Here is a 141,146-nt window from a genome sequence, read left to right on the forward strand (position 1 = left end):
CTCCGAGGAAGGCCGTCGAGCTCCGGCGTTAAATATCGAGGGACGAGGCGGCTATAAACGCTCCGGCGGAAGACCGTCGAGCTCCGGCGTTAAATATCGGAGTCGAGCGGCGACTATAAACCCTCGGGCAAGCGACGAGCTCGACGTTAAATATCGAGAGACGAGGCGGCGTCTATAAACTCTCCGGCGGAAGACCGTCGAGCTCCGACATTAAAAATCGAGAGACGAGCCGGCGTCTATAAACGCTCCGAGCGGAAGACCGTCGAGCTCCAACGTTAAATATCGAGAGACGAGCCGGCGTCTATAAACCCTCCGAGCGGAAGACCGTCGAGCTCCGACGTTAAAAATCGAGAGACGAGCCGGCGTCTATAAACGCTTCGAGCGGAAGACCGTCGAGCTCCGACGTTAAATATCGGGAGTCGAGCCGGCGACTATAAACCCTCCGAGCGGAAGATCGTCGAGCTCCGACGTTAAAAATCGAGAGACGAGCCAGCGACTATAAACCCTCCGAGCGGAAGACCGTCGAGCTCCGACGTTAAAAATCGAGAGACGAGCCGGCATCTATAAACGCTCCGAGAGGAAGACCGTCGAACTCCGACGTTAAATATCGGGAGTCGAGCCGGCGACTATAAACTCTCCGAGCGGAAGTCCGTCGAGCTCCGACGTTAAATATCGGGAGTCGTGCCGACGACTATAAACCCTCCGAGCGGAAGACCGTCGAGCTCCGACGTTAAAAATCGAGAGACGAGCCGGCGTCTATAAACCCTCCGAGCGGAAGATCGTCGAGCTCCGACGTTAAAAATCGAGAGACGAGCCGGCGTCTATAAACCCTCCGAGCGGAAGACCGTTGAGCTCCGACGTTAAAAATCGAGAGACGAGCCGGCGTCTATAAACCCTCCGAGCGGATAGCCATCCACGTGATACATTCTGGCGGTAAGAGCCGACCGACGACAGAGCCTGTTCTTTAAGGCCAGCATACGGCCTAGCGGCTCGCTTAGCAAAAATATGGGGAAAACCCCTTTGAGGTAAGGTGCAAAGCAAAAGATAGTTAATAAGAATTAAAGATGTGAGCACGTGAACGAATGACGTTCGCTCGCCGAGCGGCTATGCAGTCGCATGGCGAAAGACGTTTTTCGAAGACAATCGGCTTGAGCTCATGTTAGAGTATGAAGCCGAGCGGAGGAGTTTTAAAGAACACTTTAAACATGACGAAAGAAAAATTTCTTGCCAAAACAAAAGTTGCAAGAACAGAAAGATGATCTATTTACGCCAAAACGCTGGGCAAACAAAAGAAGTTACAGCAAAAATAAGTTGTGCCGAACAGCAAGAATACAAAAACATAAACACTCCTCACGCGTCAAAATCAAAAAGAGCATCAGGAATGGCGCCCATCACGGTAGCCAGATCCTCTGGGGGGATGGTCAGCTCGGCGGGAAGGTGACCTTTAGCCTTCAAGTAATCCATCGCCGCCTTGATTGCCTCTTCAAAAGTGAGGGAAATCTTGTCGGTGAATTTCTCTCCGAAATCATCCGAGCGGACAAATGCCTTCCTCACTTCGTCAGAGCGGGCCGACTCCCCATCCTGATACCCTTGGAGTGCGGCTCGGGAAGCATCGTTGGCGGCATGGAGATCCTTCAAGTCTCCTTCAAATTTGAGCAGATCGGCCGAGCGGCCCTCCTTCTCGGTGGCCAGGAGGGCATCCAGCTCCTTGACGCGTTGCTATAGCCCTCTGATCTCCACCTTCATTAGATCCATGTCGTCAATGGCCTTGCGCTTCCGAGAGGTCGCCGTCTTGATCTCTTTATCCCGTTGTTTGACCACAGCTTCAAGCCGAGCGACCTCGCTCGCCAGATCGGAAGCTCGTTTCCGCTCGACTTCCAAAAGCTTTTTTGCTTTTCTCCAGAGCAGCAGTGGATTGCCCTTGGTTCGCCTCCGAAAGTTTGAGTTTTTTCATTTCGTCCTCCAGCTCAGCCAGTCGATTGCTGACTGCAATCTGCCCTACCCAACTCTGCGAACAAAGGCAGTTAAGTTAAAAGCTAAAATAAAAAGTATCAGTAAAGCAGAAAGGCATACCCCGGTCGCCTGCTGCAGGTTGTTGTCCCCTAGCTGACTGGGGGACATGAGCGCGACGCGTACGCGCGCGTCCTCCCAAACTTTGGCGAGCGGACCGGTGAGGGTGATCTGCTGTTCGAGAACTGATGGCCGATCGGCGGTCATTAGGTATTCCTCCGAGGGAAATCTTAGGACAGTTTTAATCACCCTCGGGCCGTTCGAGTCATCTTGAGATGCAGCAGCATGGCCAGAGGACTCGCCGATCGAGACCGGATGGTCGCCCAGTCGCCTAAGACGACGTAGAGTCCAAGAGGTGGAAGGTTGCGCCTCAGGGATGGTCAGCGGCAAGTCAAGCTGAGTCGGAGTGCGCTCCGAGGAGACCGCCTCAAGAACCACATGAGCATCATCGCTCCGCTCGGAAAGCTTCTCTCCTGGTGGAGGCTGTTGAGCGGCTTGCTCTAGCCGACGACGTTTACGAGTCACCAGAGGGATTTCATCAGCCGATCGGCCCTCCTCCTCGGCATGATCAGTAGTAGTAAGATCGAGTGCGGCGTCATCAGTGGAGATAGGGGCGGTCGGATCAGTGGGAACCATCTGAGTCCCCCCATCCCCTTCAGTTGTTGAGCCGGCCATAACCAAACCCCGTTCGGCTGCCTCTTTGTCCTTCACCGCCTCAATATTGGCGGCTTTCAGCTTGAGCTTTTCGGTTGCCTTAGCATGCCACATAACTTCAGCTGCAGAAACAAAGAATAAATCAGTTAGCACAAAAGAAAAAGGGGGATAAGAATCGCTTACTCATGCTGCAAGGCAGATCGGCTTGGATAGGAGACAAGCCGAATATATACATTACTCCAGGAAGGAGCAACATGTCGATATCATAACATTGGCCGACCAGCTGGTTGGTCGCATGAAGATACGCCGGATGGCTCTTGAATTTGCCAAGACCCGGTTGAGTCGGCACCGCCGTCTGCCACTTCGTTCGGAAGGCCGGCCGTTCGGGGAGATGCATAAAAAAGAAATGCTCCTTCCAATGCTTATTGGAGCTCGGCATGTTGGTAAATAGGACGAAACCCGACCTAGATTGAAATATGAAGGTCCCCCACTCGGATTGTTTTGGGTAGAAGAAATAGTGGAAGATTTGGAGGTCCAAGGAGATATCATTCAACTTGAAAAGGACTATCACCCCGCTCAGCAACCTAATCGAGTTCGGGACTAATTGGCCGAGCGGGAGGCGAAAGTGGTTGCATATTTTGATGATGAACGGATGTGGAGGAAAGCGTAGCCCGGCCAAAAATTGATCACGGAAGAAGCAAATGGTGCCAGGCGGCGGATCATTAGGCCGATCGGAAGGAGTAGCTACAACTATCTCATGGTCAGCCGGAATTTCATACACTCGAATGAGACGCAGTGCGTCTTCTTCATCGAATCGTCTCTCCATAGTCGTATACCAGAGACTAGGAGCGCCGACTGTAGGCGTAGAAGTACTCGTCATGGTCGAAACAGAAAAGATATTGACAGAAAAACTAAAAGAAAATGCCGACAGAATGAAAAAAAAAAAGCAATACAGGAGGAGGGGAGCTGAAAAGGAAGGCTTACGGGTACGAGAAAGATCGAGGAAAGGAAGAAGATGGCGAGCGCACCAAACAAGCGGGGAATAAGGATCGCCGGAGCAGAAACAACAGCGGGGGGTCGAAGGTCGATGAAGAAGAAGGCGGCGGAGAGAGGGGGCCGCTAGATTTATAACGTTTGCCCTGTACGACCTTAGCCGTTCGATTCAGGTCGTGAAGAACGAGGTCATCATCCAGCCGTTCATTTCAAACGGTGGCTGTCCCATCGGAGGTGACGCCACCGCCATACCCTGACAAAAGTAAGATTGCCACGTGTAAGCAAAATACGGGTTACATTTAATGAGCGCCCTGTATCGCACGCAGCGCACGTGGTTGGCAGTAGAGAAGAGGATTCGGCATGAATTCTAAGGCAATACAAGGCACGGGCAAGATACCGCCGAACGGATGAGCATCCCTGATCCTGGCCGAGCGGACTAATGTATCAGTCGTTACTCGGTCAGATCGGCAGTCCAGTCAGTCGGACTTTGCCTCCTTCGACTAGACTTGAGGGGAAGGCAAGTGATCCGGCGGTTAGAAAACGGGACCCCATAGCGAGGGGTCAACGCCACGTGGAAGTCAAAGGGCCAAGTGGTCCATCGGAGAAGGGTGAGCCAACCGGACTCATGAGAAAAGGGCAGACCGACCGGTCGACCGGGAGAAGGATGAGTCGGCCTCCCGACCGGCCGACCGAGGAACATCCGATAATAAAAGGGCGCCCGGACAGGGATCGGGGTTCCGACGCTCGATTGAACAGTAACTAAGGGCTGAGCGGACGTCATGATCATCCGAAGACAATGTAACATACTGCTAGTAGTCCCTATATAACATCTTACCGAAGATCTCCCCAGCATGCCGATGAAGAGGGAAGGCCGGACGTGATGTAAGGGCCGTCCGGTCGGGCGTGAGAGGAATGCGGTAAAGAAGGACAAGAACATCTTATGACAGCTGTCAAGTCCTATGGCTAGGCCATACTCCAAGTCTGACAACGAGGTGTTCTGTTGTCCCATCGAAGACGTGCTTGGACTGTAGCAGTATCGCGTCAGGTAAGCTTTCTGACAGACACATACCGAGGTATGGGCTGCGGACACGTTTGCGCCTCGGTGGACGTGCAGGAGTTCTTTCACCGCTCTATATAAAGAGCCTTATACTTCGCCGGAGGTACACGTGGGACACCTTTGGAGCCACTTTTTTCACTACTTGCTTGCCTGACTTGAGCGTCGGAGGGTCGCCGCCGAGAACCCCTTCCCGGCCCGACTTCTGTGCAGGTTCGCTTTCGTGCAACCAGTCGAAGATCCACGTCAGCAGCCGAGGAGCGCCACGTGCCCAAAGTCCGTTGATTCAGCATTCGGACAGGATCATAAATTAACTTTAAAAATTATTTTAAAATTAAATTAACTTTAAAATTATTTTAAAATTAAATTAACTTTAAAATTATTTTAAAATTAAATTAACTTTAAAAAATATTTTAAAAATTAAGTTTACTTTAAAAATTATTTTAAAACTAAATTAATTTTAATATATATATATATATATAATTAAATTAGCTTTTAAAAAAATTATTTTAAAATTAAATTAACTTTAAAAATTATTTTAAAATTAAATTAACTTTTAAAAAAATTATTTTAAAATTAAATTAACTTTTAAAGTTATTTTAAAAATTAAATTAACTTTAAAAATTATTTTAAACTTAAAAATATTTTAAAAAATTTATATTTAACTTAAAATTTTAACTTTAAAAATTTTATTCTAAACTTAAAAATTATTTTCAAAATTCTTTCAAAACTATTTTAAAAATCCTTTAAAAACTATTTTTTTAAACTATTTTAAAAATTCTTTTAAAAATTATTTTAAAAATTATTTCTAAATTATTTTAAAAAAAATCTAGTTAAAAATTATTTTAATACTAAGGCACTTAAATTACTTAAAACTTAAATTTAAGACTTAATATAACTTAGAATTAAAACTTTAAATTCATACCTAAGATAAACCTTAAAACTAAATATTTTGACTTTAAACTTAATCAAGTAATTAATAAGTAAATAACTAATTCTTTAAATCTAACCTTATTTGAGAACTAAGCTTGATTTGATTAGAACCTAAGTTTAACCTTATTAAAAATATTAAAATTACTCTAAGTCATTTTTTTAATCAACCTTTAAAATATTAATTATTTTTATTAAAACATAATTAAAGTTTGACTTAAATTGAACCTTACTTAACCTTGTTTAATAACGAGTTTAATTTCAAATTACCACCAACTTTAAACTAAGTTAATCCAACTTAAAAGGAAGTAAATGAAAAGTTAAATTATAACTAACACCTTCATCAATTAATACAAAATTTAGATTATAGCAAAATTTAATCAATAAATTATTAATATTGATCAATTATTGAATTAATAACAACTTATCTTACTTAACATTACACTAAAGGTTAATTTATTTCAACTGAATCTAACATTAATTACGGTCAGTCAAATTTAAATGAATAATTTTATAAAGATAATTATACAATCGCCTAAAACACTTAGGTACGAAAATATGTTACGGTTGTAAAATTTTATATTAAGGTGGAGTAATAAATAAGGAGGATTAATAAATTAAAGGAGTATCAAATTCAGGGGGGGTTTATTTTTTAATTATCTCCTTAAGTGTTATTTTTTAATCTTCTCTTTAAAATTTCTCTAGAAAATTCTACCTCATTTTAAAAAAAAAATTCTAGTTTGAATATTTTTAGCAAATATTTTCAACATTTTATGTTAGGTTCAGGGGGAGGAATTAATTAAAAATTTTCCTTTATTTTAAAATTTGTGTTTAAAAAATGTTTTCTTAAAAAAATTTTAAACCTATTTTTGAAAACTAACTCTTATAAAACTAAGTTGTTTTTAAAAAATTGGGTTTTACCTTTTATTGAAAATTGATTTTGAAAATTAGATTTAACTTAGGTTTGAAAATTGAATTTAAAAATCTAGTTCTTAAAAATTGATTTTACTTAATTTTGACAATTTGATTTGAAAGTTAAATTTTACAAAAATTAGTTTTAAAAATTACTTTGTTATTGAAAATTGTGGAAATTAGATTTTTAAACTTTGACCTTAAAAACTATACTTGAAAAATTAGCTATCTTTCAAAATTACAAAGTTATAAATCAACTATCTTTCAATACTTAGTTTTTTTTTAAAGATTTAAAAGAAAAATAATCTATGTTTTAAACTCCCCCAGATTAACTTGACATTATTTCAAAGACTCTTAACATTCCTAGCAGACTCTGTATTTATGCTTACTTAATCCATGTTTACTTTTGATGAATGCCAAAGGGGGAGGGTTATGTGGTTAAGTTAGCTAAACCAAACTGAAAATACAAACTAACTTTAAAACCACATAAATGCATATGTTTTCACTAACTTAACCAGGTTGTCATTCCATCAAAAAGGGAGAGATTGTTGGTGCGGTTAGCACTAACGATTTAACCCAGGTTTTGATGAATGACAAATCAGGTTAAGTTAGTCTGTTGTTGTCTAACACTCTGATCGAGTGTGCAGGAGAAGTCCAGACAGGTCGACGGGCTGACCGGATGTCTGGCACGAAGCCCAGCTAGGTCAACGGGCTAACCGGATAGCTGGCCGAAGTCCAGGCAGGTCGACGGGCTGACCGGACGCTTGGCGAGAAGTCCAGCTAGGTCGATGGGCTGACCGGATAGCTGGCGAGAAGTCCAGACGGGTCGAAGGGCTGACCGGACGTCTGGCAGGTGAGTAAAGGTAAGTCACTAGAAGGGAGTGACTGTGAGGACGCGTTCCCGGGAAGGGAATATTAGGCGTCGATCCGGCTTAGATCCATTTCGGATATCTAAGTCGAGATCGTGACTAGATTCCGGTCTCGGAAAGACGGAATCTAAGTCATACTTTTTCATGTCAAACTCATGAACTGTGCTAACACTTTATTTTACAGGAAATTTATTATACTTGCCTCGGACTAACCTTGTCTTGCAGGAGAAGGACCTGTTCTGGAGAAAGGTGGTCCGGGCGCCCGGAGGGGATTCGGGCGCCCGGGAGGCAAGTTTTATCCCGATTGCGCGTCGCCATGTGGAGCTCACTGGTTGGACCTGCCACGTCTCACCAGGGCGCCTGGAAGGGATCCAGGGTGCCCTGAGCTTCATATAAAAGAAGGGGCAAGGGTAGAGCTTCGATATGAACTTAGAATCCAAGATCTGCTGCTCTGTGCTCTTGCGACGCCACGAAAAGCTCTCCGACTCAGTGCTGGTTTTGTTTTAATTCTATTATCGGTATTTTCTTTATCTGTCAATTCTTGTACTTAACTCTGTAATATTCGAATTGATAGTGATTGCTCAACGAAAGTACTCACGGAGTACGGGCCTTCGAGTAGGAGTCGTCACAGGCTCCGAACGAAGTAAAAACACCGTGTTCATTTGTCTAAGTTTTTATTGCGCTGCGCTTAACTCTTATTAACGCTGTTTTTTGAATCGATATTCACCCCCCCCTCTATCGACGTTTCACGATCCAACACCTAGAACCCTTCTAGGCGCCCCGATTAAGGCTATAAATACAGCCCTAGTTCCAGAAGCTAAAACAGAACACTTGTAAACAACTTCTTCAATTAAGTGCTTTAATTTTTGTAAAAAGGCTTCTCCGCCTAAAGGAGAATTTAGTGTGTTTTTCAACTTCCTTGGATTAACAACCTCCCTGATTGTAACAAAATAAAACCTTTCGTGCCTCTTCTTGTTAATTTTACTTTCTAATTTTTGTGCAAGTGTTTAATTAAGCTATAACGTTCCAAGAAGATTCATTTTATTTTGCAGAGCTATTAACACCCCTCTAACTGGCTGCCACTGGTTCTAACAAGTGGAATCAGAGCCAAGTTCACTTCAGGAGGACTAACCGCCGAATGAAGCACGTGAGATGGCCAGACCAAGCATCCATCGAAATTCGAGGGAGAATTCCCGAGCGGGAAGAAAAAGATGGAGGTACTTTTTTTAAGATAGACTTTGAACTATTAATAATTATGAAATATGGTTTTGCAGCCCCGAAATACAAAGAAGAATATCAGTAGACGAAGAAGGAGCAAGCCGACTTCATGGCAAACCGCAAAGCAGAGTTTCATCTACTTAGCGTTTTACCACCTCAAGAAGTCAACTGCATCAGAGCCTACGAGTCAGTCAAAAAGCTCTAGGAGAAATTCCTAGAACTACACAAAGGGACCTCGGAGGTAAAACTAACGAGACGGGACCTACTCCGGAATCAGATCAGCAACCTCCGATTAGAAGAAAGCGAAACTGTTGCACACCTCCACTCAAGAATCAAGGAGCTCATCACTAGACTCACGAATCTCGGAGAAAGGGTAACCAACCAAGATTCGCTAATTAAAGTACACACTCAACGTATTTCCTAGGACTACGAATGGTCGATCTTAGTGCGCACTTTATCTCTAAGGATTTAGAGGTAAGCACTTTAGAAGAATTTTTTTCGATCTTTGAAATTTATGAGTTAAGATTGTTAGGACCGATGTGCCCGCTAGAGGGGGGTGAATAGCGGCTCACCCAAATCGTTCGCTTCCTACGTTGTTAGCTTGTGCAGCGGAATAATACAAAAATAAACAAGCTAAACAAAATACAAGACAAGAAAGAATGCAAACCAAGCTACACGATCATTTACGTAGTTCGGAGATAAAGCTCCTACTCCACGACGTGTCCGTAAGGTGGACGATCCCTATCCGTCGATGGATTACTCCCCGGAAGACCTCCGGCTAGCTCAAACTCCTTGTGGGTGGAGAAACCTCACCACAAACTCACCAAGACCTCTTGGACACAAGGAAAACTCTTGAGCACTTGTAGACTACTAATTAGACCTTAACCAAGTCTAATTTCGTCAACCCAAACCAAGCTCCCAAGCTTTGGTTTTATAGCCCGCGGGTTGAAAACCCCGCCTACCAGTCGACTGCTCTCTGTGGAAATTCGACCGTTACACCCCAACGGCTCGATTTCACACATTCTGTTCGCTGCCAGTCGACTGCACCAGTCGACTGCTAAAACATGCAGTCGACTGCTACAGTACTGCTACAGTAGCGCTATAGTACTGCTGCAGTAACGCTACAGTGACGCTGCAGTACTGTTGCAGTAAACTCTAATTCTAATATTTTACTCCGAGTACAATCTCTTAGCACTCGTCCTTGCCCGACCAACCTAGACCTAGCCTTCTAGCCTCCTCCATCAGCCTTGCGTCCCTCGGATGCCTCCCCATCCTTCACGTCTTGCCTTCTGGAGCTTCCATCGGTCTTGTCATTGTTGTCGGGTCTTCCTTTGCCAAGAGGTCGCGCCTCCGGGACTTCATCCATTGCCAAGTTACACTTGGACTTACGTTGCCAAGACTATATACTTGGACTTACACCGCCAAGACTCATCATTGGACTTTCCTCCTTTGCCAAGATCACACTTGGACTTCCTTGTTGTACCTGTATCCTGCACACTCACAATGCATATCAAATATAACAATAAACCTAACTTAAACCTTTGCCCAAACATCAAAACCTAGGGTCACTAGATTGCTCCAACAAAGATGTGCAGGTCCTAAAAGGGGAATCGAAGTACAACACTGCCTTAAAGGCAAAGATGGACGAATAAGATTCAGAATCTTCTCTCGATGATGACGAAAAGACATTAACGGTAAGTAGATTTAAAAAATTATTTAAATCTAACAAATTTAATAAAGTGCAGGGTACAAGAAGAAAAAGAAAAATAAGATACTACCACTGCAATGAAAAAGGACATGTTAAAGATAACTGCCAAAAATTGAAGGACAAGGGCAAGGACAAGGAAAAGAACAAGAAGTCAGCCCGACCCAAGTATAATATAAAGGTAACGTGGGATAACACATCATCCGAATCAGAGATCAAAGTCATCACCGGACTTGCGTTAGTAGCAAATCATCAACAAGACGAAGACGAAGCAAGCTTATTCGAAATGAGCATCGAGAGCATCGATGAAGGAGGAGCAACATCGAAAGAAAGCAGTACTTCATGGGGAGATTCAAATAACGAGATCGACAAGGTAAGTCGAATATGATCTCTTCCTCTTGATAAGTTATTCAAATTTGTAAAGTTGTTATCAAAGAATTGTTGTATATTAGAAAAAAAATAAAGAATTAAAATCTACCTTAGCTATATCTTGTCGATTAGAAGATCTCGACAAAATCAAAACTGAAAATGAAAATTTGAAAATTGAGAATACAAATTTAAATAATCAAACAGAAAATCTAAAATATTCTGCATGTTTAAATTTGTCTGCTTTGACTTTCAGGAACTATAAAGGATTAAATTGGTAATTTAGATATTACAAAAGGAAAATTAAAAAATTACCTAGAAAATATATTCCTCGGAAATTTTTAATTAATCTTGTAGGAAAGAACCTATTTTAGATTCCAAAATCACATTTAGACTAATTATTTTTTTAAGGCTTTCAGAAAGAAAATTAAATGTTTAAAAATCTTTAAGAGATTTGTCTAGAAGTGGTTGATGTTCTAATTACTAAGAAGACATAATACCTCGCCACAGCCTGAAAGTCAATTACTGAATTGAATATTTAATTGACTTATTGTTAAGCACTTAGTGGTTATAAGAATGCTTCAGAATGTATGTCAAAAATTTTTTAAAAATTATTTAAAGTTAACTTTTTCACTTAACAGTAAGAAAATTTTCATAGGTTAAAATTTTCTAAATATTAAAGGTTTTTTTTTTGAAATTTTTTCCCATTATATGAAATTTATATGATTTTTTTCCTTAAATATGCTAAAATTTTTAAACTTTAATGTCCCTTAGACTTTTTATCATTGTTAAGTAGAATTTTTTTTATCCCATTTTTAATGTGATTAAAAGGGGGAGTAATGAAGATTGAATCTATGAGAGGGTAGTATAATTTTTGTACTTGCAATTTCATTTTTTGCAAAAATTATAATTACTTGTTTATGGTTTACCCTAACTTAACTTAAGTTTGATCATATCAAAAAGGGGGAGATTGTTCGTACCCCAAAATAGTTTTGATGTGATCAACCAAATCAGGTTAGGTCCTGTTGATTTTTAACCCTGTGCCTAAGTGTGTAGGAACTTAGGAGCACAGGAAGTCGAGCGAAAGACACAATTAGTGAGAAGAACGACACAGGAGAGAGTCGACGGGCTCGATGTGTCTGAGGGACGATGTGCTGTGGAAGAGTATACAGGCGGACAAGAAGGAGGCGCACGATATTTTCCTAGGGACGAGAAGCCGGAGCGGAAGATTTCTCGAAGGCCGAAAGTTGTGTTCGAGTGGGCCCTATTTCAGATAGCCGAGATTACCCAAGCGAACGAAGCAGAAGCAGAAGACCCGGACCAAGGCAAGTGGAACCGGAGCGGAAGACCTCTTGGTCCATACGCTCGGACGGGTGCCCGTACTCATCGGACTCCGAGCGCTCGGAACCCTTCCGGGCACCCGGACCCAGATTGTTATCCGAATCACGTCAAACGCGATCCATTGCGACAGATATAAAGTTTTATCCCCCTCCAAGCATTTGGAACCTTTCCAAGCGTCCCAACCAAGGCTATAAATATAGCCCTGGTTCCAAAAGCTAAAACAGAATACTTGTAAACAACTTCTTCTGTCTAGCTTTGCTTGTGAGTGCTTTAATTGCTACAAAAAGGTTTGTCCGCCTGAAGGAGAATTTAGTGCGCTTTTCAACTTCATTGGATTAACAACCTCCTCGGTTATAATCAAGTAAAACCCTTTGTGCCTCTTCTTGTTAATTTTACTTTCTTAATTTTTATACAAGTGTTTAATTAAGCTATAACGTCCGAGGAAGGTTCATTTTATTTTGCAGGGCTATTAACACCCATCTAGCCGGCCGCCACCGGTCCTAACAAATTCAAACTGAATGGTCACAGTTCCTCAACTCTTTATTTCCTCCATTGCTCCCACCAGCCATCCAGTCAGTCGGGTTTCCGCCTCCTTCGATTGGACATAAAGGGAAAGCTTGTAATCAGGTCAATTAGAAGAGCCCCATGTATCCCAGTCAACATTTCAGTCAATGAATGATCGTCGCTCATGTCGACCTGCCATTAATTCATCTTGATGGTCCCCTCGAGATAGTCTAGTGGCTAACGTATGAGATGTTGCCACCATGAGGTATGGGGTTCGAATCTTGTCATAGTCGAGGTAAATGTCTCCCTTATGTGTTAATCACTATTTCAAAGACTAATAGCCGTCCGTGATTTATCTACTCTGTGTTGGTCCTGGGACGGATTGGCGGAGTGCTGGGGGTGAGCGTATTCACCTTTTGCCACCATACGACCATCTTAATGAATCAATAAATTCAATGATTGACATTTGCACCAACTTGCCATTAATAAACAAATAAGACAAAGAGTTAGGGAAGTCATTATGCACCATTAATACACATGAAAGACAGAATTGAGAAAGACATTATGCATCATTAATACATATGGAAACAAAGAATTAGGGAAGACATTATGCATCATTAATAGGTATGGAAGACAGAGTTGGGGAAGACATTATAAAAGAAGTTCATTAGCGTGGAAGGAGGTATAATATTTTTTGGGGAACCTAAGATACTAGTATTCATATTTCTTAGCTAGCTCTTCACCTTCCCTCCGTATCTGTCTTGAGCGTCGAAATGGTAAAGCTGAGGCAACCCCAACTCCATTCTAATCCTCCTCTTTTGCCTTTGTTCATTTTCAGGTGCTTAGACGACGATAATTCCTCTGCTCTATCTCACTCTCCTTGTGGTTCCAGAGGCAACAATCAATACATCTGTCGTTTATTGGCGGATCATCCTCCCAGAGTTTTGATGCAGGATCACCCAGTAAGTATGTAAGTACCTGTGCTATTATTACCAGATGAAACTCTCAATAATTTATCCCCTTGCAAGGAATATGTGGTCACTCTGAAAAGTCATAAGGTGACGTTTTACTTTTTATCAAAAAAATAAGTTGTAATGATATAATAATATTTTCTTTGGCAACTTAATCAAATTAGGTTGCTTAGAAAATGGTGTAAATGCTAGTGAATTCATAGGATATTTTCTTACGATCCAGATGAGTTGTAAAAAAAAAAATAATAAAATAAATAAATAAATGTGAAACCATTACATCAACGGTCCCCCTAAAATTGATCCTACGGATATGGAGAGAGGTAAATATAGGTACACAGGTAGAAAGTGCATGGCGGAGACGTTAACCCCAGACAGTGACATCCCGGGGATCGACCCCTGAACCTTTCAGCACAGAATCATACACTCTCCATCTGTGCTACGCTCTGAGGACAATCCAGATGAGTTGTACGATCATACAAGAAATTATTTGAAGGTCTTATTTTACATACTTTTATAAATAGGTTCATTCATTTTTGAATTTCCAACGAATTATATTGCTCCAATTTCCTCCAAATTCTAGATGCAAATAGATTTGTCATTCTAGAAAAATGTCCTCTTCGTATATTTAACTATAGCTTTCTGATCTTTTTCTATAAACTAGATGACGAATTTCATCTTCTACCACCAGGAAGATTTGTTAGGCTAATGACATTATTTTTTTATAAAAATTAAATATTAATTTTGATCGTATAAACGATGCATAACAGCATAAGGAATGTTGCAGCTGATTGCTCCAACTATTCTCAAATCTTTAAATCGTTCCCTATTCCAACCAAAGACTGCCACGTTAGCCGACTCAATCTTTAAATGAAGACCACCGTCAAATTAATCAAACTACGTCAGACATAGCTGGCGCAACGACAGCCATACATCTTCCACGACCAGGATCCAATCGGACGGCTCACGGTGTCCGCTTTGATGCCTCAAACTACCATCCTATTCGACCCAATTCGGGCCACGGCGCAACGACACGTGTCCATCGTCCTGGCCTTTCGCCTTCCCCCATTAAGAAAGGGCCAAGAGGGCGACCTGCGGTCGCCGGTCCCACGCTTCCGCTAATAAAGTCCCGCCGCTGCCGTCGTTTTCTTCCTTAATCGCTCTCGTCTATTTCTCCACCTCCAATGGAAAATTCGTGGAGCTCGACAAGGAACACAGAAGGCAGGAGCGACCTCTGCTACGCGAGACGATGGGAAAGCCGCTGGAGCACGTCTTCGTAGATTGATTTCGCGTGTCCTTTCAGATTTCATGCATCGTGGTGATTATTGTGGAATGACTTGGTTTTCCTGCTTCGATCTCTACATCAGTTGTATTTCTGTTACTAAAGCTACAGACTTGGTGAGTTTTGGTTGAGTTTCATGCAAGTGTAGAGCAATGTAGTGTCAAAGTTCAGGTTTTTATTAGGTTTCCCTAAAAAATGAAGCATATGTGTTGCAGATTTTGGTTTGAGTTCGGAAGTCCTACTGGATCTTGTTTATAATTGGTAGCTTTGATTTTCCAATTGTCTAGTTTTATTCTCAGTTGAGATTTACAGCTGGTCTGTTCTACGTTAGATTAACATTTCAATTCCTTGGGGTTGACTTCTGGAATTGGGCAACTTTGTATGAGCTATATCTTGCCGAGGATTACATTGGTTCTAGTTGGAAGTTTCTTGGAATCACATGATCTGTGAAGGATTATGGCACCGGGCACGGAAGTCTCTCCGCCATTGACTATGTTGGATAGAAATCTCAGAAGCAAAGACAATGGATCTTCGCTAGGCGGTGACAATGGAGATTCAGAGTCATCAAAGATCTCTAAGGGTGCAAGAGTTCAAAAGCCCCCTAGACACCTTTCAGTAATTCACCATTCCGCGAGCACTGCCCGCCTGGTCCGTTCGGCTAAACTACTGTTTCTTCCTTTATACTTAATCTATGGCAAGAATCTGCACATATAATTGATATGCTGGCGCTCCAATTTCCTAACTTGTATAGGGCTTCGATTTGGGGACTCTTGCTTTGATATCTCCTGAGCAAGGTAAGACTGCTTTCTTACCTGTGTTCAGGTCAGGCAGTTGCTCGGAGATTGGGCCAAAGTCGAGAATGGAGGACGAGCATATCTGCATTGATAATTTAGTCAGTCATTTTGGAGCTTCTGTCAAATTCCCATCTCCTGGTGCTTTTTATGGAGTGAGTTTTGTTATCTATAGTTGGATTCATGCATTCGTAGGCTTCTTTTCAAGATCAGTGTGCTCGTTGCCTACATGGTTAATGTCATTTATTGTTCCTTCCATGTTATACTTTGAATCTTTGTTTCAGTTGAATTATGTTGTCAGATACTGAGATAAAGCAGTTAGTAATTGCAGGTTTTTGACGGACATGGAGGATCTGATGCAGCTTATTTTGTGAAAAATAATATCCTCAAGTACATAATTGACGACAAGGATTTCCCTGTCAATGTGGATAAGGCATTAAAGAGTGCATTTCTGAAAGCTGATCTTGCTTTGGCCGACTCCCCTTCACTGGATCTGTCATCCGGAACTACAGCACTTACTGCACTAATTTTCGGAAGGTATTTCTAATCCACATCCTGATGATGTCTTGTTCTCACGAGTTTTCATGAGTGGTTTATGATGATCGATTCACTCAAGTGTATATTTTGTCTTCCTCAACAGGTTGTCGATATGTTATTACCCTCATATTTATGCCCTTTGCAGGTCACTGCTAATTGCTAATGCAGGTGATTGTCGGGCTGTTTTAGGAAAGCATGGTCGAGCTATTGAGCTTTCGAGAGACCATAAACCTAACTGCAAAACTGAACAACTTAGAATTGAAAAGCTAGGAGGTAGTGTTTTTGATGGCTATCTCAATGGCCAACTATCTGTAGCAAGGGCTCTTGGTGACTGGCACATGAAGGGCCCTAAAGGTTCTTCCAATCCGCTTATAGCTGAACCAGAGTTGCAGGAGACAATCTTAACAAAAGAAGACGAATTTTTGATAATGGGCTGCGATGGCCTTTGGGATGTTATGAGCAGCCAATGTGCAGTGACGATAACCCGGAAGGAACTTATGCAACACAATGATCCAGAGAAATGTTCTCGAGAGCTGGTGCGAGAAGCATTGAAGCGCAACACCTGCGACAACTTGACTGTTGTGGTTGTTTGCTTTTCTTCAGATCCTCCCCCTAGCATCGAAATCCCAAGGACCCGAGTTCGTAGGAGTATTTCTTTAGAAGGGCTACACGTCCTGAAGGGAGCTCTGGACACTAACATTTGATGTTGATCGTCTGGTGTGGTAGACCTCTATAGATTGGAGGCTCTCAACTTTTTTGGCATCCTCGATGAATTAAATTATGTTGGCTGCTGAATGAATTAAATATTAATCTATAATTTTTCTACAAATTATTTCTGCTTCGTGAATATTAAGATAGCCGACTGCAAGATTACTCTGCTAATAGATCAGGTGCCACTTATTACAATACTGAGATGCGAAGTTCCTACAATCCACTCTACAACAGTAGCGTGAGCGAGAGCGAAAGCAGAGCGATAGCTAGTAGTCTTCGGGTGCTAGAGGTTGGTGAGAACGAGCCGCCTCCGACGGGATCACTAGGAATTCGTAAACCAGCCCTGCCAACGCCGCCCCTACGGACGGACCCACCCAGTACACCCAATGGCTCTTCCACCTCCATCCGACCAGTGCTGGTCCGAACGCCCGCGCCGGATTCATGGCTGCTCCGTCGAACGGCCCGCCCGCCAGAATGTTGGCTCCTAGTATGAACCCGATGGCTAGCGGCGCGATGGTCCCGAGGTCCCCCCTCTTGGGGTCGATCGCAGTCGCGTACACGGTGTACACCAGCCCGAAGGTCATCACGATCTCCAGAAGCACCGCGTGCCAGTCGCTGACGGCCGACGCCACGGAAAAACCCACCGGCCTCTGCGTATTGCTAGTCTGATTAGTTTACTGCGAGATCAAATCGCGGACGAGGTGAATTTGTGGTGTATATATTACCATGCCGCCGGTTGCGAGGCGGAGGAGGAGGGTGGCGACGACTGCGCCGAGGAGCTGGGCCACCCAATAAAACACCGCTCGGATGAGGGAAATCCGGCCGCCAATGAGAGCGCCGAGCGTGACGGCCGGGTTTACGTGGCCTCCGGATACGTTGTAGGCGACGGACACTGCCACGGCCAGAGCAAACGCGTGGGCGGTGGCCAACACCACCAGCCCGCCAGGGGTGCACGCGTCCTCGTACAGCTTCCCTGCAACGTAACTGCTATTGTTACTTTCCTATTAATCTTACCAAAAGCGCTTTTGAGCGGAGTGATTTTTTGCTTAGTACCGAGAGAGAGAATGGAGCCCTCGGCGGCGAAGACGAAGAGGGCGGTGGCGATGAACTCCGAGAGGGCGGCGCGCATGGTGTCTGGGTGAACGGCGTCCTCGGTGCGGCCTAAGGCGAACCTGCGAGGCTGCATGGCTGCAGCCCTTTTGATTAGAGAATCAACGCTGTTGCTGAGTTGCTCTTCTGGCAGGCTGTTGCAGTACTGCAGGAGGCTTTTGCATAGTCATGGACGGTGAGGCGAGGGGAGGTTAAAGGAGGGAAGTGGAGGAGAAGAGAAGCGACGCGTGCGAGGGAGATGAGTTAGAGGCATGGCACGTCGATGAAGCTACGGTAGCGTCCAAAATAGAGGTGGCCAAAACCGCTTTTCCAGTGCCTGTTCTTATCTTGAATTGGGCTGCCCTTCACCACACCACTCCACTCCACCTGCATGCTGTCCAAATGTACGCGATCCCGTAAGATGCTTCGCCCAAGAAATGGCTCCGGCGGCCATGTGGGGCAAGAAGTTTAGGCATCCCAAGCTCATGCTAACTGCAATGAGCAGATGATGAACACAGACAGCACTTGTTCCTGTGTCTAGAATTTGACCGGAATATGAGCAGATGATCGATTGAGATGGCATCGATATTGATAGAGAGACGATTTAGACATATATAGTGTATGTGTATTAAAAAATGGATCCTCACATAGAACTGAAGAATAGTGGTGACGAAATTAACGGTACTTAGGTTCTGCGCACATTCAGACAAGCACATGGAACGTTAGAGACCAGAAATCAAAAAAAATCCCTGGCGCAAGTCCTCCAACGTTCAAATCAAGTACTTTTCCCCCCAAAAAAACAGTATACGAAGGAAAAAAAAAGAACTATAAAAGATGAGTGTGTATGTGTGCGTACCTGTTCAAGGGAGAGGGATCTCCCTTTTTATATGATAATGCGTATCTTTGAAAACTGACCGGTGCTAGAGAATGTTGGATGTCAGGGTCTGTTGGGTGAGGGAGGATATGTGGTACCCTCTCATTGATTGAAAGAAGGTTCTATTCGCAGATGATAACGGACCATTGGAATATTCCCTAATGTATGACAGTTATTCCCTGACAGAAGGTTACGATTCCCTAATATTGTTGTTGCCTAGTGCTTTCTGTCCCGTCTAGTTTTAATTACGGACAGTTGGGATGACCGTTCGAGTGAGCCACCTAACTTAAGTCTTGATGAGGGAAACGAACTGTGGTGAGGGCCCCATCTTTCAAACTGGGATCGCTAGAGGGTCGACCGGGAGTTGTCTGAAAGTACCAGACCTGGCTATGCGGATCGGGCTGAGGAAAGCCGACCAATCGAGGGAGATCAGGTATTACTCCAGGCTGCGTCTTATGTATCAGATCCGGAACCCTGCTCTATTTGTACCCGACCGGGAATTATGCAGCTGGTGACACAAGGCGGTTTAACTTCTTCTTTCTCCTAATTGTTGACTGTCACGTCCCTTTGACTTCTGACCGTCTCGTGCCCTTGACTTTTGACTGTCACGTCCCCTTGACTTCTGATTGCCTGACCTTCTGACTACATGGCATTATCGGGCCCCACCTTTATGCACTGTATCATAAGCCTCTCCTCCAAATCTAGTCGAAGGAGGCTCAAGTCCGACTGACTAGACCCAACCTCAAGTTTCATTTACTTCACTTCTATGACTATACATGCTACTTCTTTTCCCAGACCATTGGTATTATAACCTGTTTAATTGCTCAATCAACCGTAGGAGAAGGGTCGCTCTAATTCCTACAAAAACTGACTTCCCCCCTCTTCTTCTTTAAAAAGGGGATGACCTCCACTAACGGAAGTATATTTCCTTTAACTGACGCCCCTTAGTCATGGATTCAAACTTCGAGTTGGATGAACTACAACACCTTCACTAGCAACTGGCTCATATGACCCAACTGCTTGCCCAGAAGGATATGACCTTAGCTGAGATGATGCAAGAGAGGGATCTTCAGTCTTTCCTTTATAGGGAAATTAAAGTACTCTGGCTAGCTGCTAAATCACGGGCCCGTGCTGAGGTAGCGCTGAAACAGAAAGCTTATTCAGACATGGAGAGTCAAGCTCTTCCTGATCTATTTGAAAGAGAAACACGCCTCTTCCATGTCCCTTCTACAAGAAGAAGCAAAAATTAAGGATGAAACAATTGCTCAACAACGACACATGCTTCAGTTGACTTAAGTTAAGCTAGAACATGCTCGAATCCATCTTGAGCGAGCAGGTCAGGCAGAACATGTTTGCCTAAGGTGTCGACTCATGGCTGGCACTGGAAGAGAATTCTGAGCATTTAGGTGTCCTCTATGTCTTTACAAATGTAAGAATGAGCTTTTGAGGGGTGATCCCCTATAATTTATCAATTAAATGTAGATCTGATCGGGTTTCAGTATTTATTCTTGTCTCTTTACTCCTTTCCCACTGGAACTCTCTTACTTCATGCAGATATCTTTAACAAAAAGGGTGTTTTCGAATATCTCTGAATTATGTGACGATAGAGATGCTAGTTGCCCTTAGAGAAATTACTTCTTTGAGCCATGACAAGGACCATGCCCGTCTATCACCCCTGATGTGATGAATTTAACATACTGACTAAGAGGTAATTGGTGTGGTGAGGGCCTTACTTCCTTATAACCTGTGCGAGGGTGAGAGTCTGAGACACTGACCAAGAGGTCTTTGGTCGCGAGAGCATTTTCGCTTATAACTCGCGCTGGGATGAGAGTCTGGAATGTCGACCAAGTGGTCGTTGGGTGTGAGAGCATTCTCACTTATAACTCGCATTGGGGCGAGAGTCCGGAATGCTGACCGAGAGGTCATTGGTCATGAGAGCATGCTCACTTGTAACTCGCGCTAGGGCAAGAGTCTAGAATGCCGACCGAGAGGTCGCTGGTCGTGAGAGCATGCTTACTTATAACTCACACTAGGGCGAGAGTCTAGAATGTTGACCGAGAGGTCTTGGTCGTGAGAGTATGCTCACTTATAACTCGTGTTGGGGCGAGAGTCTGGACTACCGACCGAGGGGTCGTTGGTCGTGAGAGCATCCTCACTTATAACTTACGCTGGGGTGAGAGTCTAGAATGTTGACCGAGAGGTCATTGGACGTAAGAGCATGCTCACTTATAACTCGCACTAGGGCGAGAGTCTGGACTGCCGACCGAGAGGTCGCTGGTCGTGAGAGCATGCTCACTTATAACTTATGCTGGAATGAGAGTCTGGAATGTCGACCGAGAGGTCGCTGGTCGTGAGAGCATGCTCACTTATAACTCATGCTAGGAGCGAGAGTCTGGAATGTCGATCAAGAGGTCGCCAGTCGTAAGTGTTGGAACCCCAAGGTTATTTTGATGTGATCAAACAAGTTAAGTTAGGTCCTGTTTGGTTTAAACCTTGTGTCTAAGTGTGTAGGAGCTTAGGAGCACAGGAAGTCGAGCGGAAGACGCGGCTAGTGAGAAGGATGACACGGGGGAGAGAGTCCACGGGCTCGATGTGTCCAAGGGATGAGGTGTCGTGGAAGAGTACACCAGTGGACGAGAAGAACGTACGCGATGTTCGAGGGACAAGAAACCGGGGAGGAAGGCTGCTCGAGGAGAAGGCCGGAACTTGGGTTCGGGTGAGCCCTATTCCGGATGATCGAGATCACCCAAGCTAGCGAAGCCGGAGCGGAAAACCCAGACCGAGACGAGCAGAACCGGAGTAGAGGAACCGTACCGCAAAAGGTTAATCCTGTTGACTTTTGTGGTCCGGGCGCCCGGGGCCTTTAGAATCCGAGCACCCGAAACCCAAAGTTTATCAAGAGTGACTTGGTCGTTGACCGATGCGTCGGGGATAGATTTCTATCCCACTCCAGGCGCCCGGAATCCTTCCAAGCGCCCGGAACAATGCTATAAATATAGCACTGATTTCAACAGTTAGAACAATAACTTGTAATTCCATTTCTTCTGTTCTATTTTTGTTTGTGAGTTGTGAACGTTGTAAGAGCCTACTCCGTCCGAAGGAGATCTTCAGAAAAGTGCGCTCCATTCTCCTTTGATTAGCAATCTTCTTATTGCAAACCAAGTAATTCTTCTTGTGTCTATTTCATTTTTATTAGTCTCTTTAGTTTTAATTACAAGTGTTCTTATTCAAGCTATAAGTCGAGAATGGTTGATTTGTTTTTGTAGAGCAATTCACCCCTCTCCTCTTGTTGGCCTCCAAAGGGACCAAGAAGTGGTATCAGAGCGAGGACGCTTCAGAAGGACTAACCGCCGACCGAAGCAAAGCAACCAATGGTCGGACCAAGCATCGTTCCACCAAAATTCGAGGGAGACTTGGCACACTGGAAACATCGTATGGAGGTATTCCTGAAAATAGACTTTGGGATTCGTTTAATAATAAAATATGGTTTTGTAGCTTGTACGAATCAAAATGGAGAAGAAAAAGAAGACAGTCTTTAGACGAAGAAAGAGCAAAATGATTCCGTAGTGAATAACCGAGCGTTTTATCACTTGCTGAGCATACCGCCACCTCAAGAAGTCAACCGCATCAGGAGCTACTCGTCAGCCAAAGAACTCTGGGAAAGATTCCTGAAACTCCACAAAGGCACATCTGAAGCCAAGCTCACAAGAAGAGACATATTTCAGAACAAATTGACGGATATTCGTCTGGAAAGAGGTGAGAAGGTAGCCAATCTACACGCGAAGGTAAAAGAACTAATCACCAGACTCGAAAACCTCGGTGAAACGGTAACCAACCGGGACACGATACGCTACGCACTCAATGTCTTTCCCAGGATTCCAGAATAGACCTCAATAATCGACGCTTACTACATCTCAAAGGACCTGGAGGTAAGTACCATAGAGGTGTTGGGGTTGCAAGGTTGCAAACATAGTCCCATATTGAAAACACATGGAAAAGATCATGGGTTTATAAGATAAAGATATCTCCATTGGCATGAGGCCTTTTGGGGAGAGCCCAAGAGCAAAACCATGAGGGCTTAGGCCCAAAGTGGATAATATCATGTTATTGTGGAGATATCTAAATTCTTTTGGATCCTACAATTGGTATCAGAGCCCGGACTGCCAGAAGGTTTAACCGCCGACTGTGCACAAGAGCTATGGTCTGATTGAACCATGTGAGTACAATATTGACCTCGAACAAAGAAAGTGGGGCTCCTATGTTCGGATCAAGAGGACCAGACACCAGGCATGAAGTCCTAGTTGCGGCTAGGCAAGGAAGTCCTAGTAGGTCGGGTGGACCGAGGGGCAGGAAGTCCTAGTAGGTCGGGTAGACCGAGGGGCAGGAAGACCTGGTGGATCAAGGATCGGACGTGGGAAGCCCATGGTCCTTTGTTTGAGGGGGGGATTGTTGGGGTTGCAAGGTTGCAAACATAGTCCCATATTGAAAACACATGGAAAAGATCATGGGTTTATAAGAGAAAGATATCTCCATTGGCATGAGGCCTTTTGGGGAGAGCCCAAGAGCAAAACCATGAGGGCTTAGGCCCAAAGTGGACAATATCATGTTATTGTGGAGATATCTAAATTCTTTTGGATCCTACAAGAGGAACTCTTTTCCACTTTAGAATTACATGAAACTAGATGTGCAGGGACAATAAAAGAATCAAGCCAGATTATGGCGCTAAATGCAACCAAGAAGGATGAACTCGAGTTAGACTCAGAAGAAGATCAAGAAGCATATATAGTAAGGAATTTCAGAAAATTCTTTAGATTTCATAAATTTAAAGAAATGCAGAATAAGAAAAATCCAAGATATAGAAGAAGAGTTCGATGCTACCAGTGTCAAAAGGAAGAGCACTTAAAAGAGGACTGCCCAGAACTCAAAAAGGAAAAAGGCAAGATGCCCAAGAAACACAAGACTCTAACTGCTACTTGGGACGACAGGTCATCATCAGAGTCAGAAATAAAAGAGTATGTCGGACTAGCACTGATGGCGAGCTATGAAGGGCAAAGCACATCAGAAACCAACATCGATGAAGGGGGAGCGACTTTAGATAAATGCAGCGAAGAAGGGGGAGAGTCAGGCTTCAAGTATGATATATTAAGTGAGGTATATCTCTTATCTCCTGATCAACTTTATTATGGTATTAAGTCTATGGCAAAATCTATGTATAAATTAAAAAGTAAAAATAATAAATTAAAAAAATGAAAACTTAGAAATAAAAATAATTTTAGCAAAATCATATCTGATAGAAGATTTTGATAAAAAAGACTTGAAAATGATAAATTAAAAGAAGAAATAGAAAACTTGAAAAATTTTGCTTGTTCAAATATTTCTACTTTTAGAAACTATAAAGGATTAAACTGTACTATAGGTTTCACAAAAGTCATATCAGAAAAATATCAAAAGCTTATATATCTAGAAAATACTTGATTAACCCTGTAGAAAGGAACCTATATTGGGTTCCAAAGACTTGTTTAAATTGAAAATGAAATTAGACTTAGGGCTTTCAGGTAGAAAATTGAATATTTGAATTCATTAAAAGGCTTTGTCTAGAAGTGGTTGATGATCCAATAACCAAGAAGGCTTAGTGTCTCGCTACAGCCTAGAAGTCAATTTCTAAATTAAATATTTAATTGACAAACCGATAAGCATAAAAATTAATCGCCTTCAATCTTTGCCAATGGTTTAACATTTGTTAAAATTTCTTCTAAAAATAAAAAAAAAATACTTCACTTAGAAAACTTTTTCAAACTTAACTCAACAAATTTTTTCATATAGTAGACTGCATTTAAATTATTTTTGTTAATTTTTTTTAATCCGTTGCACAAAAATTTATTTTTAACTTAGAAAAAAAATCTGCTTAAAAATTTTCTCACTTAGATTTTTTTTAAAAAAAATACTTACAACAACAACAACAACAACCAAGCATTTTCCCACTAGGTGGGGTCGGCTGTATGAATCCTTTTACGCCATTGAGCTCTATCTCCTATTATATCATCATCTATATTTAAATAAATTTTATCTTATTTTATTGTTGCTAACCAAGTCTTTTTTGGTCTTCCTCTTTCTCGTTTGATATGCATATTTATCATAGTTTCACATCGCCTAACTGGAGCATTTATTGGTCGTCTAAGTACATGTTCGTACCATCTTAAACGTGTCTCTCGGAGTTTTCCCTCAATAGATGCAACTCCGACTTTCTCTCTAATACTCTCATTTCTTATTTTGTCCATCTTCGTATGTCCACACATCCACTTTAACATCCTCATCTCTGCAACTCTCATCTTCTGCTCGTATGCTCGAGTCATAGCCCAACATTCAGCTCCATATAACATAGCAGGTCTAACTGCGGTTTTATAGAACTTACCTTTAAGTTTAAGAGGTATTTTACGGTCATATAAAACACTCGACGCTCCCCTCCATTTCACTCATCATGCTTGTATTCTATGTAAGACATCTCTCTCAATCCCTCCATCATTTTGTAAAAATGATCCTAAATATTTAAATCGCTCGGTTCCAGACAACTCGTCCTCTCCTATCTTAACAATTGTTTCATTACTTCTAATATTGCTAAACTTAAATTCCATATATTCTGTCTTTAATCTACTAAGCTTAAAACCTTTCCCTTCTAGTGTTTCCCTCCAAGATTCCAGCTTAGCATTTACTCCTTCACGTGTCTCATCTACCAAAATAATATCATCTGCAAACAACATGCACCACGGTACTGTGTCTTGAATGTGCGCAGTGAGTTCATCCATAATTAGTGTAAAAAGATAGGGACTTAGAGCTGATCCTTGATGTAACCCTATCTTTATTGGAAATGCTTCAGTTACTCCGCCTGAAGTCTTTACTCTGGTCGTTACATCCTCGTACATATCCTTAATTAGTTCAATATATGTTATGCTAACACCTCTCTTTTCTAAAATTCGCCATATAATTTCTCTTGGGACTCTATCATACGCTTTTTCTAAGTCAATGAATACCATGTGTAGATCTTGTTTTTGCTCCGGATATTTTTCAATTAATTGTCTAAGAAGATGTATAGCTTCTATTGTCGACCTTCCAGGTATAAACCCAAATTGATTTTCTGTCACTGTGGTCTCCTTCCTTAATCTTTTTTCTATTACTTTTTCCCAAAGTTTCATAGTATGACTCATTAGTTTAATACCCCTATAGTTTGCACAATTTTGTACGTCTCCCTTATTCTTATATAAGGGAACTAGAGTACTTATCCTCCATTGATCAGGCATTTTTTTCGTTTTCAATATCATGTTAAATAATTTTGTAAGTCATTCAATACCTTGTTTCCCATGCACTTCCACACCTCTATCGGAATATCATCTAGTCCAACGGCTTTTCCATTGTGCATCTCATTTAAAGTTTATTTTACTTATGAAGTTTGAATTCTACGATAAAAATTAAAATTTCGATGCTCATTTGACCTAATTAAATTACCTAAGTTAAGTTGGTCTCCTAAACCTTCATTAAAAAGTTGATGAAAATACCTCTTCCACCGCTCTTTTATTTCTCCATCGCTTACTAATACCCTATTACATTCATCTTTAATACATTTTATTTGACTAAGATCTCTTGTTTTTCTTTCTCTCACTTTAGCTATTCTATAAATGTCTCTTTCCCCTTCTTTTGTATCCAATTTTTGATATAACCGTTCAAAAGTTTCAGTTTTTGCTTCACTCACCACTTTCTTAGCTTCTTTCTTGGCTATTGTATATTTTTTTAAGTTTTCCTCATTCTTACAAATATATAATTCCTTATAAGCTATTCATATTTTCTTCACTTTCTCTTGTACTTTCTCATTCCACCACCAAGATTCTTTACTTAGCGGTGCACGTCCCTTTGACTCACCGAGGACACTCTTAGCTACTATTTTTAACTTTAATACCATCTTATCTCATGTTGTATTAAAGTCATCATATATTTCACCTAATGCTTGTACTTCTATCTTCTCTTTAAATATATGTTGCTTCCCATCCTTTAACTTCCACCACTTAATTTTAGGAATTGTATATATTTTCTTTCTATTGATACTATGTTTAAGACGTATATCCAACACTACTACCCTATGTTGGGTAGTTAAGCTTTCTCCAGGGATGACTTTGCAATCTTTACAAATCTTTCTATCCTTCTTCCTAACCATAAGAAAGTCAATTTGCGATTTATTATTCCCACTTTTGAATGTGACTAAGTGTTCTTCTCTTTTCTTAAAAAACGTATTAGCTAATATAAGGTCATATGCTATCGCAAAATCTAATATAGTTTTCCCTTCCTCATTCCTCGTTCCAAACCCATAGCTCCCATGTACTCTCTCATATTCCTCATTTTTCACTCCGACATGCCCATTTAGATCACCTCCTATTAAAATCCTTTCATTTGGTGAAATATTTTGTAATATTTCATCTAAGTCCTCCCAAAACCTTAATTTGGTAGCTTCATCTAATCCTACTTGTGGTGCATATACGCTAATTATGTTCATAGTTTCTTTCGCCACTATTATCTTAAGGGCTATAATTCTATCCCCTTTTCTAACTACTCCTACAACTTCATCCTTTAACAAACTATCTACAATAATACCCACTCCATTTCTTGTTTTACTCTTTCCAGTGTACCATAACTTAAAACCCGAGTTCTCTATCATTTTTGCCTTCTCACCTGTCCATTTTGTCTCTTGTACACACAAAATATTAATTTTTCTCCTAATCATCATATCTACTACCTCCATTGATTTACCAGTGAGCGTTCCTATGTTCCATGTTCCAAATCTTAGATTATTAGTTTTCCTATCATATTTGTTCTTATCTAACTTATGGTGTGAGAACTCTTGCCTATTTAACACTACACCCAAGTTCTCATGGAGATGTAGCGGTCCTTGCTGAGACGTTACAGTCGGACCCTGTTAAAAAAAAATACTTAAAACTTTCTAATTTATTGTAAATTTTTTTAAATTAACCTTAGACTTATTAAGGAACCCCATTTTATGTGATCAAAGGGGGAGAACGATATTAAGTCTAGGGGGAGGTATAATCCAATTTTTAAACTGAAAAATCTTTTTACACTTATTTAAAAAATTAATTGTCTTTACATTGCATTTTTTTTGTATTTGTTTACCCTACCTTAACTTGGGTTGCTCATATCAAAAAGGGGGAGATTGTTGGAACCCCAAGGTTGTTTTAATGTGATCAAACAAGTTAAGTTAGGTCCTATTTGGTTTAACCCTTGTGTCTAAGTGTGCAGGAGCTTAGGAGCACAGGAAGTTGAGCGGAAGACGTGGCTAGCGAGAAGGACGGAACGGGAAGAAAGCTGACGTGCTCGGTGCGTCCGAGAGAGGAGGTGCCGCGGAAGAAGACACCGGTGGATGAGAAGAACGTACGCGACGTTCAAGTGATGAGAAACCGGGGATGAAGGCTGCTCGAGGAGAAGGCCGAAACTTGGGTTCGGGTGAGCCCTATTTCGGATGGCCAAGATCACCCAAGCTAACGGAGCCGGAGCGGAAGACCCAGACCGAAACGAACAGAACCGGAGTAGAGGAACCGAACCATAAAAAGTCAATCTTGTTGACTTTTGTGGTCCGGGCACCCGGAGCCTTTAGAGTCAGGGCGCCCGGAACCCTTCCGAGCGCCCGAAACCCAAAGTTTATCAAGAGTGATGTGGTCGTTGATTGACGCGTCGAGAATAGATTTTTATCCCACTCCAAGCGCCCGGAACCCTTCCAGGCGCCCGGAATAGTGCTATAAACATAGCACTGATTTCAACAGTTAGAACAACAACTTATAGTTCTATTTCTTCTGTTCTACTTTTGTTTGTGAGTTGTGAACGTTGTAAGAGGCTACTCCGCCCGAAGGAGATCTTCAGAAAAGTGCGCTTCATTCTCCTTAGATTAGCAATCTTCTGATTACAAACTAAGTAATTTCTTCTTGTGTCTATTTCATTTTTATTAGTCTCTTTAGTTTTAATTACAAGTGTTCTTATTCAAGCTATAAGTCAAGAAAGGTTGATTTGTTTTTGTAGGCAATTCACCCCTCCCCTCTTGCCGACCTCCAAAGGGACCAACGGTAAGAGCATGCTCACTTATACTCACGCTGGGCCGAGAGTCTGGACTGCCGATCGAGAGGTTGTTGGTCGTGAGAGCATGATAACTTATAACTCGCATTAGGATGAGAGTCTGGAATGCTGACCGAGAGGTCGTTGGCCATGAGAGCATGCTCACTTATAACTCGCGCTGGGGCGAGAGTCTGGAATGCCGACAGAGAAGTCGTTGGTCGTGAGAGCATGCTCACTTATAACTCACACTAGGGCGAAAGTCTGGATTGTCGACTGACAGGTCGTTGGTCGTGAGAGCATGATCACTTATAACTTATGTGGGGGCGAGAATCTGGAATGTCGACCGAGAGGTCGCTAGTCGTGAGAGCCTGCTCACTTATAACTCGCGCTGGGGCGAGAGTCTGGACTGTCGACTGAGAGGTCACTGGTCATGAGAGCATGCTCACTTATAACTCACACTGGGGCGAGAATCTGGGCTATCGACTGAGAGGTCGTTGGTCATGAGATCATGCTCACTTATAACTCGCGCTGGGGTGAGAGTCTAGACTGACAACCGAGAGGTCGTTCGTCGTGAGAGCATGCTCTCACTTATAACTCGCGCTAGGACGAGAGCCCGGAATGCCAACTGAGAGGTCGTTGGGCTTGAGAGCACGCTCACTTATAACTCGAGATGGGGCGAGAGTCTGGACTGCCGACCAAGAAATCGTTGGTCATGAGAGCATGCTCACTTATAACTCACGCTGGGGCGAGAGTCTGGAATGTCGATCGAGAGATTGTTGGGCATGAGAGTATGCTCACTTATAACTCGCACTGGGATGAGAGTCTGGAATGCCGACTGAGAGGTCGTTGGTTGTGTGAGCATGCTCACATATAACTCACGTCGGGGTGAGAGTCTGGATTACCAACGGAGAGGCCGCTAGTCATGAGAGCATGCTCACTTATAACTCACGCTGGGGGGAGAGTCTGGAATGTCGACCGAGAAGTCATTAGTCGTGAGAGCATGCTCACTTATAACTCGCGTTGGGGTGAGAGTATGGAATGTCTTGAATCCCGACCGAGAAGCCGTTAGAGATGAAGGAATGCCCCCGTGGGCTTAGCCCAGTCCACCTATAATCATGAAATGTATTACATAAGACATTAGTTAAATTTGAATCTTACTCTAATTCCGAGGTTGTGGCGGGGCACCAAATTTTGATCAACACTTCCCGCTGCCTCTTACTTCCTTTCCCTAGGTAGCTGCATGGAATTTTCGGTTCACAAGGCATGATCTCAGTGAGACATGATTGTTAGCTAGAGCCCTAGAGCCAATCATTTGATGATTGTATTTTTTTTTTGGACTTGTTGTATCATATTCTATATAAATAAAGGCATTTGGTTTTTGGTTATTATATTTTCTTATATTTGTGTCAAATAAACTAAGTATAATAACGTCGTTGAGTAGAAGGTTCTTACCTATATCAATTGATTGGTTGAATCGATAGTGGGATGATATAGGGAACACTACTCTTAATCATTTCTAGTCGAGTATTAACATTCAGGGACAATGTTAATATAATAAGACTAGCATGTAGGTCAACTCGATGACTTGATCTCACAAGTCATGGATATAGAGATATCAAGTTGACACATGGGTATGCATTGGAGAATGTATACTGAATGACCCGCCATGAGAAAGTATCATGGATCGTTATATGAGTGTCATATACTTTCTCATGTGGCTATTAGTATGACTACTAGTCCTTAGACCTGAAGTCACCATGGTTCCCTATATCAAGGAGTTATGTACTTTGGTTTCGTCAAACGTCACTCGTAACTGGGTGGACTATAAAGGCGATTACTGGGCATGTAACGAATTATACAAAGGGATGTGAGTGATGTAGATGGGATCTATCCCTCCTATATGACGGGAGCGACATCGATATTCTTGATAGAGTGAGACCACGAAGTGCATGGCCATGCCCAAATGAGTCAATATAGGATATTGAGCTCATTTGATTGAGTGAGTCTACTTGGAGTTCAAGATTTAGATTGATTAGAGGATGACACGGTCTATGCCTCACATTGATCAATCTAGATGTCTAGGATAGAAGGACACTTGTTATATTTTGTGAGGAGTCACAATTAGTAGTCACAAAGGTGATGTTGGATCTCAACATTCTTGTAACATTGGGTAGTAATGATGTGTTGCTAGATACCGCTCATTACTTATGCTCCTAAATGGTTTTAGGGGCATTGCCAACGTTACAAGAACCTATAGGGTCACACACTAAGGACAATTAGATGGAGATTAGGTTCATATGATGAACCAAGAGGATTAGATTCATTTGATGAATCAAATTGGATTAAGAGTAATCCTAATTGGGCTAATTGAGTTAGACTCAAGTTGATTCATGTGTTTAATGAGTCTAATTTGGATTATGACTCATTGAATCAATTTAATTAAATGAATTAGATTCATTATATTAAATTGGCTTGAATTAAATGGTTGGATTAGATCAACCATGAGAGAGATTAAGTCAAGTTTGACTTGACTTGAGAGGAAGATGAAGAGTCAAGTTTGACTTGACTTTATGCCACCTCATTGGTGAGTTGGCATTGAGTGGGCCAATGATGATGCTCCACATCATCATGGTTGCTTAAGTGGGATGCCACCTCATGGGAGTTATCAAGAGTTGTGACTCTTGACATTCCATGGGAGTCACTCACCCTCTTAATGTGGCCGACCACATAAATGGGGAGATAAGTTTTCATTTTGTGAATTAATCTCATTCATTTCTTCATCTTCTTCCTTGCTCCAATTTTGCTCTCCCTCTCCTCTCTTGGCCGAACCATCCAAAGGTGCTAGCACACCTTTTTGTGTGGTTTTCTCCACCTACTTGTTTGTGTGGATACACATAGAGAGTTGTCTACGTTGACAACTTCGAGATCCGGCACCATTTGGACGAGCGGGAACGCGAATGACTTCACTTCAAAGGTATAACCTTTTCTTTTATAGATCTAAGTGTAGATCTAGGTAGAAACTCGTATTCGTATGTTTTTCAAATTTTTCTTTGCACGGATCCGTTGGCTAGGAGCTTTCGGGGTTTCCGCGACGCGAAAAAGAGGTTTCCGCGACGCGAAAAAGCGGTTTCCGCGACGCGAAAAAGCGATTTTCGAGGCCCGAAAAACCCAACAATGATGACACTATTCTCATATCAACTCCATGATTTCCTTATCTTTTCTATCATAAATGTCACTTCATAGGCAGCTGACATGTGTCCCATGACTTCCCCTTGATATGATGCCTGACGCACTCCATCTACACGTGACCCAATGTCGCTTCCTTCCCTTGATCCGACGGCTATCTTATGACCCACTGTTTCAATTGTCCGACTCAAATCTCGATGCCCATTAAGGGTTTTGGTTTTAAAAACCTTAAAGGCCTCCAACAGCTGTTCATCAGCGCTTCGTCTTCCTTCGACCTTTCCTTCTCTGTTCGTTTGCTTTCCCCTTCGTGCATCTTCTTTGTAACTGCTTCTCCTGCCTCATCTTCTGTTCCTTCATTTTTCAATTTGATAATGGCTAGAGAAACGGTAGTACCGTGGTATGCATATTTTCATTCTGATTTTGACAGGTGTGGTCTCAGGGCAGTACAGTCTAGCTTGCAGCTGTCTAATGCCTACCAATTTCGCCTTTTGGGACTCGATGACCATCCTTATCCTCCTCCTATCGGCTTCGTGACCTTCTTCAAAGACCAGCTTCTTGACGGTCTCCGTTTTCCTATCCCCTCTTTCTTTTTTCTCTTTGAGTTGGTATTTTGGTATCCCCTTATCCCAATTCACCCCCAATATCTTCCGCACCATGTGTGGAATGGTAATTCTATATCGCTTGTATGAAATCCCTTTGACTCCTCATCTTTTTCACAATTTCTATTCCCTTAAGCGATCGGAGTCGGGTGTCTTCATGGTGTAATCAAGGACCAGGTATAAATTTTTTGAGGGCATGCCTTCTTCCAATAAAAGCAAGAAGTCCCGCTTTTTCTATGTTCAGTTGCCCGACTCCATGACTTGGCCTATTGAATAGCTTCCCAATTTTCCCTCTCCTTCTAAGTTGAGTGACTATCAGCACCAACCTCCCTGTTTCCTTGCTCTGAGAAATTGGATGGAGTGCAACTTCTGTTGGTGCGGTTAGCATTGACGGTGTAACTCTGATTTTGATGAATGAAAAAAATAGGTTAAGTTAGTTTCGTTGTGGTCTAACACTTTGACTAAGTATGCAGGAGAAGCCCAGCTAGGTCGACGGGCCGACCGGATAGCTGGCACGAAGTCCAACTAGGTCGACAGGCCGACCGGATAGCTAGCACGAATCCCAGCTAGATTGACGGACCGACCGGATAGCTGGCACGAAGTCCAGCTAGGTCGACGGGCCGACCAGATAACTGGCACGAAGTCCAGACAGGTCGACGGGCTAACCGGATGTCTAGCATGAAGTCCGGCTAGGTCGACGGGCTGACTGTTAGGATGTATACTAAAAGTCTATCTTTTGTATAAACATTTATAAGAATCACATTGGTCAAATGTCTACATTTTTGCTAAGTATAGTTGTCTATTTAATTTATATTGAAGATAACATGGTGTGAGGAGACACACAAAAGATCATGTTATCAGTTCCTTATAAATTATAAATAGTAACTCACAACCAAGATGGAATGAGACAAACCATTGGAGTGGTTGTAGTGTAATTTGATATTAGTTTATCTTGACTATAAAATTACACTAGTACACTATGAGTGTATTGAGCAGGACCATTTGAGGTAGTTTCTTTTATATTGACTACTAAAAGAACAAAACCTCTGTTATTATGGAAGTGTGTACTCTTAATCATGATATAATAACAAACACGTATACTTAATATTTATTTCTTTAATTTATCAAAGAGTGTGATTTAGCTCGTTAAATCAATAGGCCCGATAAGTTGGGAAATGATATTATTTATATGATGTGTTGTTGATTATAGAATGAAACTGTGTCCTACTAATCTAGGTTGATGATATCCCCTTGAGGAGCTCATAGGATTGTCATATAAACCCTGCAGGTGGACTTAGTCCGACATGACAATAAAGTTGAGTAGTACTACTCTTGGAGCTAAATATTAATTAAGTGAGTTGTCAGTAACTCATTTAATTAGTGAGCATTCAATATCTTAAACACAGGGAGATTAATGCACTCATAATAAGAAGGAGCCCATAATGTATCTTGAATTTCTTCAAGATCGACTTCACTCCCACTAGTTTTTCTAGAAATAAATTCCCTTTCTAGAAAGACACTAGTTCTGGCAACAAATACCTTGCCTTGTGTGGGATTATAGAAGTAAAATCCCTTTGTTTCCTTATGATATCCAACAAAATAGCACCTGTCTGATTTGAGTCCTAGTTTATCTGAGACTTGTCATTGAATGTAAGCCTCACAACCCCAAATCTTCATAAAAGACATCTTGAGACTCTTCCCTATCCATAACGTATATGGTGTCTTTATGACGGTCTTGGATGGAACTCGGTTAAGTGTGAAAGCGGTCGTCTCTAGAGCATGTCCCCAGAAGGAGGTAGGAAAATATGTATGACTCATCATCGATCGTACCATATCTAATAAAGTACGATTTCTCCTTTCTGATACACCATTCCATTGTGGTGTTCTAAGTGGAGTGAGTTGAGATATGATCTCACACTCAACGAGATGGTCATGAAACTCTTGGTTAAGGTATTCCCCACCTCGATCTGATTGAAGTATCTTAATACTCTTACCAAGTTAGTTTTGTACTTCATTCTTGAATTCTTTAAACTTTTCAAAGGATTCTGACTTGTGTCTCATCAGATACACATAGTCGTATTAAGTGAAATCATCAGTGAAGGTAATGAAGTAATAATAGCCTCCTCTAGCTGCTATTCTGAAAGGGCCACATACATCAGTATATATGAGTTCTAACAGATCATTATCTCTTTCGCCATGCCCACTAAATGGAGTCTTTGTCATCTTGCCTTGAAGACAAGATTTGCATGCCTCATATGATTCAAAATCAAATGAGTCCAAAAGTCCATCCTTATGGAGTTGGGATATGCAACTCTCATTTATGTGACCCAAGCGACAATGCCAGAGATATGTTTGGCTCAAATCATTAGATTTGAACCATTTGGTATTTATATTATAGATTGGGTTTTCAAAGTCTAGAATATAGAGGTCATTCATAAGAGGTGCACTACAATAGAACATATCATTGAAATAAACAGAACAATATTTGTCTTTTATTACAAATGAAAAACTTTTTTTGTCCAAACTGTTAGGATGTTTACTAAAATCCTACCTTTTGTATAAGCATTTATAAGAATCACATTGGTCAAATGTCTACATTGTTGCTAAGTGCAGTTGTCCATTTAATTTATATTGAAGATAACATGGTGTGAGGAGACACACAGAAGATCATGTTATCAGTTTCTTATAAATTATAAATAATAGCTCACAACCAAGATGGAATGGGGCAAACCATTGGAGTAGTTGTAGTGTAATTTGATATTAGTTTATCTTGACTATAAAATTATACTAGTACACTATGAGTGTATTGAGCAGGACCATTTGAGGTAGTTTCTATTTGTGGGCCCCCTGGAGATCATGCTGATCTCTCAAATGGTGGCATTTCTCCTATTCTCCTCCTTAGGGGATTCCATTAGCTCCTTGTCCCAACTCGGCTGTTGGGTTCCCTGACCTGCATTTTTAGGCAGGGGCTTACCTGATTGCCCGATGGCAGCAGGCGAGTTAGATAGCAGCTTCTGAAGCTTGGGCGTGATCTCCGGCAGAGGCAGGCCCAGTTCAGCCACCCTCCGAGAATCTCGGGCAAACTTGACGCAATCTCCGGTTGAATGGGTGTGGGGCCTATGGTAGGTGCAATAATAGGGCCCCCACTGACCAGGTCTGGGGGCTTGGACAGCTTCGACTTGTTGCGCTGCCTTGGATTCCTGACCGGGTGGATATCCTGGTCGGGCGTCCTTGGAGCGGGGAAAGAGTTGAGCTGGAGGTTGGGGCGACCTTTTCTACAATTTGTTGGGGGGAGCAGGCACCTTGTTTGCTTTCCGTCGAGCCGTCTGGGCTTCTTCTACGTTGATGTAGCTAGCTGTCTTCCCCAACACCTCATCAAAATTCTTTACTGGCTCTTAGATGAGGGTCGAACTCCCCCTCAACAAGACCATGGGAGAAAGCGCTCATCAAGATCTCTGAGGTAGTGGGCGGGACATCCTATGAGTACGTTAATGATCGTTCCTAAATTTTCGGAGATGATCCTCTAGGTCCTTGCTACCATTGTATTCTCCAATAGCTGGAGGCTTGTACCCCTTCGGTAGTTTTTCCTCGAGTACCCTTAAAGAGAAGGGCACTTACTTCTCAGGTATCTCCCTCGGCTCCTCCCGGAGGACTATAGTTTTCCCCTTTTTCAGATCTTTGGGCGAGGAACTCTCGACCGTGGAGGCCTAGTGCTACTCTTTCTTGTTATAATAGTCCGAGCAGAGTTCGCAATAGAAAGCCTGAGGGAAAGTCTCAGGCTATTTCCTCTTAGACCCCCTGTTTGGTCCTTTGAAACTGCAGGCATCTTATGCGGCTATGAAGCAGTGGTGTGTTTTTCGGAAGCCACACTCCTCTTAGCTTCCTTGAACAGTTCATACTCCCCCACTGTCATGGTCAGACGAAGGTTTGGCTGAGATGACATCGATGTTGATGGGGAGGCGACTTGGACACACCTAGCATATGTGCACCAGAAAATGAACCCCCACGTGGAACTGAAGGACAGCGGTGACGAAACTAGCAGTACTTAGGCTCTGCGCACACTCATACAAGCACATGAAACATTAGAAACCAGAAACTAGGGAAAAAGTCTCCGACGCAGGCCCTCCGACGCTCAAGTCAAGTACTTTTTCTCCAGAAAAATAGTGTACGAAGGAAAAAAAATTATAGAAGACGAGTACGTATGTGTGCATACCTGCTCAAGGAAGAAGACTTTCCTTTTTATATGACAATGTGTACCGTTGGAGACTGACCAGTGTTAGAGAATATCGGATGTCAAGGCCTGTTAGGTGAGAGAGGACACGTGGTATGCTCTCATTGATTGAAAGAATGTTCCATTCGCAGATGATAACGGACCATTGGAATATCCCCTGACGTATGGCAGTTATTCCTTAACAGGAGGTTACGATTCCCTAATATTGTTGTCGCCTAGTGTTTTTTCCCACCCAGGTTTAGCTATGGACAGCTCGGGATGACTATTCAGGTGAGTCACCTAACTTGAGTCTTGATGAGGGAAACGAACTGTAGTGAGGGCCCATCTTTCAAGCTAGGATCGCTAGAGGGTCGACCAGGGAGTTATTTTACTGAAAGTACCAGACCTGGTTATGCGGATCGGGTTGAGGTTGAGGAAACTTGACCAGTCGAGGAAGGTCGGATATTACTTCAGGCTGCGTCTTATGTATCAGATTCGGAATCCTACTCTATCTGTACCCAACTGACAATTATATAGCTAGTAATATGAGATGGTCTAACTCTTTTCTCTTAATTGTGTCTCTTTAATTTCTGACCATCATATCATTTTAATTGCTGACCATCTTATCCCATTAAATTCTGACTATTCCATCTCTTTAAATTCTGACTACCTAACCTTTTAACTATTTGATTTTATTAGGTGTATCTTTATGCACCGTATCAGCACCGGAGAAATTCAAGAAGCAATTAATCTTTCTTTATTCACGACGATCATTGTAACGAATTTTATCTGACAAAAAATTTGATCTTTTGAATCCCACGTATCGCGGTATGCCTATGCGTGAGGTCCTCCTTACTTAGCACCATAGTTTGTAGAATCGCGATCCTACGTAGGATCGATTTAGGGTCAGGATCGGATCGGTCAGGATCGGATCGTAGAATCGTACGATTCTACCAAAAACCCTTAAAATTTTATCATACATGATTAATAATTAGAAAAAATACCTTAAAAACTCATTTACATATAAATAAATAACTAATTTTGTATATATATGCAATTATTTACACTCAACACATCAAATTACATTACTACATGTACAAATTTAAATTAACTTGTAATTCAACTATCATTCTCGCATAGTAATAATATTTATATTTTCATATCATAAAATGAAAGAATATAAAATATCTATTAACACAATAATAATAACACATACAATGTCAAAAATATTTCCTTGATTTATAAGATAATTCAATTTAAATGTCAACAAAGCATCTAACGTATATAACAGAAGTTATTGAATCCTTTGATTCAAATATGAATGCCGGAAATAATATTCTAAATACTGGTTGATGTCACACAATACTAGACAATAGACATCCAAAAACTTATTATTTTGAGAAAAATAAATGACAGAATATTATTGATAAAAAAAACTAACTCAAAAATAATTAAACATATATTTAAATAATTTAAAACTCTAATAAGATGAAAAAAAGATAATGGTTAAGGAGAAACTTTGAAATTTATTAAAAATCTCTGAACGAGCTTTAATTTGATATATTATAGGCCCCGTGGTTCAATACGAGTCAAAAGTTATGATTTCTCAAAGCTTCCACCGATCCTGCTCCGATTCTACCGATTCTGCTCCGATCCTACCGATCCTACCGATCCTGCTGCGATCCTACTGCAAAAATGATTCTGCACGATCCTGGATCGATTTTGGGTTTCCGGATCGTAGGATCGTACGATCCTACGATCCGAATCGTGATTTTGCAAACTATGCTTAGCACGCATTGATTATTATTTTTAATTATTATTAATGTTAAATAATTTGTATTGTGATATACTTCTATAGATATTTCAGAATTATACTAAAAGTCAATTTAAACTTTGCCACTATTCAGGTGGTCACCTAGACTTTCTTTACCTGGACCTATAAATTTTTTTTACCCATCATCATAATAAATCAAAAACATGTGAGCCAGTTAGCCCATAATTTCAGTATTTTTTATCTGAATATCTTATTTAGAGAAAAAAATTTTAACTGGAGATTAAATCATGAATATCTAGATAATAATCTAAATATTTTATCATGTCATTATAACCCTGAAGACGAGACAACAGGCAAATTGATATATCAAGTGTTAGATATATATGTGAATGAAAAAGAAATTGAAAAGACATGAAGATCTATTGTGAATGAGACTTTAGTCCCACGTTGAGAGTATTAAAGTATATTGGTTGATTTATATTAATTCACATGTATTAATGATATGAATAAATGCATGAAAAAAGAGAGACTCTCTCTCACGCTTGGATGTATAGGGGATAAATCCAAAGTTTGGATTGCACTGAACCAAATTGATTTGTGTGTGAGTACGATCTACTAGTCGGGACAAAATCTGCCCAAGTGGATTAACCAACATTTTGCCACTTAGACATTTTTACTGCTTATTTAAAGGTGTAATGAATGCATTAAATTAATTATTAATGTAGCAAAGTGAATGTTGTCATTTCACAACTGACGAATAATGATCATTAAACGATCATTAACGTTCCTCATTGATATGAGCTCCTAATATAAAGAGACTGAGACCACAGGCAAAAGGTTACACGCTTAAAAAGTTGAAGCTATCCACCTGCGTTCTCCTTCTCTTCTATTGTGTATCTCTTGCTCGGCAGAGTGCAATGCCCATGATAGCAATTGAGTACCTCTTAGTTCACCGTGACTATCAGTATTTGGTGAGAATCACGGTTCACTATTGTATTCTAGCAAACAAACGACCCAAGGAACCTCGAAGCACAACCGGAGGTGGGGTGATTCTGTTTCAAGGAAACTGCGACCCTCACAGGCCTCGATCCATTTGCCCGCTCGAATTCTGCATTCGCCCAGCCTCTTCTTCGCTCGGTCGCACGCCCGTCCGGCCTCAGCTCACTCGGCCAGTTCGCTCGGCAGCTCGTTCGCTTACTCGATCTGTCGCTCGGTCACTTGGTCTGTGACTCGCCCGTTTGGCCGCTCACTCGCTCGACCGTTCACTCGCCTGGTAAGTCGTTGTCGCTCGATCACTTAGTTTGTGACTCGTCGTCCGGCTGCTCACTCGCTCGGCCTCACACTCGCCCGGTTAGTCGCTGCCGCTCTATCACTTGGTTGTCGCTCACCAATCCGGCCGCTCACTCGCTCAGTCAGTCGCTCCGCCGGCCGCTCGCTTAATCTGCTCAGGCAGTCATTCGCTCGGCTGAACACTCATTCGCTTGGTCGTTCGCTCACTCAGTCTCTTTGTCCGTTCGACCATAAGCTCGTCTGGTCGCATGCTTGCTCAACCGATCACTTGCTTTGCCCACTCGGCACTCTGTAGTATGCCTTTAGCATTTGATAGAAAAATCAATTTTTACTGGTAGCCTGAGATTATCTACTCAGGTAGATAAATTGAATTTAATTTGATATATCTAAATTCGACTAATTCCCTATTATTTTGACAACATATTATTTTATCTAGCATCAAGTATCAACATCTCCAACCTCTTCATCCGCCACAGGTAATGGGATCTCCGTTCATCAGGTACCCTCACTAAAAGGGGAAAGATAGTACAGTCTAGGTCGACAGCCCTCCTTGAGGCCTGCAAGTCCTGACATTGGCAAGCTTTCTCCCCCTACTTCCACTGAGCACCATCAGGAAGTTCGCCATAGAGACGCGAAATGGGAGATAATCCAATGTTTGCCATAGAGTTGCCTTAGTTGAGAAACGACAGCAAAAGGGCAATTTCAGAGCAAGACATAGATTTGTCTCAATCCAATTTGGATTTGACTTGTCTCCCCACTCTCCTCCCTTCACTTCCTCCTTTCTCCTTGCTTTTCCTCTCCCTTCGTTGAGGAGTCTAAAGGTAGTAAAGAACAAGAATGTACCACGAGGCCGCGTGGACTGCTCGATTGAGTGATGGAGGAAGAAGTTGGACGAAATATTACTTCTCTCTTTCTCCGCAAGGTAGGAGTCTCCTTGATTATATAAAGCCCTGAATCGTGACAACATTAAACCTACCAATTAATGGCCGAATAAAGGTTAATTATTGTCTCCGCCCTTCCGACTCGTAACACCAACAACTGACATCGTTATCAGTAGGTTGATTACGGATCCGTGTTCGAAAATTTTAGGTCAATCATTAATACGTTTGTTATACACTTGAGCATATAGGAAAAATTGATAATTACGGTAAAACATTGGTTGATTTGTTTAGATAATATTTGTCCTGAGATACCGGACATGTAAGTTACATTCGTAGCTTAATACAATCCTGATCTGCACCTTTGCAGGCGCATGCATAAGAAAACTGCACCAAATTACGATTAATTATAAATCAATCATCATACCATAAAATTCTCAATGTAAAACTAATTAAACTTCCACACACAACCGTTAGAATCAGGTTTTTATCCATTCATTTTCATTCACTTTTTTTTCAGACAGATGTCATCAGAAATGATATTGTATTGGACAAAGACAGTTATCTGTGCGAATGAAACTTCTCCGCACCTGCCCTTGCTCATTAATGGGGCAACGACATGCTGACTCAGTTATGCGTGTGATGGGACGCTGACTCCGCCACGGATCACCTTGTTTCCTCAAGTTTCATTTAATGACTGATTACTGACTGATTAAGATCGAGAGGTTTCTGACTCATTGCTGCATAAGCCAACCGAATAAGTAACGCAGAGCCTTTAAAACCACGAAAAGAAAGGAAGCATTCCCATGGTGTTAGATTTACACACATGATCCAAAGTCAATTTTTTGCCAACTAATCCTTGATCATGGAACATTTCGGTAAACAGTATCCAAGTGTATCTGATGGCAGATTTCCGTGGAAAGTATCTCGCAAAAAATTAGCTTTGGACCACCCACAAAATACAGTAGTCTTAATCTTGATGAGATAACGATAACTACAAGATAAATTGCTGATTCTGAAACCCACAATAATTCTCCTCTTTTCCAACTTCCACTGCTACTACCACCTTATAAAAGGGGACAGCCTTGGTTGTGGCAAAGGGCAATCCAGAGAGCAACAAAGAAACCTCAAGACTTCTTCCGGTATGGACAGCCTAAGCCATGATCAAGTAATTGGGTTTCCTGTAATCCAAGACCACCTAATGCATGCTTCTGATTCTGAGCCAGCTGACCAGTTCCTCAAATCCAATTCTTCCCACTCCAAACAAAGTAATGATTGTGCTGCAGTTTGATCTCAGTCCTGTATATCTTCGTATGCTGTGCTGTATTCTAACTCATATTTCTCGTTCATTTCTGATTGCAGAAAAGGATTCAATCGTTGACTGGATAAGCAAGGCTGGAGAAAAAGCACAAGGCCTGAGAGGGCATGGTATATTATGTTACCATATCTTGAAGAAGCAAGGAATTAATTAGTTCTATGACACACTGAATAAAATTAGTCTACAATGCTTTGGATGCAGTGACCTTGGGCCCTAAGATCTCTGAAACCATGAAGGGCAAGTTGAGCATGGGAACAAGGATTCTCCAAGCCGGTGGCCTCGAGAGTGACTTCCGACAGGCTTTTGCCGTGGGCGAAGGCGAGAAGCTACTGAAAGCCTTCCAGTGCTATTTATCCACCACCGCAGGTCCTATCGCAGGGATGCTCTTCATCTCCGATGAGAAGATTGCATTCCGCAGCGACCAGTCGCTCAAGCTAACTTCTCCTAAAGGAGACCTGGTGAAGGTGCCATACAAGGTTATATATCAAAATCCATAACTTCTCTCGCAGCGCTAGCTTTAATTCATGCGTGTGGTGGTTTAACAATGTTCTTGTGCTACAGGTTTTGATTCCATTGATAAATATAAAGGTAGCACAACCAAGCGAGGACACAAGGAAGCCAAGGCACAAGTATGTTCAGATTGTCACAGAGGATGAGTTTGAGTTTTGGTTCATGGGCTTTGTGAGCTGCGAGAGAGCCTTCAGGTACTTGCAGCAGGCAATCTCAGCACAACAATAATAATTCAAGCAGATGGCGTGAGAGGAAGTGATTAATTAATTACAGTGTCTCGGTGTGCCAAGTAGTGAAATTGCTTGATGTCTTCATCAATTGGGGAGCAGAGTTTTGTGTATGTAAAAGAATAGCCATTTGTTATTGTCTCTTTGTTTCTACGATAAGAGTTAGGAAACAAGTAGAAAGCAGCTTGGAGTTGTATAATAGAATTGTATACGATTGTAGATGTTGATTGTGAATTAAGCTTTTGTTTATGAAATCAAACAATTATTAATAGAGTTGCAAATTCATTAGTGATGAACAGTGACGATCAGTCAGTATAAATATGATCCAATAAAATTTAAAAAACATTTTTTTAAAAGAAAAAGGAAAAAAAATATGTGGATTTAGTATTTTTGATTTAATATTTTTGCGGAAAGCCAATGAGAGAATTGATCGACTTTTCCTCGTTCTCTCTCTGGCTCTGCGATTTCTCACAGGCCGCAGCTGCGCACGGCGACAATGGCGAGGCCTCCGCGGCACTCACGGCTGCTCCCCGGACGGAGATCCTCCCCCTTCACTCTCATTCTGGTGGCGCTACTCACTGTCTCGGTGGTCCTCCTCATGCTCCTCGCTCTGGGGATCTTCTCCCTCCCTGTTGAATCCGACGGTCCCGCCAAGCACGGTCCTCGAAGATCCATCCGGGAGGCGTGCGTTGAGCTCTTGTTTCATGGTGGTGTTACTAGAGGCAGATCGATCGGATCTGTAGGCTTTCGCCTTGGATCCGGTGGGTCCCCGCTTCGACGCTAGTGATTGTGTTTCTGGGTTTTGCAGGAAGAATGAGCCGGAGCACGGAGAGGATCAGTGGACGGAGGTGATCTCGTGGGAACCCAGGGCATTTGTGTATCACAATTTTATGGTTGATTCCCATTCTCTTCTTTTATAAGTTTATGTTGCTTCCTCCCTTTCAAGTTGGCTTATTCTTCTTGATTCTCTAGTTTACTCTGTGGGATGTATCTGCCTCATTTATGGATCTGAATAATGGTGAAATTGCCTCCAATAATCGCCTCTCTTCTGAAAAATTGGCTAATTTTTTCGACAATTGAGTCACAGTGCACTCGCCTGTGAATCCTTGTGAAGAAATAGGCTGTTTAACGAAAGACAACTATGGGAAGTAGGATAGTCCTCTGAAGAGAGTGTCTAATGTTTTGAAAGATGAGATCTTGGTTGTTTTTTTTCTTAGTTTCAATGTTTGTAAGTCGGGTGATTTCAAGGTTTGCTGGAGTGCTTCAGGCCTTTTCTTTTTTAAGTCCTTCAATCATCTAGTTTACATTACTTTGAAGTCCTAAGTTCTACATTTCCATCTCATGCCCAATCTATTTCTTTATCCTTTCTATTTTGATTTTTTTCTTTGTGGCGATATCCATATCTAAAATGGCAACATCAACCCCTCATCATTTTACATTATTGTGCCTACTTTTCTACCAGTTTGGCATGAGTAGAGCATAATAAAGTTGCTGTGTACACTTATTGCTCCATCCGCCATGAAGATATGATAACATGGGTTCAAGAGACAAATCTTAGCTTCCTTTTTTTTGATGAAAAAATATTAACTTCCTTAATTGTTATCATCCTGTTGTTTGTTCCTATGACCTTTATTTTCTCTCAAGTGTTGCCTAGTCACCTATGCATGTTATATCGTCTGCATGGTTTTTAATGTTATTCATGTCTTTTATAAGTGACAATAGCTGTTTTATATGTGTGCTAATCAGTCCCAGAAAGAGTGTGAGTACCTCATTGAATTAGCAAAGCCTCACATGCAGAAGTCAACAGTTGTAGATAGTGTGACAGGTCGGAGTAAAGACAGCAGGTTTATATTTCATTTCCCTGTCTCTTTTATCATCTGGCTGCTAGTTAATCATCTTAAAGTGTAACAATGTCTTCCAGGGTGCGGACAAGTGCTGGCATGTTTCTTAGAAGAGGACAAGACAAAATCATCCGAACAATTGAGAAAAGAATAGCAAACTTTTCCTTCATACCGATGGGTGTGTATTTAGTATGTTATATGAACTGAAGAATTATGCCTGTTGGTTTATAGTATTTCAGGATGTGTTAGATTCTGGTTTATACAAAATTATTTTTCTGTGTTGCTATCTGCAAACGCTGACATATATCAGACCTTTGCTCCTCTTAATTTGTCAATATTATGTGAATTATAACTAGACTTAAAAAATAACTAGTTATCATGACTATTTATTGCAATTTGGTATCTTCTTACACCTTGACTCTGCTTTCATCTGTGTATTTACTGGTTACATAGTATATCTGAATTCACACTTTTTCCTGAACATACTCACAACTTTACTCTCTTAGCTTGATTTTAATTTTTTTTTAAAATGTATTTCAATTTTTGGGTCATTCATTCAATTTTCTTCTAGTAAATTTCTTGAAGAATGCTGGGTTTCCATCAGTTTCAATTTGCTGAACTTTGCACCCTCTATGTTGGTTATATGAATATCTTACTAATAAAGTCAGTCATCATGCCACTATTCTCCCATCAAAGATGAATTACACATCTATTCTAGTGCCAGTTTTTCGTCAGTCTATTCTGTAGATGTTTTTACACAGCTAAGATTTGGTTTTGTTCCTTAATTCAGAGCATGGAGAGGGTCTTCAGGTTCTTCATTACGAAGTTGGTCAGAAATATGAACCTCACTTTGATTACTTCATGGATGACTTCAACACTAAGAATGGCGGTCAGCGAATAGCTACACTTCTCATGTACCTGTAAGAATCAGCCTATATTGCTTTAGGAGGCTGGTCATTTTTTTTCAAAGAGTAACATCTTTTGTGACCTTAATGTTGCAATTTTTCTTGATCAGTTCTGACGTAGAGGAAGGTGGTGAAACTGTGTTTCCTTCTGCAAAATTCAACAGAAGTTCTTCACCGGAGTTATCGGAATGTGCAAAGAAAGGCCTTTCTGTTAAACCAAAGATGGGCAATGCTTTACTCTTCTGGAGTATGAAGCCGGATGCCTCCCTGGATCCATCTAGTTTACATGGTATATTTTCTATTTTTTTTTTTTTGTGATACGCATACAGCCACTAAAATAATTATTTTCATTGTATCTGTTTGCACAAAAATCAACATCTTACCTACTGACTGAACTCATTGCAGGTGGATGCGCTGTTATTAAAGGAAATAAATGGTCTGCTACGAAATGGATGCGTGTTCATGAATATAGAACGTAGTTACTTTGCTGAGAAGGTACTTTAATTCCTTATCCTCCTTGGCTTGAGAAATGCTACTGTGGCCTTCTGAAAGCAACATAATCATCATCTTTTATTCTATTAGGAAGATAAAAAGGCTGAGCAGAAATGCAGTTTTTTGACTTAACGCTGGCATAACTGTGACAGTTAATTACAGTTTGGCCAATTAGATGGATGGATAAAATCAAGCAAGCTACATACTGCATATGCCTTATGCTGCCATTATTTTGAGGTCCTTGTGACATTTTGGCCACAGTTAATCACAATTCCACCAATTAGATGGACGCATAAATGATCAACTGAATATTTACGATAGAGACCTATCTATATATAAACTCTGTTCTCTAATCTGTATTCTTGTGAATGTTATGCTAGGTAACCTAATTAATATGGTAGAATCAGAACTTCATGCTGTAAAGTTGCTCGTTCTTCCAACTGCTGAACATATCTATATAACCTAGATGATGAATGTAGCGTTTAATTTTAAATTAGAAGAGACGCCTTTTATTGATAATAAAAAATTACGAGGTTGCATCTCTTCTTGAAAGATAAACGAAAGTTATGAGGAAACCACTTGCTCATTTTTATCAAAAAAGCTTGCAGTTACTCTGCTGATTTTTAACTTTGCTTACCTTTGTTGTAGAAAAATTTGCTTTCCAATCTTTTACTGAATGATGCCAAGCAGTTTCTACTTCATACTTCATGTTTAGCATCGAGAGAGATCAATTTAGCATCGAATAGAGATCGGCACGTATGTTGACAGTTGGAGTTCATGGAAACATAATTCAGTTCTTTTCTCCATTTCTCCCTCATTTTTGTAAGTCATGTCAAACTACACATTCAATACCGTGTAGATGCTATGAGTCGAACTTGATACTGTTCAGTTTTCCAACAATATTTTGACAATATGATCTGCCGCTTCAAGCTTCTTAGTTGGATTGGTTGGGCTTGAGATTGCTCAAATCCATAAAACTTGTCAACAATAGAATTGGTTGATTTGATTATTTCTTTAATAAATTTTTATCATAATTCGTTGCATTGGTGATAAGTTATTGTTTGCACAATAACCTAGCTTGGTCTGGTGGTGTTTAAACCCAATTTGATGGTCAGTGCATACATTTTCAAATTATATTCGGCTACCCTTTACTTTTTGACACTGAGAATTCAAATGAAACACCGACTCCATTTTATAAATTTTATTTATCATATTTCGTGAGCCGAAACCACCACAAAAGTCCAGTCCCCATATCACCATGGGAAACAAGACTACCTCCCTCCCTTGAAAAGAGACCATGTGCTTGTGAAGAAAACATAAACTGCATGAGGCAGTCCCCTACTTTCCTCACATCTGCTGCAATGTGTGAGGAAAGTAGGCAAGAATCTAACAGCATGCACGTGATCCCAATTTGCTTAGCCAATGGAGTCGCAGCTGCAATCTAAATAGTCAACCAGTTTAACTGTTGCCAGAATTTATTACACTTAGCATTCATTCTTGGACCCCATCCATTTCTTCATGCTGGGATCCTACAATTATAATGTGCACACAAAGGTAAATAAGGCGCTCACTCTTCCCTTTGGAGAGGGCTACAACATTTACACGCTCAGAACTTGCTCCAACAACTCATTACAGTAAAGAAACATCCATCAAAAGTTGAGACCAGAAGTGTAGGTGGCCTTGGGAGACCAGTTCCTTGGGATCACATCTCTTGCTAAGAGGGTGTTTTGAGAGGCCAGTGTGGTGAGCTTTACCGAGAAGGGGCCCTGCAGAGGCCCCCCAGTGATGCACCAAGTTGCTCCCCACACGTGCTGCATCTCTTGCCACTCCACAGAATTTGCCTGCGAGATTTGCTAGTTGTTGAAATCCATATTACAAACTGAGTTCTTTACTAAAAGTTTAACCTTTTGAATTAAATGACCAATCAATCAATACACTGATATGCCATATTCTTCGCATATATCAGGAGTTTCCTGCGAGATTTTAGGCATGATGAAGGGTTTAGGCATTTCAGTTTGGTCTTTGACAAAGACTTTGAAGTATCTACTTTAAGAACCCAAAAAGGGACTAATCTTCCATAAAGAGTTCTAGGATTAGGTAGCTAGTAAACAAGAGAACTTTAATTAATGTTAGGTAGCAACAAGAGCACACGTGACTAAAATCCATGAGTAAAATACCAAATGTTTGTTAAAGAAACATGAAGAGCTCTGATGTGGACAGAATAGGAAATGATTCTTTAATGAACAGTCATTGATGGATCGCTAAGAACAAAGATAGGTTTTTAAGGCAAATCAAAGCTGACAGTATCTATTCTATATTCATATGGAAGAAAAGAAGCCGAGTTGCACAAAAAAAGAAACAGTAGGCAATGTGCAGCATTGAGAAGCGAGATTTATTTGAGAAGGGAAAGTTTACTTGTTTGATTTGCATGGATCCAATATCTCCATCAGCATCCTCAAACTCCACAAGAAGAGATAGCCAATAGTTTGTGGAACCTTCATTTACATGGAAGGTAATGTTCTTCCCAGGATACTTGCATGGGGTCCTGTAAAAATCAACTCTTCCCAGTTAAATATTTGTTCTAATTGAGAATCAAACCAAAGGATTGTCTACTTTTCATAGCATAGAAGAGGATGTAATTTGTGAAATGTGCATAATGATTACCTTCGGAAGATGACAGAGATCTCGCCGCGGTTGCGAAGCTGGGCGGCCTCGCCGGAGACGGCCATGCGGCCGAAGGCGGCGCCGCTGAGGTCGAAGTGGATGTGACCGGAGGCGCAGTAACCGCCGGGACACTCGTCAGTGACGATGACGGTGACGGGGCGGAGGGAGCAGATGGCGGCGTCGAGGCAGCGTACCTTGTAACAGGCGCCGCACCCCTCGCCGCCCTTGAAAAGCACCGGGCTCACCGCTCCCACCCGCGCTCGCAGCGGCCGCACGTCGACCAGCGTCCCGTACCCACACGCCCCGCCTGCCATTAATTTACAACCCTAATTTTAATACTTTTAATCATTGTAACTAACGTTTGCGCATACGAGGAAATTTCAATTTGCCCATTTAAAGTTTTTTTAATAAACTTGAATTCATCTCCCTCTTACAGGAATATTAAACTACTAGAGATGAAATGCAAATTTTACAAAATTGTCGGGCGGCAAACTGAGATTTTCCACTCCCGCACTCTTCCCTGTTCCAGGAACATGGCAACGGCCACAACTCTACAGAGCTCGTATATAACGGCCCACTCTAGCCGTCCGATCTCAATCCGACGGGCATCAGAGGGAATCGCCCCCGCCGGCTGAGCTCGGTGGCGAGCTAGCTATCCGGCGAGCTATCAGAGGGAAAGCACAACTCTTTCTGCAATTTATGTAACGCTAGCTGGCAGATGGAATCGAGGGGAGGGGCTCACCGTCACTACCGTCGCCGTCCGGACTGCCGTACCAAGTCGCGGTTGCAGGGTGCCAATGAGGGTCGAACGCAGCGCCGCCGCCGAGACGGCGGAGCAAACCCAACCACGAGAGCACGAGGAAGGAGTAGAAGAAGGAAGAAGAAGCCATCAATTGTTAACGTATTTTCTCCTTCCGCTCGCTGCTTCTCTCTCTCTCTCTCTCTCTCTCTCTCTTGCTCGTTAATTGTTATATAGACCAAATAAAGGGGCAAATTTGGAACTAAATTTTTCTCGTTAAATTAATCGTATTATTATCCCCTTTGCTTACTCTTCTGATACGAAATTACCGGCTTGCCCTTTTATTTTAAATTCGCTAACTGTAAGGAAAATCCTGTAAAAACATTATAAAAAAGGAAAATCGATCACTGAGGCCATTTCGGTCATTTAAATACGCCACAAGAAAGGACACCGAACACCAACGTTACTCGTTTTAATAAACGACCCACGAGAATGCCCTCGGTCCCTCGGCGTAAATGACGAAAGTGACACTGTCACATGGTTAGAGTCACACTGTCGCGAGAGCCGCAACGGAACTAACGTCGGGCTTCCGCGATCCGACGGCATGGCACCGCCGCGGCGAAAATAGACGGCCAAGATGAGACGATCATGGTACCGTTGGAATCGAATCCAGCGGACAAAGGAGCCATCGCCTTCTCGTGATTCGGGCGATTCAATAATGAATAATAACGCTCTTGTTTTGTCTGCGCCATTAATAATGGACCAATGCTTGCAGTCAAAACCATAATTTTATTAAAATTCTTTTTAAAAAATAAAATAATAATAATAATAATTATTGTTGTTGTGGAGTTTGACGCAGATGAAACGGAAAGAAGGAGAGATTGGCAGTCTCTGCATTCAGACTTGCCTCTGCTCTTTTGTACCGTGAAGTCTGTTTGTTCTGTTGAATGATGAATAAATGAGTGATCGCCGTAAAAACTCCCTCCATTTCCACACTGAACTCGAGCAGCATCGAATAAGAGCTTGGAAAGGACAAAATCTGATTGGCAAGATCGAACAGATGGTGGAGATCATTCTGGTCAAAAGAACAGTCATAATATCTATTATATTTCAGGACCTTTTAATTTTCAGAAACTAAGTAAGATGTATCTGACTGCTGATTTAGTTTATAAAAAATGTTTGTTGATTCATTGCATTCTGCTTCCTTAAACTATAGCAACACTGTATTGAGATTCTAGTACTTGTTCAGTTATTTTATACCAACGGCATGTATGAGTTGTTTTATCTTTAGAACGATCAATCTGTGATCTAGGCTCTTGGCTTGTAGCAATGGGCTTGGTTACTTAGACTTAGGTACGAGTCATAGTTATAAAATTCATTGGAAATCTAATTGATTGGCCAAACCGGATGTGCACCTGAACATTAGCTCGACTAGATCCACTAGTTTTATCGCAAAATTATTAATTTTGTTCATGAACAAGTCACTCAAGGTATTATAGGCCATTAAGGCCTATATATAGGGCTCCTATTTAATAGGTCGTACCAAATTATATATAATCAAATATGAATATTAATCTAAAAATATATAAATTTGGATATTAAATATTTTAATTATGATTAAAATAAGTTTTAGTCCCGATTTCTTTTCATTGGTAATTTTAATTTTTTACTAGTTAAAATAAATTTTACCATTGTTTTTAATTTTTTTAGATTTGACCAATAATTTTTAATATTTATACATTAAAGTTAAATATGATCATTTTTATTTTTTTACTCATCAAAATTAGATTTGATTAATAATTTAAATTTTTTTACTATTATGGTAATTTTTTTATTTTTTTATTAAAATTTGATTCATAATTTTTAATTTTTTATTGATAAAAATTTAATATACTAATCCAAATTAAATTTGGTTAATAAATTAAAAATATTTATTGGTTATATGTATTAGTAATTGATATTTTTTATAAATTTTTTTTAAAAGTTAAAAGTATATTTAATATTATACTTTTGTTTCTCTCTAAATTTTATTATGTTTATCTTTTTTTTTTCTCCTCTGTTATCATTTTGCACCCTTATTATTGTGTTATTGCTCCTCCACAAATTATTATGCACTCTTTTTTGTTAATAATTAGCTGTCATTGTTGACTAGCTAAATATGTTTGGTTAAATAAATTTGTTTGATAATTTATCTATGTTAAAATTGATAAAAAAAAATAAATAAATAGCTTGGTTCACGAAGTTTCCGTCAATATAGGATCTTGATTTTTAAGAAAGGGTTTATTGTACGCCGTGATAATATATATTTGTTATTTGAATCTGTTACCTCTAGGTCACATAACAATAATTTTACCATTGTATCAAAATTTTTCTATAAGTACTCCCATGGTAGTTTTGATATGATCAACCAAGTCAAGTTAGATCCTCTTGTGTTTTGATATCCTTGTGTCTAAGTGTGCAGAAACTTAGGAGCACCGAAAGTCGAACGAAAAATACAACTATCGAGAAGGACGACACAGGAAAGAGTCGACGGGCGCGGTGCATCTGAAGGACAAGGTGCTATAGAAGAGTATGCTGGCGGACGAGAATGAGTCACGCGGTGTTTCTAAGGGATGAGAAGCTGAAATGGAAGATTACTCGAGAAGGCTAGAAGATGGATTCGGGTGAGTCCTATTCTGGATGGCCGAAATCACCCAAGCGAGCGAAACCAGAACAAGAATCCAGATCAAAAAGTCAACAGGATATTGACTTGTGGGCGTCCCCGAGGTGCACGGATCAGCTAGGTGCCCCCGAGACGCCTTGCCCCGGGGGGTTGTATTGGCACTGTCCGGGCACCCGGAACCATTCAAGTGCCCAGATCAAAAAGTTTATCGAAACACGCACTGTCACGATCCAATGCGACGTGGATAAAATTCTATCCACGTCCAGGTGCCTGAAAGGGTTCCAAGCACCCCGATCAGGGCTGTAAATACAATCCTGATCCAAAAAACTAAAAACAACACTTGTAAACAATTTCATTTGAGTTTAGTTTTGTAATTGTGAGTTTTGACTGCTGTAAGAGGCTTATCCGCCTAAAGGAGATTTTAATAGACTTTTAACATCTTGGATTAGTAATCATCTGATTACAAACCAAGTAACTCCTTTTGTGCCTCTATCTTTAGGGTACTACTTATTACTTTTTATGCAAGTGTTTATCAAGCTGTAAAGTTCGAGAAAGGTTTTGTTTCTTTTATATTTGTGCAAGGCAATTCATCCCCTCTTACTACCGACAAGGGACCAACAATTGATATCAAAGCTCAGACATTTCAGAAGGACTAACCGTCGACCGAAACACAAAAGATGATCGGACCGAGTATCTATCCATCGAAGTTCGAGAGGGAATTCGCTAATTGGAAAGAAAAAGATGGAGGTATTTTTTAAGGCAGATTTTGATTTATTACTAATTATGAAATTTAGTTTTGTAGCACCATATGGCAAAGAAAAATACCAATGGACAAAAAAGAAGCAAGTCAACTTCATGGCGAACGGCAAAGTAGAGTTTCATCTGCTTAGCATTTTGTCACCTTAAGAAGTCAACCAGATCAGAACCTAGTTAGTCAAGGAGTTCTGAGAGAAATTTTTGGAACTACACGAAGGGATCTAGGAGGTAAAACTAGCTAGACGAGATCTACTCCGGAACGAGATCAGCAAGAATTAAAGGTTAAATCTAGGGGAGGGTAACATTAATTTTTTTTTTTTACATATTATTAAAAATTACAAAATTTATACTTATTACCTTACTGTTATTTATGTTTGATTTACCCTAACTTAACTTGGGTTGCTCAAATAAAAAAAAAAAAGATTGTAAGTACCCCGTGGTAGTTTTGATGTGATCAACCAAGTCAAGTTATGTCCTGTTGTATTTTGATATATTTGTGTCTAAGTGTGCAGAAACTTAGGAGCACAGGAAGTTAAGTGAAAGACACAGCTAGCGAGAAGGACGACACGAGAGAGAGTCGACGGATTCGATGCGTCCGAGGGGCTAGGCACTATGGAAAGTATACTAGTGGATGAGAAGGGGGTGCGCGGTGTTTCTGAGGGATGAGAAGTTGGAGCGGAAGGTGCTCGAGAAGGTCAAAAGATGGGTTCGGGTGAGCCCTATTCCAGATGGCCGAAATTACCCAAACGAGTGGAACCGGAGTAAAAGCCCGAATCGAAAACTCAATAGGATGTTGACTCGTGGTCCAAGCGCCTGGACCAGGTCCAGGCGCCTTGCCCCGGAGGACTGTATCGGCACCGTTTGGGCACCCTAAACCATTACAGGTGCCCGAAATAGAAAGTTTATCAAAACATGCACTATCGCGATACGGTGCAATGTGGATAAAATTCTATCCATGTCCAAGCGTCTGGAATCCTTCCAGGCGCCCCGATCAGCTAAAAACAACACTTGTAAATGATTTCATTTGAGTTTAGTTTTGTAATTATGAATTTTGACTGCTGTAAGAGGTCTCTCCGCTTGAAAGAGACTTTAGTAGACTTTTCAACGTCTTAGATTAGCAATTATCTAATTGTAAATCAAGTAACTCCTTTTGTGCTTCTGTCTTTAGTGTACTACTTATTACTGTCTATGCAAGTGTTTATCAAGCTGTAAAGTTTGAGAAAGGTTTTATTTCTTTTATATTTGTGCTGGACAATTCACCCCTCCTACCAGCCAATAAGGGACCAACATTTTTTCTATCAAAGTTAAAATTGATAGATAATTTTTTTAAATAGTGATTAAAATGTATATTGATAGTATTATAATAATTTAAAATTATTTAATATTTTTAATATTTTATTGACAAAATTTAAATTTATTTATTTAATTAAAAATATTCATTTATACAAATATATTATTTTTTTTAATAAATTATGTTTGAAAATTTAACAGAAAATATTTTTTTTATTTTTAAAGTTTTACAAACAAAGAAATGAGATTTGAGAAAGATAAAATTATATATTGTTAGGTGATGTTTTTAATTGTATAAATAATCTTTTGCACCCTTTTAAATTTTATTAATAAAATTAAATATCTCTAATAATATTTTTAATATTTATTTTAAAAAATATATTAAGGCCTTAAGTTTATTTTCTGCCTAGGGCCTCAAGATTATTGAGACTATCTGTTGAGAAGAAGATGAAATTCCTGCTTGGATATTGTTGATGAGAGTATAATTTCTTAGCTGCCGCAGTGACGTTATTGTCGTAATACAAATGAACCATTCATGATGAAAGCCACGAAACTATCAAGAAATGATTGAAGCACAAGCAATGCACTCACTCCTCACTTCTCTTCTTCTGTACCATTTCAGAAGCATTCTATGCAAGAAACAAAAAACCTTTAGCCTTTTCCATCTACATCATATCATCATCTTATACAGAGTAAGAACTAAGAACAACAAGAAGAAAGAAAAAAAATATACACTTTTTAACTTGTTTCTGATCAGGAATTTTACTCCTTTCACTTGTTATCAGCTCACATGGATATGAATTAGACTCCGTATAATCACTAGAACTCAACTGCATCTTTGAGGGTCTGTAATCTGTATCTGCTGCAACATGGATATGTAGAACAAGATCAATTGTGTAGTGGATTTGGACCCTGAGGCACCATTCTCTTGGAAGCTCCATAAATTGAGCTGAAATCATCAACAGGCTCTGGAGATGGAGAAATCCTTGGAAAATGATTCATGTATGTCTTCACAGTATGCTTGCTGCTCTTCCATCTCCCCACCTCTCTGCTCAAGCTTCTGGCATGGCTGAGGCCTGTAAGCGTCACAGAAACTACAAGTAGTAAGAGAAAGAAAACCAGAGACTTTAGTAACTTCATGGTCGCAGAGGAAGGATGGAGAGGGAAGATTGAACTGAAAGTCAGGTAGTGCAGTGTATTAATAGCGACTACATGTACTTTCTCTAACACTGTATTATGGACGGCATCTTCACTGTTCTCCGTTTGGCATTTCTCGGGTATGGATAGGTGAAAATAGAAGTTATTGGTACAACTAGAAATAAATTGATTGACATATCCTCCCCCCTAATCCTGGATCACTTCTGTGATTAATGTACCAGTCATGTCCAGACTGGCTTACGTCTGGGCCTTAGCTTGTATGACCTAGACATCTTTGAAACATGTAAAGAGGCATCCGATGTGCCACTTGAAGACAGAGCAGAACAGGAAGACTTGACTGGCATTATGCCATGGCCATGCATTCATATGAAGGTGATTTGGGTTATGATTTTGTGTGGTTTGTGCCATCCTTTAGTGTTCAGGGTGCATTGTGCTTAGGGTGATAAATGAATCAAACATTTATGAGCAAGTTTGGTGTCATTTTGGTAAAAGTTTATTTATATTTGTTCAATGCATATAAAGTCAATTAAATAAATAAAATTTGAATAACTCATCAAACTAAATAAATAATTTTGAACACATATGTATTCAGATCGTTAACTCCGCCCATGATGACCGGTCATGACCGGTCCCAAGCCCGGATAAAAGAGGAGGGTTGCGTTAGGTTGCCAGCCAGCATCAAACTATGGCAAATATTTCATGAATGAATCCATTAAACTATTGTGCTAATGCTAGGTTGTTCTCCGAAAGGAACGCGTTGCAGGGTCCGACTGTAACGTCTCGGCAAGGACCGCTACATCTCCAGAACTCGGGTGTAGTGATAAATATGCAAGAGTTCGCGTTACAGGGTCAGGAAGGACCGCTACATCTCCATGAGAACTTGGGTGTAGTGTTAAATAGGCAAGAGTTCTCACACCATAGGTTAGATATGAACAAATATGATAGGAAAACTAATAATCTAATATTTGGAACATGGAACATAGGAACTCTCACTGGTAAATCAATGGAGGTAGTAGATATGATGATTAGGAGAAAAATTAATATTTTGTGTGTACAAGAGACAAAATGGACAGGTGAGAAGGCAAAGATGATAGAGAACTCGGGTTTTAAGTTATGGTACACTGGAAAGAGTAAAACAAGAAATGGAGTGAATATTATTATAGATAGTTTGTTAAAGGATGAAGTTGTAGGAGTAGTTAGAAAAGGGGATAGAATTATAGCCCTTAAGATAATAGTGGCAAAAGAAACTATGAACATAATTAGCATATATGCACCACAAGTAGGATTAGATGAAGCTACCAAATTAAGGTTTTGGGAGGACTTAGATGAAATATTACAAAATATTTCACCAAATGAAAGGATTTTAATAGGAGGTGATCTAAATGGGCATGTCGGAGTGAAAAATGAGGAATATGAGAGAGTACATGGGAGCTATGGGTTTGGAACGAGGAATGAGGAAAGGAAAACTATATTAGATTTTGCGATAGCATATGACCTTATATTAGCTAATACGTTTTTTAAGAAAAGAGAAGAACACTTAGTCACATTCAAAAGTGGGAATAATAAATCGCAAATTGACTTTCTTATGGTTAGAAAGAAAGATAGAAAGATTTGTAAAGATTACAAAGTCATCCCTGGAGAAAGCTTAACTACCCAACATAGGGTAGTAGTGTTGGATATACGCCTTAAACATAGTATCAATAGAAAGAAAATATATACAATTCATAAAATTAAGTGGTGGAAGTTAAAGGATGGGAAGCAACATATATTTAAGGAAAAGATAGAAGTACAAGCATTAGGTGAAATATATGATGACTCTAATACAACATGGGATAAGATGGTATCAAAGTTAAAAATAATAACTAAGAGTGTCCTCAGTGAGTCAAAGGGGCATGCACCGCTAAGTAAAGAATCTTGGTGGTGGAATGAGAAAGTACAAGAGAAAGTGAAGGAAAAACGAATAGCTTATAAAGAATTATATATTTGTAAGAATGAGGAAAACTTAAAAAAAATATACAATAGCCAAGAAAAAAGCTAAGAAAGTGGTGAGTGAAGAAAAAAATGAAACTTTTGAACGGTTATATCAAAAATTGGATACAAAAGAAGGGGAAAGAGACATTTATAGAATAGCTAAAGTGAGAGAAAGAAAAACAAGAGATCTTAGTCAAATAAAATGTATTAAAGATGAATGTAATAGGGTATTAGTAAGCGATGGAGAAATAAAAGAGCGGTGGAAAAGGTATTTTCATCAACTTTTTAATGAAGGTTTAGGAGACCAACTTAACTTGGGTAATTTAATTAGGTCAAATGAGCATCGAAATTTTAATTTTTATCGTAGAATTCAAACTTCAGAAGTAAAACAAACTTTAAATGAGATGCACAATGGAAAAGCCGTTGGACCAGATGATATTCCGATAGAGGTGTGGAAGTGCTTAGGGAAACAAGGTATTGAATGGCTTACAAAATTATTTAACATGATATTGAAAACGAAAAAAATGTCTGATCAATGGAGGATAAGTACTCTAGTTCCCTTATATAAGAATAAGGGAGACGTACAAAATTGTGCAAACTATAGAGGTATTAAACTAATGAGTCATACTATGAAACTTTGGGAAAAAATAATAGAAAAAAGATTAAGGAAGGAGACCATAGTGACAGAAAATCAATTTGGGTTTATGCCTGGAAGGTCAACAATAGAAGCTATACATCTTCTTAGACAATTAATTGAAAAATATCGGGAGCAAAAACAAGATCTACACATGGTATTTATTGACTTAGAAAAAGCGTATGATAGAGTCCCAAGAGAAATTATATGGCGAATTTTAGAAAAGAGAGGTATTAGCGTAACATATATTGAACTAATTAAGGATATGTACGAGGATGTAACGACCAGAGTAAAGACTTCAGGCGGAGTAACTGAAGCATTTCCAATAAATATAAGGTTACATCAAGGATCAGCTCTAAGTCCCTATCTTTTTACACTAATTATGGATGAACTCACTGCGCACATTCAAGACACAGTACCGTGGTGCATGTTGTTTGCAGATGATATTATTTTGGTAGATGAGACACGTGAAGGAGTAAATGCTAAGCTAGAATCTTGGAGGGAAACACTAGAAGGGAAAGGTTTTAAGCTTAGTAGATTAAAGACAGAATATATGGAATTTAAGTTTAGCAATATTAGAAGTAATGAAACAATTGTTAAGATAGGAGAGGACGAGTTGTCTGGAACCGAGCGATTTAAATATTTAGGATCATTTTTATAAAATGATGGAGGAATTGAGAGAGATGTCTTACATAGAATACAAGCAGGATGGGTGAAATAGAGGGGAGCGTCGAGTGTTTTATGTGACCGTAAAGTACCTCTTAAACTTAAAGGTAAGTTCTATAAAACCGCAGTTAGACCTGCTATGTTATATGGAGCTGAATGTTGGGCTATGACTCGAGCACACGAGCAGAAGATGAGAGTTGCAGAGATGAGGATGTTAAGGTGGATGTGTGGACATATGAAGATGGACAAAATAAGAAATGAGAGCATTAGAGAGAAAGTCGGAGTTGCATCTATTGAGGGAAAACTCCGAGAGACACGTTTAAGATGGTATGGACATGTACTTAGACGACCAATAAATGCTCCAGTTAGGCGATGTGAAACTATGATAAATATGCACATCAAACGAGGAAGAGGAAGACCAAAAAAGACTTGGTTAGCAACAATAAAACAAGATAAAATTTATTTAAATATAGATGATGATATAATAGGAGATAGAGCTCAATGGCGTAAAAGGATTCATACAGCCGACCCCATCTAGTGGGAAAAGGCTTGGATGTTGTTGTTGGATGTATTCAGATCGTTAATGTTCATAAATAAAAATTGTGAATTGTTTGTGAACAATATTAACAAATAATAGTATCTAACTTAATAACCTCTTTCAATGCCCCATTAGCGTTGCTCCTTGAGATAAGGTGAAGACTTGGCTTCACCTACGACATGAGATGAGTACTTCTTCCAAGCGAATGTTGGAGGTCTTTCTACGGAGATATCGTGGCAATAGCCACTTGACTAGAGTTAGATACTTGGGGTATGTCGAGTACGGTATTTTTGTTATGGCAGGTGCGTAATCACTGCCAATTTGAGAGAGATATTCCTAATGTTGAGAGGATATTTCGTAAAATTCAGACGTACATCTATCACTCCGTCTATCACTTAGTGTGCATATTATATGTAACTTGTCATTAATAGATAAACTATTTAACTTTCTTTTAAAAAAAACTTAATAATCAATCAAATAAGTTTAAAATTAAAAATGTTTGAATAATCAAATAAGCTTGAACTACAAGTTAAATAACATAAGTTAAGTTTGAACCAAACTTAAGTTCATAAAAAAAAAAATCAAACCAAATTCGAACAACCATTTCAGCTCATTTTAAATTTAACTTGGTTCGATTACCTTATCAAACGGGGCTTAACCACTACAAATTTAACTCAACCTGACTCCCTAAGTATGCTAAAAAAGATGAAGCTTTCGCTGTGATTGGTTTGGTACCTAGTTTTGCTAAACAGCTTGCGTTGTGTTATGAGTTGAGAGAGATGGATATCTAATTACTAGAAAATTAAGACTATTAATGTCCCTTAGAAAAAGGTTTAGGATTGCATTCAGTCCAAACAGTTTAAATTTGTCCAAATTTATAGTTGGAGCAAATGGAGCAGGCCTATGCTAGCCAATATACGAGTGGTGGATTGACAGGCTTTTAATCTATCGGTCCCCGTGTTTGGAATCCACCTTCCAGAGCCGTGTCGTATAAAGAAGTGCCTTAATGGATATGTACAGCACAACTATTTCACATTAATGTTGGCATTAATTTGATTTGAGGTTCCAGCTCTCAACATTTAAAACGACACTTCCAAAACCCTTCTTCAATGGGACTAATTTCCTTTTAGATTTCTCCTCTAAAAGACACTGAAAGTAGACATAAATCAACAATAAAACTGTAAAACATGCTGTTTATAGCATTCCTGCACACACGAGCTTGGGCAACAGTGTATACAATGACTTCACCCTGGTGGAACATCATCCCTAAGGTTGATCCTGAAATAAAACTCTACAAACATTTACATTGTCCGCAGGAGAAAAAATTTTATGCACTCGAACCAAAATAAGCTGGTTTGAGTTGCTAAAATGGGCAAGTCAGGAGTGCATGGATCTCAAAAGTTGAAGAGCTAGGGCTTCCTGTGCAGCTAAAGTGGCTGAGTCCTTGTTCAAGCATGCTGACTTTTCTGCCGTTGTCTCATTATCAACAACATTGTCTTCGACATCATCATTAAAGTATATTTTGTTTCTTTTAGGAATTCTTTCTTCATTTTCATCTGATCCAGATTGGTCATCTCCTGTGCCTTCTTCCTCTTTCAGTCTCTTCAGCTTTTGCTTCTCTTTTATTCGTTTTTCACGTAGGCGCTTGTAGTGCAGAAGCTTGTCCTCTTTGTCTCGCATAGCCATCTCTTCTCGTAGCTTATTGTACCGTTCTTTAACTGAAATGTGATTTGAAAAGTTAATAAGAAACATCATACCGTGCCAAGACTAAGGTTACACAATTAATGCCTTTGAGACCACAAAGCAATCCTAGCAAAACAAATATAGAGTTTGTAATAGATTTCAGAGGAACTGACCAGCATCGAGGTGAACAGAGCTGTCAACTGTCTGCGTGTCAGCTAAGGCAGCTAATGGAGGCATAACATTCCCATCATCATCAAATTTAACTCTGGTTCCAGTAGGCCGGTGCAGATTAATCTTCAACTTCTTTTTATTCATCACCCAGGTTCCTAATCTGCAATGAGCCAGATGGAAAATGACCTTAAGAGCAGGAAACTAAATGACAAACTGTCTTCAGTCTGGAAAAACATGGAGGGAAAATTCAACACGTACTCTGTTTTACCGCTTCCCATATCAAAAGAGGATGATTCCTTGGGTATGAGTACTTTGTCTTCTACATCATCTGACCAAGCATTTACTTGTAACTTTCTGTTATCAACTATAGATTTAGCATCGTGTGGACCCTTTTCGCCATGAGTAGCTTCAGTGGGTGCCAAATTTACACCCAATTTGCGTTTCAAGAATCTCATCTTAGGGGTTACTGAGAGACCAAGGGATGCTGCAAAATCTTCTATAGGAAGATTGGTTACATCAAATACCTCTTTATCTTTCTTATGATATATGGACTTCAAATATGTGACCAATGCTCTCTGTGCTAACTGCTGCATAGAAGGATATTTAACCTGTAGAGATGCCAATAATGCAGAAATGGATACTGGTTCTTTTGCCTGAAAAAGTGTTCACCATAAAAGAAAAATATGACTTGGAAGTAGTTATGCTTCACTTCAATTAACGGCAAAAAACAATAAAAGAGAAGAAACCAATAATGGCTCCTTTGCCTAACATAGTATTCACAATAACCAAAATAAAATAAAAGTAGTTAAACTACTTTTAACTAAATCACCATGAAAAGCGGACCCATATTAAACCATATGCCACAGGCACATCAAAGAATTTAGCCACAAACACATGCACAATAATTAGAACATTACCAAAGTGTTCTCATGAGCCTCAACAACAAGATTAACTATGAAAAAATAAAACTAATAGGTAAAGCATGAGACACAAAGGATGAAGAGAGGTGCCAAACGGGTTATCAAAGTTTGTATTTTCTATATCCTAATCAATTATTGACTGGTGCAGTAGTCTAGGAAGCTAGGGCAACTAAGCAGTAAACAGATGATAATTGCTTACCTTCCTCAACTTAATTGGAATTTTAGGTTCAACTGCACGTAGTCTTGTGAGCATCTCCATCTCAGATGGCATTAGAAACAACAACGACTTCCCTGTATTTTTGAAGCGAGCAGTGCGGCCAACTCTATGAATGTAAGTTGCAATATCTTCTGGACAGTCAGCCTGAAAAGGTGGAACAAGTAAACATTAGATCTTTTGCAGCAAAACTAGCTAGTAAAATTGTTTAATCACCTGGACCACCCAGTCCACAGCAGAAAAATCGAGTCCGCGAGAGGCCACATCAGTTGAAAAGAGAACAGATGTTTCCTCACAAAATTGTAAATATGTAAGCATCCTAGCATTTTGCTTCATCCGACCATGCAAACATTTCAAAGGAATTCCCGGTCTAAGTTTCCTGAATGCCTCAAAAACAAACTTAACCTGCATGACGAGTTAAAGTTTGACAACAAAATCAGATATGAAATAAGCAACTCAATAAAGATTAGAAAGAAACAAAGTTTGAAAACCCGCTGATGCATATTTTATATTATTCGATCTAATTGAGATAAATGAAATCAAAATACTAGGATTAAAGAAAGCTTTGATGTAGGTGCTACATTTTCATTGTTGTGTGTGTTTATGGATAACTTAAGGAATTACAATATAACCATGCATGTGTACATCATGGTTGAAGAGTCTAACAAATCTTATTCTAGCCATATCTGTAATGCAAAATTGTCACAATGCTCATATTCATGGGTACAACGAATCATTCATAATGTGAAAATACCTTCCACTGTCATTTGCATGTATACAGTAATTCAAGTAATGAAAAGATTAGTCATAAGAGAAAAAAAAACAAAAGGATAAAATCATATTTCAGAACCTATACAATCATTGCATGTAAACAATAATTCAAGTAACAAAAATAATAGTCGACATCAGAAAACACAAAACAAGATAAAATCAGATTTCAGAATCCACAAACAGTATGTATGCAGGATGAGTTAGAAAAATTGGCCACAAACACTTATTGTAAATTGAAACTATAGTGTAGATCAGCAATTTTTTTGTTTTATGCCAATAGAAATCTTTCAGTATGACATGAGTTATTTCTATGGCAATAGAAGGTTTAGTGTGGGTTCACGTAGTTCTAGCTAACAGTGAGTTGGGCACAATATCTGACAGCCTATTTGAACTATGAAATAGAATGATTAAATCAACCAATTGGAAGACAGTTATATTTGTAAGTCTTCAGTTATTATATATTGCAACTGTTATCCTTTGAATGAGGCTGCAAATTATGATTCTATATATGCACAGCAAGTTTAGCTCTCCACAGTTGAATCACCACGAAATTGTAAACACCGGCATAATACCACCTGCTTGCAACTCGTAAGAAAAACAAGAATCTTCGACTTAAGATTTGTAAACACCGGCATAATACCTGCTTGCAACTCGTAAGAAAAACAAGAATCTTCGACTTAAGATTTGCTTTGATGAAGCTCCACAACATACTCAATTTCTGGTCAAGTGGAACAATAACGGTGAATTGAGTTAGCTGCTCAGGGGTGGCTGTTACTGATTTATCATGCACACTAATGTACTCAGGGTTCTTCAAGCTTAGCCTAGCCAGATCCTTAACTGACTTTGTTTGTGTTGCAGAGAATAGCAGGGTCTGCCTTTGCCTGGGAAGATAAGAGATGATGGCATCCAGCTCTTCCCTAAAACCAGCATCGAGAATCCGATCAGCCTCGTCAAGAACTAAGATCTGTCCCCATAAGAAAAATCAAACTTAGTTTATAGAAACATCACTAAAAATCTCACCAAAATTTTGAATTTATCACTCACTTGGAGCTGTGAACAATCAAAGTTTGGATTCTCTAACATGTGTTGGAGGAGTCGACCCGGCGTGCATATCAAAATATTGAGATTATTGACACGTTCCTTCTCTGCATTAACATCTTTACATCCTCCAATCAGAAGGCCGATAATCAGACTGTGGTGTTTACCTACTATTTTCAACTCATCAAACAATTGTCCAGCTAATTCCTTGGTAGGGGAGATTATAATGCCGCCAATACCATCTTCTGAAACCCATCTTGCTCTATACAATTTCTCTATGACCTGGAAAACAAAAGGTGCTCAGTTTCCTTAGATCGCTGAGAATGGCATGCCAAAAACTATCTAAAATTGATGAACAAAACAGACATTAGAAGACTAATGTGTGAGAATATAGAAATTCTAACTCAAAAATGGTAAATTTTTCTAATGGATATCTGAAAACACGAGTGAGATAAGTTTTCCTATTCATATGTTATACAAGAATAATCCGAACACTTAACGCCATTCAATAGATAATAGTGAACCACAAAAAATATATATATATTTTGGAAGGCAGTTGTCTAACAAGAGTGGCATACGCACCGGAATGATGAAAGCAAGGGTTTTTCCCGACCCTGTCTTGGCAGCGCCGAGGATGTCGCGACCACAAAGGGAGTGGGGCAGCGTGGCACGCTGAATCTCGCTCATCTCCACGTACTTGGGCGCAAGTCCGTCCTTGGACTTCTTAGATATGGGAAGCTGCCGGAAGAACCGGACGCCGGCATAAGGTGAAAAGCCACCGTCTTTGGTGCGACCAGCAGGGGCGTCGGGCGGAGGAGGGGTTGCCGCAAGAGGATTGGTACCGGAATCCGGCTGACAGGCCTCGATCCACGAGTCAAGAAGTTTCATTTCCTGCTCCTCCGAGAACCGCCGCTGCTTGCGGAAAGTATGGCTCTTAGTATTGGGGCGGCGCATGGTGGTTCGCTTTGGGATAAGGATTCCAGCCAAGGTTTCGGCAGCTCGGAAAAAGAAGGGATGCAGTGGCGACGGCGGCGCAAAGGGTTTTTCCACCAACTTAGTCGATGTAGCCTACAACATTTGGGTATTTAACCTTGACGGTATCTCGTGTCAATCCAGGCCAAGGCCCATCATAGAAAAAGTATTTTAAAAAATCAGAAAAGAATTAGAAATATCAAAATATTTTCGAAATAGCTGTTTTGTCGTTAAAAAATATTAATAGATGACTGATTTAAAAAGGTAAACTATATATTTAATTTTAGATATGAGATTGTAACGGCAAAATAATTTTTTACAGGTGCTTTAATATTAATAAATAGTTGGTGCATTTTGAAAGTTGTCTGGTTCTCGTAATTTTCTTTTTTTTTTCAGGGATCGTGAGCACCCTTTCCCTCGTCTTCTCCAGACTACACTCGCCCACGCGGTTTCCTAGACCGCGCGCGAGCGGAGCAGGCCGCTGCGCTTCTTGGAGATCATCCTTCTCGCCAGCAGCCCCTTTTTTGCCTTCGCGTTTGACGGACGGATACCATTTCAGCGAGGTGGAGAAAGTTCCTGGCGTTATATTGCCCTTGGGAAAACCCTTGTTTTTATAGAGATAACATAGGATAGTGGGTGAAAACATTCAGATGGTAGGATGGTAGTTATGGTTAGAAATTAAAACAAAATTTCTTTCGCAGCATGAATTTCCACTGATGTTCACATAAAAAAAAATTATCTCCTTTTTTTCTGTCACATCTTCTCCTTTTTTTTTTTTTTGTTGCAGTGGTCTGATTGCATTTGGGTTGGCAATTGTAGAATGGATGAGGTTGCACAAGCTGTTGCAAAACTGAAGGAGGAGTGGGATCAATCGGTTGTCCAGATTCAAGATCATATCAGGTTGATAGAAAGTTGCGCAACTTCTGGAAAAGGGGCAGAGGAAGCAAATTCACTTCCCTCGGTTAAATGGTGCTGCACAAGATGGACTTTGCAGTGCTTAGGACATTGCAGTTTAAACTTGATTTATTTGTTCAACAGCTTTCAACCGAAGAGGAAACTCAATCTGCGCAGCTTACCTTAGAATTTTGGAAGGAACACTATTAAAGGTATGTTTCTGACTAAATTCTTATCGTGATGCTCTGAAGATAATGTTTCTGTAATTTTATGCGTTCAACTCCCAAGCATTTACTGTATTCACTGAAATTAAATATTGTCTCTTTCTTGACTTGTTTTGTATCCATTTATTTAGTCTGCATAAGAGTTTGAGGGATGCCAACTTGCAAGCCAAAAACAACATTCGAAAAGCAGCTCAAGAAGAGGTGACCATTATTTACTTGAATTTATTGTGATGGTTAAAGTTCTTCTTCAAGTTCCTAAGTAATATACCAAAACACTACCTATTATGTTTTGCAACTCATAAGGTGAATATATATTGCGCTCAAAACTTACTACTTTATTTTGTTCTTTTTAACTTTCTCTTTATTGGGTTTTAGTTGTTTGTTGTCTCTAATATTGAATCTTTACCATGCAGAGAGAGCTTCTTCTAGGAGGTGGAGAAGATTCAACCATTTGTAGACGTAATCTGCAGTATGTTATCCATCTTGCTACATTTATGCTGGAAACAATGATCCTGGGCTGTATACGCTGACTGGTTTTGTGGTCGACCAGTTATATACTGAAGATTACACTGTAGCAGCGGGGAATGGTATCTTGTATGCTTGACACGTTAAGGCTGGTCGGATTTATTTTGTGCATCTTGGCAATGAGTGGAGCTACAAATCCTTGCAGCTTGACCAGCTTTAGGGCTAACCAACCAAATGTCTAGAGTTGTGCTCTGGGAATAGGAAGATAGATCCCCCAAATCTAGCCTAATGTAAGTACGACTGGGGTTATCGCAGACCGGCCTTATGTTAAATGCAATTGGTTTATAATTGATCGGATATATATATTAGATGTCTTAGTACAGGAGTAAAGCACTAATTACCTCGAGTCCGACCGGCCTTTGGGCTGATTGTCTTATTGAAGGCTTTAGCGATGGGTGAGAAGCTAAATCCTACTAAAAGTGATATGTTGGCTATCATCTTCTCTTGATTTTGATCGTCACGTCATCTTAATTTTGATTGTTACGTCACACATGGGTCCGCTTGTAACATCCCGCATCAATGATAAATTGTTATCTCGTAGAATAACTCAAAAAAGGATACTGAAATATACTAGTAAATATTTTGAAGATTTGGATGGCTTATGCTATACCATTTATGTGGCCCGCATTCCTTTATTGTGGCCTTGTGGGATTTGTATCTAAATTTCAGAGGTTTATTGTTTGATAACTGCGCTAGTTTCTTTCTCATCTCAACACGTTTACAGCAGGTTTCATCTATTTATATATTAAGTAATTTATTTTGTTCGCCTAAAAAATTTGAGTTCTAGATTATGATAAATAAAGCCCTTTGAGTTCCATTTAATGAATTTCTTTTAAGCTTAAAAGCTTATAGTGGCCAAATATTCATGGATGTAGAACGAAGGTTGGAATGACATCTGCTGCAGAAAGCATTACAGAGAGCCTCCGCCGGACACGCCAAATTATGGTTCAGGTGAGTGTTAACGCATGATGCATATATATAAGCCACAACTACCTTGTCAACATCATAGTCCTGAAAGACCAATTCCCTAACTTTTTACAGGAAGTAGAAAGAAGTGCAAGTACTTTGGCAACATCTGGCATACTGATCTCTTTTAAATTTTAAAAATATAAGATTGAGCACTAATATTTATACTACATTGACAAGATAAATATCCTCTAATTCCTTTTGTTTGCCAGTTGATTTTACCTATGGTGCTAACTGCTAATATGCTGAATATCACAATATTCAACATCCTACTTTAAATAATTACTCTAAGCCCTTGTTTACTCAGAGTAGAAACTAGAATTTGACAGAGAAACAGAACCAAGGGAGAAAGATGTTCCTCACCTTGTGCTTGCTTAGGCACATAGGAGGTATAATAGAAAAGAAACCTTGATTGAGCAAGATTTGCTAACAGTTCAAATGATCAGTTACTAAAATTTTAAATTTTAGTTCAATTATTTTTTTAGTTGTTATAGACATATATTCGAAGGTAAAGAAAGTTAAGTGCTAGATAAGATGAAAACACGTTTGAGTCAATCTCAACACACTTCAAAGTGTGTGGAGTGTCGATACAACACAATATTGAAGTCATACGGTTTCAACCAAGATTAAAATTCTGGCACAGAACTACACTTTAACGACTTGCTAGGGTCTCTGTAAGTGTCTTTTGGTATAGTAGATGTTTAGGCATAAGGGAACTACCCAAGTTATTGATTGATTTTCCCAAATATGTCACATCTAATTTTCTCCAATCGGGAATTACACATCCCGCCCCTTGTCAGAATTCCACATCTGGACTTCAGCCTGTTAAGAATCGAACATCCCAACTTACCGGATTCACACATCTAATTTTTAACCTATCAGGAATCGAAAATATTAACTGAGATTAGTCAACTCGATATACTCGATAATAAGATTAATTACGATAACACTTAACTTAATTCATTAATTATTTATCAAAATTTAAATTAAATTGTCAGTATAAATTACACACACTGGCCTCTGCTAATGCACACATGTAACTTGCTATCCACAATGCGTCGAGCAAGATGTTCTTGATAGGTATAAAAGATAGGGCAATGATATACTCAAGCAAAAAAAATCAAGGATAGACACATAAAATTATAGCTCGAGCATATCATTTTTCTAAAAAATATTATCAATTATTTGCTCATATGAATATGAAGACCAAACGCCGGTCATTGCTGATGCATGTTCCCATGATAAATCCTGATATTAAATGTCTCACAATTAGATCAAACAAGGAAAAAAAAGCTTAATTTTGGTTGTTATAACAAACAGTTCGTATACTATTAAAATGTGTTGATGGTTCAATCTTAAAATATTGCTTAACCCTAGACCGTGTTACAGTTGTCAATGAAAATGGAAAAGCATCCCAAAAGATTATACTTTAAAATAGAAAATACGTGTAGCACAGACGATGAATGTATGATATCTCTGGTATAATAGTTAGGGATCGATATTCAAGAACTGATGATCTATAATTTATCTTATCATACGCTTGACATTTATGTATCTATATATATTTTTCTTTATATTCATAGAATCGACACTAAAAGAACTGTTAATATAACATATTTACATTTAAAATAGAAAAGACAAAAGACAAATGAACAACTTTTACCGAGAAATGAGTGGCTAATACAACAACTGTATTTAATTCTCAAGAATCAGTGAGCTCAATTGGGATGAGCAGCCACTGCTAACACCACAGTTGCTTCTTCCTCGAACATAATCTCGTTGCTCATATAGCTTCTTGTTTTCATTTATTTTGTTTTCACCAGGCAATCTTAAATTTTTATGGTCAGAATTGAAATTTGTAAGAGTTTGTGTGATAGGATACGTTTGATTTAAGTTATCATATATAACATTAGTTATATAATTATATAATCATATAATCAAAATTACGGTAAATAAAATATAACCAAATATTATTTGATTCAATAATGCAACTAAAACCTATTTGTTCGAAGAATTTAATAATTAATCTAATTTAATATTTTATTGTACACATAGTTATTAAATCAAACTTACATATTTTTTAATAATTTTTCATGTTTTTTATATTTTTTTACAAAAAATTATGTTTTTTTATTTTTTATATTTTTTAATCTTTTTTTACATTTTTCTATTTTTTATTTTTAAAAAGTTTTTAATTATTTTTTTACGTTTTTTCTATTTTTTATTTTTTATGTTTTTACATTTTTTATTATTTTTTGCGTTTTTCCTAATTTTTTTATATTTTTATATTTTTATATTTTTTATTTTTTTTACGTCTATTTTTCATTTTTTTAGTTATTTTATTTTATTTTTTATATTTTTCATTTTTTTTCTTTCCTTTTTTTTTGTCATATTTTCTCTTATCTGATGATATTTTAGGTAAAAAAATTTATTAACTCCAGAATAAAAAAAAATCTCAATTTTCTGAGATTTTATTTTTTTACGTTTCTCTTAATTTTTTTAATATTTCTATATTTTTTTTATTTTTTACGTCTGTTTTTCTATTTTTTAAATTATTTTATTTTTTTATATTTTTCATTTTTTTTCTTTATATTTTTTTTGTCATATTTTTCTCTTATCCAATAATATTTTAGGTAAAAAAATTTAATATCCAATAATATTTTAGATAAAAAAATTTATTAACTTCGGAATCAAGAAAAATCTCAATTTTTTGAGATCTTCTGATTCCAGATTGTATGTCTCTTTTACTGACGTGTCGGATATAGAACATTATTCTTTTTTATGTTATTTTTTTTTTATTTTTACATTTTTTTTATTTTATTTTATTTTTTTACATTTTTACTATTTTTTCTATTTTTAGGTTTTTATTATTTTTTTTACGCTTTTTTATTTTTTATTTTTTATGTTTTTTATTTTTTACATTTTTATTATTTTTTACGTTTTTCCTAATTTTTTATATTTTTATATTTTTTATTTTTTTACGTCTGTTTTTCTATTTTTTTTAGTTATTTTATTTTATTTTTTATATTTTCTATTTTTTTCTTTACATTTTTTTTATCACACTTTTCTCTTATATGATGATATTTTAGGTAAAAAAAATTATTAATTCCGAAATCAAGAAAAATTTCAATTTTCTGAGATTTTCCAATTCGTATGTCTTTTTTATTGACGTGTATAACATAGAACCTTATTTAGAAATCATCAATTACTTAAATCAAATAGGATTTTAATTGATAATCTTAATAAGTAATTAAGATTATTAAAGATCACCCCTAAATAAACACACCCTAACTGTGTTACAGGCTCATTGATTGTGATACTGGACTGTATCAAAACAGGGTGATACTAGTGATTGGATTTCTCAAATTTTTCAAGTGCTGTGCTCCACGTCGTCTGGAAGCGCATAGGGCTGCTGACGCTTCAGAGGAAGATAATCGCGACAGGATGTTGTGCAAGAGATGTTGGTTGTATGAATCCTCTGCGGCCAGCCACATCATATGCAGCATTCTACACTTAATATTTTCTAGGATTAAATATGACTCGATTAACTTCCAGTGATAATCACTTCTATTTAAGTACCAAACATCACCAACCCCCAAATAAGTTGGTGGATATCCAACGCAGTATGGGATCCACCTTAATTATTATCAAGTTTATCCAAATGTATAATTTTTTTTTTAGAACGATCTAATCATTAGCACATGAGTTATTATCATCATAAAATTTAGGATTTGAATCTCAACAAAATAGATAAATACCTCCCTTATGTACTAGTCATTATTTCAAAGACTAATAATCACCTATAGGGACGTAAATAAATCAAACGTTCATGAACAAACTTAATATTCGACTTGGTAAAAACTTATTTATGTTCGTTCAATATACATAAGATTAATTAAACAAACAACCTTAAACAGCTCATTAAGCTAAACAAACAAGCTTGAACACATATGTGTTCAGCTCGTTAACGTTCGTGAATAATATTCGTGAATAACGTTCATGAACAATGTTCATAAACCATATTTATTAATAAAACTCTTTTCAATATCATAAATAAATAATAAAATAAAATATAATAAATAAATAAATTTAAATTATCAATCTTAATAACCAATCACATAATTAAAAGTTTCAAACAATCAAATAAGCTTGAATTGAGAACTTGATAACATCTAAACAAACCAAGCTCAAGCCAAGCTCGAACCAAGCTTGAATTGAGAGCTTGATTTACCTCCCTCCATATCTGTGGGACCGACTCTAGGGGGCCGCTGATATGGCGGTTCTACATTTTTTGAATTGAGAACTTGATAACATCTAAACGAACCAAGCTCAAGCCAAACTTCAAACAAGCTCAAGCTCATAAAAAATAAATCAAGCCAAACTTGAACACTCATTTCAAAAGCTTGATTAATTTTAAGCTCGGCTTGACTTAACTCGGTTATCTTATCAAATAAGTTTGAACACCTCAAAGCTCAGCTCGGTTCGACTTATTTACAATCCTAATCACCTATGATTTACCTCATCCATATTGACCTGAGACGAATTGACGGAAACACTGAGATCGAACGTATTCACCTTTTACCTTCAAATTTATCCAAATGTGCAAGCAAAATATATAAAGAAGAATTTTACAGAGCCTCACTGTTTTTTTTAATCATTCGAATTCGTTCTATTTTTAGAACATATGCATTTATTTACTGAATCAAACAGACGCTGGAAAAACAACTGTTCATGTAGGTTTTGCATCCTATAAAGATTTCAGTAACAGGTCATACGTTTTTTTTGGCTAATTCTCTGATACAGCAGTGTATCCATGTGGTGCATCAACGTTCGCCGGAGCAATGGCAGACAGCACAACCGAGGCTCCAAGAAATATCACAACCAGTGCAGTAAAATTCACCAAGAATGCCTCTGGGCTATATTTGTACAGCCCTGAGCTCTCCAGAAACGTGAGCTTCTCTAAGAACCCTAGCTCTGCAGTGGCAATTGCCAGTACGTAGACGAACACACCAAATAGTACGTGCCATGGGAGAGACTTACGTCTCAGTGCCGGAGACAATCCAGGAAAGAAGAAGGTCACGAATCCGAAAATCCACTGCAAACAAGCAATTGGGAAGCTTCGGTGAGATACAAACAAGAAATAGAATGTAGCAAGTGAGGCCTTTCAGTGTAAGGTATCAAAGATTATGATGTTGACTCAAAATATAATTCTGGTTAACTGTAGAACAAGGTGTTGTTTTGGTCAATGATTAAATGGTGATTTTTTCTGTTCATTTACCTGAATGCCATATAAAGAGATTGTCCCAATCCCAATCCAGGAATGCAAGCTGTACAAATTATCGATTCCACTTTCGTTGTGGAACTTGAAGGCAGCGTAAACTCCCACAGCGCCAAGAACAAGAGCAATTGCATGGAGAACCAAATGGATAGTTTTGTTCACTTCATGACTCCATGGCAAAGTTTTATAGCTCATAATAGCTGCAGGAAAGTGAAAGAGCAGGTGAACATGACTACTCGAACAAAAGAGATAACTGGTACTGCAATTGTGCTTACCTTCACTCCCAATTATAATAAACCCAATCAACATAAGTACCGGGTGAATCTGCAATAGAAAGAAAAAAAAAAAGTTTTAGTTGATTTAGAGAGAGTATGCAGGGGAGAACAAAAATTGGAAGCCGACTTCTGCATTTACTTCCATTTTTTGCATGATTTGAACAGAAATGAAATTGTGCCTTAATTTCCTCAACTTTCTTCATCCCCTCGTTTCCTTTCAAGCAAAATAAAGCGCAAATTGATTGTGACATGGTTATCGCAAAACAAGAAACAGTGGACAAGGTTTTTAAATTATACACAGACGAGCACTTCCTTTTAACCAAACAAAAGCGTCATTCGCTTCGGTTAGAGCAGCAAATCTTTCGATTAGAAGCATGAGCCATCCAAACAAGAAAAAACCTACATCGATAGCAAGATAGTAGCCACAAAACGCCATAAAGAAGCGACAAGCCCCTGCCTAGGGGAAAAACCAGTAAATTCCAAGCTACATCGAAGGCGTTTCTTATGCTGAACTAAAAACAAGGGGGAAAAACAAAAAAAAAGGGGATTTTTTGAGAGAACAACTATCTAACCAGCCAATCAACCGATCAAAAATAAGGAAAACGTAGAAGAAGATTGAGTACGTTGAAGATGAGGGATTTGTTGGAGGCCTCGAAGGCGAGCCCACCGCGGAAGTAGATGCTCCAGACGAGGACCGCCCCCGCCGCCAGCACCGCCAGGACGTGCGCGGCGTAAGTCAAGAGAGCAGCCTTCACGCCGGGGAAAACGGCCATCTTCGCGATCCAACTACGCTTCCACGCACTCTGTCCTTTCCTGTGTTGTTCTTCTTCGCCGATCGGAAGGGAAGGTAGCGCGATATGAAGCGGAAGCGGATTCTAGTGCTGTGTGCTGCTTGGCGTCGTCCGTCGATTAGGACGATCGAGAAGCGTGCAAACCACAAGCAGCCACGCGGCTCAATCATGCCCATTGAAACTTGTGGCGGCCATCCCTGCTTCGCTGGTGGTGGTTCGGGACGAGAGCCAGCTTGGCCAACCAAAACGTGACTGACGCTGTTACAGGCATTAACAACTGGGGCCACAAATTTTGAGGATATTAGTTAAAAAGGGGGGGGGGAGAAAACTAATTTCTAGTTTGGTAATTTAAAATATTATATTTTAATATTCCAAATATAGTTGGCAGAATGATGACCCTACCATTTTGGATTAGGATCCAATAGTAGGGCGTTATTAAAAATACTTAAAATTTTATAGTACATAATTAATAAAAAAATTTAAAATATTATTTATATATAAACAAATTAATAATTTTATATTTATGTGTAATTATCGATATTGGTCCTGTCTAAAAGTAGAAAAGATCGTTAGCTGAACGTTTCACTCTAATATTGACTATATATAGATTTCTCGTTACCCTACATATCAAAAAAAATATTAATACCGGATCAGAGAAGAAGTTCTAGTGGTAGTCCTCCGACACTCAAGTTAATGATCGAATTTTGAAGAGAAATAGTGAAAAACTGTAGCAATATGCGCCTAGAAAAATGTAGCATCGCATATAAGCAAAGACCCCCTTTTATAATATCCTTGTTGTGTCTATGCACATCCCCTCAAGACGATCTAGTGGCTAACACATGATGTGCTGTCACTATGAGGTCTGGGGTTCGAATCTCGGTATAACTGAGGTAAGTGTCTAATTCATGCGTCAGTCACTATTCCAAAGGCTAATAGTCACCCGTGATTTATTGGACAAGACAAGCTGAAAGCTTTCACTCGGCTTCTTTACTTAAACTATACATAACACTCATAGTCTGTCTGGCCTGGAGGTTAGGCTGGGCCTTCTCTTGTTCTAAATGATGTTGACTATCTCTGATGTTTGTCTAAACCTCTTATTCACCGATTAAGCATTTTTGTTCTATACTGTCGACCGGCTACTATGACCGCTCGACGGCCGCCCGTGCAAGTCTTTGGTTGTTCATTTGTTAGGGCAAATGTTGGGTCAAATCGGCTAGCGCATTATTTCGACTTGGGGTCCATCCGATCAGCGATAACTTTGGTAGTTGGGAGAGGGAGATCATTGGCAGAATTCTTGATGAGCATGTTGGTGAGGGGTCCACGTTAAAATGGTAATAATCCTTTGTGTCGTGAGTCCTCGAATGATGATAGGTGCAAAACATTAGAATCCACAGTCGAGACTTGGGGGCTCGCGGCCAATCGGCGTCCACATGTTAGACCATGTATGACCTTGACTCGACCAGTTGAGGCCCTATAGGAGGCACATTGTTGTTGACCGATCGACGCTCACGAGTGGCGCCCTGGTCAGGAACTACCTTTTTCTTTCGAGTAGACTGAGCTTCTTCAACATTGATGTATTTAGTAGCTCGTCCGAATAGATGATCGAAATTCTTTGGAGGTTTCCTGATGAGGGATCGAAAAAAGTCATTATCTATGAGTCTCTGGGAAAAGTTACTCACCAAAATTTCTGTAGTGGCCGAGGGGGCATCCATGATAACTTGATTAAATCGTTTAATATAGGTCCTCAGCGTCTCCTTGGGCCTCTGCTTAAGTGAGAACAAATTCACCATCATCTTATGATAATGATGACTGCTGGCAAAGTGATGAAATAAGGTTGTTCGGAAGTCCTTGAAACTATAGATGAACTCGATAAGCAGTCGTTTAAACCATTTTTACACTGAACCCGCCAAAGTAGTGAGGAATACGTGGCATTGGATTCCATACATGTATTGGTGGAATATGGGCACATTTTTAAATTTTAGTAAATGGTCTTCAATGTTGGTAGCTCCCGAGTACTCCCCAATCGACGAGATTTATAGTGCTTCAAAAGTTTGTCTTTCAATATCTCTTTATAGAATAGTGTGCTGACATGCTCGGAGGAGTTAATCATTATGGGAGTCTTTCCCTTGCGTATATCCCAAATGGGGGTATTCTCAGAAGACTATCCTTGTGCCCTCTTCGCTCGACCCATATCCTCTAAAGGCGTTCGGAACAGCTCCCTGTGATATGTGATCGGTAAATGTGGCATCAGTGGCAAGTTGATCGGCAGAACGGGTATTCGGGGAAATGCAACCTGAGGAGGTTGGGTCTGTTGGAACTTGGTCGGACCCACCACTCAGGTTCCATGTTCAATGTGTTGGCTGGTTGCATATATAGCAGGATCATTCGACAAATGGTAGTTAGTTGCTGCTTGTCGTTGTTGCTACATTTTAGTCGCGTGAGCTTCTATCAACATCTTTTTTTCTTATTGTGTCAAGGTTACTGTGGTGAGTCATCCAGTCTCATTTATCTTCACGTCTCGGATGCAAGTGAAGTTGTAAAATACCAGAAAATAGGCGAATATTAATAAGGGAATTTTCTGAAATTTTTAGAAATTTTTCGGGAATTTTTCGGAGCTCGTATGGACAAATTAACGGGGATAAAATTTGGGTTCCGGGAAAGCCTATTTTGGCTACCCATTTATGTGAGGAAAAGTTAAATTTATTTATTTCTTTTCCTTTTCTCTTTCTTTGTTTTCGCCAAACTCTTCTCTCTGTTTCTTTCTCTCCCGCGCGCCTTCTTCTACCCATGCCCTAACTGCTCGAGGCAGTTCTTCGTTTCTTCTCCCTCGTTCCTTCTTTATTACGCACTCGATCCTTTTATTTCCTCTCTATTCTCCCGATCCTCTGCCCTAGCCACATTGCGCCGCACACCCGAAGCCCTTTGCTTTTCTTCTCCCGAGCGGCGGCCGCCTCATCTGTGCTGGTCACCGCGCGCCCTAGCCTCCTGCCGAGTGCCGCTCCTCCTTTTTCCCCAAGCGTTGGCGACGCTCACCCCATCCTCACTGCCGCACCTTCGACAGCCACTCTTCGCCGTCGCACACGATCCGTCGGCCGCCACTGAGCCCTGCCGAAGCAGTTGCCCTCACTGGACCGGAGCAGCGCTGTCGCCTCTGCCCTAGCACCCCTGTTTTCGCCACAGCCGACGCTGCCACTTGGTGCCGCTCCTCAACCCTAGTGTCGATCCATATTTTCTTTGCCCTAGCCGAATCTTGGAGGTAAGGGTCATACCTAGATGCGGAATTAGGGTTGTGGCAGATCTCAGTTCATGTTCTTCCTTGCTTCGGATCTAGTCACGGTATAAGGTTTTGTTATTGGTTGCTTCCTAGGTGAACGACACCGTGAGTTCCAGCAGGGAGGACTTGCTGTGGTTTTCTTGGTTACGGCAGAAATTCCTACTAGTAGCACTCCTGTTCCAACAATCAACAAGGCTGTGACTTCAAGGTATGTTGTAGGAAATTAGCTACGTGTGTTAGTTATATAATGGATCATGTGTTGATGGGTTATGTGAATCTGGATGTTCGTTAGTGTTAACAAGAGGTGCTAATTTAGGTGAAATCATTGAATTAAGATGAATTGGGAGTTTAGTGGATTAACTGTGTTTAGTTATAGATCAAGGATTAAATTGAATATTGTGGTTAGTTGTTTATTTATGGTTGGGTTATCTGGTGGTAAGTTGAAGACTGAATTGCCACTAGAATTGATTTAAGTATAGACTTAGATTTAAATGGAATTGATACTCTAGCTTCCTAATCGGATTAGGATTTAGTTTAGCTATTTTTGTTTTTAATGAAAATTAGCTAAATTGTACGATTTATCACAGGACTTTGACGCGATACGAGTATCTCGGAGTCAGATTTGGATCATTTTATTGGAGGCGAGTACTTTGACTTATGTCTTTTGATATGCATAATAAAGTATTTAACAAATAACAATGATTGTGTTTCCCATTTATTTCGGTTGGTCACTACATGATCTGATACATATTTGCTTGTTTATTTATTATGCACTGCATGTTATTATTTACTTGATCATACATGCTCTAGAGGTAGTGACACGACCAATTTATACATTATGTTCAGGACCTAGGGTTTATTTGATGCTCTATCTGACTTGTGTACCTTCTATTTGATACATCGTCCTGTGGTACACACTTTGTATTTATTCATATGATTATTGCTGTGTTGTTCGTTAGATTGCCATGTTTAGTATCATGCATCATCTTGCATGATTGCATGCTGTGCGATTGTCTGCTCCATTATTGTCGAGCACATCGCCAGTTACATGTATCTGTACACACCACCACTCATGGGTTAGTGGTATATCAGACAGGTGTGTGGCAGTTCTGCTGTTTGGCTCCGTTGGTCTGGTGACTCAGCGTGGTAGCCGGCAGACAGTTCCGCTCTGTTTGGCTCCGTTGGTTTAGTGTAGCAGCATAGTAGCCGGCAGACAATTGGACTTTGTTTGGCTCCGTTGGTCCGCTCATGGGTAGTGTGACTCGGCGTGGTAGCCGGCAGAGAGACCTCCCCGTCAACGTATACCGGGAGATGAGAGCATTGTGCTCCTCCATTTATTATTTCGGGGTAGGAGTATGTGTGTACTCCGACAGCATCCTGTCCACTCGGTCACTCATCAGGGGCAGTGATGTCAGAGTGCACGGTTGTCACAACCCTACCAACTCGGACTCACCATTGTGTGTGAGATGGCTGACTGGCGTCAGGGGTGACCATGTCATTGGCATCATATGCATGATGCATTTATTGTTTGTGTTTGTTGTATTTATATGCTGCATATTGTTTGGATACCTATGTTTGACATGCATACAGGATTTCCATATCACTCGGACTGTTTGTTCTTATACCCAGGTCCTGGTTAGTACAGTTTCTCTCCTGTTTACTTCAGATGCATTTTTATCTTTCTTACATCAAGAGACTGTACGCATGATTAGTGCTAGGTGTTATTTCCTTACTTTGTATATCAGTTGTACCTGCTGAGTGTTGGACTCACCCCGCCTCCATTGTTGTTATTTTTCAGGTTGATGCTGTCGGGAGAGAGTTCCAGTTGCTAGTCCCCTGCAGACCACGAGGACTTTTGGATCTACTGGTTTTCTTCTTTACTAGACTATGTTTTGAACATGTTATGTTTTGGATTGTTATACTTTGGATCTTATATGGATTGTTTACTTGTGATGACTTTTATTTGGATTTGCTTTTACTATATGCCTGCCTAGATGGCAGAAGAGGTAAGTTGGTTTTATCGCCGGTTTTGAGCTTTACGAGTGTAGTGGAGTAGGAATATGTTTTGAGCTTTACGAGTGTAGTTGAGTAGGGTTGTTTTCGAGTCAGAGTATTATTGTTCTGTTTACTTGTTATATAAACTGCGTGGTGATTGTTTTATTTTTGTTATTATTCCAGCCGCATGTGGCTGAGGTATATGAGGATGTAGAAAAGTTTCAGATTGTCCACCGTACAGGGGAGATGCTGCCGAAATTTTCTCGGACAGGGACTCCTCTGGGGCGTGACAATTTAGTGGTATCAGAGCTTAAGTTTTACGATCGTTGTTTTCGTATTTTGGATATTTGGGATAACCTAATACCAATTTATATGATATCAGAGCGTCAAAGTTTGGCGATACTTGTTTGATTTCCGTGTGTTGGATTTTTGAGATTTATCTGATACCAATTTATTGGTATCAGAGCAGGTTATGATACCTGCTTTTGGTATTATAGATTTTTTTTTTTTGGGTTAACCCAAGTTTGCGAGTCAAACTGGGTAGTTATTTTGGATTTCACGAATTTTCCATTTTGTATATGTTATAGACTCCGTTTCGGATTTATATGGATTTCCGGTGATTTTCATGTTAGGAATTTTTAGGTCAGAAGTTGGGGACTGGACAGCGATGGAACATCTCCAGACGGCATATAGGTATGATGTTTAATTTTATAGTTTATGATAGGTATTAGCATTCTTTATGTAGTACCTGTTCGGTTGTTGTAGCACATAGTACATGTGATGGGTTAGCCATTGACCTTAATAGAGATCAAGGATTATAGTCTCTGGTGATTTTTCATATCATACCATCAGTAGTTTTAGCTTCTATTACTACTAGTGGGAGATGGAGGCACATACCAACCTTTGGTATTGTTTGATGGGTAGTGGATGATACCTATATATTCCTGTTGACTTAGCCAGTAGAGTTTTTATACTTATATCTTTTTGATATTAGGGTACCTGATATGATGAAAATTGGTCATTTGGGAGTTATCATGTTTGATCATTGTTGAGAATGGTTTGAGGTTGAGGGATATTGTGAGATCAGATATTGTGACATGTTGATTTCTATTGATTTATGAGAGTAATTGTTATGTGGTTGTCTGATGATCTATTACTAGATATTTATTTTGATGATCTATTAGTGGATAAATATTTTGATGATCTATTATTTGAGTTGTCGTTGATGGTGACATAGTGAGTGTCATGTATATTATTCATAGGTTTGATGATTATAGTTGGTGATCAGATTATAAATCGGGTGCTAGAGAGTTTACAGTTGAGTGTGCCTATGAGATTTTAATAAATCTGGTTAGTTGTGGTTAGTTAACAGGATGATAAAAATTGATAATTGCTTCCTCTGATATTGGACTATGTGGATAAATAATGATTGATGTTTTGAATGCTAACTTGCTCTCATGGGGAGTAGAGACTTATTCATTTGATATTATGTGGGTTGATATTTTTGAGGATAAAAATGAGGGTGTCTTGATGTTCTTGAATTATGACTTTTTCTTTTGGGTCGTACACATTTATACATATGATATTATGTGGGTTGACATTTTCTAGTTTGAGTTGTTGTAATTAGTGTTGAATTGATCCATGAACTGATTTAGTTATTTGATATTGTAGTATACCATTTTATCTTAGTTAATTTTCATTAGTGAATATTGATTTACTTTTGTTAGATCGGTCAGTAGAAGACTGATTTACGTTTGTCGAGTTGGGTAGTCATGGTTTGATATACCTTAGTTGCTTGTGGATGATTAAGGTATTCTTGATTAGTTAGTAGAAGAATGATTTAGTTTTGTTGGTTGATCAGTAGAGGATTGTCATACTCTATTTTTAGAGATTTGAACATTTAGGTTATTTGTGCTTAGTTATGTGTCTAGAGCACATTTGAGTACATGTTTTGTACTGACGTGGAAATGACTGATTTAGACATATACCATTGTCGGCTTGGATAGTTTATAGAGGATCGATGTATCCTATTCCATGAAGACTTTGACCCTGGACTGTATATACCCGGTTGGATGACTCAGAAAGTGCATTGGGATATGTGACCCCGCTGATGTAAGGAAGTGTAGAGCTAATTGCTTAACACTTATGGGATACAATCGTTACTAGTGTATACTGGGAGAGTACATTTGGATTTAAGATGATAAAATTTTCCCCATTAGATATAGTCTTGGTAGTGTACGACATTGACTTGCAATGTTATACCATGGTGTGTATATCTTTCTTGTCCGAAATTAGTTCCTTTGAACCTAGAGCAGGATTGTTACTGGATAATTAGGCTGCTTTATTTTGGGTTACTTTTGATTGATGTATTCATGCTTGATACATATGCATGAATTTTGTTTAGGTATACCCGTAAACCATGAGTGTTGGTAGCATAAGGTTGGTCTCTTTGATTGAGCTGGTATGCTGATTTTGCAAGTATGTTGATTATTCATATGATGCCAATGATGCATCTTGGGGGCAGAGTCTGTAGCAGGTCTTGGGCACACAGCTCCGTTTCAGTACAACCTTCCATCCACAGACAGATGGACAGTCAGAGCAGACCATTCAGACTTTAGAGGACCTGCTGAGGTCATATGTTATGGATTTCGGAGGCAGTTGGGAGGACCATCTGCCGTTAGTAGAGTTTGCTTACAACAACAGCTTTCATTCGGCTATTCAGATGGCACCGTTTGAGACGTTGTATGGTAGACCTTGTCGGACACCCGTCCTCTGGGATGAGGTTAGAGAGGCCCAGATGTTGGGACCTCATAGATTTCAACAGGATGCAAAGTTGGTCCGTACTATCAGACGGAGGATGTCAGAGGCTCAGGACCGTCAGAAGAGTTATGCTGATCGGAGACGCAGACCACTAGAGTTTTCTGTTGGCGATCATGTATTTCTGCGAGTTTCACCCACAAAAGGGGTGAAAAGATTTAGCCTCAGAGGTAAGCTGGCTCCGCGGTATATTGGCCCTTTCGAGATCTTGGAGAGGATCGGAGCGGTAGCTTACCGGTTAGCACTACCACCGTCCCTGTCAGGCGTTCACGATGTATTCCACGTGTCTATGCTGCGAAGATACGTACCTGATCCAACGCATGTGCTGGCAGATATCCCAGTTCCAGTTCAGCCTGACGTCACCTATGAGGATATTTCGGTACATATTTTGGACCGGAAGGAGCGTCAGTTGCGGAACAAGACTATCCGGCTGGTTAAAGTCGGATGGCAGCATCATTCGGACGAGGAGGCTACTTGGGAGCTTGAGGATACGATCCGAGCTCGATATCCCCATCTTTTCCCTTGAGGTATGTGATTTAGTTTACCGTTCAGCATTTATACTCTTTACCTGTTATTAGTACTTGCTGATGGTAGATAACAAAATTTGGGGACCAAATTTTTATTAGTGGGGGAGAATATAAAATACCAGAAATAGGCGAATATTAATAAGGGAATTTTTCAAAATTTTTAGAAATTTTTCGGAGCTCGTATGGACAAGTTAACTGATCCGGCGGTTAGAACAGGGGACCCCCATTCTGAGGGGTCAATGCCACGCGGGAGTCAAAAGGCCAGGTGGCCGATCGGAGAAGGAGGGGCCAACCTCCCGGCCGGCCGACCGGTGAATAGCCTATGGCAAAAGTCGCCCCGACAGAAGTCGGGGTTCCGACGCTCAATTGAACAGTAGAAAAGAGCCGAGCGGAAGGCCTAAGAGAAGGTGACACTGCTAAACAATCCCTACATGACACCCTACCGAAAATATCCCCAGCATATCGATGCCAACGGCAGGCCGGACGGGATGTGAGTGCCGTCCGACCAGCGCTTAAGATGAGGGCTGGCCGGATGGACTCCCCGTCCAGCCGACTTGCCGGACGCCCTGGCCTGTGATCGGTAGAGAGGGACAAGAACATCTTATGACTGTAGGACCGTTAGATTCGATAGAGGGGGGGTGAATATCGATTCGAAAATACAGAGTATAAGCACAGCGGAAAAAGTAAAATAGACACAATGATTTTACTTCATTCGGAGCCTGTGACGACTCCTACTCGAAGACCCGTACTCCTTGAGTACTTTCGTTGGGCAATTCACTAGCAATTCGGATAATTACAATTTAAGTACAAAAAGATGCTAATGAAAACTGAAAACAAATACCGACAAAAGGGAAAAGAACGGAGCGTAGTGTCGGAGCTTTGTTGGCGTCTCACTGAACGTTGAGCAGCAAGACCAGCAGTAGAAGAGTTCTCAGTTTGATTGATTCTGAAGCTCCTGTCTGGGGCTTCTTTTATATGCTGTTCCAGGCGCCTGGATCCCTTTCGGGCGCCTGGAATGTGACGTAGCTGCACAAACCATGATGCTCCACGTGGCGACGACTCGGCTGGATAGAATTCGCCTTCCGGGCGCCTGGACCTCCGGGCGCCCGGATCCCCTCCGGGCGCCCGGACCACCTTGTTCCAGAAAACTCCCTTTTCCTGCAAAACAAAGTTAGTCCGAGGCAAATGTATATCCTGTAAAACAGATTGTCAGCACAGTTAAGGTTCAACAGATAATTAAAAAGAGTATGACTTAGATTCCATCTTTCCGAGACCGAAATCTAGTCACGATCTCGACTTAGATATCCGAAATGGATCTAAGCCGGATCGGCGCCTAATGTTCCCTTCCCGGGAACGCGTCCTCCGATCCTCCCTTCCGTGACTTACCTTGCTTACTGGGACGTCCGGTCGGCCGTCGGCCGTCTAGACTTCTGCGTCCGGTCGGCCCGTCGACCGCTTGGACTTCTCGCCAACTATCCGGTCGGCCCGTCGACCTAGCTGGACTTCTCAAGCGTCCGGTCAGCCCGTCGACCGCTTGGACTTCTCGCCGACTATCCGGTCGGCCCGTCGACCTTGGACTTCGTGCCGGACATCCGGTCAGCCGTACACTTCGGACTTTTCTACACACTTGATCAAAGTGTTAGACAACACAACTAACTTAACCTATTTGTCATTCATCAAAACACAGGTTAGGACCGTTAGTGCTACCCGCACCAACAATCTCCCCCTTTTTGATGGAATGACAACCTGGTTAAGTTAGTGAAAACATATGCAAGAAACAACATGCATTTATGTGGTTTTAAAGTTTGTTAGTTTGTATTTTCAAATTGGTTTAGCTAACTTAACCACCTAACCCTCCTCCCCTTTGGCATTCATCAAAAATAAGCATGGATTAAGTAATTATAGACTTCAGACAAAAAAAATGTCAAGTTAATCTGGGGGAGTTTAAGCTTTTGAAAATTTGTTTAAAGCATTAGCTTTTAGCTTTTAGAAAGCTAGCTAAGTTTAGATAGTTTCATTTTCAAACATAAGTTTTCAAAAACCAAAATTCCAAAACTAAGTTTGAAAATTTTATTTTTCAACACTAAGTTTGTAAACGATTTAATTTAAAACTTAAGTTTTGACAATGATTTAAATTTGAAAAATCTAACTTTCATAATTTTCAACACTGAGTTTTTGCAAATCAAATTTCAGTTTGCAAATATTGATTTTGAACTTTACTTTTAGTTTTCAAAGGAGTTTGGTAGAACTAATTTTGATAAAGTAAAATAATTAAATCTAATGTTTAAAGTTCAAAAGTACTAGTTTCAAAACCATGGTTTAAAATACTTGAAAAGTTGAGTTTTCAAAAACTAAATAAAAAGGATAAAAAGTTTGTGATTTAAAAGAAACAATTTTGAGTCGATTTAAAAAATTTTCACAATTTTAAGCAAGTTGATTTTGAAAATTGATTTTTAAACTTTGATTTTCAAAATTAAGGAAAATGATTTTGAGAGACTTAGTTTGTAAACTTAAGTTTTGAAAAATCTAATTTCCACAATTTTTCAAAACTAAGTTAAATCTAATTTTCAAAATCAATTTTCAATAAAAAGTAAAACCCAATTCTTAAAAACAACTTAGTTTTATAAGAGTTAGTTTTCAAAAGTAGGTTTAAGAAATTTTTAAGAAAACATTTTTCAAAAAAAATTTAAAATATTTTATATAATGGGAAATTTTTAATTAATTTCTCCCCCTGAACCTGACATAAAATTTGAAAATATTTGCTAAAAATATTCAAAGTAGATATATATTTATTTTTTAAATTGAGGTAGAATTTTCTAGAGAGATTTTAAAGAGAAGATTAAAAAATAACACTTCAGGAGATAATTAAAAAATAAACCTCCCCCTTAATTTGATACTCCTTTAATTTATTAATCCTCCTTACTTATTACTTCCCCTTAATATAAAATTTTACAACCGTAACATATTTTTGTATCTAAGTGTTTTAGATGATTGTATAATTATCTTTATAAAATTGTTCATTTAAATTTAACTAACCGTAATTAATGTTAGATTAAGTTGAAATAAATTAACCTTTAGTGTAATGTTAAGTAAGATAAGTTGTTATTAATTCAATAATTGATCAATATTAACAATTTATTGATTAAATTTTGCTATAATCTAAATTTTGTATTAATTGATTTAGTTATAATTTAACTTTTCATTTACTTCCTTTTAAGCTGGATTGACTTAGTTTAAAGTTGGTGGTAATTTGAAGTTAAACTCGTTATTAAACAAGGTTAAGTAAGGTTCAATTTAAGTCAAACTTTAATTATGTTTTAATAAAAATAATTAATATTTTAAAGGTTGATTAAGAAAAATGACTTAGAGTAATTTTAATATTTTTACTAAGGTTAAACCTAGGTTCTGATCAAATCAAGCTTAGTTCTCAAATAAAGTTAAACTTAAATAGTTAAGTTCTACTTATTAATTACATAATTAAGTTTAAAGTTGAAGTTAACGGAATTTAAGTTTTTAAGTTAGGTGTCTAAGTTTTAAATGAATTTAAAAGAATTATAATAATTATTATTTTTAAGGGATTTCTAACAGGAATTTAATGACAATTAATATACGTTCAATTTAGTTTTGATTTTAGATTAAAATTAATATCAGTGATTAATTTAGCTTTAAGTTTTAAGTTTAAGTTAAATTTTTAAGTTTTAATTTTTAGTTAGGTTAAATTAAGTTGAAAAGTAATGTTTAAATTAAGTTTTAATGAGTTTTAATTTAAGATCTAATTTTCAGTTAAGTTAAATTAAAAAATAATTTTAAGGTTAAAATGATGTTTAAGATTAAAAATGAGTTTAAAGTCAAAATAATAATTTTTAAAGTGAAGATAGTCTATAGAAATAATTTATTATTATTACTATTTTTTTTTGAGTTAAAAGAATTTTATTATAGTGAAAAAATAAAAAGAATTTTTCAAAATGATACATAATTTTTAAAATAGTTTTTAAATGATTTTTAAAAGTTTTTAAAATAATTTTTAAGTTAAAATAATTTAAAAATATAATTTTTATATTAAAATAATTTTAAGTTAAAATAATTTTTAAGTTAAAATAATTTTTATGTTAAAATAATTTTTAAAATAACTAATTTTTAAAAGGTTTTAAAAGAGTTTTTAAAAGAATTTTTTAAAGTTTTTAAAAGAATTTTTTAAAGTTTTTAAAATGATTTTTAAAAGAGTTTTTTTTTAAAATAATTTTTAAAAGAATTTTTTTAAGTTTTTTTTTAAATGATTTTTAAAAGAGTTTTTAAAAGAATTTTTTAAAGTTTTTAAAATGATTTTTAAAAGAGTTTTTTTAAAAATAATTTTTTAAAAGAATTTTTTAAAGTTTAAAATGATTTTTAAAAGAGTTTTTAAAATAATTTTTAAAAGAATTTTTTTTTTAAAGATTTTTTTTTTTTGGAAATTAGGTTTGGAGTTAAGTTTAAAGGTTGAAATTAAGTTTAAAAATAAAATTTTTGAAATTAAAATTTAGTTTTAGAATTAAAATTGTGAAAATAATTTTTAAGTTTAAAATTAAAATTTTGAAATTAATTTAAAAGTTAAAATTAAAAATTGAAATTAATTTTTAAGTTTAAAATTAAAAATTTGAAATTAATTTTTAAGTTTAAAATTAAAATTTTGAAATTAAATTTTTTAAGTTTAAAATTAAAAATTTGAAATTAATTTTTAAGTTTAAAATTAAAATTTTGAAATTAAATTTTTTAAGTTTAAAATTAAAATTTTGAAATTAATTTTAAGTTTAAAATTAAAATTTTGAAATTAATTTTTTTTAAGTTAAAATTAAAATTAATTTTTAAGTTAAAATTAAAAATTTTGAAATTAATTTTTAAGTTAAAATTAAAAATTTTGAAATTAATTTTTAAGTTAAAATAAAAAATTTGAAATTAATTTTTAAGTTAAAATTAAAAATTTTGAAATTAATTTTTAAGTTAAAAATTAAAATTTTGAAATTAATTTTTAAGTTAAAATTAAAAATTTTGAAATTAATTTTTAAGTTTCAAATTAAAATTTTGAAAATAATTTTTTAAGTTTCAAATTTAAAAATTTTGAAATTAATTTTTAAGTTAAAAATTAAAATTTTGAAATTAAGATTAAAAATTTTGAAATTAATTTTTAGGTTTAAAATTAAAATTTTGAAATTAATTTTTAAGTAAAAATTAAAAATTTTGAAATTAATTTTTAAGTTTAAAATTAAAATTTTGAAATTAATTTTTTTAAAAAATTTTGAAATTAAAATTTAAGCCTTATTCATCTCACCCGATCTATATTATCAATCAGGGAATCTTATGATTTTGTGAGATGAAATTGGTTTGATTACAGACTTTTGGTTTAACTTGTGTTAGATTCAAACTTAGCTTTGGTTTCCACAAATAGGCATTCTTCGGATAAACTTTTAAGCTTGGTGAGTCACAAGGACATCATTAGAAGTAACCAACCTTTCGAGGTTTTCCGAATAGTCCTATCCACGGAACTTAGTACTAAATCTTGGTCTAACTGGTTAGGATTCGTTTAAGGGTAGCTTCGGTCAGTTCCACTTGGCCAAATGCACCAGATCGAAGCCATATCTTTCTAGACATACGATGCGCAAGCTTCCCTAACGTACTATCATCCAAAAATTTCACCAGTACCATGATTCAAGTTAAACTTGGTCTCTTTTTAACTAATCCTAATTACCCTGCCGGGTTAGTTAGTTTTGGAGGTGCCAGCTATTCTGGAGCCTCCCCCTGAATTATTGGCCATTAATTTAGATTTTGGTTTTAGCCTTGTGTCGATTCTTTTTATAGTTAACTTGGTGATAATTTTGTAGTTTTTTAAACTGTTTAGATTTTGAATTTGATTTAGGTTTGTATTTTGGATTTTGGTTTGGTTTATTTAATTTTATATAATGTATTTTTTCTTTAGGTATATAATATTGATTAAGTTCTACTTGTGTGGTCAAGCACGCTTTCGGAACCCTAGCTAGATTGGTTGACTTGTATTGGGTTATTAATGATTTGAAGGTTTTATTTGAATTCGACTTATATCCTAGTCCGGTTTTATTATAACATGCTTTTTGATTATTTAGGATTAAGTCTAAATTTTTTGATCTTGTTGTGAATTTTTCTAACATCTCTTTTAAATTGTTTATTTCATTTTTTAATGATAAATTCTCTTCCTCAAGTGTTAGATCTTGAGTTGGATTCGAATTCTTTGATTGTTCCTTGAGGTTTTGATTTTCCTCAAGAAGTGATTTGTTTTCATTTTCTAATTTAGTTAATTTACTATTTAAACAGGAAATAATTCTAAAAAAATTTTTGTTTAAATTAAAGTATACCTCATTCGGGCCTTCGGAAACGAGTACGGACTCGTGGCTTGTTTCGGGTTCAGACCCGTCTTCATCTTCCGACTCGTTATCTGTTTCGGCTTCGCGGGCCATCAGTGCGAGGTGGCTCTGATGTTTCTGCTCTTCTTCCTCCGATTCGTCCGAGGAGTCGTCCCACGTTGCTTTGAGTGCCTTCTTTTTGGTTGGCTTTGGTTTGTCGAACTTTAGTTTTGGACATTCGTTCTTGTAATGTCCCTTTTTGTTGCAGCCGTAGCAAGTCACGTTCTTTTGTTCTGAGGGAGAGCTGATCTTTTGAAGATCCTTTTTGCTGAAGCTCCTCTTTCTCCTGGTGAACATTTTTCTTACCAAGTTCACCAGGTGTTCTTCGTTTTCGGAGTCTTGGTCGGAGTCTTCTTCAAGTTCAGGCTTGCCTTTCTTTTCTTTGGAGGAACCTGCAAATAGTGCTATACCTTTCTCGGCTCCAGCATTAGTTTGTTCGTGTAATTCTAATTCACAAAACAGCTCGTCTAATTTTAAGTTAGAAAGATTCTTAGAAATTTTGTAGGTATCCACTATTGATGCCCACAAACTATTACGTGGAAAAGCGTTTAAAGCGTACCTTATTAAGTCTCTGTTCTCCATTTGGTGGCCTATTGCATGAAGCCCGTTGAGGATGTCCTTGATCCTCGCGTGTAGTTGATTCGCTGTTTCTCCTTCCTGCATTTTTATATTAAAAATTTTATTTAGAAGCAGGTCTCGTTTTGTTACCTTAGCGTCGCTCGTTCCCTCGTGCAGTTCGATCAACTTGTCCCATAACTCTTTAGCGTTTTTGTGTGGACCGACTCTGTTCAGTTCTTCTCTTGTCAATCCGCACTGTAGAGTGTTGATCGCTTTATTTTCTGTTGACGCTTTTTTCTTGAGATCTGCTGTCCAGTCTTCAGGATCCACTAGATTCCCGGCGTTCTCCACTGGAATTTTGTAAGGTTTCGTAATGCTCATCCACTGGTCGAAGTCTGTTTTGAGGTAGACCTCCATGCGCTTCTTCCAGTAAGGGAAGTCGTCCCCGTTGAAGAGTGGAGGTCGCACTGTGCTGAATCCTTCTTGTTGGGACATTCTGTGCACAGGTAAATAACCAAAAAAAATATCCCAAGACTTGGTCTTGGATTAGTAGTGCGGGAAGAGAAAAATAGAAAAAAATCTAGATTCGTGTTGCACTAATTTAAATTGATTAGTGAAATATTAAGTTAACGAAACACCAGTTTTAAAATTAATTATAAAAAAAAAATAAAAACAATTCACCCCCTGTCTGATTGGTGGTTGCACCAAATCAGAGCGGTACCTGCTCTGATACCACTTGTAGGACCGTTAGATTCGATAGAGGAGGGGTGAATATCGATTCGAAAATACAGAAGATAAGCACAACGGAAAAAGTAAAATAGACACAATGGTTTTACTTCGTTCGGAGCCTGTGACGACTCCTACTCGAAGGCCCGTACTCCTTGAGTACTTTCGTTGGGCAATTCACTAGCAATTCGGATAATTACAATTTAAGTACAAAAAGATGCTAATGAAAACTGAAAACAAATACCGACAAAAGGGAAAAGAACGGAGCGTAGTGTCGGAGCTTTGTTGGCGTCGCACTGAACGTTGAGCAGCAAGACCAGCAGTAGTAGAGTTCTCAGTTTGATTGATTCTGAAGCTCCTGTCTGGGGCTTCTTTTATATGCTGTTCCAGGCGCCTGGATCCCTTCCGGGCGCCTGGAATGTGACGTAGCTGCACAAACCATGATGCTCCACGTGGCGACGACTCGGCTGGATAGAATTCGCCTTCCGGGCGCCCGGACCACCTTGTTCCAGAAAACTCCCTTTTCCTGCAAAACAAAGTTAGTCCGAGGCAAATGTATATCCTGTAAAACAGATTGTCAGCACAGTTAAGGTTCAACAGATAATTAAAAAGAGTATGACTTAGATTCCGTCTTTCCGAGACCGGAATCTAGTCACGATCTCGACTTAGATATCCGAAATGGATCTAAGCCGGATCGACGCCTAATGTTCCCTTCCCGGGAACGCGTCCTCACAGTCACTCCCTTCCAGTGACTTACCTTGCTTACCTGTCAGATGTCCCGTCGACCTGCTGGACTTCTCGCCAAGCGTCCGGTCAGCCCGTCGACCCGCTTGGACTTCTCGCCAGCTATCCGGTCAGCCCGTCGACCCGTCTGGACTTCTCGCCAAGCGTCCGGTCAGCCCGTCGACCCGCTTGGACTTCTCGCCAGCTATCCGGTCAGCCCGTCGACCTAGCTGGACTTCGTGCCAGACATCCGGTCAGCCCGTCGACCTGTCTGGACTTTTCCTGCACACTTGATCAAAGTGTCAGACAACAACACAACTAACTTAACCTATTTGTCATTCATCAAAACCTGGGTTAGACCGTTAGTGCTACCCGCACCAACAGTGACAGCTGTCAAGTCCTCTGGCTAGGCTATGCTCCAAGTTTGACAACGAGGTGTTCTGTTGTCCCATCGAAGACGTGCTTGGACTGTAGCAGTATGGCGTCAGGTAAGCTTTCTGACAGACACATACCGAGGTATGGGCTGCGGACACGTATGTGCCTCGGTGGACGTGTAGGAACTCTTTCACCGCTCTATATAAAGAGCCTCATACTTCGCCGGAGGTACGCGTGAGACATCTTTGGAGCCATCTTTTTCACTACTTGCTTACCTGACTTGAGCGTCGGAGGGTCGACGCCGGGAACCCCTTCCCGACCCGACTTCTGTGCAGGTCCGCCGGAGGTTCGTGCAACCAATCGAAGATCCACGTCAGCAGCTGGGGAGCGCCACGTGCCCAGCGTCCGTTGATTCAGCATTCGGACAGGATCAAATTGGCGCCGTCTGTGGGAACGCTCCTGCATCCGAACGGAAACAATGGACGAGACTGGACGACAACACACGGTAACGCTCTCCATGGAGGAACTCGACGCTCTGATCGAGTTGAGGGCCGCCAAGCTTGTGGAGCAAAAACAGAAGGCAACGGCCGAGCGGCCAGAGCAGCAAGCAACCTCAGCATCTGGTGGCCGAGCGGAAGCACCTCAAGCCACCGTTGCATTCCACCGGGCCCTATTCCGCACCCCCGAAGCCGCACCCACTCATAGAGATCGGGGATCTTCTTCGGATGAAATGCCGAGACGAGATGACAGAAAAGGAAAAGCCCCTCGAGTGGACTCATCGCCAGAGCGGATTAATCGCTAATTTTCAGAGGATATTCTACGAGACGCTCTGCCCAAGCACTACGTGCCTCCGACGATCGGCGAATACAATGGAACCACCGATCCGGATGATCATTTGGGCAAGTTTGATAACACGGCAACCCTGCATCAATACACAGATGGGGTGAAGTGTCGGGTTTTCCTCACCACCCTATCTGGATCGGCTCAACGATGGTTTCGGAGGCTGCCGGACGGATCCATCACCAGCTTCAAGGACTTCCGGACGGCCTTCCTCCATCATTTTGCAAGCAGTCGGCGCTATCAAAAAACCAGCGTTAGTCTGTTCGCCATCAAACAAGAAGCCCGTGAATTGCTCCGAGCTTACATCCAGCGGTTCAACAAAGTAGCCATGGATATTCCAACGGCCACCTCAGAGACCATGATGAATGCCTTCACACAAGGCCTAGTGGATGGGGATTTCTTCCGATCGCTCATCCGAAAGCCGCCCCGAGACTACGACCACATGCTACACCGGGCCAACGAATACATCAACGTGGAGGAAGCCCAAGCAGCCCGGAAAAAAGAAACTCCAGCCGAGCGAGCTCCTCCTGCCGAGCGGAAACAGCACGCTGCTCATCAGCAGCCCAGAGGACCAAGGGCCGAAGCAATCCGCTCCCCCCATGCCAGGTCCCACGTGCAAGAGGTAGCCGCCGCCCCGGCCCAAGCCAAAGAAGAAATGGACCCCGATGTTCTGCTCCTTCCACCGGACGGATACGCACAACACAAGGGATTGTCGAACTCTTCCCTTCGTGGCTCATCTCGTTCCCCGGAATGGCGGCCGACGGTTTCCCTCAGTCGACAGGCGACAGAGAACTCATGAAGCCGATCGGACGCAGGCCGATAGGCGACAACAACAGACTCCCGATCGGCATCGCTCTCCGAGGCTGGAGAATCGCCGAATGTCAAGAGAACGGTCCCGACCATCCGCTCAGGAAGAAGAAAATAGAAGCAATACTTCCCGAGGTGAAATCAACATCATAGCTGGTGGGCCGACCGGAGGAGACTCCAACCGAGCAAGAAAGGCAAGCGTCTGGCAGCTCCAGATCCATGCAGTCGGCTGCAGCAGAGAGCGGGCGAGTGGACCCGAAATCAGTTTTGGACCTGGGGACTTGGAAGGAGTTGAAGTGCCCCACGACGACGCTCTGCTTATCAAAGCGGTAATAGCCAACTACACTATTCACCGTATTTTTATTGACACAGGAAGCTCGGTCAACATAATATTCAAAAAGGCGTTCGATCAACTATAAATTGACCGTGCCAAGCTGCTGCCCATGACAACCCCCCTCTACGGGTTTATGGGCAATGAAGTCCTACCGGTCGGACAAATCCGGATGGCTATTTCACTGGGAGAAGAGTCGCTCAGAAGGACGCGTACAACAAACTTCGTGGTGGTCGACTCTCCCTCATCATACAACGTCATTTTGGGACGACCGGCGCTCAGCGAGTTCCGGGCGGCCATCTCCACCTTCCACCAGAAGATCAAGTTCCCCGTCGAAGACAAAGTGGGAGAAGTACGGGGAGATCAACTGACAGCTCGGTGATGCTACGTCGAGATGGTCCGAGCAGAGGCCAATGCCGCTCGGAAGGCGCCCCGGATCGAGGTAAACGTCATCACCGAAAAGCCACCCTCTCTAATTTATGAAAAAAAAAGAGGAAGTGCAGATTCACCCAACCCGAGCGGAAGACCGTCGAGCTCCGACGTTAAATATCGAGAGACGAGCCGGCGTCTATAAACGTCCGAGCGGAAGACCGTCGAGCTCCGACGTTAAATATCGAGAGACGAGCCGGCGTCTATAAACGTCCGAGCGGAAGACCGTCGAGCTCCGACGTTAAATATCGAGAGGCGGACGGCATAAACGTCCGAGCGGAAGACCATCGATCTCCGGCGTTAAATATCGAGAGCCGAGCCGGCTATAAGCGTCCGGCGGAAGACCGTCGAGCTCCGGCGTTAAATATCGAGACGAGCGCGTCTATAAAGCGTCCGGCGGAAGCCGTCGAGCTCGGCGTTAAATATCGAGGCAAGGCGTATAAGCGTCCGGCGGAAGACCGTCGAGCTCCGACGTTAAATATCGAGAGATGAGCCGGCGTCTATAAACGTCCGAGCGGAAGACCGTCGAGCTCCGACGTTAAATATCGAGAGACGAGCCGGCGTCTATAAACGTCCGAGCGGAAGACCGTCGAGCTCTGACGTTAAATATCGAGAGACGAGCCGACGTCTATAAACGTCCGAGCGGATAGCATCCATGTGATACATTTCGGCGGTAAGAGCCGACTGATAGCCATGATTTTGACTATATTATTGTGAATCATAATGCATATTTTTATTAGTTTATTCATAGCTTAATCTCTCATTAGCATCATATCTCAATATTGCATTTGATTTTGGACTTAATTGTAAATTAGCTAGTTTTCATGGTATCTGGTGCTAATATTTGACTCTTATTTTGTAGGCATCAAAAGGGGTATGGACCCGATCAGATTGGACCACACTTGGGCTCAAATCAAAGGCAAATCAAGTCGATCAAGCCTCGGAGCATTATGGGCCGTTCATCCAAGATTGAGTAGATCTGAGCCATCCATTGAAGATCTGGCCGATCCAACTTAATGGGGAGCAGATCTGAGCTATTTATGAAGATCCAGAAGTTTTGATCCAGATCTGAGTTCATCCAGCCATTGATCCAGCCGAATAAATTTGAACCGTTCATTTAAGACTGGGCGAATCTGGGCCATCCAGTGATGATCTGATCGATCCGACTTACAGGAGAGTAGATCCAGACCCTAGATCAACATCAGTACCTTTGGATCGGATTTTGGATGACTCTTCACCGTTGATTTAGCTCCAAATCAATCTCAGCCGTCGGTTCAAATCTGAGATCTGTTCAAATGAGAAGCTACAGTGTTCCAGCTTCTTGGTCGATTCCTCCACGTTCAGCTCCGCGTCCCGGCGTCTTTCTTCAGGATTTCGGCCCCATCCTCCTTCAGATCTACTTCTCTTCGAGTCTAATTGGCTTTGGAGCTTCCATTCTTTTGCTTCTAGGCTCGGATCTTTTGCATGCGCCGGCGAACATCTCTCCGGAGCTCAGATCTATTCGTATGTCCTCTGTTTCAGCCATCATCGGGGGAATTCTTCGGTGATAGTGGCTTGCTCTCTATCAGAGAGTATCGATCCAGAGAAATCGGATTCAAGATTTGCGAAATTTCGAGCTGTGCAGTGCCAATCTTCGCCGGCTTTTCCAGGAAAGTTTTCTTGGTGCTGGAAGAGATTGAATTGAGTTGAAGTTTTCATTCAATTAGCTTGTGTTGTAGCAAGGGAAGACTTGTTAGAGGAGTAGTTTTGATTGGAGATGGCTTAGAGTTTAGTTGTGCAGTTTATAGTTTCTGCGTTTTTGTTTCCTTTAGATGTTGTCATTGAATTCATTGTTTCTTTAATTCTGAACTATATAGTTCTAGTTTTGTTTCCTTAGTTATCTTTTGTGCAAGTTAATTCTGTTTTCTTTCTTGTTTTTACAGCTAGAGTTTTGCATTTCTATGCTACAGTTATTCTTCTTGCAATTCCAGTTTCGAATTAAACTTTCTGCACATGTCATTTTCTGCAGTTTAGGTCTGATGAATTCCTTTAAGTTGCAAAATTACAGAGTAAGTAGTTTTCTTTATTTAGATTAATTGTGTTTAAGATTAGATCTATTAATTGCACTTCAATTCTTCACTCGGAATTTGAATAAAAATTAGATACTTCTATTTCATCAGGAGAAAATTTCAAAAGAAAAATAATTCTAATCTAAAATCAATCATCCTTCAATTAGTTTCCTTGTGAGAATCGACTTGGGACTTTATGCTACATGTTTATCTTTAGTTTTGGAATGTTCCGATCTTTATTAATTTGATGTACAATGTGACATGGAAATTGTAAACACCAAATTTTGGCGTCGTTGCCGGTGAAACTAGTGGAGTTTGCTTGTTTTTAGATTGCGTATAGTTCATCTTTTCTTTGTTTTCACTTTCTTGATTTTATTGTCTATCTATTTTTATTCTAACTATTGATTTTTGGTGATATGACCAGATCCTCGTGTGGTAAACTACTTGATTTTGATCCAGAAATTGAAAGGACCTTCAGAGCTTTGAGAATTCAAGAGAACATTTCAGAGGACTCAGGAAGTTCTTTATCATCTTCAGATACCCCTATGGCTGATCATAGCAGAACAATGAAGGAGCTTGCAGCTCCTGATGAGGCTTTCAAATATTCTTGCATTACATATCCAGATTTGGCAGGAGACTTCGAGCTTAGATCTGGATTGATTCATTTGCTGCCAAAATATCAAGGATTATCTGGAGAAGACCCAAATAGACATTTGCATGAATTCCATGTGGTATGTTCAACCATGAAGCCACAAGGAATCTCAGAAGAAGATATCAAGCTGAGGGCTTTTCCATTTTCATTGACTGGAGTAGCAAAAGATTGGTTGTATTATTTGCCACCATGATACATTACTTCTTGGATAGATATGAAGAAGGCTTTCTTGGAGAAATTCTTTCCAGCTTCAAGAACTGCAATTATCAGGAAAAGTATTTGGGATTCAGCAAGTGGTGGGAGAGACATTATACGACTATTGGGAGCGATTCAAGAAATTATGTTCAAGTTGTCCTCAACATCAAATCAGTGAGCAGCTACTAGTCCAATACTTCTATGAGGGTTTGCTACCTATGGACAGAAGTATGATAGATGCAGCAGCTGGAGGAGCTTTAGTGAACAAGACTCCAGAACAAGCTAGGAAGCTTATTTCAAACATGGCAGAAAATTCACAACAATTTGGAAGTAGAGCTTTGACAACAAGAGGGGTTGGAGAGGTTCAAATGGTTTCCAATGAACAAAAGGAGATAATGCAACGACCCGACCCTTTGGCCTCTTTGGGCGGCCCTTGTGGCGGCCCAACTGGCGGCCCTTATGTCGTCGGCCCATTTGGCGACCTCTCATGTCGTCGACCGACGACCCTTTGGTCGTGTCGTTACTCACTAGGACTTTCCACCCCTGGCAGTGGATTTTTGCCTTCCCCAGGATTCGAATTCTAGACCTCCAGGCTAAGTAGTAGAGTTTATGAATCCTGGTAACCAAGTGAGATGCATCTCACTTGGTTGCGAGATCGTAAACTCTACTACTGGAGGTAGAGTTCGAATCTGAGAAGGCCAGTGGAAAGTTCTAGTTAATAACGACGGGTCGTACGAGGTCGACGACAACGGCCGCCAAAGAGGCCAAAGGGTCGGTCAATAAAGGCGCTTTATTGTGACGACCCTTTTTTGGCGGCGTCGGCCCGTTTGGCGACCTCTCATGTCGTCGATTGACCGAGTCGTTACTCACTAGGACTTTCCAGCTGTTGATTTTCCTCCCGGGATTCGAACTCTAGACCTCCGGGCTTAAGTACTAGAGTTTATGATCACGTAACCAAGTGAGATCATCTCACTTGGTTAAGATTCATAAATTCTAGTACTTAAGCCCAGGTCTAGAGTTCAATGGGAGGCAAAAATCCACGCGCAGGTGGAAAGTCCTAGTGACACGAATCAGCCTAAGAGGCCACAAGGGCCGCCCAAGAGGCCAAAGGGTCGGGTCGTTACAGATAAGAAGCTCATTATTGGAGTTAACATCTTTGGTAAAGCAATTGGCACTGAATAATGCTAATCAAGCTTCCATTTTGCCAAGTACACAGTTTCCATATCAATCGTAGGGAGTTTGTGGCATTTGTTCAAGCCAAGACCACAATTCAGAATTGTGCCCAAATCTTCATCAAGATGAGTCAGTAGCAGCATTTTCTAGAGCTCAGTTTCCTCAAAAATATGACCCCCACTCATCTACTTATAATCCTGGTTGGAGAGATCATCCTAATTTTAAGTATAGCAACTCATTCTATCAACAACCATTTTCAAATCAGCAGTTCAGCCACACTTCCAGCAATTTCCAGCAACCTCAGCAAAGTTTCCAGCAATATTATCAACCTGCAAATCAATTCCAGCAGCAATTTCAGCCTTTTCAGCAGTTTCCAAATCAAAATCAGCAATGGCAAGACCAAAATCAGGGAGTTCAGCAGGGGCAAAATGCAATCCAGAATGCACTTCCAGCACCTTCAAGGTTAAGTTTGACCCAAAGAAGTTCTAATAACTCTTCTAATTCTGATTCACAACAGAAGATGGATGAATTGCTGCAACAAATTTTGCAACAGCAGCAATTATTTTTACAGCAGCAGCAACATCAACAAAGGACAGATTCAGCTTTGCAAAATCTTGAAAGACAGATTAGCCAACTAGCAACGAACTTAAATCAAATGCAAGCTCAAGGTTCAAGCAAACTACCTTCTCAAACAATGCCAAACCCAAAGAATGTGAGTTCGTTGACTCTTCAAAGTGGAAGAACCATAACCGAACCAATGAAGAATATTCCAATTGGATCAGATTTTGTTGTACCAGTACCGGATTCACCAGATCTTGCACCAAGAAATTTGAATTCAGAATCCACTCAACCAGTACATAACAGTGGAAGAAATACAGCAGAACAGATTTCAACAGATTTTGGTTCAGCAGAACAAAATGACTCGCAATCAGCTCCAATTTCAGCTCAAAATGTAGAGAAAGAATCACAACAGCAAGGTACTGAGATTTCTGCTCCTTTACCTTTTCCTCAAAGAAGAATCCAGCAAAAGAAACATGTTGAGGAAGAGAAAGCTAGGGAATTTCAAGAACTTGTTAATTTGTTTAGCAAAGTGGAGGTGAATGTGCCCTTGTTAACCATGATAGAGCAAGTTCCGAAATATGCAAAATTTCTCAAGGATGTATGTGTGCATAAGAAGAAATTAAAGGGAAATGAATTAGTTAGCATGGGAAAAAATGTTTCTGCTCTTATTCGACCTATTCCTCAGAAGTGTGATGATCCAGGAGTTTTCACCGTGCCATGTACTATTGGAAATTATGTATTTGAGGATGTTATGCTGGATTTAGGAGCTTCTATTAATGTAATGCCGAAATCAGTTTTTCTATCATTGGGTATTGGTCCTCTACAGCCTACGGGAGTTGTTATTCAGTTAGCCAACCGTAGTCAGGCTCATCCAACTGGAGTGATTGAGAATGTTTTGGTTAAAGTGAGTGACCTTATATTTCCAGCTGATTTCTACATTTTGGATATGGAAGGCGATGTATTAATGAATAGAGCTCCTATTTTGGGAAGACCGTTCCTTAAGACTGCCAGAACTAAGATTGATGTGCATGCTGGAACTTTATCTATGGAGATTGCTGATGTAGTTGTTCAATTCAGTATTTTTGATACGATGCAACAAAAGAAGAACCATTCTATTTTCAGTGTTTATAAATCCGAATGGCTGGATACTATGAATTTTATTGATGCGGATTATGATGAAATTGTTTCAGGCTCTAATGAATTGGGTTGTGAATCTAAATTTCCTGGAGGTTGTATTGATAACAAGGAAATAGTTGAGGTAAGGTTTGATTGTGGTCAAACTTCTGTGGATGAATCTATAAGTGTAGGGGATTGCATGGAAGCATTACCCCAAGAATCACCTAAATTGGATGCAAGTGAAGATAGTGTAGGGACTTGTGCTATGGAGCCAAGCACCCAAGAATCACTACCATTTATTATACCTTCATCAGAACTAGATATTGAATCACAAGAAATTTCAAAGGACAATGCAGAGGAAGTTGTGGAGCCAGTGAGACAATCAAAGGAATTAACTAACCAATTGAACTCTTTTTGTGTTAGCAATATTTTTTCTAATGGTGTTATTGAGATGCAGGAGGTGTCTACTGGTCAACCCTTCAAAGTGTATAGCAACCAACTTAAGAAATTCCTTCGGGGGAGGAAATGATGCAGAGTAGACAAGGTGGACAATAATGATGCAATTCACCAAAATCAAAGGGGAGTTCGTTCCAATTTAGCTTTTATTTTTGTTTTCACAAATAATAAGTCTTTGCTTTCACAACTTAGTTTTTAGTTCGTTTCTTTTAGCTTGCTTAGTTGCTTAATAAATTCTTTGTTTTCAAATAATAAGTTTAGTATAAGGGAATAAATTCTTTACTGTTTACAATTCCCTTATAGAATAAAGTTTGAATTTTGGAATTAAAAAATGGTACCCCCTTGACAATTTTTCTATAACATGTTAGAAGTAAGGAATGTGAGCTAGATTTGAGAATCTATTTTGGGGCTTAATGTCAATAATGGATTTTTAATTTTCTTAAGGTTTCTACTTAGTAATGGACACTTGATTGGTAAATTGGATTGATACTTTTTCATGCCTAGTGAGGATGAGCCTTAATTGAGTGATGCACTTGTGTTATTGCACTCTAGAACTTGCTTTGATTCTTTCAAAATCACAATTCAATGGATTGAATCATGTTTATGAAGGTAAATCTATTTGTTTCTTTCTTCCACACAAAACCTTTCTATTCTTTTTGTTAATCGTCATATCATTTTATATTCTCTTATTTCTTAATCTTTTGGATGTGGGTACTTTGTTTGTTATATGATGAATTATTTGGCCAAGATGAACAAGGATTTAAGTGTGGGGGAAATGTGAAGTGGTTTTGAATGTTTGGATGCATTTATTAATGGCTGAAATTTAAATTCAAGACAATGATGTAGTTTTGGAATGGAAAACTTAAAAATTTACAGAATCAGGAAGAGAAACAAATTCAGCTAGTGCAAAAGCAGTAATGTATTAAAAATTTAGAAGCAGTATCGAGAGGAAAATGCAGCATCAATGGTGTGCCAAGATCTAGAATTAAATGAGAAACAATTGTGGAAAGTTGTACATTATTTGGAGCTAGAAAGTTTAATTAGTTTAATGATGGGAAGTTCAGAGGTAGGAATTGTGCAGAATTGTGAAAATTGAGAGCTGTCTAATGGAATTGAAATAAGGAATTAAAGGAAGGGCAAACCTGCACACTGCTGTGAGCAATAGTTGAAACTGATAAGTATGTATCAACTTAGTATTGCTAACATTTCAATTCGTTGAGGAAGCATTTGAAGGCATTGTGCTGTTGGAAACAATTTTGATGACATTTTTACTTATCAGTTTAAGTATCAATATGTTCATAAATCTGATTCTGAAATTGTAGTAAACATGCTGGTGGAATGTAGCAATAATTCTTGCAGCTATTGTGAGTCAGAGAAGAATTGCTGTGACATGAATGAAAATACTTAAGTTGTGGTTCAATTAAGACTGAATTAATTGAATATCAGTTGACCTTAGAATCAGTGAGAAATCAAATGAAGTTTATATAACTGCAGTAGCACTGAAGCAAGTTGTTTGTTGTTCAGCTGAAAACAGCAGGAAATTGGACGTGAGAAACTAAAATTCTGGGACAGGATGAGGATAACTTGGAGAAGTTTTGATTAAGAAGTGTAACAATAATGAAGTGAAAAGGGGCTGAAGAAGAACAAATGAGGAAACCTGAATTAATCAGATTGCAGAAAACAGATTCCAGCAGGAAACCCAAGTTCCAGCAAATCTGAAAATTCAGGATATCAGAATATTGTTCAGAAAGATTCAGAACCAAGTATTCCATTGCCTTTTCCTCAACTAAAAACTCAACCGAGGAGGGATGTATGAAGAAGATTGGAATGGTTCAAGATTGGGAAGATCAATTGCTTAATGATTGTTTATGTTAAGGATTTCTTGTGCCAACTAATAATTCTATTTCTGGATAGCAAGGTTTTAAATCTAAGCTCTTAATGTTGCAATGCTAAATAGAATCATCCCTTGAGCTTAATCATGTATAGAGCAAGATTTAACAGCTTTTAATTTTGAAAATTGATACTATGGTGATACATTCAAATCTGTAAATGGCTAAAATCTGCAGAAACATATTCAAATTAGTGAGGTAATGCAGTAACAATGAGCTGCAGTGATATGTGTGGATCAACATTCTTCATTGATTTGGATTAAGAGTGGTTTGATTAGAGAAGGACAAAAGTTGAACTTTGAAATGAAATCTGTAAGAAATGAAGAATACAGAAATGCAGAAAATGCTGTGAGCTACTGTGACACATGGTATCAACATTGTATCAAGATTCTCAAATAGTTATCCAATTGAAAAATAGTTTGGTTTAATCTTTTGTTTACCCATTGACAAATGGTGTTCAAGTATCAATAGTTAGAAATCTGGGAAATTTTTGAAGTTTTAAATAGTGAGGCTTAAATCCTGAAGCTGGAAACAGGAAGTTGAATTTGCCCATTATGCAGTTTTAAAAAATCTGTTGCTGAAACGTAGAAACAAGTAGTTGGAAGCTGGAAATCTGTTTAAATCTGTTGAATGCAGTAGTGGCAGCAACTGGTGGTTCAAATTATGAAGTCTCATTGAAACTTAATGCTGAATTATCACAATGCAGAATGGAGGTTGAACCAATCGAAATGCACATCAAAATTTGATGAAGTTACTGACCTACTGCTGTAACAATCTTTTAACTGATGTTATGATCAATTAGAGGATCGAATTCAAGTTTTTATTGATTGAAATGTTAAATGAGGGACATTGACAAGTTCAACTTTTTAATTATCATGCTTATATGATTTGGAATTCCATATCTTGATACTCAATTCGGGAAATTGAATTAAGGTCAGTGATACAAGGAAGGCTTCTGATTTTGTGTATTTGCTGCTGCTAATGGAAGAGCTGTGGGTTAAACTCAGTTTGCTAGTTGGATACATGTGGAGTTTCATTGCCCGAGACGAGCAAAGATTCAAGTGTGGGGGAGATAGGCACATGTTGAGGTTCCAATAGATTTATTGTCAAGTGGTATTCTTTCTTGAACTAAATTTTGTATGATTCAAATTCTGGAATTGTGAATGCAGAGCCAAAATTTGAGGCTAAATTGTTATTGCTGGAATATTTTAAGTTGGTTTCATTTCTTACCAATGCAGTAGGATGCAATTTTTCAGATGGTTAGAAATGATGGTGTATGTTTACTTCTTTTCAAGTTGTTATGATCCAGAACGTGCAGCTTCGGTAAGTCAAAACAACAAGTTAAAGAAGTGCAGTGAAGGTTCAGTTTTGAATCTGTAAGTGCAGTCTTGTGCCAAGGTTTGGAAAGAGATAGAATTGAAATGAAGTGAAGATGCTATACTCTAACAGAGAGTTAATGACATGGCTTCCTAGGTTCGCATACAAAGAAAGCAGAGCTCAGATATTTCAGAAAGAAAAAAATCAGTCAAGTAAGGAAAAAAAAAAGAAAGAAGTATGGCCAAGTATTCATTTATATAGCATTTTTTTTGTATCCATATCTTCCACTAAAGCTTAATCTTTCTTTCTTTTTCTTTGTTGTTAATTCTTTCTTTACTTATCTTTTCTTGCAACTAATGTTTTGAATTGCACTTGATTCATGTGCCTATTCCTTTCCATCATTATGATTCACTTTTATAAATGTGATTGATATCCATGATCATGGTGGAGATTAGAAGATAAGCAAGCATATGGTAGTGCAAGAAGCACAAGTAGCATGAGTGCCCTCCATTTTTGTGATTACATGTGAGATAGGATGAGGGCCACAAAAATTCTATCCTGTGAGGTTTTAGTGTGAAATCAATTCCAATTTATTCATGATGGATGGAAATTATTATGTGGTTAACCAAGAGTAAAGTTTGAAGTTCATGAATGCTTGAGATTTTTGGAATGTAATAATCTTAGATGGTTTACTTTATTTTATTTCTAATCATGTCTAGAAATTTGTTTAGGGGGTGCCATTTAAATAGGATTTTTAGTTTTCTTGACTTGAACGGGACGTCCAAGATTAAGTGTGGGGGATTTGATAGCCATGATTTTGACTATATTATTGTGAATCATAATGCATGTTTTTATTAGTTTATTCATAGCTTAATCTCTCATTAACATCATATCTCAATATTGCATTTGATTTTGGACTTAATTGTAAATTAGCTAGTTTTCATGGTATCTGGTGCTAATATTTGACTCTTATTTTGTAGGCATCAAAAGGGGTATGGACCCGATCAGATTGGACCACACTTGGGCTCAAATCAAAGGCAAATCAAGTCGATCAAGCCTCGGAGCATTATGGGCCGTTCATCCAAGATTGAGCAGATCTGAGCCATCCATTGAAGATCTGGCCGATCCAACTTAATGGGGAGCAGATCTGAGCCATTTATGAAGATCCAGAAGTTTTGATCCAGATCTGAGTTCATCCAGCCATTGATCCAGCCGAATAAATTTGAACCGTTCATTTAAGACTGGGCGAATCTGGGCCATCCAGTGATGATCTGATCGATCCGACTTACAGGAGAGTAGATCCAGACCCTAGATCAACATCAGTACCTTCGGATCGGATTTTGGATGACTCTTCACCGTTGATTTAGCTCCAAATCAATCTCAGCCGTCGGTTCAAATCTGAGATCTGTTCAAATGAGAAGCTACAGTGTTCCAGTTTCTTGGTCGATTCCTCCACGTTCAGCTCCGCGTCCCGGCGTCTTTCTTCAGGATTTCGGCCCCATCCTCCTTCAGATCTACTTCTCTTTGAGTCTAATTGGCTTTGGAGCTTCCATTCTTTTGCTTCTAGGCTCGGATCTTTTGCACGCGCCGGCGAACATCTCTCCGGAGCTCAGATCTGTTCGTATGTCCTCTGTTTCAGCCATCATCGGGGGAATTCTTCGGTGATAGTGGCTTGCTCTCTATCAGAGAGTATCGATCCAGAGAAATCGGATTCAAGATTTGCGAAATTTCGAGCTGTGCAGTGCCAATCTTCACCGGCTTTTCCAGGAAAGTTTTCTTGGTGCTGGAAGAGATTGAATTGAGTTGAAGTTTTCATTCAATTAGCTTGTGTTGTAGCAAGAGAAGACTTGTTAGAGGAGTAGTTTTGATTGGAGATGGCTTAGAGTTTAGTTGTGCAGTTTATAGTTTCTGCGTTTTTGTTTCCTTTAGATGTTGTCATTGAATTCATTGTTTCTTTAATTCTGAACTATATAGTTCTAGTTTTGTTTCCTTAGTTATCTTTTGTGCAAGTTAATTCTGTTTTCTTTCTTGTTTTTACAGCTAGAGTTTTGCATTTCTATGCTACGGTTATTCTTCTTGCAATTCCAGTTTCGAATTAAACTTTCTGCACATGTCATTTTCTGCAGTTTAGGTCTGATGAATTCCTTTAAGTTGCAAAATTGCAGAGTAAGTAGTTTTCTTTATTTAGATTAATTGTGTTTAAGATTAGATCTATTAATTGCACTTCAATTCTTCACTTGGAATTTGAATAAAAATTAGATACTTCTATTTCATCAGGAGAAAATTTCAAAAGAAAAATAATTCTAATCTAAAATCAATCATCCTTCAATTAGTTTCCTTGTGAGAATCGACTTGGGACTTTATGCTACATGTTTATCTTTAGTTTTGGAATGTTCCGATCTTTATTAATTTGATGTACAATGTGACATGGAAATTGTAAACACCACCGACCGACGACAGAGCCTGTTCTTTAAGGCCAACATACGGCCGAGCGGCTTGCTTAGCAAAAATAAATGGAAAACCCCTTTGTGGTAAGGTGCAAAGCAAAAGATGGTTAATATGAAGTAAAGAGGTGAGCATGTGAACGAGTGACGTTCGCGCGCTGAGCGGCTACGCAGTCACATGGAGAAAGACGTTTTTTGAAGACAATAGGCTTGAGTCCGTGTTAGAATATAAAGCCGAGCGGAGGAGTTTTAAAGAACACTTTCAACATGACGAAAGAAAAATTTCTTGCCAAAACAAAAGTTGCAGGAACGGAAAGATGATCTATTTACGTCAAATGCTGGGCAAACAAAAGGAATTACAACAAAAATAAGTTTTGCCGAACGGCGATACAAAAAGGTTGATAAAAAACACGCCTCACGCGCCAAAATCAAAAAGAGCATCTGGAATGGCGTCCATCACGGTAGCCAGATCCTCTGGGGGGATGGTCAGCTCGGCGGGAAGGTGGCCTTTAGTCTTCAAGTAATCCACCGTCGCCTTAATCGCCTCTTCGAAAGTGAGGGAAATCTTGTCGGTGAATTTCTCTCCGAAGTCGTCCGAGCGGACAAATGCCCTCCTCACTTCGTCTGAGCGAGTCGACTCCCCATCCTGATACTCTTTGAGCGCGACTCGGGAAGCATCGTTGGCAGTCTGGAGATCCTTTAAATCCCCTTCAAATTCAAGCCGATCGGCCGAACGGCTCTCCTTCTCGGTGGCCAGAAGGGCATCCAGATCCTTGACGCGTTGCTCTAGCCCTCTGATCTCCACCTTCATTAGGTCCATGTCGTCGATGGCCTTGCGCTTCCGAGTGGTCGCCATCTTGATTTCTTTATCCCGTTGTTTGACCACAGCTTCAAGCCGAGCGACCTCGCTCGCCAGATCGGAAGCACGTCTCCGTTCGGCTTCCAAAAGCTTTTTGCTCTTCTCCAAAGCAACCGTGGATTGCCCTTGGTTTGCCTCCGAAAGTTTAAGTTTTTTCATTTCTTCCTCCAGCTCAGCCAGTCGATTGCTGACTACGATCTACTCTACCCAACTCTACGAATGAAGGCAGTTAAGTTAAAAACTCAAATAAAAAATATCAGTAAAGCAGAAAGGCATACCCCGGTCGCCTGCTGCAGGTTACTGTCCCCTAGCTGACTGGGGGACATAAGCGCGACGCGTACGCGCGCGTCCTCCCAAACTTTGGCGAGCGGACCGGTGAGGGTGATCTGCTGTTCGGGAACCGATGGCCGATCGGCGGCCAATAAGTATTCCTCCGAGGGAAATCTGAGGACAGTTTTAATCACCCTCGGGCCGCTCGAGTCATCTTGAGACGCAGCAGCATGGCCAGAGGACTCGCTGATCGGGACCGGACGGTCGCCCAGTCGCCTAAGACGGCGTAGAGTCTGAGTGGTGGAAGGTTGAGCCTCAACGATGGTCGGCGACAAGTCAAGCTGAGTCGGAGTGTGCTCCGAGGAGACCGCCTCAAAAATCACATGAGCATCATCGCTCCGCTCGGAAAGCTGCTCCCCTGGTGGAGGGTGTTGATCGGCTTGCTCTAGCCGACGACGTTTACGAGTCACCAAAGGCGCCTCGTCAGCCGATCGACCCTCCTCCTCGGCCTGGACAGATGTGATATGGGCCGCGGCCTCGTCAGTAGAGACGCGGGCGGCCGAAGCCTCGGGAGCAACTTGAGTTCCCTCGCTCCCTACAGTTGTTGAGCCGGCAAGAACCAAATCCCGTTCGGCTGCCTCTTTGTCCTTCACCGCCTCAATATTGGCGGCTTTCAGCTTGAGCTTTTCGGTTGCCTTTGCACGCCACATAACTTCAGCTGCAGAAACAAAGAATAAATCAGTTAGAACAAAAGAAAAAGGGGAGATAAGAATCGCTTACTCATGCTACAAGGCAGATTGGCTTGGATGGGGGACAAGCCGAATATATACATCACTCCAGGAAGGAGCAACTTGTCGATATCGTAACGTTGGCCGACCAGCTGGTTGGCCGCATGAAGATACGCCAGATGGCTCTTGAATTTGCCAAGACCCGGTTGGTTCGGCACTGTCGTCTGCCACTTCGTTCGGAAGGCCGGCCGTTCGGGAAGACGCATAAAAAAGAAATGCTCCTTCCAATGCTTATTGGAGCTCGGCATGTTGGTAAATAGGACGAAACCCAACCTAGATTGAAATATGAAGGTCCCCCACTCGGATTGTTTTGGGTAGAAGAAATAGTGGAAGATTTGGGGGTCAAAGGGGATATCATTCAACTTGAAAAGGACTATCACCCCGCTCAGCAACCTAATCGAGTTCGGGACTAATTGACCGAGCGGGAGTCGAAAGTGGTTGCATATTTGGATGATGAACGGATGTGGAGGAAAGCGCAGCCCGACCAAAAATTGATCACGGAAGAAGCAAATGGTGCCGGGCGGCGGATCATTAGGCCGATCGGAAGGAGTGGCTACAACTATTTCGTGGTCGGCCGGAATTTCATAAGTTCGAATAAGACGCAGTGCGTCTTCTTCATCGAATCGGCTCTCCATAGTCGTATACCAGAGACCAGGAGCGCCGACTGTAGGCGTAGAAGTACTCGCCATGGCCGAAACAGAAGAGATATTGACAGAAAAACTAAAGGAAAATGCCAACAGAATGAAAAAGCAAGCAATACAGGAGGTGGGGAGCTGAAAAGGAGGGCTTACGGGTGCTAGAAAGATCGAGGAAAGGAAGAAGATGGCGAGCGCACCAAACAGGCAGGGAATGAGGATCGCCGGAGCAGAGAGAGCAGCGTGAGGGCAAAGTCGATGAAACAAGAAGGCGGTGGAGAGAATTGGCCGCGAGATTTATAACGTTAGAGTCGAACGGCCGTGGCCGTCTGATTCAGGTCACGAAGAACGAGGTCATCATCCAGCCATTCATTTCAAACGGCTGCTGTCCCATCGGAGGTAACGCCACCACCATACGCTGACAAGAGCAGGGTCACCACGTGTCAGCAGGACACAGGTCGCATTTAATGAACGCACCTTACCGTGCGCGGCGCACGTGATTGGCAGTAAGGGAAAGGATTTGATAGGAATTTCAAGGGAATACAAGGCACGAGCGAGACACCGCCGACCGGATGAGCATCTCTATGCCTAGCCGAGCGGACTAGTATAGCGGCCGTTATCCAGTCAGATTGGCAGTCCAGTCAGTCGGACTTCGCCTCCCTCGACTAGACTTGAGGGGGAGGCAAGTGATCCGGCGGTTAGAACAGGGGACCCCCATTCTGAGGGGTCAATGCCACGCGGGAGTCAAAAGGCCAGGTGGCCGATCGGAGAAGGAGGGGCCAACCTCTCCGCCGGCCGACCGGTGAATAGCCGATGGCAAAAGTCGCCCCGACAGAAGTCGGGGTTCCGACGCTCAATTGAACAGTAGCAAAGAGCCGAGCGGAAGGCCTAAGAGAAGGTGACACTGCTAAACAGTCCCTACATGGCACCCTACCGAAAATATCCCCAGCATATCGATGCCAACGGCAGGCCGGACGAGATGTGAGTGTCGTTCGGCCAGCGTTTAAGATGAGGGCTGGCCGGATGGACTCCCCGTCCAGCCGGCTTGCCGGACGCCGTGGCCTGTGATCGGTAGAGAAGGAAAAGAACATCTTATGACAGTTGTCAAGTCCTCTGGCTAGGCCATGCTCCAAGTCTGACAACGAGGTGTTCTGTTGTCCCATCGAAGACGTGCTTGGATTGTAGCAGTATGGCGTCAGGTAAGCTTTCTAACAGACACATACCAAGGTATGGGCTGCGGACACGTATGTGCCTCGGTGGACGTGTAGGAGCTCTTTCACCGCTCTATATAAAGAGCCTCATACTTCGCCGGAGGTACGCGTGAGACACCTTTGGAGCCATCTTTTTCACTACTTGCTTACCTGACTTGAGCGTCGGAGGGTCGACGCCGGGAACCCCTTCCCGGCCCGACTTCTGTGCAGGTTCGCCGGAGGTTCGTGCAACCAATCGAAGATCCACGTCAGCAGCCGGGGAGCGCCACGTGCCAGCGTCTGTTGATTCAGCATTCGGACAGGATCATTAACAGGGATAAAATTTGGGTTTGGGGAAAGCCTATTTTGGCTACCCATTTATGTGAGGAAAAGTTAAATTTATTTGTTTCTTTTCCTTTTCTCTTTCTTTGTTTTCGTTGAACTCTTCTCTCTGTTTCTTTCTCTCCCGCGCGCCTTCTTCTACCCGTGCCCTAACTGCTTGAGGCAGTTCTTCGTTTCTTCTCCCTCGTTCCTTCTTTATTCCGCACTCGATCCTTTTATTTCCTCTCTATTCTCCCGATCCTCTGCCCTAGCCACATTGCGCCCCACACCCGAAGCCCTTTGCTTTTCTTCTCCCGAGCGCCGACCGCCTCATCTGTGCTGGTCACCGCGCGCCCTAGCCTCCTGCCGAGTGCCGCTCCTCCTTTTTCCCCAAGCGCCGGAGACGCTCACCCCATCCTCACTGCCGCACCTTCGACAGCCACTCTTCGCCATCGCACACGATCCGTCGGCCGCCACTGAGCCCTGCTAAAGCTGTTGCCCTCACTGGACCGGAGCAGCGCTATCGCCTCTGCCCTAGCACCCCTGTTTTCGCCACAGCCGACGCTGCCACTTGGTGCCGCTCCTCAACCCTAGTGTCGATCCATATTTTCTTTGCCCTAGCCGAATCTTGAAGGTAAGGGTCATACCTAGCTGCGGAATTAGGGTTGTGGCAGATCTCAGTTCATGTTCTTCCTTGCTTCGAATCTAGTCACGGTATAAGGTTTTGTTATTGGTTGCTTCCTAGGTGAACGACACCGTGAGTTCCAGTAGGGAGGACTTGTTGTGGTTTTCTTGGTTACGACAGAAATTCCTACTAGTAGCACTCCTGTTCCAGCAATCAACAGGGCTATGACTTCAAGGTATGTTGTAGGAAATTAGCTACGTGTGTTAGTTATATAATGGATCATGTGTTGATGGGTTATGTGATTCTGGATGTTCGTTAGTGTTAACAAGAGGTGCTAATTTAGGTGAAATCATTGAATTAAGATGAATTGGGAGTTTAGTGGATTAACTGTGTTTAGTTATAGATCAAGGATTAAATTGAATATTGTGGTTAGTTGTTTATTTATGGTTGGGTTATCTGGTGGTAAATTGAAGACTAAATTGCCACTAGAATTGATTTAAGTATAGACTTAGATTTAAATGGAATTGATACTCTAGCTTCCTAATCGGATTAGGATTTAGTTTAGCTATTTTTGTTTTTAATGAAAATTAGCTAAATTGTACGATTTATCACAGGACTTTGACGCGAGACGAGTATCTCGGAGTCAGATTTGGATCATTTTATTGGAGGCGGGTACTTTGACTTATGTCTTTTGATATGCATAATAAAGTGTTTAACAAATAGCAATGATTGTGTTTCCCATTTATTTCGGTTGGTCACTACATGATCTGATACATATTTGCTTGTTTATTTATTATGCACTGCATGTTATTATTTACCTGATCATACATGCTCTAGAGGTAGTGACACGACCAATTTATACATTATGTTCAGGACCTAGGGTTTATTTGATGCTCTATCTGACTTGTGTACCTTCTATTTGATACATCGTCCTGTGGTACACACTTTGTATTTATTCATATGATTATTGCTGTGTTATTTGTTAGATTGCCATGTTTAGTATCATGCATCATCTTGCATGATTGCATGCTGTGCGATTGTCTGCTCCATTATTGTCGAGCACATCGCCAGTTACATGTATCTGTACACACTACCACTCATGGGTTAGTGGTATATCAGACAGGTGTGTGGAAGTTCTGCTGTTTGGCTCCGTTGGTCTGGTGACTTAGCGTGGTAGTCGGCAGACAGTTCCGCTCTGTTTGGCTCCGTTGGTTTAGTGTACAGCGTAGTAGCCGGCAGGCAGTTGGACTTTGTTTGGCTCCGTTGGTCCGCTCATGGGTAGTGTGACTCGGCGTGGTAGCCGGCAGAGAGACCTCCCCGTCAACGTGTACCGGGAGATGAGAGCATTATGCTCCCCCATTTATTATTTCGGGGTAGGAGTATGTGTGTACTCCGACAGCATCCTGTCCACTGGTCACTCATCAGGGGCAGTGATGTCAGAGTGCACGGTTGTCACAGCCCTACCCACTCGGACTCACCATTGTGTGTGAGATGGCTGACTGACATCAGGGGTGACCATGTCATTGGCATCATATGCACGATGCATTTATTGTTTGTGTTTATTGCATTTATAAGCTGCATATTGTTTGGATATCTATGTTTGACATGCATACAAGATTTCCATATCACTCGGACTGTTTGTTCTTATACCCAGGTCCTGGTTAGTACAGTTTCTCTCCTGTTTACTTCAGATGCATTTTTATCTTTCTTACATCAGGAGACTGTACGCATGATTAGTGTTAGGTGTTATTTCCTTACTTTGTATATCAGTTGTACCTGCTGAGTGTTGGACTCACCCCGCCTCCATTGTTGTTATTTTTTAGGTTGATGCTGTCGGGAGACAGTTCCAGTTGCTAGTCCCCTGCAGACCACGAGGACTTTTGGATCTATTGGTTTTCTTCTTTACTAGACTATGTTTTGAACATGTTATGTTTTGGATTGTTATACTTTGGATCTTGTATGGATTGTTTACTTGTGATGACTTTTATTTGGATTTGCTTTTACTATATGCCTACCTAGATGGCAGAAGAGGTAAGTTGGTTTTATCGCCGGTTTTGAGCTTTACGAGTGTAGTGGAGTAGGAATATGTTTTGAGCTTTACGAGTGTAGTTGAATAGGGTTGTTTTCGAGTCAGAGTATTATTGTTCTGTTTACTTGTTATATAAACTGCGTGGTGATTGTTTTATTTTTGTTATTATTCCAGCCGCATGTGGCTGAGGTATATGAGGATGTAGAAAAGTTTCATATTGTCCACCGTACAAGGGAGATGCTGCCAAAATTTTCTCGGACAGGGACTCCTCTGGGGCGTGACAGAAGTTCCCACAGACGGTGCTAAATATAATCCTGTCTGAAAGCTAGGAAGATGACTAGTTGAACGTTCCACTCTAATGTTGACTAGATGAAGACTTCTCACTATCCTGTGTGTCACAAAAAATGTTAGTTCCAGGCCAAGAAAGGGGTCTTCAGCGTTGGCCCTCTGACACTCAAGCCAATGATTGAATTTTGGAGAAGAATAGTGAAAAAAACTGTAGCAATGCGCCCATAGAAAAATGTAGCATCTCATACCTTTGCCTGTAAGTAAAGACCCCCTTTTATAATGTCACTATTGTGTCTATGCACAAATTATGAAGTATTTCCAAAAAAGGGCAAGCCATAAAGTGACCTTGACACTTTTCCTAAAATGAGCCCGCAAATCCTTGTGATTGGACAGGCTGAAAGCTTCTAAAATGTGATTTGTCTGTAGAACATCCCCTATCATCTGTGGCACAAAAGGACAAAAAGTGTAATAGTTTGTTAGGCTATGAGGTCCACTATATATTACTTTGACCAACTAATTTAATTACTGATATACTCCAACCAGCTGTGACTCGCAAGGAATACCAGTCAATGTTTATGAGTGCGGTCGGCGACTCAGCTTTCACTCGGCTTCTTTGCTTGAACTATACGTAACCAGATGCCTAGTATGTTCGATTGAACCATACATCTGACCTGCTGGGGCACTCGATCGAGCTAATTGATATTTGATTTCATACTCATCATACTTCATCGTTGATTGTGAAATTAGCTTTTGAGTTCAGCCCGACTGGAGGGCCCGATCGGGCTAACCTTTGGTTTAACACTCATGATTCATTCGGCTTGGAGGTTCGGTTGGGCGTTCTCTTGTTCTAAATGATGTTGACCATCCCTTGACTTTGATTTTCATGTCAACTGGTCTCTTGGATTTTAACCCCCCTCAAAGGGTCCACCTTAAACATCATATCAGATATTATTATATGTCTAAATTTAAATTAACTAGTAATTTAGTTATCATTTTAGTACAATAACATTCAACAATATTTATATTTTCATATCATAAAATAAAAAGAGTATAAATTTTCTACTAACATAGTAAAAATAATCTCATTCAGCCTCAAGAATATTCTTTTGGTTTATAAGATACTCGATTTAAAGTCCAACAAAGTAGCTGACATAGCAAAAGTTATTGAAACCTTTGATTCGAACACGAATACTGGAAATAATTTTCTAAAGACACGTTGACTCTATAGAATACCGAGCAATAGACATCCAACAGAAATGGTAGAATATTATTGATAAAAACTAACTCAAAATTTATTAAATAGATGTTTAATAGTCATCCTAACCATAACTCTTAAAAGATGAAAACAACATAAATTATAAATACTGTAAAAGATAATTAAAAAAGATTAAAAATCTTTTGGAATAATATTTTTTAGGTATGAAACTTATGGTTACTGGTTTCATCCAATAATTAACTGTAGATCTTTGAACAAGTTCAATTTGATATTGATGCGGTGATAAGGGAGAACCCACCTATCACGGGTCAGATGACACAGTATCGGTTAAAGTCAAGGCGGTCAATGTCGAACTTACAGAAAGAGCCTCGGCCAAAGGTGGTTGTCTAGTTATCCCGGTCGGCAAAGGAGTGGCCGAGCGGATTATCCCGCCGATCAGATGAATGGACATCATGGGCCGATCGGACGAATGGACAAACTCGTAGTCGGCTGTTTCGGTCGGCAGGAAAACGAGCCGCTCTGACCACCCGTCTGGTGCAAGGAATGACATTACACAAGAGGAGACGAGAAAGCAAAAGAGAACACTCTGTCTATCATTAAATATGAAGAAGCCAAAACAAAGAAGAACACTCCATCTATCATTTATACACGGAAATCAAGTCAAAGAAATTTTCCTCTGGCAATTAATATCATTAAATAAGGGCAGATGAACGATCACAAATAAAGGTATAAAAAGGTACACCAAGTATAAGGAAAGGCAAGATTTATCTATTTCTTGATTACTCATTCTCTCTTCCTGATTCTAACTTAAGCGTCAGAGGGTCAACGACAGAGACCCCTTCCCTGGTTTGGTTTTGTTTTACAAGTTTGATATCTTCATCCTATCAGTAGTCATCTCATCCCCAACTTTCTAGCTTCCCTCGTTTAGACAAGATCAGATATATTATAGGTCTTATGATTTAACCTAAATTAAAAGTTATGCTCTCCTAAAAACTTCAACTAATCCTAATTATATTCTGATCCTTCTCTGATCCTACTGATCCTATTATATTCCCATTGATCTCATCGATCATATTCCGATTCCACTAGGAAAAAATGATCTTTACACAATCCAAGATCAATTCGATGTTTGGAATCATAAGATTATACGATCCTATGATTCAGGAGGATGTTATACTACGATCCAAGATCATGCGATCCTATAATCTAGGATCGTGCGATCCTATAATTCAAGATCACATAATTCTACAATTTAGGATCATGATTTTATAAATATGGATTCTAATTTTTTATTATCATTGTTAATATGGTAAAAAAGATTACTTATTCATTTGAAGCATCTTCATTATTGTCCCCCCCCCCCCCCCCAAAAATAAACCAATAAAATAAAGGATGTAAATTATGATAAATTTTATTATTATTATTATAAGAGTATCCACATGGAGCTCCCACTATGATGTGGCTTTAGCGAAGGAGCTCCCTCCCATAGTAGAGGGAGCTCCTTCGTGTAATTATGAGGAAGCGGCTTCGTGAACACAGTTACTTCTTTGTTATTTTTTTTAAAAAAAATTGTATTAAATATTTTTATTTTTGATTTAAAAAATAAAATTATTAAAATATTTAAAAAAACATTTATGATTAATAATTTATGAATTTAAATTTTATTTCTGATTAATAATTTATGAATATGAATTTAAATTTTATTTCATTAATAATTGATGAATTTAAATTTTATTATTTAAATTTAATTATATATAATTGTATTCGTTATTCGTTCGATGCTATACGACAGGCTCAGCGATCTGATAGGAGCAATTCCGCATTACGTTAGGCTTAGTCTAGTTAATCGGACTTGCGCTTCCTTTAACTAGACTTGAAGAGGAGGCTTGTGATGTGGATATGGTTTAGGGGCAAAAAAAGAATTAGGGAAAAGAGGAGGGGTAATTTGGTAAAATCAATATGTAGGGTTTTCAGAGAGAGAGGGCACTGTTGAGAAAGGAGGTCCTTCTTCTTCGTGGGTTTTTTTTCTCTGCCGCCACAGTGAAGAGGAGATCACCTCTGTCGGCACCGTCTCCCTCGTCGTCGGCGAGCCACCACCCTTCTCTTCTACTCTCCCCCTCCTACGGCCGGTAGACGCTTCTGGTCACCATCTCCTCTCCTCCTTCGACACCGACGTCGCCTTCCCTTCTCCCTCTTCACGCCGCAGGCGTCGTGCCACTACCCTCCTCGCCGACGCCTCCTTCTCCCCTCTCAACCCCAACGTCGGAGTCGTCGCCTCCTTTCTTCTCCACGACGACGCTGCCGAAGAGCATCGTCGCCGCCCCAGGAGGCCTTCGGTGTCACATGTAGCGGCCTTTGCTTGACCCCGCCAGCACGCCGACAACCCACTGCCCTCTTCTTCCTCTCTTTCTGCCGCCGCCGTTGTTGTCATAGCCGTTGCTGGCACTACAGTCCATCGCCACAATGACTTTTCCCTCTTTTTCGTACACCTCCTCCATTCTTTCTTAGTCGCCGCCACCCTTATCGCCGGTTAGGCACGCCATCGACCATCCCTTCTTTTCTGGCGTCGTCACCCGCTCCGTAGCCCAGGCGAGTAGTTCTTAGTCATCGGCACCGCTGCCGGCACCTCAGATCCGTAGGTTCGGTTCTCCGACGCTCGATCTGCAGTGTCGTATGCCTCTAATGTCAATCGGGCCCTCGAGCCATCACTGTCATTATGTTCTGACCGGACTTGTGTGATGTTTTTATGTTTCGGCCTTCGTACCGCCATTGTATCTCGGTCTGCGGGTCGCTAGTACCTCTCGGCTTACGTGCCGATGTCATACCCGGCCTGCATGCCGAGGTCACATTCGGTTTCGTGCCACCGCGTCCGGCTTCGCTTCGTTAGATCCAGTTCTTCATCCGCTTGGCGTCATCATCTGCTCTTCTGGGTCATGACAACTCGACCAACGTCTCATCCGAGAGCGTCCCCTGGGCCAGGGTATGTTCTTTGTCCATATTCTATACGTATTTTATTATTTTATGTCTTAGTCTGTTATTTATATACTCGTTGGATCTGTCTCGAGCATCGGGGTACTAAGGACCGGGGTAATCTAGTCGCTGGCTGCAGGTAGTTTTGACCAGAGGATTTTTGACGACTTGGTCAACATAAAAATTATCTTAGCCCACTCCCTTTCGAGATGTCATAATTCGATCAACATTTTATCTATCAAATTTGGTGATCTTAATTCAGATTTTCGACATGATAGTATATAATGAAAAGTGTAAAGTCCATGCAAAAATTGTTAAAAAGTTTTTTTTTATAATAGAAAGACGTGTGAAATTTTTTTATTTTTAATGGAGAATTTTCAAGACTGTCAATACCTTGAGTAGGAGGGATTTTATTATTTCTCGGGATTTAATTCCAACCCTACTATAGTAATTGGGATTTTAGTGTCTTCGTTAGCGCTAGTTGTTACGAAAGGTGTCCTGATTCAACGTACCAGAACTAGATAGGGGTGACGTTGGTCAATAAACACGCTAAAAAATTTAATTTTTATATAATATCTAATATACGAAATTGGAATAGAGATGGATCGACCTCACGGAGTACAAACCCCTTTGAGGCGCCACGTAGTTGTCATATTAATAGTCCAAATACCCAAGCATCATCCACCTGTCTCCACATGTGGCAGCACAGGCAACTCGCATGCAGTCCAACTCACTTCGATGAATATAATTCAAATAATTTCCTAATTATAAATATGCTCCATTTTATCGATTTGTTTCCATCCAAGTTAATCCTGATGGACGCTCAGGTTGCTCCAATGCTCGGCCACGCTTACGAGCTCGAGCCAGAGAGACCCGCCGGCTTACGTGCCGGTAAGCCGTTTAATTCTACGATTTGCAGATTTATTTTTGCGATTTTAATTGACATGTTGATTTATTTGTGCGTGCAGCAATCGATGGAGAAGAGGAAGCGATGCGCCATGAGAAGAAGCCGGTGCTGAAGAAGGTGAAGGAAAAGGTGAAGAAGATCAAGGACACCGTCAAGAAGAAAAACCACGGCCATGGAAATAGCCATGAAGAAGAAGATGATGACGATGAAGATGATGAGGAAGAAGACCCTGAAGTCCACGGCGGTTTGAAGAACACATTGGAGACATGCGCTGGTGAGTTCCAGGAAGATCCCGCCGCTCCGACGTCCTCTGAAACTTCCCGGGAGCGTACACGAGCCGGCGAGGAGATAGGGATGTCGTCGGTGATTCAGTCATTTATGGCCATGTCAGTTGAGAATCCTGCTCCGGTGAAGAACGCCGAGGAAGAGAAGTGTGCCAGTGCCAGGGTCTCTGCCAGAACCAAGACGGCGTACGATAAGGTGGAAGGAAGATTAAGAGGAGGAGTGGGAGTGATGCTGGTGGAGAAATTGAAGCCGGGCGAGGAGGACAAGGCGCTGTCCGAGGTGATATCGGGTGTGATCCAGAGGAGGAAGACGGCGGCGGGAGAGACGGTGGCGGCGGCAAGCTCCGGCGTGAAGGGCGGCGGCGTTGGGGTGGTGGGGAGACTCAGAGAGGCTGTGGCTTCTTGGGCCGGCGGACGACGCAGCTCAATGAGCGAGCACGCCGAGCAGCAGAGCAAAGTAATCGATTTATAGTAAAAAACAAGTCACTTAATAATTTGTCTTTTAAATATGAGAAATATATTTCGTGGCAGAGTTAGAGGATGAGAATGGACGCGATCGACAGAGTTAAAGAACAATGAGCAAGTAGCTAGCTAGTTGTTTGGTTGTATCATGAGGCCTGTGTTCTGTTCTGTTCTGTTTAAAACCTCGCGAAGTGGATCATGGAATACATTGTGTATATAAATAACTTCAGCGCGTGCTAATTAATAAATTGCAACGAAGTCGATGAGTGTTGTAAAGTTGTTTGCGCTACTTAGATTGCATCACATCTATTAAACCCAATGCTATGAATTTACTGGCATCAAATCAAATCTGTTATTACATTGTGAAATATATTGTTTACAATTAAACTGTGTATCTACACGAATCACAAATTGATGAGCTAGTGAACCGCACTGCAATCCCTCTTGTTGTCTCTACCGATGGTAGCAATCAGGCAGCGGGAACCGCCCCTGTGAGGTTGCTGGACAAGTCACGGTCGAACACATTCATCCTCAGCCCATTCTTCATGAACAATGTGAGCGACATCTTTTGCTCCACGCGGTGGCCGGCGGCGACCTTGAGGCGGTGGCGCAGCAGCACCGACGCAGCTACCAACTTCATCTGCAGGTAGGCGAGGTCCTTGCCGAGGCAGATGCGCGGCCCCGCGTTGAAGGCCACGAATTTGAACGGGTCGTGCGGCTGGAATTGCTTCCCGTCTGGCGACAGCCACCGCTCCGGTCGGTACTCGAGGCAGTCGTCCCCCCACACCGATTTCATTCTTCCGGCGGAGTAGATGGAGTAAGTGATGGAGGAGCCCGCCGGCACGAATGTGCCGTCTGGGAGCATATCGTCGGAGATGACGTACTTGGAGTCTTCGGGAACAGACGGGTAGAGACGGAGCGTCTCTGAGAGGGCGGCTTTGAGATAGACGAGGCGGTCGATCTCCTCGAAGGCGAGAGGCGTGGAGAGCCACTCAACAGGATCACCGCCGCGGGACTCCGTCAGTACGGCGACGAGCTCGGCCATGATGCGGCGCTCGACGGCGGGGTGGACAGATACGAGCCAGAAGAACCAGCAGAGCGCGACAGAGGAGGTGTCTCGGCCGGCGAGTATGAAGTTGAGCACAACGTGCTGGAGAATCGAGTCGGAGCACTCGCCCTTCTTCATGAACCGAGAGAGGAGATCGTCGTAGCTCCGGCCGCCGTCGCCGAGCTCCAGCTTGCGCTCCTTGATGATGGCGGAAATGTATCTATCGACGCGCGCGACGCTGCTGGCGAGCGTGGCCTCCATGCCGATACGGAGCCACTTCTTGAACCGCCACACCACCTCCGGGAAGATGAACCTTTGGAGGCTGGCCTCAGTGGCGCGGTCGAACGCGGCGGCGAAGGCGTTCTCCGGCAGATCAGGCGCCAGCGTCTCAGGGTCCTTGCCGAAGGCCAGCCCGCAGATGTTGTCGAAGGTGAGCCGGAGAAGGAGGTCCTGTAGGTCGACCGAGGTCGACGTAACAGAGGCCTGCTTCAGAATGGGGACGAGACGGCGGTGGATAGACCGCGCAACCCACCTCGACATGGCGGCGCGGAGCGTGCGGGTGGTGAACTCGAGCGCGGCGGTCTTGCGCTGGGCGAGCCACGTGTCGCCGTCGGAGTTGAAGATGCCGTCGCCGAGGAGGTCGAGGAAGACGGCGTGCCACGTGGGGCCCTTGGGGTAGTTGTCGAATCGTGCCTTGAGCACGTGCTCCAGGTTCCGCGGGTCGCAGGTGACGGTGACGAGCCCCTGGCGGCGTGCGAGTCCGGGGACGGCGCAAATGCAGGTCTGATAGGTGCCGCCGGCGCCACGGAGGTTGTCGGCAATCCACTCATGCATGCGCTCCGAGTGCTGGAAAAGGCCGGGGAGGCTGCCCACCACCGGCCACACTCGCGGCCCGCTAAGCCCAGACGCCAGCCGCGAGAACCACACCACGCACGCAGCCACGCACGCCATCAAAACCAAAACCAAAACCGCCGCCAATTCCATTGCCTCCTCACACACAAAATGAAGCTGAAACTGAAGCGTATTTAATGGCCAGACTGTTCTTTTTATTCTCACCAACAACTGCATCACTTTATTTCTTGTTCTAATTAATTAAATAAGGTGAGTCCTGAGATGGATCGATCATCCAATTCGTCATCAGAATTCTACTGCACCGGTAAATATTTGATGGCATTTAAGCATAGAACAAGAAGGTTATTGGAAGGGGAGGTGAGAGCAGGTGAGGGAGGGATTAGACTACTGGAGGAAGATGAAACTGGCCACCTGGTTTTGAAAGTTTTTGCCCTGCATTTGTTTGCGTATAAATTGATGTTTAGATTTTGGTGACATCAAATGGAGTTGGGTGACCAAATTCAGTACGCTGATTGGGGTGCTGGAATGAGTGCAGTATGAAACTTCAAAGTAGGTGAGAAGCAGTATTAAGATCGCTCCAGTTTCAAACCAGAAACCTGAATTTGCTTGCTAGGGTTTGATATCAAACACGTGTACAAGGTTAGATAGGTGAGGGTTTGGGATAATTTTGTATATAAGCCTTTTTGTTGGTTGCACTTGCAAATTCAAGAAGATGGCATTCGGTAATGACCCAAGAGATTTTTCTTGCGGTAATCACTTCTTTAAACTACCATATGTGCTGAACTCAGTAAGGAAAAATAAAAAGATTCAGAATGTATAAAATAAAGAGAAGAAAACATAATAATAGCTACCAAATCAAAGCCATTACCAACTCACATGAAGGGCTGTTTACTCAGACAGAAATGCAAGGAAATAATCATGAAATAATAGAGTGGGAAAGCTGTTGTTTGGCCACAGTAGACAAGGAGAAATCTTCCAGAAATTTGTTTCAAGAATCAGTATCAATGTGTGCTACACGACAAACTTAATTATCAAGAATTAGTAACTAGGAAGCTTACAGTATGATGTACAGACTACAGAAACAATTATTGTGAATAAAAAGTAAGTCATGTGAGGAGGATAGTTTTCTTGCTGCTCATTTGAACTCAATTTATTGCTGTAAGGCCTCATGATTGGAGACAATAATGAAATTTATGCATTTTTCCTAATTTGAAGAAAATTCAAGGTAACATAATTCTAGTGAACAAATCTCCAATGCAAACATTAAATTGATTGGCTTCAGGAAGGATAATATCACTATATAGCACAGCACAAAAGTACTTGTGAAGTTAAGGGGAAAAAATAACATAACAATGAAATTGATTAGATAATGAGATACAACCTAAAAAAACTCAAAGTCCAAATACTTGCCTCCAGGCTTCACATCTGCTCCTACAATCCTCTTGCCACTGGTTCCAAATCCATCAGTTGCTCCAAATTTCAGCAATAACTCCGGCTCCACTGGCCTTGGCACCTCTGGAGGGGTGCTGCAGCGTATCAGGGCCCAATTGACACCCTCAAAAAAGGGGTGTTGCTTTATCTCGGCAGCCCCTCTCTTTACCCCTAGTCGCTGCTGGGGTTCTTTAACTAGCAGTCCTCTTATCAAATCTCGGCTTGCATAGCTGGTCGATGGCATTTCAGGAAATCTAAGCTGCTGGCCTACCACATTGAACAATGTTGCTCTGTTGCCTGAGCCCTTGAAGGGTGTCTTCCCATAAAGGAGTTCATGGAGGAAGATACCAAAGGTCCACCAGTCCACAGCACTTCCATGGCCTTCGCCTTTGATGATTTCAGGGGCTAAATACTCGTGAGTCCCAACAAAGGACATCGATCGGGCAGTGGTTGGCTCAACCACAAGTTCCGGCAGTGTGGCAACCTGCTGTCTCGGTGTCTCAGCCCATGGTTTTCTTGTTTTTTTCTTGTTCTTATGGGGAAAGAGTCTTGGTATAAAACATGCAGGTTGAACACAAACTGAAGTAGGCTCAATGCATGCTGGTTGGACACAAAATGCACCAGCTGTACGTTTGGAAGGATCTGAGTCGAGTGATGATTTTATCAAAGTGGGTGAAACAGCACATCTCAAGGAAAGATCAAAATCAGAAAGCATTATGTGGCCATCGTCACGAACAAGTACATTTTCTGGCTTCAGGTCTCTGTACACAACTCCAAGCATGTGTAAATACTCGAGGGCAAGTAGTACTTCAGCAGCATAAAATCTGTTCATGAATACAAAGAAGAAAAAAAAGTAAACACATGCTACTTTAATAAGAAAATACATTTTTTGTGATTATATTCATTTTAAAAACTTAAATATAAAGGATCTAAAATGAATGTTTTCACAAGAATAACAAATATACTAATATAGTAAAGCATCATAAGTAGAATAACCATAAATTATACAAAATATAAATAATTAAATATACATAAAATGTATTTATAGTTCACGTCGAATGACCTAAGTGAAAATAGCTATAAGAGTATGCTGTTAGATCAGTTAATTATAGAATCAGTGAGACTGTCTATGATACTATCAACTGGAGATACAATTGGGCTAGTTAAGATCTTTCAGTTCATTTTTAATTACCTTATTTAGATCCCGTTTCCTATACAATTTTCGGTTACCCACATAATGCTAATGTGTCTGACTAAATTCACTCTGTAAATTACTGTTTTGTTTCTTTTCGATAAACTGACTGTAGCTTAACTATTGTTGTCTACAATGACATTGAATCAAAATTTTTGTTCCTATGGATTGGATTGTGGGTTAGATATCAACTCTATCCTCTTTGACAACACAATTCAAGTTCTCACATGTCCATCTTTTCTTTATTGCCTCATGTTTTATTCGTTATTCACTTTACACCTATAAAGGCTGTTGATGTGTGATTGTATGTATTTACAATTATTCTTTATATTATGTAGGCACATTTATTGAACTTTTTTTTAATATCATGCACATTAATTTTTAAAATTTTATATTTTGTGCATTTTTTTGGTTAAATGGAATTGTCTTTTTATAATTAATATATATATATATATATATATATATATATCATTTTTTATTAATCAATGCTTGTATTGAATTTTAAACAAGATCCAACATTTGGTCGAATTTTTATCCCATTGATGAAGTGTAAATAAATCAAGGGGAGCCTTAGCGCAACGGTAAAGTTGTTGCCATGTGACCAAAAGATCACGGGTTCGAATCCTGGAAACAGCCTCTTGCAAAAGGCAGGGTAAGGCTGCGTACAATGGATCCTTCTCCGGGACCCCGCATGGCGGGAGCTTCGTGCACCGGGCTGCCCTTTCTGATGAAGTGTAAATAAATCAAAATCTAATTCTTGAACATGGGAAGAAATCATACCCACTAAACAAGAACCACCATTATCAAACTAAAGAAAATCTATTCAAAGGATGATCTACTTTTCTTTGTTATTTTTGACCATAAAAGTGAGTTTTCATCTGTCTATGGGGTGCTAGAGAAGTCAAATTTAGCCCATAAGAAACATTAGATTTCAGATTTATAATAGTTTCCTAATATAAATTTTATGATCACTTGACATGAGAGAGAAGAATATAATTGAAATGGAATTTAAGTGGATGAACAAAGCTGGTATATTTGTGCGCTCATTACCATCAAGATATACAATGTATATCTTTAACACAAAAAGATATTACTACGAGTCAAAAAATTGTGATTCAATATCATTGTAGTATTACTAATAATTTAAGTAAGAATCCACTGCTATGATACTTAGCATCCACAAATCAATGTCTGTGGAACTCAAAGCTCCGACTTTTTATCAAAGAACATTTCAGAGTGATAATCCTTGCAACTATTCCAGTGATACATTTTCTTGGAAGAAATGATTAGAGAAGCATTAGATCATGCTCTATGAAAAAGCTAAATTATAACTGTAAATCTGTGACAATATCTCATATTTAGCGAGGATAGAAATTAGTTAATATGTCAATAAATTGTCATACTAAAAAATATCAAATCTCAGGAACCAAACTCAAACAATGTTCAGGAATGAGTATCACAATTTCATGGGAAAATGACATGTAAAAAATATAAAAGAACAAAAAACAACTAAAGACCAACATTTTGTCACTGGTGCTAAGAAGACATTAAGAAGGTAATAATAACAAACCAAAGCCCAAAGATTGGACAGAACTTGTCATATTCAATTCAGGAAACCGGTCATAGTATAGACAAATAAGTAAACTAATGAACTGAAAATTAATATGGTAACTACCTTGCTGCATACTCAGAAAAGTGTTTCCCTGGCTGTCGTTGCCTCAATGTATGCAAATCACCACCAGGGCAGAATTCCATCACCAAACATGAAAATCTGTCAGTCTCAAAATGAGTGTACAAAGTTGGCAAGAAAGGGTGATCCAGAAGTTGGAGAATCTCCCTTTCCGTTTGAGCCCTTGTTAGCTTCTTCCTACTTGCAAGAGATGCCTTGTCCATCACTTTCATTGCAAAGTAACACCTTGTGCCACTCAACTCTGAGAGATAAACACTACCAATATCACCACATCCAAGGCGTTTGAGTAATCGAAACTGACTCATACCCAAAATACCATCTCGAGATCGAATTGCTAGAATAGCCTTCCATCTAGGATCATTCCCCTTGTGTGGCTTATTTGCGCTTCCGGTGATATTGCTCCAGCTGCTATCATCACTGACGCCACTGCTATCACTTGCTCTGCTAATACTAGTTTTAGTACTTTCAAGTGAGTCCCCTATCACACTGCCCTTTGCACTCTCACATGCCCTTTCTGAGCTAAGCATACCATCACTAGTAATCCCACTTCTATAGGTACTTGTACAAGTGTTAACTATACTCATTGCAGTTACCACTCCAGTGCTATCGATACTACTGTGAGGACTGACATTACCACTTGGGGGAAGGGAAGCATCCCAGATGCATTCCTTTTCATCAGAATCTGGTGGCAAAAGAGTTGTATCCATTGGCAGCAATATCTTTGGAACAGAAAATGGAGAAGATAAAGAATCTGATTCATTCAGTTCACTAGGAAAGCTCTTATCTGGTGATAAAACAACTGCACTTGTTTTTGCAGGAGGACCTCGAATTGAAAGATCTTCTATAAATGGACCTTGTGTAGAGATTCCTTTCATTAAACATCCTGCATCAGATTTCTCTTGGTCAATTGCCACATAGACTGATTTCACCAGATCAGTATCCATTGGCTCCAGGGGATGACTTGCTCCATTGAAAGAACTTCTTCCTCCTTCGAAGGAGTCAACACTCCTGAAGCTATCAACCTCAGGGGTTGATTCATTTTGATCAACCAATGTGCCTTGTATTTCAGATTCCTTTAGAACAAGTGCATCAGCATTTTGAGATCCCCAAACAACATCCGCACCTTGTTCATTCCTTGAGCTACTTGCGTGCATGCTTGAAACCTTATGAAGAGAAGAACTATGAGTGGATAGCATCTTCAACTCAGGAATCCTATCCATTTGGAGTAAAGTTATATCATCATTTACGTTTGTCTAATCACGTGATTACAAGAACTCCGAATTCTGCTATAGCAGAAGCAGTAGATTACACAGCAAAGTCTCATTTCTTATCTTCCCCCAAACTATAAATCAAGAGTGACTATTAGCTTATTAACTTTGACACTGCAGATATGATGAATTCAAGAAGCCGAGCAGTAAATTCTCCACTTTTCTCTCCAGTAACCTAAAATACCAAAAAAAGAAACACTTATTAGAACAAATCTGATTAACTGATCTCCATACCCAAATCAAAGCGCTATATCATCCTTTGCAGCTTGTAGAAAAGATCAATAGCTGAAAACAAAAACTCCAGAATAAAACCTTCCGACTGTCCATCTTGCATTCCACAAAAAATGGGGGAAAATAAACACAAACGAAACAAAATTAAAAAAAAATGCAAAGAAACAACTATCCATCCCGCACATTCCCACCTATAGGGAGGGACAAATTTCCTAATAGGTTAAACAGTGGCCCTAAACAAGAATGCAAGGAATGAAATCCTGAGATCTGCAGAACAAACCGGAGATTTCTCGTACAGCAACTGTAAAATTGGATGGCGCACGCCACGTGACAAGCAAAGCCCGAGTCCTCCTGTATATGATCCGCAATAGATCTCTTGCTCACGATCTTTAGGGTTACGGTTCCTCCTCCTCTGCCTCCTCCCTCTCTCTCTACTCTCTGTTCTGTTCAAAGAGAAAAAGAGTGTGGCAGCAGCACAGCAGAAGGAAAGAAAAGCAAAGCCCGTCTAACTTTAGCCTCAATTTTGTTATTGTTGTAATTCTCTTTTTCAGTATTTTTATTTATTTTGGAAATTTTCATTCCACCCCCTAGCTGATCCTTTCTTTGCAAAATGTCCTTTATAAGTTCAAAACATTAAAATGACCCATAATTTTCAAATTATTGTCACTTGACCCGCATTATTAATACCATAGTATTACTTAATAGAATGTCGATGCAAAGAAAGGATAAATTATCACTTAATAAAGATAGATAATATTTACGTCCATTTGTTTTTCTCCCACAGATTGACGCATTTAATCTCTACAATGAATGATTATTTTAATAAATTTTGGAATCAATTCTTAAGTGATATAAAATATCCTATTGGATATTTAATATTTTCATACAAAGGATCACTATACTAAGATAAAATAACTCTTATAATTTATATGTTTATAGACCATATTAGACTACTTAAGAAAGTAGTATCATATTTTACTCTAATTTATTATTAAAAATAAATAAAATATAGAAATATAAACACTGAGTCTAGCTTAACTTGTTGATATGCCTAACTAAAGATAGTAAAGATAGAAGCAATTTTATATGCCTAATTGGCAACTTAGTCAAACCACTTAAGCTGGCTAACTATGGAAAATTACCACCAAAATCTAAAGGTGAGTTGCAATAATTGATGGTCAAACTGACCAAGGGACTAGATCCAGTCAAGTCCACATTCACTATCCACTTTTTCACTTTTTGGGTAAGAAAAACAAAAGATGTTGCTTTGCTTGTTAGGGTTTTGTCTTAACTTTGATGTGAACGGCTCGAGACCTATTGTGTGCCATTTGGGTCCAATCAAGCAACCACAATAATGCTCATCCATTTTGGCATAATCGAACTGATAATAGAGGAGTCAAGGATTAATCCCCATGATAAGTAAGGCATAAACGTAAGTAGCATGAAGGAGGAAAGGCATATGGCATGCCTAAAAAAATGGTTCAATTTGATTAGAAAACAGGCTTTGGATATTGGTCAAGATTGCATGATGATATAAATGGTGGGAAGATGCTTTGGGATCCTCCCATTGAATTCAACAACCTAATACTTTTTCTTTTGTTTATTTTTTTTTAATTTATTTTTTTAAGGAGGAAGGGACTGCTTTTGGTGTAGAGTGTTGGAATTAGGGCAGTGGGGTGGTCCTCTGCCATGATTCCTTGTCACTTTAGACAAAGTAGTGCAAGTGGTGGGACACAACCTTGTCTCTTGCTTTTCGATCCACGGAGCAAGACTGCATCTTCCCTACCGATGTGCAATCACTCTCTTCTCTAACAACTATAAAAGAAGGAATAACTCTGAAAGAATTAGTGTTGTTCATTGATTAATCCAGGTTTTTTTTCACTTTACTCCATAGTTTACATTATTTTATATGGTGAACCTTATATCCTTATGGTTTAAGGGATTTAGAAAAAAAATAATTTGCAATTCAATTGATAAAATAATTAATATAACAAAACAAATGTTCTCATTATACCTTTTAAGTCCATGTATAAATACATTGATACAGACATAGCAAATAGAGAAAAATTGTTCTGTAAATCATTTTTAAGTCTCCATAAGCAATATATAAGAAATGAACCATACAAAAAGGCTGTACATCACACTTGTTAGTTGTTACAAGAGATAATAGTGCCACTGCTCCTTTGATAAATTACTTGATTGGCTTCATAGTATGGTTTACATCACATATTTGTGAAATTTGTAACGCTGGCCACTCATTATGCTGTAATTTGGTTTTACTAGATGAAAATACGGCTCCCCTGGCATTGTTATAGGTCTTGTTGATCTACCGAGTGCAATTCACAAAAAATAAATATAATTAATTGTTGTGTAGAAACTAGAAAATGTTATGAATTGATTTTTTTTTTAGAATAAAATCAAGCAAATAGGATGTAGCTCAGACTTGAAATCTCATTTGATGTAACCTTTAAAGAAAGAATGGCTTGTCAAATATGGACATTAGTTGTGCTAGTGTTTATCATCTCTCAAGGACAAACCTCTAACTTTTTTGGTTATTTTCATATTGGATTATACTGACCTTTAGAAACTTTTCTTCAAACCTCCTGAGGATTTGCATGGAACTAATCTTGCTTGCAATCTGCAGAAAATTCAACTTTCTTCAACTCACAGCTGTTCTTGCTCCCAAGGGTTTGTTTTTAATAGATAGATTTACTACCAGATGGTTATATCCTGCAGGCCGAGACTGCTCTTTGCTCTGTGTGAAGCCTAATTTGTTCCTTGGCTTGGTCTGCTCTTTTACTACTGGTTTTGGAATATTCTGTGGACAAACAGAATAATGCTCACTATTTGGGGTCAAAGACAGTAGTATTAACAGACAAATGCCACAACCATGCAATAATCATAGCGATCACTGTGCTTAGACCAAAGCACAACATGTAAAACAATATAATTTGATCTAACTAAAGTTAATGAGTTCTTCAATGTTGTCTTGATTTTTAAGATGATGTACAAGATCTATATTGGAGGGTGTAATACATGGAGGATTAGAAACAAATTTTCTGTCAAATATTCTCCTCGTCCTTTTATCCTCGATTACCAAAAACCTCCTGACAAGTTGTAATCGCCCCTCCAACACTAATTTTATGCGTCTGTCATTGCATATATTTTCAACGAAGTATTTATATTTAAGTGTATTATGACTATTAGAGTAGTCAAATGCAAACTCTCTTCATCTCACAAGATTTATTGGAGATTTCTGAAAACATATATTCAGAGCCATCAAAAGATAAAGGGGACTAGTTGAAGGATTAGTGAAGCGTTACACTGAGAATGTGCAAAAAGTGCAAGTGCACTTTTGTATTTCTAATAAGGGGGAAGTGTAACAATCTTCCCATATATTTGTGGTCCTAACAAGGCTAAAGATATTTGGTTTTTGAAAAAGCTTAGAATTAATATGTTGAATCCTATAATAAGGCTAAACTATGCTAGCAGTTGCTTGAGAGAATCTTGTAATGTCAGTCATGGGTATATGAGGAGATAGGATTGAATAAGAATTTTAAATGGAATCTAGATTATGTGGACTTCAACAAAATCTACAGAAGATTTCTATTTCTTATATTGGTACAGAAGCTCATAAAGGCCAATTTATTACTTCATTTGGATGTTACAAATTATTTTCTAATTTCCTTTAAATCTACTTTGGGTCCTTATTATTTGGTCCGGCAAAAGAAGTTACTCCCATAGAATGAGTTCATGCATCTATGGGGCAAATGACTATTAATACACGTAGATTTCATACTTAGGTCTTCCAGACTTATTTTCAAGTCATCCAGTCTAAATTTGAATGTATAAAGATTGAATAAAAATTCATAAAGATTTAATTAGAGAAATGTAGGCATGGTAACTGTCATAGATAAGTCAATATTTTTAAGCAATAAAAAGTGCTAAAATGCCTAATCTAATGTCGAGTGATTGTCTTGAATTTCATTTGTCTTGAATTTCCATATTCAACAATTTAGAAAAAAGATCCATCAAGTGATGCACATTTTCTGATCTTTATCCAATGACACCACGTATGAAAGGCACAAGCCACAACAAAATTGCAGGATGGATCCAAACAGCATGAGTGGCCAAATAACTAAATAAAAGAAATCAGAATGGAAATTCCAAATTTACCTCCGTTGTGCCAACTATAGCTTGATTGTCCACAATCAACATGGATACTTAACCATTTTGGCTAACCACAGGTCAATTCAGGGTGCATGGGCTCTTAAGCTGTTGCTAAGGAGATTTATTTGACCATACAAGAAATAAACAAGCATTGGTTCATTTATGCTCCTCAATTTACCATTAAGTTGCCAAATGATGATTTTGCTCATCCTTTTCAGGCTTTAAAGTAAAAAAAGCCAGTCTCCAAATGTATTCTTCGTCTTTCTGGAATAAACCATTTCATACACTGTCAAGAACATGCATCACTGCTCTATTTGATCACTGACACTCCATGAAGTCCTTGATTCAGAATTTTTCTCCTTATTTCACCTTTGTTCACCCAGAATGCTAGGTTGGTTACCAGATGTAGTCAGAGTAGGATAACCAACTACACCATTGCATTGTTCAGTAGAAACATTCTAAGCAATTTGTGAGCTATCTACTTCCTCCCTGGTCTTGCAAAGGCTTTACTGATTAAAGATAGTGTGTTTTTCGAAGGAGTGAAACCTTTTTCAGCCATCTCTTTGAGAAGCCGTTTTAGCTCATAGCCATTTGACAGCTTTGACCAGCCACCAATTAATATATCATATGTTGAGGAATTGGGAGAAACGCCTCTTTTATGCATTTCATTTAACATTTCTCCAGCCTGATTCATCATTCCAACCCTGGAAAAGTCATTAATAAGCATGTTATAAGTGCTAAGTTTAGGAATAAATCCTTTAGTGACCATTTCACAGTATAACCTTACTGAATCTTTACTGTGGCTTTGCTTAGCATGGGCAGTAACCAGTATATCATAGGTAAAATTATTTGGAGCCAACTTTCTTGACTTCATCTCATTAATCACCTTTTCTGCTTCTTCTATCCTTCCAGAAGCTGATAGGCCCCCCAATAGTGTGTTGAAAGTTGCAACATTTGGTGATATGCCTTCAAGAACCATCCGGGAATACATATCAAATGCTTTATCTAGATGGCCATTCTTGCAATATCCCAGTATAAGCGCATTGAAAGTAATGGTATCAGCTTTCAACCCTCTTCCCAACATCTCATTCAGAACAGAATTAGCTTTCCTTGTCATTCCAAGAGTACATAAAGCATGGATTATCATATTATACAGTGTGATATCAAGAAGAAATCTATTTCCTATCTTCTCATGCATTTGCACTATCAAATCTGCCCTATTGCCCTTTGAACATGCTTGTAACACATTTTTGAAGGAAGATCTTTGGCAAAACCCAGTAACAGTCATTTCAATCAATAAATCCACAGCACTGGTAATATCACCCACATTGCTGAAACCCTTAATTAAGGCATTGTATGTGATGATATTTGGCACCAGACCCATAGTTCTCATTTCTTGAACAAGTTTGAGAGCCTCATCTATTCTTCCTTGTTTAGAGTGTGCGTTAATTAAAGTGTTGTATGTCACATTGTCCGGAGTTAGTCCCATATTTTTCATCTCAGTGAGAGAAGATTTTGCTTCTTCAAACTTCCCAAGCATGCAAAGATGATTTATAAATACATTATACATGACAACATCTGGTGCAAGATTTTTTTGTGTCATTTCCTGGCCAACAGTCAACGCAGCAGATCCATTCCCAACTTTAAAGAGTCCATCCATCAAAGAGGTGTAATTAGCACAGTCCATCACTACACCTTTCTGTTCCATCTCTTTAAAAAGACTTTCTGCCTCCGCCATTTTTCCATTCTTCCTTAATCCATTGACCAATGAATCAACCACAAATTTGTTTATTACCAGACCTTCCTCTGTCATTTTTTTGTACATCTGAAAAGCTTCTTCTAGGTTTCCAATCTTGCATAGGCCATCTATAAGTGTTCCATAAGTTACAACATTAGGAGAAACATTTATTTCCTTCATCTTCTGCACAGTATCAAAAGCCTCAGAAAGCATTTTGTTTTTAATATACCCATTGATGATAGAGGAGTATGTAACAACATTTACATTCAGTGATTTCCTATGCATCTCCAGGAATGCAGATTCAGCTCCCTCGACATCTCCTGCCTTGCAGCGCCCATCAATCAGAGATGAATATGCAACATGACTAGGGCTGAGATTAGGGGAGCAAACCAACTGAACCATTTTTTCTGCTTCATCAACCTTTCCCAACTTAAATAGCCCATTCATGATGACAGTGTACAAAACCATATCCATCACAACACCTCGAGTAACCATCTCACCAAGGACTGCAAAACTTTGCTTTGCGCTGCCTGATTTAAGTAGTGCATCTATAAGGGTACAATATGAAACATGATTCAGAGCAATTCCCATCTTCGGCATCTCTCTAAAGAGCCGAATGGCCTCCGGCAACTTACCCTGGTTGCAAAGTCCACTGATGAGTGAGTTGTAAGTGACAACGTCGGGCAAGATCCCACTCCTAACCATATCTTCATAAAGAACAAAGGATTCTTCTAGCTTCCCTCTCTTGCAATATTCACCAATAAACGTAGTGTGTGTCACCACATTTGGGCTACTACTCGCCCCAATCTCTTCAATCACTTTCCTAGCCCTATTAAAATCTCCAATTGTACAAAAGTGTTTGATCAAAATGTTGCAGGTAACTATATCTGGAAAAACGTTCTCCACCTTCATACTCTCGATAAGACCTTGAACCTTGTCTAGATTCCCTATCTTGCAGTACCCGTCGATCATGGTATTAAACCCAACCACATCCCTCACGATCTCACCTCGAACCAGCATCTCCATCAGCGACGCCGCAACATCCACCAGGCCTCTCCGGCAAAATCCTTTGGCCAAAATGTTGCAGCTAAAAGAATCGAGCGGAAATCCCTTCTTCAGCATCTCCGACAGCAACCCGACGGCAAACTCGGGCGATTCTAGATCACAAAAACCCCAGATGAGAGTGTTATAGGACACAACGTCGACGTCTCCAGCGGAGCGGATGATTGAGAGGGCGGCGTCGAGGGAGCCCATCTTGCAGAGGGCGTGGAGGAGGACGTTGTGAGTGAAGGCATCGGGCTTAGCGAAGGCGAGGATGAGGTCAGCGTAGACAAAGGGTACCTCTTCGACGAAGCCAGCCGAATTGAAGCAGGAAAGGAGGAGATTCCAGGCGCGGGTGGAGGGGTGGATGCCGAGAGAGAGCATGTAGTGGAGGGCACGGAGGGCTTCGTCAAACTGGCCGCAAGACAGGCGGGCGCGGACGAGAGCACGGAAGAAGACGACATAGATAGGAAACTTTGACGGCGAGGGGACGACAGGCGAGGTCACAGGGGGCGGCATGTCGACGGGAGCAGTGTGGTCAGGCTGTTTTTCTTCAAGACAAAAAAAAAAAAAACAAATAAACAAAACATACATTAGAAATAAAACAAACAAAAAAGCATTTAACTAATTATTTGTTAACTTTATTGTATTTTAGAATTTCTTTATTCATTTCTTGTTATGAAAAATGATATATTTATGGGAAAAAATTCAAAGAAAAATGTAAGGATAAATATATAAAGTGATGGAACATATAAAAAGTGAAATGATGGATCATCACTTTATAGGTCTATCATTTAATTTTTCCTTAAATTTTTTTTCTTGAACACATACTGTTTTTGTTATCAATGTGAAGATAGTCTAAGATTTATCAATGTGAAACCAAGTCATCGGATTCACGACCGAGCTTGGGTCAATTCAACCCGACTCAAGATCAAGTCAGCTTGACTCATGATCAAGCTCAGATCAAGTCAATTTCACTCAAAATCGAGCTCGGATTAAGTCATCCGACTCAAGACCGAGTTCGAATCAAGCAAACGAACAGAAAAGCAGAGCCATGCAATCATAGTCCGACGTGATCCAAGCTCGATGGGTAGTCAAACAAAGGGGAGAGCGAGTGGGGAAACGATACCTACATGTTCTGAGAACGTGGGCAAACATGTAAAACGTGACATGAACACGTTGTGAGACTATGGGATGACACGCAGGAAATGCACAGTATATGGTAATAGAGGTTTAAAAAAAAAAAAAAAGGTCATATACGCTGTCCCGAACTTCCAATAGACCGGTCAATACCACGTGGAGGTCAGAGGGTCAGGTGGTCCATCGAAGAAGGGTGAGCCGACCGGACACATGAAAAAAGGGCAGGCCGATCGGCCTGCCCGTACATGTCTGATCGTGAAAGACGCCCTGACAGGGGTCGGGGTTCCGACGCTCAATGAAGTAGTAAATGACCGAGCGGAAGGCCTAAGAGAAGGTAGGACATAATGGACGCGCCGGCCGGCTGGCGCCGGGAATTAAGGTCGTCCGGACGACGCTCTTCGCGCCGGCTGGCCGGACGGACGTCCCGGCCGGGCGGTGGGTGAAGGATAGGAATATCTTCTGACAGCCGTCAAGTCCTATGGCTAGGTCATACTCTAAGTCTGACAACAAGGTGTTCTGTTGTCCCATCACAGACGTGATTGAACTGTAGCAGTATGGTGTCAGGTAAGCTCTCTGACAGGTACATACCGAGGTATGGGCTGCGGACACGTATGCGCCTCGGTGGACGTGCATTAATTCTTTCACCGCTCTATATAAAGAGTCTCTTCCTTCGCCGGAGGTACGCATTCTACAAGCTTTGGAGCCACCTTTTGCTGTCCGCTTACCTGACTTGAGCGTCGGAGGGTCGCCGCCGGGAACCCCTTCCCGGCCCGACTTCTGTGCAGGTTCGCCGGAGATTCGTGCGACCAGACGGAGGCCTACACCATCGACTAGGAGTGCGCCACGTGCCCAGCGTCCTTTGGTTCGATGATTCGGACAGGATCAATTTGGCGCCGTCTGTGGGAACGCTCCTGCATCCGATCGGCAGCCATGGACGAGGCTGGACGACAACACGTGGTGACGCTCTCGAACGAGGAACTTGACGCTCTGATCAAGATAAGGGCCGCTAAGCTCGTGGAGCAAAAACAAAAAGCCACAGCCGAGCGGCCGGAGCAGCAAGCAACATCGGCGTCTGGTGGTCAAGCGGAAGCACCACCGACCACCGTTGCATTTCATCGAGCCCTATTCCGCACCCCTGAAGTCGTACCAGCTCATAGGGATAGGGGATCTTCTTCGGAGGAAATGCCTGTTGGAGCAATCCCAATGGTCCGCGGGACCATGCATTTTGGTGTTTGGGCAAAGGGTTTAAGTTAGGTTTACCCTTGTTATTTGATATGTGTACTTGAGTTGTGCAGGACTGCAGGTGACACATGTGACTCAGGTTGACGGCTTCGGGTCCGGTGAAGGATGGAGCATCCGAGGGACCGTGGACAAGGCAGCGAGGACAAGGGCCGAGGAAAGCAACTTCGAGGCATACGCGAAGGATGACATTGGGGACGAGCCGCGGGCTTGGATGCATCCGAGGGACGAGAGCCAAAGGAAGTAAGCTTGAAGGCAAGAGGTCAAAGCTGCAAAGAAGAGTCAAATGAGTCGTGAGGGTATGAGTGCATGAGAGATTGTACTCGGAGTAAAATCCTAGTTTTAGGGTTTTACTGTAGCGCACTGTAGCAGTTACTGTAGCGTTACTGTAGCAGTCGACTGGTGCATGGACCAGTCGACTGATGCACTGTAGCAGAGAGCCGTTGAGATAGCCGTTGGGCTGGCATCAGTCGACTGGTGCAAGGACCAGTCGACTGGTAACGGGCAAATCAGGATGCTGATTTGCTTCAAGCTCTATAAGAAGGAGCTTGGGATGGCCGGCCAACCTGACGAAAATAGACTTGGTTAAAGCCTAATTAGTAGTCACAAGAGTTCTCAAGTGCTTGTGTAATCCAAGAGGTCTTGGTGTGTTTATGGTGAGGTTTCTCCACCCACAAGGAGCGACTTGAGATAGCTGGAGGTTGCCGGGGGCTAATCCATCGACGGATAGGGATCGTCCACCTTACGGACAGCCGTGGAGTAGGAGCATCATCTCCGAACCACGTTACATCGACGTGTATTGGTTTGCTTGTTCTTTTCTTTATCTTTAGCTTTCGTATTCGTAATTAGTATTTGTATTTCCGCTTGCGCACTAACGAATACGTAGGAAGCGACTTATTGGGGGCGTCGTCCATTCAACCCCCCTTCTAGCCGGCCACCGATCCTCCAACAATGCCTAGGCGAGATGACAGAAAGGGGAAAGCCCCCCGAGCGGACGCATCGCCCGAGCGGATCAATCGCCAATTTTCAGAGGCTATTCTACGAGACCCTCTGCCAAAGCACTACGCGCCTCCGACGATCGGCGAGTACAATGGGACAACCGACCCAGATGATCATCTGGGTAAGTTTGATAACACAGCTACTCTCCATCAATACACAGATGGAGTAAAGTGTCGAGTTTTTCTTACCACTCTCTCGGGATCGGCTCAACGGTGGTTTCGGAGATTGCCGGACGGATCCATCACGAACTTCAAAGATTTTCGAACGGCCTTCCTCCACCATTTTGCGAGCAGTCGACGCTACTAGAAAATGAGCGTGAGCCTGTTCGCCATCAAGCAAGAAGCCCGTGAATCACTTCGAGCTTACATCTAGCGGTTCAACCAAGTGGCGATGGACATTCCAACGGCCACCTCGGAAACCATGATGAATGCCTTCACACAAGGCCTGGTGGATGGAGATTTCTTCCGATCGCTCATCCGAAAGCCGCCCCAAGACTATGATCACATGCTACACCGGGCGAACGAATACATCAACGTGGAAGAGGCACAGGCGGCTAGGAAAAAAGAAACTCCAACCTAGCGGGCTCCTCCAGCCGAGCGGAAACAACACGTCGTTCATCAGCCGCCCAGAGGACCAAGGGCCGAAGTAATTCGATCCCCCCATGCCAGGTTCCACGTGCAAGAGGTAGCCGCCGCCTGGCCCAAGCCAAAAAAGAAATGGACCCCAATGTTTTGCTCCTTCCACCGGACGGATACGCACAACACAAGGGATTGTCGAAGTCTTCCCTTCGTGGCTCATCCTGTGCCCCGGAATGCCGGACGACGGTCTCCCTCAGTCGACAGGCAACGGAGAACTCATGACGCCGATCGGACGCGAGCTGATAGGCCACAGCAACAGACTCCCGATCGGCATCGTTCCCCAAGGAAGGAGAATCGCCGAGCGTCCAGAGAATGGTCTCGACCATCCGCTCGGGAAGAGGAAAATAGAAGCAATACTTCCCAAGGCGAGATCAACGTTATTGCTGGCGGGCCGACCGGAGGAGACTCCAACCGAGCTAGAAAGGCGAGTGTCCGGCAGCTCCAGATTCATGCGGTCGGCTGTAGCCAAGAACGAGCGGAAGGACCCGAAATTAGTTTCGGGCCCGGGGACTTGGAAGGAGTTGAAGTACCCCATGAGGATGCTCTGCTCATCAAAGCGGTAATAGCCAATTACACAATTCACCGCGTATTTGTTGACACAGGGAGCTCAGTCAACATCATATTCAAGAAGGCGTTCGACCAGTTGCAAATTGATCGAGCCAAGCTGCTACCCATGACAACTCCGCTCTATGGGTTCACTGGTAACGAAGTTCAGCCGGTCGGACAAATCCGGCTGGCCACATCGCTGGGAGAAGAGCCGCTCAGGAGGACAAGAACAACAAACTTCGTGGTAGTCGACTCTCCCTCTTCCTACAATGTCATTTTGGGACGACCGGCGCTCAGCGAATTCCGAGCGGTCGTCTCAACCTTCCATCAGAAGATCAAGTTCCCAGTGGAGGACAAAGTGGGAGAGGTACGGGGAGATCAGCTAGCAGCTCGGCGATGCTACATCGAGATGGTCCGAGCAGAAGCCAATTCCGCTCGGAAGGCGCCCCGGATTGAGGTAAACGCCATCACCGAAAAGCCACCCTCTTTAATTTATGAAGAAAAAGAGGAAGTGCAGATTCACCCAACCCGATCGGATGCCACGACTTTTATTGCGTCCGATCTGGAGGAGAAACAGAAAGATGAGCTGATCCAATGCCTCCGAAGAAATCATGATGTCTTCATCTGGTCGACACATGAGCTGCCCGGAATTTCGCCAAGCATAGCGCAGCACGAGTTGCATGTCCGACCGGACGCTCGGCCAGTGAAGCAAAGAAAAAGGGACTTCAGCGCCGAGCAGAATGCCATCATCCGGGCGGAGGTGGAAAAGCTTTTGAAAGCCGGCCATATACGCGAGGTGCAGTTCCCGAGCTGGCTGGCTAACGTAGTATTAGTCTCCAAGCCAGGCAACAAGTGGAGAGTGTGCATTGATTTTCGGGATCTCAACAAAGCTTGCCCGAAAGATTTTTATCCTCTGCCCCGGATAGATCAGCTGGTGGACTCTACGGCCGGCTGCGAATTAATCTGTATGCTCGACGCCTACCAGGGCTATCACCAAGTGCCGCTCGCCCGTGAAGATCAAGAAAAGGTTAGCTTCGTGACGGCCGACGACACTTATTGCTATAATGTAATGCCGTTCGGATTGAAGAATGCGGGGGCCACATATCAGCGCTTGATGAATAAAGTATTCAGAGAGCAGATCGGGCGGAATCTAGAAGTTTATGTGGACGATATTCTCATTAAGTCCCGCCAAGCGGCCGATCTCTTCAAAAATATGGAGGAAACCTTCCTAACGCTGCGCAAATATGGAGTCAAGCTAAATCCCCAGAAGTGCCTGTTCGGAGTAAAAGGAGGGCGCTTTCTGGGGGACATAGTGACCGAGTGGGGAATCGAAGCAAATCCCAGCAAGGTGAAAGCTCTACAAGATATGCCGCCTCCAAGAAATACAAGGGAAGTGCAGCGTTTGACCGGTCGGATCACCGCTCTGTCCAGGTTCATCTCCAAAACCGCCGACCGGAGCCTTCCTTTTTTCAAGATCTTACGCAAAGCTACAAAATTTTACTGGGACGAAGAATGTGACCGGGCGTTCGAAGATTTGAAGGCATTTCTGAACTCTCTCCCGATATTAGCCAAGCCGACTGCGGGTGAGCCACTTCATATGTACTTGTCTTCAACCGAGCATGCAATCGACTCAGCTTTAGTGAGGTCGAGCGGAGAAGAGCCTGTATATTTCCTTAGTCACATTTTAAAAGATACTGAATCTCGCTACACTGGGCTTGAGAAGCTGGCTTTCGCTTTGGTCCTGGCCGCTCGGCGCCTTCGTCCATACTTCCTGGCGCATACGATCATTGTCAAAACCAATAGCCCACTCGGACGTGTCCTACTAAATCCAGAGGCATCCGGACGGCTCATCAAATGGACGACGGAATTAAGTGAGTTCGATATCCAATACCAGCCCTGCTCGGCGATCAAAGCGCAATCCTTGGCCGATTTCGTGACTGAGGTGCAAAGGTCGGAGCCGGAAGCTATGTGGAGAATATATGTGGATGGGTCGTCCACTCGGCTCGGAAGCGGGATTGGAATATTGTTGCTCTCCCCTCAAGGAGAAAAGATGCACTTATCCGTCCGGCTGGATTATAAAGCTACCAACAATGAAGCAGAATATGAGGCCCTCATAGCTGGCTTGCAGGCTACCCGGCATGTAGGAGCCGGTCGGGTAACGCTTCATTCGGATTCGCAGTTGCCTTCGAAATTAATAATGCTCGACTCATGCTCTACGCTGAAGCCTTCGAAAAGCTCAAAGCCGATTTTAGAGAAGTTATTGTTCAGAAGATACCCAGAGCAGAAAATCAAGCGGCCGATGAGTTAGCCAAGCTCGCGAGCTCAATAACGCCGATCGCCATTCAGCAGCCAATTGAAAAAGTATTGTTGGTGGCGCATGTCAACCGGATGGCAGGCCTCACGATTCCGAGCGACTGGAGAACACCCATCATAGAGTTCCTCCGCTCGGGCGCCACAACATCCAATGAGTATGAAGCTCAGCTGCTAAGGAGAAGAGCCGGTCGATTCACACTCATCGGCGATCAGCTTTACAAAAAGGCTTTCTCACGCCCGTTGTTGAAATGCGTGAGCTCGGAGGACTCGGCTTACATCCTCCAAGAAGTACATCAAGGATCGTGCGGAGGGCATCCGGGCGGACGATCGTTGGCCAAGAAGATCCTCCTGGCCGGGTACTTTTGGCCGACTTTACAAGTAGACGCCGCTCGGACCGTGTCGACGTGCCTTTCATGCCAGAAGTACCATAACTTCAACCACCGACCGGCAGAGGAAATGAAGGCATCTACAGTCTCGTGTCCGTTCGACCAGTGGGGAATGGATATCGTTGGTCCATTTCCTATGACGACCGGACAGCGGAAATTTCTACTAGGGGCGGTAGATTATTTTTCCAAGTGGGTGGAGGCCGAGCCGCTAGCCAAGATCACCGAACAAATGGTCAAAAAGTTCATATGGCAACACATCATTTGTCGGTTCGGCATCCCTCGCCGACTGATTTCCGACAACGGACGGCAATTCACAGGGAAGGTACTGGAGGATTGGTGCAAGAGCTACGACATCGAGCAACACTTCACGTCCATGGCTTATCCCCAAAGCAACGGTCAAGCCGAAGTGGCCAATCGGGAAATTCTTCGTATTCTGCGCGCTCGGCTCGACCATTTGGGAGGAAGTTGGCCGGATGAAGTGCCGAGCGTCTTGTGGGCCATCCGGACGACTCCGAAGGAAGGGACGGGCGTCACACCATTCCATTTGGTGTATGGTGGCGAGGCAGTTATTCCGATCGAAGTCGGCGTCGAGTCCGTCCGGATTCAGAGTTATGATGATGGCAACGCCGAACGGAGGAACATGGAGCTGAATTTGGTCGACGAGGAGCGAGCCAAGGCGTCCGTTCGGCTGATGGCGTACCAGCAGCGGATGAAGCAAAATTACAACCGCCGTGTAATCCCCAGATCATTCCAGGTCGGCAATGTCGGCAAGTTA

At 40.7% G+C, this 141,146-nt stretch overlaps 11 protein-coding genes, 1 long non-coding RNA gene and 1 pseudogene across 17 annotated transcripts; 6 read left to right on the forward strand and 7 right to left on the reverse strand.

The window, feature by feature from the left end:
• The first annotated feature begins 14,609 nt into the window (after positions 1-14,609).
• On the forward strand, positions 14,610-16,963 carry LOC121998003 (probable protein phosphatase 2C 27). Of its 2 annotated transcripts, XM_042552714.1 has the most exons (6): positions 14,610-14,922; positions 15,022-15,067; positions 15,138-15,454; positions 15,558-15,752; positions 15,929-16,134; positions 16,280-16,963. In XM_042552714.1, exons 3-6 carry the CDS (start codon positions 15,263-15,265, stop codon positions 16,836-16,838), a joined length of 1,152 nt encoding a protein of 383 aa, XP_042408648.1. In that variant the 5' UTR covers positions 14,610-14,922; positions 15,022-15,067; positions 15,138-15,262; the 3' UTR covers positions 16,839-16,963. The 2 variants fall into 2 exon arrangements, with proteins under 2 accessions (XP_042408648.1, XP_042408647.1); XM_042552713.1 differs by lacking the exon at positions 15,022-15,067.
• Positions 16,964-16,977: 14 nt separating this feature from the next.
• On the reverse strand, positions 16,978-18,209 carry LOC121998014 (aquaporin TIP3-1-like). The gene is made up of 3 exons (XM_042552730.1): positions 17,899-18,209; positions 17,571-17,818; positions 16,978-17,495 (listed from the first exon to the last, which is right to left on the reverse strand). Exons 1-3 carry the CDS (start codon positions 18,029-18,031, stop codon positions 17,112-17,114), a joined length of 765 nt encoding a protein of 254 aa, XP_042408664.1. The 5' UTR covers positions 18,032-18,209; the 3' UTR covers positions 16,978-17,111.
• Positions 18,210-41,925: 23,716 nt separating this feature from the next.
• LOC121998017 (putative GEM-like protein 8) lies at positions 41,926-43,192 on the forward strand. Its single transcript, XM_042552734.1, has 4 exons — positions 41,926-42,117; positions 42,212-42,277; positions 42,369-42,643; positions 42,729-43,192. Exons 1-4 carry the CDS (start codon positions 41,994-41,996, stop codon positions 42,903-42,905), a joined length of 642 nt encoding a protein of 213 aa, XP_042408668.1. The 5' UTR covers positions 41,926-41,993; the 3' UTR covers positions 42,906-43,192.
• A 107-nt stretch (positions 43,193-43,299) lies between these two features.
• On the forward strand, positions 43,300-47,075 carry LOC121998010 (probable prolyl 4-hydroxylase 3). Of its 3 annotated transcripts, none has more exons than XM_042552726.1 (8): positions 43,300-43,588; positions 43,713-43,797; positions 44,651-44,748; positions 44,826-44,923; positions 45,536-45,665; positions 45,761-45,939; positions 46,056-46,145; positions 46,233-47,075. In XM_042552726.1, exons 1-7 carry the CDS (start codon positions 43,401-43,403, stop codon positions 46,127-46,129), a joined length of 852 nt encoding a protein of 283 aa, XP_042408660.1. In that variant the 5' UTR covers positions 43,300-43,400; the 3' UTR covers positions 46,130-46,145; positions 46,233-47,075. The 3 variants fall into 3 exon arrangements, with proteins under 3 accessions (XP_042408660.1, XP_042408659.1, XP_042408658.1); XM_042552724.1 differs by having other exon boundaries at positions 43,301-43,588; positions 46,791-47,075; XM_042552725.1 differs by having other exon boundaries at positions 46,056-47,075.
• A 502-nt stretch (positions 47,076-47,577) lies between these two features.
• On the reverse strand, positions 47,578-49,748 carry LOC121998013 (expansin-B16-like). Its single transcript, XM_042552729.1, has 4 exons — positions 49,549-49,748; positions 48,807-49,113; positions 48,558-48,687; positions 47,578-47,983 (listed from the first exon to the last, which is right to left on the reverse strand). The coding sequence occupies exons 1-4, from the start codon at positions 49,694-49,696 to the stop codon at positions 47,792-47,794; spliced, it is 777 nt and encodes a 258-aa protein (XP_042408663.1). The 5' UTR covers positions 49,697-49,748; the 3' UTR covers positions 47,578-47,791.
• A 10,628-nt stretch (positions 49,749-60,376) lies between these two features.
• LOC121997990 (DEAD-box ATP-dependent RNA helicase 32-like) lies at positions 60,377-65,071 on the reverse strand. The gene is made up of 8 exons (XM_042552698.1): positions 64,600-65,071; positions 64,024-64,299; positions 63,620-63,943; positions 62,425-62,613; positions 62,194-62,355; positions 61,333-61,727; positions 61,077-61,234; positions 60,377-60,938 (listed from the first exon to the last, which is right to left on the reverse strand). The coding sequence occupies exons 1-8, from the start codon at positions 64,969-64,971 to the stop codon at positions 60,598-60,600; spliced, it is 2,217 nt and encodes a 738-aa protein (XP_042408632.1). The 5' UTR covers positions 64,972-65,071; the 3' UTR covers positions 60,377-60,597.
• A 301-nt stretch (positions 65,072-65,372) lies between these two features.
• LOC121998019 lies at positions 65,373-67,183 on the forward strand (annotated as a pseudogene).
• Positions 67,184-72,187: 5,004 nt separating this feature from the next.
• On the reverse strand, positions 72,188-74,034 carry LOC121998015 (probable ascorbate-specific transmembrane electron transporter 1). The gene is made up of 4 exons (XM_042552731.1): positions 73,775-74,034; positions 73,152-73,200; positions 72,877-73,076; positions 72,188-72,693 (listed from the first exon to the last, which is right to left on the reverse strand). Exons 1-4 carry the CDS (start codon positions 73,922-73,924, stop codon positions 72,385-72,387), a joined length of 708 nt encoding a protein of 235 aa, XP_042408665.1. The 5' UTR covers positions 73,925-74,034; the 3' UTR covers positions 72,188-72,384.
• Positions 74,035-95,080: 21,046 nt separating this feature from the next.
• On the forward strand, positions 95,081-96,714 carry LOC121998033. The gene is made up of 2 exons (XR_006116429.1): positions 95,081-95,802; positions 96,227-96,714. It is a non-coding gene; the product is annotated as an uncharacterized LOC121998033 (long non-coding RNA).
• A 20,897-nt stretch (positions 96,715-117,611) lies between these two features.
• Positions 117,612-118,459, forward strand: LOC121995312 (low-temperature-induced 65 kDa protein-like). Its single transcript, XM_042549085.1, has 2 exons — positions 117,612-117,687; positions 117,765-118,459. The coding sequence occupies exons 1-2, from the start codon at positions 117,612-117,614 to the stop codon at positions 118,457-118,459; spliced, it is 771 nt and encodes a 256-aa protein (XP_042405019.1).
• Positions 118,460-118,758: 299 nt separating this feature from the next.
• LOC121997996 (cytochrome P450 86A8-like) lies at positions 118,759-120,627 on the reverse strand. The gene has a single exon (XM_042552703.1). The coding sequence runs from the start codon at positions 120,563-120,565 to the stop codon at positions 118,919-118,921; it is 1,647 nt and encodes a 548-aa protein (XP_042408637.1). The 5' UTR covers positions 120,566-120,627; the 3' UTR covers positions 118,759-118,918.
• Positions 120,628-121,595: 968 nt separating this feature from the next.
• Positions 121,596-126,699, reverse strand: LOC121997991 (serine/threonine-protein kinase D6PK-like). Its single transcript, XM_042552699.1, has 3 exons — positions 126,442-126,699; positions 124,648-126,105; positions 121,596-122,604 (listed from the first exon to the last, which is right to left on the reverse strand). The coding sequence occupies exons 2-3, from the start codon at positions 125,880-125,882 to the stop codon at positions 121,731-121,733; spliced, it is 2,109 nt and encodes a 702-aa protein (XP_042408633.1). The 5' UTR covers positions 125,883-126,105; positions 126,442-126,699; the 3' UTR covers positions 121,596-121,730.
• Positions 126,700-128,183: 1,484 nt separating this feature from the next.
• On the reverse strand, positions 128,184-133,659 carry LOC121997989 (pentatricopeptide repeat-containing protein At5g14770, mitochondrial-like). Of its 3 annotated transcripts, XM_042552696.1 has the most exons (4): positions 131,114-133,659; positions 130,338-131,035; positions 128,740-128,979; positions 128,184-128,487 (listed from the first exon to the last, which is right to left on the reverse strand). In XM_042552696.1, the coding sequence occupies exons 1-2, from the start codon at positions 133,627-133,629 to the stop codon at positions 130,810-130,812; spliced, it is 2,742 nt and encodes a 913-aa protein (XP_042408630.1). In that variant the 5' UTR covers positions 133,630-133,659; the 3' UTR covers positions 128,184-128,487; positions 128,740-128,979; positions 130,338-130,809. The 3 variants fall into 3 exon arrangements, with proteins under 3 accessions (XP_042408630.1, XP_042408629.1, XP_042408631.1); XM_042552695.1 differs by having other exon boundaries at positions 128,185-128,487; positions 130,338-133,659; XM_042552697.1 differs by lacking the exons at positions 128,184-128,487; positions 128,740-128,979 and having other exon boundaries at positions 130,874-131,035; positions 131,119-133,659.
• Between the last annotated feature and the right edge of the window lie 7,487 nt (positions 133,660-141,146).

Source organism: Zingiber officinale, chromosome 6A, assembly GCF_018446385.1.
Source record: "Zingiber officinale cultivar Zhangliang chromosome 6A, Zo_v1.1, whole genome shotgun sequence".
NCBI classification, from domain to species: domain Eukaryota; kingdom Viridiplantae; phylum Streptophyta; class Magnoliopsida; order Zingiberales; family Zingiberaceae; genus Zingiber; species Zingiber officinale.

What these genes read in the sequence shown, in the direction of transcription:
- LOC121998003 (XM_042552714.1), top strand. Translation starts at nt 15,263, where the DNA reads ATGGCACCGGGCACGGAAGTCTCTCCGCCATTGACTATGTTGGATAGA. An exon ending in CCGCGAGCACTGCCCGCCTG is followed by an intron (nt 15,455 to 15,557) that starts GTCCGTTCGGCT and finishes TAACTTGTATAG; the next exon opens with GGCTTCGATTTGGGGACTCT. An exon ending in ACTGCACTAATTTTCGGAAG is followed by an intron (nt 16,135 to 16,279) that starts GTATTTCTAATC and finishes TGCCCTTTGCAG; the next exon opens with GTCACTGCTAATTGCTAATG.
- LOC121998014 (XM_042552730.1), bottom strand. Translation starts at nt 18,031, where the DNA reads ATGCAGCCTCGCAGGTTCGCCTTAGGCCGCACCGAGGACGCCGTTCAC. An exon ending in GGGCTCCATTCTCTCTCTCG is followed by an intron (nt 17,819 to 17,898) that starts GTACTAAGCAAA and finishes GTTACGTTGCAG; the next exon opens with GGAAGCTGTACGAGGACGCG. An exon ending in GCCTCGCAACCGGCGGCATG is followed by an intron (nt 17,496 to 17,570) that starts GTAATATATACA and finishes AGCAATACGCAG; the next exon opens with AGGCCGGTGGGTTTTTCCGT.
- LOC121998015 (XM_042552731.1), bottom strand. Translation starts at nt 73,924, where the DNA reads ATGGCCGTTTTCCCCGGCGTGAAGGCTGCTCTCTTGACTTACGCCGCG. An exon ending in TATTATAATTGGGAGTGAAG is followed by an intron (nt 73,077 to 73,151) that starts GTAAGCACAATT and finishes ACTTTCCTGCAG; the next exon opens with CTATTATGAGCTATAAAACT. An exon ending in TCTCTTTATATGGCATTCAG is followed by an intron (nt 72,694 to 72,876) that starts GTAAATGAACAG and finishes GCTTGTTTGCAG; the next exon opens with TGGATTTTCGGATTCGTGAC.
- LOC121995312 (XM_042549085.1), top strand. Translation starts at nt 117,612, where the DNA reads ATGGACGCTCAGGTTGCTCCAATGCTCGGCCACGCTTACGAGCTCGAG. An exon ending in ACCCGCCGGCTTACGTGCCG is followed by an intron (nt 117,688 to 117,764) that starts GTAAGCCGTTTA and finishes TTGTGCGTGCAG; the next exon opens with CAATCGATGGAGAAGAGGAA.
- LOC121997990 (XM_042552698.1), bottom strand. Translation starts at nt 64,971, where the DNA reads ATGCGCCGCCCCAATACTAAGAGCCATACTTTCCGCAAGCAGCGGCGG. An exon ending in TTCCAATTAAGTTGAGGAAG is followed by an intron (nt 61,728 to 62,193) that starts GTAAGCAATTAT and finishes ACACTTTTTCAG; the next exon opens with GCAAAAGAACCAGTATCCAT. An exon ending in CTCTGTTCACCTCGATGCTG is followed by an intron (nt 60,939 to 61,076) that starts GTCAGTTCCTCT and finishes ATCACATTTCAG; the next exon opens with TTAAAGAACGGTACAATAAG.
- LOC121997996 (XM_042552703.1), bottom strand. Translation starts at nt 120,565, where the DNA reads ATGCAGTTGTTGGTGAGAATAAAAAGAACAGTCTGGCCATTAAATACG.
- LOC121998017 (XM_042552734.1), top strand. Translation starts at nt 41,994, where the DNA reads ATGGACAGCCTAAGCCATGATCAAGTAATTGGGTTTCCTGTAATCCAA. An exon ending in TTCTTCCCACTCCAAACAAA is followed by an intron (nt 42,118 to 42,211) that starts GTAATGATTGTG and finishes TTCTGATTGCAG; the next exon opens with AAAAGGATTCAATCGTTGAC. An exon ending in ACAAGGCCTGAGAGGGCATG is followed by an intron (nt 42,278 to 42,368) that starts GTATATTATGTT and finishes CTTTGGATGCAG; the next exon opens with TGACCTTGGGCCCTAAGATC.
- LOC121997991 (XM_042552699.1), bottom strand. Translation starts at nt 125,882, where the DNA reads ATGGATAGGATTCCTGAGTTGAAGATGCTATCCACTCATAGTTCTTCT. An exon ending in TTTTCTGAGTATGCAGCAAG is followed by an intron (nt 122,605 to 124,647) that starts GTAGTTACCATA and finishes ATTCATGAACAG; the next exon opens with ATTTTATGCTGCTGAAGTAC.
- LOC121997989 (XM_042552695.1), bottom strand. Translation starts at nt 133,629, where the DNA reads ATGCCGCCCCCTGTGACCTCGCCTGTCGTCCCCTCGCCGTCAAAGTTT.
- LOC121998010 (XM_042552725.1), top strand. Translation starts at nt 43,401, where the DNA reads ATGGCGAGGCCTCCGCGGCACTCACGGCTGCTCCCCGGACGGAGATCC. An exon ending in GGTCGGAGTAAAGACAGCAG is followed by an intron (nt 44,749 to 44,825) that starts GTTTATATTTCA and finishes AATGTCTTCCAG; the next exon opens with GGTGCGGACAAGTGCTGGCA. An exon ending in GGATCCATCTAGTTTACATG is followed by an intron (nt 45,940 to 46,055) that starts GTATATTTTCTA and finishes AACTCATTGCAG; the next exon opens with GTGGATGCGCTGTTATTAAA.
- LOC121998013 (XM_042552729.1), bottom strand. Translation starts at nt 49,696, where the DNA reads ATGGCTTCTTCTTCCTTCTTCTACTCCTTCCTCGTGCTCTCGTGGTTG. An exon ending in GGACGGCGACGGTAGTGACG is followed by an intron (nt 49,114 to 49,548) that starts GTGAGCCCCTCC and finishes AATTAATGGCAG; the next exon opens with GCGGGGCGTGTGGGTACGGG. An exon ending in ATCTCTGTCATCTTCCGAAG is followed by an intron (nt 48,688 to 48,806) that starts GTAATCATTATG and finishes TGATTTTTACAG; the next exon opens with GACCCCATGCAAGTATCCTG.